The sequence below is a fragment of the Lygodium microphyllum genome, chromosome 14, assembly GCF_053477565.2.
Source record: "Lygodium microphyllum isolate KBCC chromosome 14, Lygodium_microphyllum_v1.1.10, whole genome shotgun sequence".
Lineage (NCBI taxonomy): Eukaryota > Viridiplantae > Streptophyta > Polypodiopsida > Schizaeales > Lygodiaceae > Lygodium > Lygodium microphyllum.
The window spans coordinates 21471312-21615490 of NC_141148.1; the positions used below are offsets into that span (position 1 = coordinate 21471312).

Here is a 144179-nt window from a genome sequence, read left to right on the forward strand (position 1 = left end):
TCAAGTCAATCTCTTTTTGCCTCTCCTGCGCTCTTGGTTAAGAAAAAAGATGGATCTTTTTGCATGTGCATTGATTATACGGAGCTTAACAAGTCCATGGTGAAGAATAGATACCCGATTCCTCGCATTGATGACCTCTTGGATGAGCTTAAAGATGCAAAGGTCTTCACCAAGATTGATATTCATTCGGGCTATCTTCAAATTCGAATGAAGAAAGGGGATGAGTATAAAATAGCCTTTAGGACTGAAGGAGGGTTATACCACTTCTTGGTCATGCCATTTGGGCTTTCAAATGTGCCCGCTACTTTTCAAGTACTCATGAATAAGATATTGCAGCCTTTCTTGTTCAAAATAGTCATTGTATTCTTTGATGATATACTCATTTATAGTAAATCCAAGGATGAGAATTTAATGCATGTGTGAGAGGTCTTTGACACATTACGAAGACATACGATTTTGCCAAAATATCAAAGTGTTCTTTTATGGAAGATGAAGTGGAATACTTGGGTCACATTGTGGGAGAGCAAGGCATTCGTGTGGATCATAACAAGGTGAAATGTGTCAAAGAGGGGCTTACTCCTACGAATTCTACTTCCTTGAGAGGTTTCCTTAGATTATCTTCATTCTATAGGAGGTTTATAAAAAATTATGCTCATGTGATGGCTCCTTTGACTGATAGGTTGAAGAAAGAGGCTTTCTTTTGGGACTCCATACCCGACAAGAGCTTCAGTGAGTTGAAATCTCTATTAGTTTTAGCACCTATTCTTGTATGCCCAAATTTCTCTAAGGAATTCATTATATGTGCGGCTACTAGTGGAAGAGGACTTGGGGCTATTTTGTATCAAGACCATGGAGCTATAGCCTATGAAAGTTGCAAGCTTGATGACAAGGAACATCAACTACATGTCTACGAACAAGAGATGTTGGCAATTTTGCATGCTATAAAAAAAGTGGCATCACTATATATATGGCAGTCATTTCAAGGTGAAGAGTGATCATCGTGTGCTAAAATAATTTTTTTTCCAACCAAATTTGTCCCCTAAACAAAGGAGGTGGCTAGCTAGTTTTCAAAGCTATGATTTTGAAAATCCCACATGGCTGGAAAAGATAATGTTGTGGCGGATGCTTTATCACATATGTGGGCATGTTCTATATCTTCAATCTCAATTGTACATAAGTACTGGATTCATGACATCCAAGAAGAATATTTGCTTGATGAGCAAGCATCAAAGATGATAAAGGAATTTCAACAAGGAAAAGGAGAAGAGTATCCCAATTTCAATTGGCACAATGGTATTTTATGGTATCATGGTAGACTCTACTACTTGACACCACAATCCTCTTTCAAAGACCGTATTTTGCATGAGATGCATTCTTCACCTTTAGCAGGTCATCATGGGTTGTTCAAAACATTTGACAACATCCATAAGAGCTTCTATTAGAAGGGCATTTGGTGGGATGTCAAGGACTATGTGATGCAATGTCTTCCGTGTCAACAAAATAAAGACTCATCTCTTCTACCCGGTGGATTACTTCAGTCACTCCCTATTTCTCAAGGCAAGTGGACTGATATCTCTATGGATTTTATTGTGGGATTGCCTACAACTAAGCATGGGTGGAATAAAATTTATGTGGTAGTTGATAGGTTGACTAAATCAGCCCATTTCATCCCTACTAAGGCCCAATTTACAGCCAAGCAAGTGGCTCAACAATTCATGGAATGTATTTTCAAGCTTCATGGTTTGCCAATGAAGATTGTGTTCGATCACGACACTAAGTTTATGGGTACTTTTGGAGGAGTGTGTTCTCTTCAATGGGGACTATTTTGACTCCTAGTACCACATATCATCCACAAACGGATGGGCAAATTGAAAGAGTTAACAAATGGCTAGAAGTTTATTTGAGGCACTTTTGCCATGAGACACAAAATGCATGGGACCAATGGCTCCATCTTGCGGAGTTTTGTTACAACAATACTTACCATATAAGCATTGGAATGTCTCCTTTTGAAGCTTTATATGGCTACAAAGTACAAGTACCCTCCACATTGTTTCATGAAGATGTAAATCCACAAGCATGTGAGGAGTTGCAAAAGATGGAGGCCCTTATGAAGCAATGCAAGGACAACATTCATAAAGCTCAAGAGACAATGAAGGTCTCTGCAGATGAGAAAAGAAGACATATGGAGTTTGAGAAAGATGAATTGGTATTTTTGAAGGTTCCCAAGTCACGTTATGCTTCTCTTAAAGGAGGACACAACAAACTTGCTCATAGGTTTTATGGTCCTTATCGTAATGTCAAGCGAGTTGGGGATCTTGCTTATCGACTAGTTTTACCTTCAAACACAAGAATCCATAATGTCTTTTATGTGTCTCAGCTTAAAAAGTATGTGGGACCTCAAATTCAAGTTCTTGAAGAACTACCTCCCTTAAATGACGATGGTTTGATCATCTATGAGCCCAAGAAGATTATTGGCAAGCGGGAGAAAGTTCTAAGGAACTGTATTCTTGTTGAATACCTTATCAAATGGAAGGGTTTTCCTATTGAAGAGTCTTCATGGCAACAAGCATCATATTTGGAACAATTTCCATGGCTTCAGCAAGAGGGCAGTTCATAAACAAGGCAGTAAACAGCTTGTTGTATTAAATTTCTGTGAGAAAGTAAATTATCTTATCGGCTTCAAAATTTGATTTTGAAGGCATGCTTGGATACTACATGTTTTCCTCTACATTTCTATATCTCGCACATGGAAATTGGCCACTTTTAGTTCAAGATATGGCCAATTTGTACTACAGCCTGTTTTGGACAATTTATAGCAGTCTACTCCATTTATGTGGTCCATCTTCATCAACTTCTTTGATCTTCATCAACATGGAGCTTTATTTCAGCATGATTCCAAATGCTTCAAGCTATCTTTATAATCATCCTTGTAATTTATTCCCAATTCAGCTTTGAGGACAAAGCTCTTTTAGGCCGGCATGGCTTGTAATAAAGCATAAGCCACCTTAGTCTAGAGTAGGCTAGGGTTAAGTATAAAAGGTGGAGATGTAACTTGTGAGGGATCTTTTTGCCATTTTTAAACAATACATGCTTTGAGGTTCCTTCCTCCCACCATCTAAGAGGATGCATGCTCTTAGCTACCAAGATAGGCAGAGCATACCATGTCCCACATTGACATGAGGTGAGTACTCATGTTCCAGCTTACATTTATGATTCTCAGCCTTCCATGGCAATAGTACTTTATGCTTAGCTACCTTGGATATGGCTTCCTTGTTGCAAAATGGTGTATTTCTTATATTTCTTTGCAAGTATGGTGTATTTCATAAATTTCTAGTTTTATGTCTTGATGTGAGAAATAGTAAGTCCATATCATTATGTTCACAGACAATACCATTGCACTTTCTATCAAAATACCATCAATACATGCATGCACCCTAGGGCAATGTTTCTCCACATGCTCCCACCATTTATTATCCACTTGATTGACATCAATAGACTCTAAAACATAACCTATTCATAGGATTTTCTTGGACTCCTTTTGTGACTTTTGGGTAACAATTGAATTTATTGTAATAAATTCACATCCGGCTTGACTTTGAGTAGCGCATTTGCTAGGTCAAACTCACAAAAGTTTGCAATAGCCTTCTTCTCTTGCCACACAATCCTCCCTTTTGGCTTTTTGATAGCCTTAATAACCTCATTTGCTTTTGACTTACCCTTGCTCTTAAGCATGAGTTCCTCTAAGATACCTTGAAGTTCAAGAGGATCCACTTGAGTATTAGCCTCTGCAACCTTCTTGTCAACCACACAGGCTTAGGGTTAGCTTTCCTTGTACTTGCATCATCATTCTGAACCTCTTTCATTTTCTTGCCCCTAGTGACCACTCTTACATTATTAGAGACTGCATTTGCATCGATGGGAAGTACCTCTATCAAGCTAACCCCTTTGGGCATTTCCTCTAGGGTATATTTTTCCCCTGGCAAGATTTTCTTAAGGCCCTTCCCTCAAGTATTTGCATCATTTGCACAACGATTCACTAGCCCAAGTTGTTGACTGGCTTGTTAGAGTGAACTAATCCTACTCCAACATATACTAGCCATATGTATTGACTTCTTATATATATTGCATTACACATGAGGAAAATTTTATGGGACGTGCTAACCACCACACCACCTATAGCTAAATCGTGATACACTTGCATCATCAGGTTTTCTAGGTCCTATCAAATGTTGCTAACATTTCAAGAACTTAACATGCACTCATATTTTTCAATATTGTTCAATAATCATGTCAGTGTAATGTTTCATCATGTCCTTGACTTCCTCTACAATATTTGATATAGAGGATTCGTAACCACTAGCATTAAGAGCCAACCCCAAACATTAGGTTTTACAATTTTTAAAGAGGCTGGTGGTTGCACGGGCCTTTGGTTTATGGTGGGGGCCTACTCCTTCTCATAAACGTCATAGGTCTTGGCTCAACAACATTTGGCCCCTATAGGAGTGGGTTATTAAGGAAACCCTTGATTTAGGGTCCCTTGAATTTGACCCATGATATTATTGGGTAGTGCGAGTATTGAGTTATATATTGTTAGTATCACATTTGGCACCATCCTAGCCTCATTAAGAGGGCTTGCCCTCTACTACATAGTCGGCTTGAATTCTTGACTTGACACCCTCAGTTGTTGCTATGGCTACATCTAAATCATTGAGTATAGTGTTACTCGAGTGCGGATGGATCATGAAATTCAACTCTCTTAAGAAAATTTATAGCTAAGCAGCATGGGGTAATTGAGTTGTTGCTACGGCTACATCTAAATCATTGAATATAGTGTTACTTGAGTGTAGATGGATCATGAAATTCAACTCTCTTAAGAAAAATTATAGCTAAGTAGCATGGGGTAATCGAGTGGTGTTACCCAAACAATGAAAAACTTTGCGTAGATTTTGAGCATATGCTTTCATACTCTCATTAAACTCTTATTGAGTCTCATTTAGGACATGCAACCAAATTGAGTCCCCTTTTTAGGAGAGAACTCCCTATGAAATGTAGAGTAGAACCCTTAACATATTAGCAATCGAATTTGACCTAAGTCGGTAAAACCACTGTGCTACATTTTCTTTAAGGGTCATACTAAAGAACATCATATGATATGCATCTTGATTGACTTGATACTTGAATATTAATTTTTGAAAGTCTTTGATACGTAACTTTGCATTCTCATTTGGACTCCCACTAAAGATAGGTAATGGGTATCCTAAAGTAGGTAGAGATGTCATACCTATTGGAATTTGAATTGCTTGAATGGGTATTAAGGGTGGAGATTGTGGTTGCACCACTGCAAAAGATATAGGAATACTACTAGCAATAACTAGAGTATTGGAGTACTCGTGTGAGGTATCCGCCAGTTTCAATCCATGGTACACCTTTTAGTAGTCCACCAATAGGTTTTCCAAAATTGATGCCGCTCGACGCTCCCTTGGAACATCATGGGATTTGTCACTTAGGCCCTACTAAGTCTACTTCACAATGGGAGAGCTCCGGTCGACGGAACCCATTAGGATCGACTTGAATTTTCAAGTTCCTAAAATCAAATGAGTCTCCTAACAGCTAGCTAACGTAAGTAATTTCGAGTTCCCACTTTTACATGATTACTCGATCTGAAGCAGACTTGCAATTGCACTTACCTCAAAGAGAATGGGAGATGGAGGGAAGTCTGGTTAAGGCAAAATCCCATTTTCGCTCCCTAAAATAATGCAAGTTGGTTCTACCTAATGACTAGTTGGTCATCTTTCTATTTCTATTGTCGATATAGAAATGCTCCCAACTAACTGGGACCACCCTACCATTGGATAGGCCTGTTCAGGGTTACACCAACCCACTTTCCTTTGATGACGGAATCATCTTTCGTTTTTTAATTACCTACAGCACATTTATAGGAACATATACAACCAGCTTCCTTAATTAATCTGTTAAATCGCATGTTCCTTCATGTAATTTATCTCACAGACACACATACAATTCAAACAATCCTCGAATAAAACAAACTTCTTTATTATATTGGAAGTTTATTACAATTTCCATCTTTCTGACCACCCTACGGAAGATACACAGAATTCCACGAGGGTATTTTGCCCACCAACATTCCACCCATGTAACTAGTATTAAGGGTTTCATGATCCCATCCTGGGTCACAAAGGGGCTCGTCAAATTCTAGGAATAATGTAGGATTTATGGCTAGAGTCACCCCTTGGCACCCACATTTCCTACTACCCGAGACTATCCCTACGAACAAACATTTTGCTAACGGAGCCGGTCTAAACCTCACGAAGCGATAATTATGACCCCCTTGGAGTAGGGTCTTGCAGCTAGCTTGGGGATAGCCTAGCGCGATCCTTTTTTTATCCTGTTTGTTAATATTTTCAATCAAAGTTCTAGATTCTAGCAAACACAAACAATCCTTTCAAATGTATATCAAATGATGCAATGACAATCACACCATCATGTAATTCACAGCTTCCATAGAGACCTTATCCTAAGGTAACCTTACATCGTAATGAGGATTCTCCTCCCCATAAAGAAGTATTGAGTACATCTCTTACAACATGTTAAGCAAGGTATGAATTTTCCGTTTGGGCTATCTTACCCAACATAAGAAAAATTCCTTAAAGAAATCTATAATGCCAATAACTTAACGAGATGACTTACACATCCTTTAAATAGAGTTCACTTTTTAAGTGTTAGTCAACACTTAACCTTGTCATGTTTGACAATAATTATATCGAGTTATTTTACTAGTCTCAAGTGGGCATAAAGTCATATGTGCAATAACCTCTTGTAACTCTTTCCGCCATGATTCCATGATTTAGAATCTCACTTAGTCTAACTACAAATCATAGCGATTAATTGTTTATGCGTGTATTAGTATGCTTTCTAGATGAAACTATCAATTCGTGTAAGTGTAAAATATAGAGCTAATATTTTATGTAATTATTTTATGTGACGAAATAATAACCTAGTAATGAATAACCTGGTTTGACACGATGACATTGGGAATTTCGTCTTTGCTTGCGCTTGGGTTCACCACACCCGATGTTCCGTTGGGTAGTGGCAACTCTGCCAACTTCGGCACTCTCGTATCTCTGGCAATACTCGTTGGGTAGTGGCAACTCTGCCAACTTTGGGTACTCCCATATCTCTGGCAATACCTATTCCTTGACTAGTTGTAGTGGTTCTCGTGATCATTCCACCTCGTCGATTGCAGCCATCCTTCCCAAGTGGATTCGAGAGATAAAGAAGGAGGAATGAATTCGAGATAGGAGAGTGTAAGAGAAGATGGCTTAGTCAAAGATTGAGACAAGGGGGAATTGAGCTAACTCTCTCCCTCACAGCCTCTCGTGGTCTCTCTCTCTCTCTCTCTCTCTCTCTCTCTCTCTCTCTCTCTCTCTCTCTCTCGCTCAAGCTCCTTTTCGTAGCCTCTTAGAGGGGTATCCTTCTACCTTCCTCTCTCTACCTCTCTCTCGCGGCCTCTCGGGGTCTCCTTGTGCTTCTCTAAACTACTCCGTATGCCTCAAATTTATAGCTAAATGAGAGAAGAAGGGTTGTGGCTGAGAAGAATAGCTCTTTGTAGAGGGAATCTTGGCGATCTAAAACGTCTAAAATGTAATCTGATGCTCAAATCACAATTTTGATAGATTTTTTCGCTTCGAAAGGGGGGGTAAAACCCTAAAACACTTGCTTAGAAATCTTCTAGATCGCTCCTTCTTCTCCCTGTTCGAAGTGCTATTTGGTGCCTATAAACTATGATTGCAATGTGCAGGATTTCGTCAATCATTCTTTTTTTGTATTAAATTTCCAAAACTAGATGAAATGACTACTTTCTTTTTTTACATGGCATCCTGTTCTAGAAATTTCCATAGGTTTTTAGGATATTTACAATAAATAATATAAAAAGTATGCTAATTTTATCCAAAAATGTAATATTTTTAGACCATCCATACTATACACATTAACATTAGTGACTAATATGGCTCATAACTCTCATTCATGTTGTAACTTATGTTATGGGTGGCTACAATCCTTGTCAACTCCGAAAAAAATATCGGGTTATGACTCGTGGCTTTTTTTAAATGAAATAAAAATTATTAGTTATTAACGTTAGTTAGTTTTTACTTTGGTTAGTAACCTTACTAACTTATTAATTGATTAACTAACTTTCAAACTAACCAATTGACTTTTAATTACATGGAAGTATTACACCCTTCTCCCCTTAGAGAAATCGAGATGTCCTCATCTCGAGAGAAACCGTGGGTATTGTTCATGAAGAGCATTCTCATCTATGCTTGTAGCATCTTCTTCAGGATAATCCTTCCATTCCTGAACAAGGTATTCTCTAAGGGTTCTGCTCCTCAAATTTCTTTCTCTTACATCAATTACTATGTCAAGTTGTAGCTCAAGGACTCCTTGGCTAGGTATTACAACTTGTTGATCATCAAGGATATGATTCGGGTTAGCTATGTATACTTTCAATAAGCTAATATGAAACACATTGTGGATTTTTATGTTCTTAGGGAGTTGTATCTTGTAAATGCTTGGTCCTAAGCACTTGAGAACCTTATAGGGTCCACAATATCTTGGACTTAGCTTCTTACATTTTCCTAAGGATAAAGAACTCTTCTTTGGATGGACACAGATGAAGACCATGTCTCCTTCTTTGAAGATTCGCTCTTGCCTTTTTAAATCAGCATACACCTTTTGTTGGTCCTTGGCAATTTGAATATCATGTCTGATAATCTTGATTTGATCATCCATTTCTTCTAGCATTTTTCTCAAAGCTTCTACCCTTAGAGTAGGATCGGAAAAATTAAGTGGCATACATAAATCTTGACCATATAGTGCCTGAAATGGAGTCATCTGAATACTTCAATGATAGGAGGCATTATAAGCAAATTCTACTAGGGGTAGGTATTGAATCCACCTCTTAGGTTCCTTGTTGCAATATGCGTGTAGAATATTCTCAATTACTTGATTAACTCGTTCTATTTGCCCCCATCAGTTTGTGGATGATAAGCAGTACTGAAACAAAGTTGGGATCCAATGGCTTTAAATAAACTCTTCCAGAAATGTGATGTGAAAAGAGAATCATGATCACTAATGATCCTTTTAGGTAACCCATGTGACCTAAAAATTTCTTTTACAAAAATTCTTGTAATATCTGAAGCTTTGTAATTGGTTTTTGTTGGAATAATATGAGCGACCTTTGTTAGCATGTCTACTATTACTATTATTGAGTTATATCCTCCTTGCATAGAAGGTAGCCCAACTACAAAGTCAATGCTAATAAATTTCCATTTCATCTGAGGAATGTCGTGGCTGGAGTTTTCTTGGTAACTTGACACGTTTAAATTTTACCCTTTGGAAATTTAGATCTTCAGTGACATACTTAAGTACATCGCCCTTGAGTTTTTGCCAGTAGTAGCTTTTTGTGACAACATTAAGAGTTTTTGCATATCCCGTGTGTCCTGAAAAAGGAGAATCATGTGCTTTCCAAAGTATCCTTCTCTTGAGAGTTTGACTTAAAGGAATGCATAGTCTCATTCTGAAATAAGCAAGTTCTTCGTCTTCATCTGTAGAGCATTCTTGATATTTAGTCTTGAGTTTGGGATCTTGTTCCTTATAGTGAACTTCCCAAAATAATTGTTGATAGTCTAGGTCCTTATTTGATTCATCCTTGGTCAACTCAATGATAGGATTAGTTGGCATTGATACCATTGTAGCTAGAGTTTCTGCCATGGATGGTTCTTCAGCGATAAGAGCATTAAGGAAGGCTTTACAACTAAGGATATCTAGTACTACATTTTCTTTACCGTCTGAACTTAATTTCAAAGTCATATTCTTACAGAATTTCGATCCATTGCTGTTGCCTCATATTAAGATCAAGCTGAGTAAAAATCCACTTAAGACTTTTATGATTTGTGATTAAGGAAAACTCATTTCCAAGCAAATAATGTCTCCATAATTTGAGAGCATAAATCACAGCTAACAACTCCAGGTCATGAGTAGCATATCTCTTTTCATGGGCTTTCAATTTTCTCGAGGAGTAAGCTATAGGATGACCTTCCTGCATTAGTACTATCCCAATGCAAGAGAGATGGCATTTGTGACAACTTCAAATTCCTTTCTTAAGTCAAGTAGCCTTAAAATAGGAGCAATTACCAAACTATGCTTTAGTTACTCAAAGGTAGATTGTTCAAGACGTCCAATTAATGGCAACTTGCTTTTTGAGTAGGTCTGTAAGAGATGCTACAATTTGGGCATATTTTCTTATGAATATTCTATATCATCCTATCAGACGACCTAGAAAACTTCTCACTTCATTGATAATGGTTAGGGGTGGCCAATCTTGAACATCTTTGACCTTGGTAGGAACTACTAATATACCTTCAACAGACACCATGAATCCCAAGTATTCAATCTTCCTTTTGAAGAAGCCACACTTCTTCTTCTTGGCATACATCTTGTGTGTTCTCATTGTCTCCAAGACAATGTGAAGATGTGGTTCACGATCTTCTTGCTTCTTAGAATAAGTTAGGATCTCATCAAAGAATACAAGAATAAAATCATCGAGATGAGATCTGAAATTGTCCTATATCAACGTGTTGAAGGTAGCTAGAGCATTTGTCAACCCAAATGACATCACAATGAATTTGAAATGATCGTATCTTGTGTTAAAGGCGGTTTTAGGAATATCTTCATCCTTTACTCTAATATGATAATATCCTAACCGAAGATCGATCTTAGAAAATATCATTGCTCCTTGTAGACGATCAAGAAGCTCGTCTATCCTTAGGATCGGGTACTTATTCTTTATTGTTACTCGATTTAGCCCTCGATAGTCAATACAAAGACGGAGAGTTCCATCTTTCTTCTTTTGGAATAATACTAGGACTCCCCATGGTGAACTACTTGGCCTTGTTCTAGCAATTGTTTGAGTTGCTCTTTAGTTTGATTGCTTCAGGAATAGACATTTTGTAAGGTCTTTTTGCTACTGAAGGAGCTTCTGGAACAAGTTTGATCTCATGATCAACTTCTCTTTCTGGGAGGTAACTCAGTTACCTCTTCAGGAAATATGTCGGCGTACTCTTTCAACCAGGATAGTTCTTCTTCTGTCTGACCATCTTGATTTACCTTGTTAAGCTTAATCAAGTAAACAAGTAATCCTTTCTTCAAGCCTTTCACAATTCGAGAAGCTTTTGCTAATTGAACTTTAGGTTTCCATGTTTCACCATGTGTAGTTGCTATCTCACAGTTCAAATCCTGAAATGTGACTTGACCTTTTCCACAATGGATATAAGCATCATTGGGAATCATCCAATCCATTCCTAGTAAACATTCATAATCTTCTAAGTTCATTACTCTGAATCTCGTACTTGAAAGGTTTTCTTCTAGATTAAACTCTACCTTGGCAGTTTGATGTGTAGAAAGTACTTCCTTTCCATTTGCTAATTCCACAAGCAGTTTTTATGCATTTAATGTACCTATTTCTAACTTCTTAGCACACTTGGGTGAAATTAATGAGTGTGTACTTCCGCAATCAATCAAAACTTTAAATAATTTACATCGATCACTAGCTGGTGCCTATATTACCGAATATTGATAATTTGGACCTTTCCTGCAGAATGTAGCATGAACAGTTGCTTTTTCGATATCTTCTTCCATAGTAGGGTCTTCCTTCCTATTAGTCTCTTTTAGGGTAATATTTGGTGTTCTTCCTTTTGCCATAGCTACTTGACCACGGCCTTGGGCAACTCTGCATTGACCTAAAAATTGGCATTGGTGATGGTTTCCACCAAGCTTTGGAAGCTTTGGACAATCTCTCCTGAAATGTCCTAGCTCATTGCAATGAAAGCACCTAATACCATCCTTGTTTCCCTGGGTAGGAAAAATTTTTTCACCTGCATTGGATTTTGCCTTTTTCTTTTGACCTTGGTAAAATTGGCCTTGGATTCTTTCTACTTGACCTTTGAATCCTCCTTTATTTGTTCTGGTTATTGTAGCTCCATAACTTATTATTGTTAGGCTTTAATTGTACTTCCTACACAATAGGAGTAGCTCAAATCAAAGCATCTTGGAGGTCTATTGGGCACATTGATTTCAAACGAGTGTTCAGAGGAGAATTTAGCCCATTATAAAACTTGGACACTTGTTGAACAGTATCCATGGGGGATGCATATTTAAAAAGAGAAAAAAACTTGGAGCAATACGCTTCCAGGGTCAATCCCATTTGCTTCAAATTAAAGAACTCATTCATCTTCTGGGTGTGATAAGCTGGAGGTAAATATCTTCCTCTTATAGCTTCTTTCAGTAATCCCAAGTAATGTTATTTTTAGGGACACCTTGATCTCGACACCACTGCTTCCACCAAAGTTGAGCTTTACCAATTAATTTTAGCATGGCTATCATGGCTTGGTTGGTTGGGACAGTTCCAGCAACAGTAAAATAATCTTACATGGATTCGATCCAAATTTCTACATTAGCTTCCACATTCTCGCCTTTTCCTTCAAATTCCAAAGGTTTGACTTGCTTCAAAAGATTTATTTTCTCTTGAGCTTCATTGGAAATTATTGTGGCTGCGAAATTATGGAAAGTTTTCAACAATTCCCAAGTTAAATTTTACGAATATTATATAGAATTAATATTATTGTTCGATACTCAAATTATTTATTACGCTTACATCATATTCTATACTAGCGTGTGCTTTGATACCAACTGTGAGATATCCGCCAGTGTCAATCCACACCACACCTTTTAGTAGTCCATCAATAGGTTTTCCAAAGATGATGCCGCCCGACACTCCCTTGGAACATCATTGGATTTGTCACTTAGGCCCTATTGAGTCTACTTCGCAACAACGGGAGAGCTCCGGCCATTGAACCCACTAGGATTGACTTGAATTTTTGAGTTCTTAAAATCAGACGAGTCTCCTAATAGCCAGCTAGCATAAGTAATTTCGAGTTCCCGCTTCTATAGGATTACTTGATTTGAAGCGGACTTGCAATTGCACTTGGTTCAAAGAGAATGGGAGATGGAGGGGAGTGCGGTGCGTTAACCCTCTTGCCTATAAGGAAAAATCCCATTTTCGCCCCCTAAAACAATGCAAGCCGGTTCTACCTAACAACTAGTTGGTCAATTTATCGTCTTTCTATTTCTATTATCGATATAGAAAAGCTCCCAGCTAATTGGGACCACCCTACCATTGAACAAACTTGTCAGGGGTTACGCCCACCCGCTTTCCTTTGATGAAAGAATTATCTTTTAATTACTTACATCACATTTATAGGAACATATACAACCAGCTTTCTTAATTAGTCTGTTAAATCACATGTTCCTTCATGTAATTTATCTCACAAATACACATACAATTCAAACAATCCTTGAATAAAACAAACTTCTTTATTATATTGGAGTTTATTACAATTTCCATCTTTTCAACCACCCTACCGAAGATACACCGAATTCCACGAGGGTATTCTTCCCCCACCAACATTCCACCCATGTAACTAGTATTAAGGGTTCTAGGATCCCATCCTAGGTCACGAAGGGGCTTGTCAAACTCTAGGAACAATGCAGGATTTATGGCTAGAGTCCCCCCTTAGCACCCACATTTCCTACTACCCGAGACTATCCCTACGGACAGACGTTTTGCTAATGGAGCCTGTCTAAGTCTCACGAAGCGATAACCATGATCCCCTTGGAGTAGGGTCTTGCAACTAGCTTGGGGGTAGCCTAGCACGATCCTTCCTTTTATCCTATTTGTCAATATTTTTAGTCAGAGATCTAAAGTCTAGCAAATAAAAACTGTGAAGAAGCTTGAGAGAGAGAGAGAAAGAGAAATAGAGAGCGAGAGAGAGAGAGGAGTTACCACGAGAGGCTGCGAGGGAGAGAGTTAGCTCAATTCCCCCTGTCTCGATCTTCGACTGAACCATCTTCTCTTACGCTCTCCTATCTCGAATTCATTCTTCCTTCTTTATCTCTCGAATCCACTTACAAAGGATGGCTCCAAAGCAACGAGGTGGAATGACCACGAGAACCACCGCAACTGGTCAAGGAATGGGTATTGCTAGAGATACGGGAGTGCCTAAGGTTACCGAGTTGCCACTACCAATGGAACATCAGGTGTGGCAAACGCAAGCACGAGCAAAGACAAAATTTCCAATGTCGTCATGCCAAACCAGGTTATTCATTACTAGGTTATCATTTTTTCACATAAAATAATTACGTAAAATATTAGCTCTATATTTTACACTTACACGATTTGATAGTTTCATCTAGAAAGCATACTAGTACATGCATAAACAATTAATCACTATGATTTGTAGTTAGACTAAGTGAGATTCTAAATCATGGAATCATGATGGAAAGAGTTACAAGAGGTTATTGCACATATGACTTTATGCGCACTCGAGATTAGTAAAATAACTCTATAATTATTATCAAATGTGACAAGGTTAAGTGTTGACTAACACTTAAAAAGTGAAACTCTATTTAAAGGATGTGCAAGTCATCTTGTTAAGTTATTGACACTATATATTTCTTTAAGGAATTTCACTTATGTTGGGTAAGATAGCCCAAATGGAAAATTCGTGCATTGCTTAACATGTTGTAAGAGATGTACTCAATACTTCTTTATGGGGAGGAGAATCCTCATTAGAATGCAAGGTTACATTAGGATAAGGTCTACCTTGGCTATGGGAGCTGTGAATTGCATTATGGTGTGATTGTCATTGCATCATTTGATATATCGTAGCCTGTTGGAGGGGTATCCTTCTACCTCTCTCTCTCTATCTCTCTCTCGCAGCCTCTCAAGGTCTCCTTGTGCTTCTCTAAACTGCTCCTCATGCCTCATATTTATAGCTAAATAAGAAAAAGAGAAGAATAGCTCTTTGTGGAGGGGATCTTAGTGATCTGAAACTTCTAAGATGCAATCTGATAGTTCCGTTGGCTCTGAAAGGGGGGATAGAATGCCAAGACACTTGGTTAGAAATATTCCAGATCACTCATTTTTCTCTATTCGAAAAGTGTTGTTTATTGCCTGTAAACTGCGATCACGACGCGCACGATTTTGCCTATCATTCTTTTTTGTATTAAATCTCCAAAACTAGCTAAAATGACCACTTAACACAATATTAGTGAGTTTGAGAGTCTCCCGATTCCCATTTGAAGAATACTAAAAAGGACCATTAGTCTTACTTTTTTTACATGGCATCCTGTTCTAAAAATTTACATAGCTTTTTAGGATATTTACAATAAATAATATCAAAAATACAAAAAAATACTAATTTTATTCAAAAATCTAATATTTTTGGACCATCCATACTATACACATTAACATTAGTGACTAATACGGCTCATAACTCTCATTTACCTTGTAACTTCCATGATGGGTGGCTACAATCCTTGTTAATTCGAAAAAAATATTGAGTTAGACTCTCAATTTTTTAATTTTTTAATTAAATAAAAATTGTTAGTTATTAACGTTAGTTAGTAACCTTACTAACTTATTAATTGACTAACTAACTTTTGAACAAACCAACTGACTTTTAATTATGTGGAAGTATTACACCGCTCTATAAATGGCTCTCACATGCTCAAGCTCACTAACGGAACTCACAAGACCAACCTCCAACCATGAGCGACTACCAATAGACTAGGAACTCTCTCTCTAAACCTTGACACAATGTGTTGTAGTCCAATCTCCTAACTCCCTACCCCGAACTCCAAGTAGGAGTGCCCAAACTAAAGGTGTCTAGTACACCACACAAACATCACAAAGACACCTTCTCGACTGATTTCCATGGCCCCTAAATATGAGCAATCTATGCAATTAGTAGGGATTTGACTTGTTGGTTCTTATATTTTAGCACAAATTTAACATACTCTCCACTTGTCCTCAAAAAATCCCTTTGAATCCTCTCGAGACTAATTAGCTTGGATCTCCTCACCCACTTGGTTAATATAAGAACCAATTGCTATGCAATGATATATGCATAGAAATGCTTCAATGCATAATGTTCATGAGGGTATCTAAGCATTTTTAATGTGAGAAAACAAGAAGTGGATGCAACAAATAAGCCTTTATATCATTTCATCACTTTCAACTGTGTGTTGCATCAATGTTGTATACATTCCGAAAGCATCGAGTGTTCCTTACTTATGCTACTTTTGGATACATATTTCACACATAATCACCCTACATATGATACACAAACAAGAAAACAACATTCACATCATTCATCATTAAAATTTAACATGCTCTTTCATTTAGATTACTATGCATGGCACTAGGGCCAAACCTTGTGCTAGTAAACTGCATGTTTTGCGCTTAGAAACCTTACTTTTTTAAAAATGTGAAAAAAAGTGTGATATTTTTACATTTCCAAGTTATTACATCATTCTTAGCGTTTTTCTATTTATTGGTATTTTTCTTTATTTTTTCTAATTTCTAATCATTTTATCTATAGAAAATGAAAAAAAATTAGAATAACCAATGTTAAGTACTAATAATTATCTTCATGCCTTTCTTTATATGACTTTAAAAGAGTTGTTCAATTGGATTTTATTTGCTATAAAAACTAGGTCACTTACTCGATGGCCACCCATATAATGTGACTCAAATGAGACGCCGAGTGGTTCCCAAGGTCATTAATGCTTACCATAGTTGCTAATGCACTTGAGGATTCCTCCATAGAAACCAAAAATATACCATAAACTATTTCTTTCATAAAACTCTCACTTCTCCCTCTCTTTCACCGCTCCCTCTTATCTGATAAGAATAGCCATTATGTAAGAGGAAAGGAAGGAGAAAGAAATACTACTTTGAGAGAGGAGAGAGAAAGACTAGAAAATTAATATTTCCATTTCTTCAAATCAATCCATGAAATTTATATGAGCACATAGAGGAGAGCAAAGAGGCTTTGTTTCTCATGTTAATCGTGAAGAAGGTTGAGCGGGCTACGCACAATGTGATCAATGAAAGCATGAAAATGTGGCACCCACTTTTCTTACTCTCTATTCTTCTCTCTCCAAAATTCTTGCATTAAAAATTTCATACATTAAGTGTCCCTTCAGCCTTTGGCCCATATCCTATTAAAATTGGTCCACAATCCTTCAAATCTTGACTAATTTTTTGTCTCCTTGATAACCCGAACCATATTCCTCCACAAATTAAGGTCGCATGGCCTCAAATTCTATCACAAATACTTGGAATTAATGCCCAAGTGATGGCTAGATACTTCTTCATTATTTGTAGACTTAACTTTGTGCTTTCCTATGTCTCAAACTTCAAAATGCTCTGTCTCTTGCGCCTTGACCGCTTTGCACCACATATCACTTTGGAGTCTAAAATATTTACTTTTACTCACAAATGCCTTGTGAATCTACCTAAAATTTTTCAAAATCCCGACAAGCATGCCTGAAAATCAACCTCTCATACAACTACTAGATATCCTTATTTTTAGCTATGATACATCTTATCCAGCATACTAATGACGTTTGTAGAATCTTCTTCAAGTGCAATTTCAGCCCAATGACAACTCTTTTTCCTTTCTCTTCATCAATAACACCACTACAAGAAAATAGAATGAAAATTTTCTAACTAAGTAATACCTAAGTATTCACATGCACTCACATAATATTTGTACCACAATCTATGCCTAGTCTAGATTCTCAACTAGGGACAACACTTCAAGTTTGCTTAGATTTCGTCGACCCATCTCCCAAACTAACAAAATATATATTGTGCATGATAAGAAGATTAGTACTTTCTCCTAAGAAATGACTATACAATAGATTTTTTAATGCAAGGTACTAAAAATTCCAAGGATTAATGTGCCATTAGCTCTCCTCAAGTTCTTCCATCCTCAATCTAATACGTCTACCCTTCATTCCACCATTGAAACTTACCACCAGGAGACCATTGAAACCCACCAAGAGAATCCCAAAGAATATCATCAACTTCAACAACAACCAAGTCAACTACCACCACTCCAACCACAACTTACCTTACAACAAGAAGATTCTACACCATCAACAACCTAGAGAGCTCCTCCAAGAACAGCATATGATGGTTCCTAGCATCCATGTCTTGGGTGTAAGCTAAAGCATGCCACCTACGATAGAGAGTATCATGGGACTACTACTCATCGAGGAGGGAAATAATGTTAACTATAAAAGTAAACAACATCCAAGTACAAGCAACAACAAAGAAGGAGCTTAATTTTTTAAATTATTCTTCAAATTATTAGCCACAACATAATGTGTATGAAGCACTTGCATCTTTGAATTGCCAAAAGATTCCAACAATTGCATTAATTTATCCCGTGCAAGTTACAATGATAGCATAGACTTGCGAGGAAAAACCACAAAGGTTCTAGTTCATTCTCACCATAGGAAGAGCATGCAATAAGAGATAAGCGGTCTTGAGGCCCAAAAGTAGGTTGGATGCCCAAGAGGGATAGGGAAATCCTAACCCTAAAAATTACATATAAAAAGGATAAAAATGAATAAAGCAAGCCATTAATGTGTATAGAAACTTTGTGCACTTACCTTGTTACTTTCTTGAGAGTGAGAGTGAGAGAGATTGAGAGTAAGAGAGTGAGCGAGTAAGGGTGAGGGACCAAGAGGGTGGAGCTTTTCTCACCTGCTCTCCAAGCACTCTCTCTTGCCATGCCCATGCTTCTCTTTTGCATGTGGAGGTCGTAGAGTGTTGAGAACCAAAGAAGCACTCACTTGGATTGTGAAGTGTGCAAAGTACATCCTTTATGGGATTGAAAAAAGGCCATGCCGCTCAATCACTACAAGCAAATGTTAGCATTCGTGTGGGCAAGAGGTTATATGAGAGGTAGTCGTTGATTTTTGTGCATCAAAACTCTTGAAAGAATAAGAGTGTGTCCAATGGCCCGAATACATTGAGCACGCATAGCATAACATCTACCTTTGATCAAATGGAGTGAATTTTTAGAGATCATCAACAATATATTCGTACTTTCTTTGATGATATTCTTATTTTTAGCACAAGAATGAAAATGAATATAGTTTGCACACCTGGATATTATTCTACAACTACTCCAATACGATGAACTCTTCATAAATGTTAAAAATAGTGAAACTTTTATGCATAAAATAAATTATCTTGGGTATGCCATTTGTTTTAAAGAGATTCAGAGGGATCCTAAAACGGTCAAGATAATTCAAGAATGGCCTAATCTTCATGATGTACACAAGATGTGATCTTTTCTTAACTTATATTTCTATTAGTGCTATGTCATCAAGCATTTTGTACATATGGATTGTCCTCTTATGACCTTAAGACTCAAAAGAATTTGTGAGAGAAATGTGGAAGATGAAAATTTTCTTATCTATGTTTCATTTTCAAATTATGTATATTCATGGAAACATAATATACTTTATGATGAACTTTCTGTAGTACCTCACATTGCAACTTTTACAATGGCTTATCATGAAGATTTGCAAGTGATAAATAATATTTATGACCAAGTTGCTGATTTTGTAGCACTTTGGATAAATTTATAGTAAAAGAAGATTCTCATCTGAATTATTTCATCAAAGATGGTTACCTTGTTATGAATAATCACATTTGTATCACTCTTCATGTTTGATAGGAATTTCTTAAAGAAAGTCACAAATCTCCTTATGCAAGATATAGAGGAATGACAACCATTAAAAACATGGTATAGTAGAGAGTAACAACAAATATGGGAATAACAAAAACTACTTTAATTCCAAACAAATTGATACAAAGATGGCTTTGTCTACTTGTGTACTTTTAATGTGAAGCTTTAATGGCGATCGAAACAAATGATAGGTAAAGAGCTTAAGGCTAGCTAACAAAACTCTAACTAGGTGAAAGATAGATTTTCAAATGGCTTTGGAGGGGTCTTTTGTTTATAATTGGAGAATGTAGTCTGATCTATCCATCTCACTATATAATGAACCTTTGCTACTTGGCCAATGAATACTCCAAGGAATATTTCTTTTATCGTCAAGTTGGGAACTATCCTAAGACCCCCATTGTGGGGGTCACTAGTCCCCTAAAGAATCTAATGGCTACTTCCACAGCCCTTGGATCCAAAATGGGAGTCCCTAATAACTTCCGCACCTTGTAACTCCATGTAGTGTGCCTCAAGTTACTACCAGCATAAATACTCTATTTAAACCAAAGGCTAGATCCATAAAGATTACCTTTTTGCCATCTGATCACATAGATCTCATCTAATATACAAGTCAAGATCCATTGAGCTCTCACATGGCTTTTCTCGTAATAGGGACCTTGCAACTCAGATCACCATGGATCATTGGTGGAACCTTACGAGGATGGGGAGTTAATCATATCTAATACTCCCACTCAAGGTCTATTCGCAAAGGTGAACTACATCCTTGGCCCAATGTCGTCTCTAAAGATAAACTTGAAGCAGATCCTTCACAAGATCTTTGATTAAGATATTTGCTTTATTCTCCTTCATTGGAGAGCAAACAAGCTCTACTGTCCCATCATCCTTCAAGTCATACACATAGAGTATACATAGTAATACTTGATTTCAATATGTTTGGTGCATGTATGGAACACTGGATTTTTGGCAATGATGATGCAACTCTAATGATCACATCTTAGTACGATTGGATCTTCATCTTGCACTCATTTATACTATAGGATCCTCCCTAACCATATCGCTTCACATACAACCAAAAAAAAAAAAAAACCTTGTACTCTACTTCAATATAAGATAATGCCACTATTAGTTACTCATTGATCCAAGAGAAGAATCCTGAACCCTAAGAGAAACAATATCTAGAAATTGATTCCCTAGAATCATTGTCACCTGCCTAGTCCAAGTCACATTTTTCCACAAGAGAACTTCCAAAATTATATGTGATACCATAGTAAAGAGTTCCCTTCAAGTATCTAAGCATTCACATCCCTAGTTTTCAATAGCTTTCTCGTGGCTTGTTTGAGAATCGACTCAAATCACCAACAACAAAACTAATATCTAGCATGGTGTTACACAAGTAGATGAGATTGCAGACCAACCTCCTATATCTCCCAATGTTTGCTAATGCCAATGTATCCTCAATGAGTAACTTTACATTAACCTCTGTAAGTGTAGCTATCCCCTTACACTTAGTCATGCCAAATGCTTTCAAGGTCTCCCAAGTATACTTTTTTTGAGAGATGAAGATTTTGCTAGACTTCAATCTTCAAAAAGTAGTGTAGCAAGTCCAAGTCTTATCACTTCAAACTCAAAGCTCAAAGCCTTTTAAGTTTAATGGATCATATCATTATAGTCACTTGTAATAAGAAGATCATCCATATATAGGACAATCACTACAAACTTTTCACCATCCCTGATTCACATCTGAGGCAAATCTATTGAAGTTTAATCCTAAAACAAATTGATCCATTTGTTGATACTATGTTATTTATGCATACATAGGATGACTTAGTATATATCTTATTTGTCAACATTTATGTGTATGGTACATCCCATGATAGGAAATCCTAGGTATGCCTATGTGAATCCCTTACATACAACTAGGGAATTCCATTCCCCACATCTTATACTACGAAATTATAGGTTACAAATAATAGTGGCACCACTTCTTCCAAATCATAGGACACCTAGAAAGGTAAAGCCTTGCTACACATCCTTCATTAACTAATTTGAACTACATCTCTTGAAATGGTCTCGAGCGGGTCAATTTGCTACCTTAGTTGTACTCTCTAATAATAAGATCTAGATTATGCACTTGCGAATGACTAGAGTCCTCTTCCATTCATAATCATGTGTCAATGTCGGTGTAGACCAAGAGAGAATAATGTGCAAGCAACTTGGAGTAGACCAAGAGAGTCCAACAAATCTAGTGTCCCAACAATCTTGTATGACTTCTAAAGCGAAATTGCTTCCATATGGGACAAGAAAAGAAAGGAGAAAAATAGGACTATTTTTTAATAATGCAAGATTGTATTAAGATTGTAAATGGATAATTATAGCATCAAAGGATGTGTCATGGCTATACCAGGATAGCTAACTTTTTGCAAAACAAATTAACCACCCAATGATTCTTCCTAGTCATAGACAGTGTTGTCAGTATTTGTTGCTTGAGGTCAACTATAAGTTCTATTTTGGCAAGGAACTTGATCCTAAAGAAAATAACATCATTTTGCTTGAGCTAAATGAGCCTAAGGGTTGCAATACTAGCAAGGGAGATGATCCTCCAGTTGGCATCATCTAACTACCCTCGATCTACAAAAAAACCGTGGTAAAGACAAGGTGTGCCTTCAAATTGGCCTTTTCCAACCATCTTTTAAGGGTTTTCCCAAGGGGGACAACTTGTAGGCAATCCCAAAACAATGTCTCTGTTCATCCTCAGCTTCCACATTGTGGGCACAATGGAGAGATGGGGGCATCCTCCTAGCTAAATGGGATCTCAAGGGGAGTTTCTTCACAACCAGCCTGCATCTAAAAAAATTTAGGCGATCAATCAGCCTGTGCTTTGCCAAGCTTTGCTGCTGGCCAGCGCCTAAATTCACGTATTGTTAACTCTTATTGATTTCCTTGATAGAAATACTAATTATGTTTTTGGTGATGACATCATCCTTAAATATTCCTATTTACTTTCAGATTTATTGCAAATACTTTTGATCTTGTAGTGTATGCTTTGAGAATTCTATGATTGATTCATCTCAAGAAAGGATGAGATCTTCTACCAACCCTTGAACAGACACGGATTATGTAGAATGAAAACCTACTTAGAAAACAAATTGCTGGTTAGATCAAAGGAGTGAGTTTCGTGAAAAACCACCAGTGAGATTGCATGTGGACTAGTGTTCACGAAAATAACCTTATAATTTATTAAGGTTGAAGGTTTTTGTATAAGGGCCCCCAAAAAATGTTTTCCGCCAAGATTGATGCAGAGACCCAGGTTACAGACTTTACCATCGACGGATACACGCGAGTACGAAGAAAGAAGGAAAAAGGCTCACGATGATGCTTCTGTTGATGACTTGACATCAAGGAAAGCTTCCAATGCATTCACGAGGCGAGGCGGCCACCTTCGAGTGTTTCGGACCCAGTCACGATCCCTGTATCTTCCATCCTGCCATGCCACAGTCATTCACACAAGAAGCTGGGCATCATTGGTATGATACTATATGTGCCTCGGCCACTCGTATTGAGACAATCAGGTGCAACCCTTGAAAGGCCAGCTTACAACTTGAGCTCTTTGTATCAACATGCCCCACGTGTCTATCTGAAAAAAATGACTGAGTTATACCTGCAGGCGCGCCCAATTGCTCTCGGCTTCTGCTGTCAGCCCTTCAGTATACAATGAGACCGCCAGGGCTGCTCTCATGTCTGGAAACTGCAGAGAGGATGCACAGTAGTTGCACAGTACGCATCAAGTGAGAAAGCACGGTAGAAGACACGACTATGGCATAGTAGTAAATAGTGATGTTCATGCGGGATTGGAAAAGTACTCTCATGATCCTACATGCTTAACCAAAGACATGCCCATGTTGAAACAGTGCTTTTGCTCCCAAAGTACGACCCCGTATAACTAAGAAAGTACTCGTGATTCTGGCACGCTTTAACCCAATTCACATCCCCCTCCCCCCCCCAAAAAAGAAAGAAAAAAACTCGTCAGGGTCAGAACTGGACTCATGCACACGAGATTGTGGGCACAATTTCCCCCAGCACCATAGGGAAGGACAAGCATGAACATCGACCACCGGCAGCTCAATATGAGGCCAGTCCACACCACAAAAACAGTCTTGACTATTTGTAGGCAGCCATGGACAACAAAACTCAAGCAGACACCAGATGCATCATGCTCAGTGACACTGACATGTGCACATGCTATGTAATGTAAAGCATCAACTTTCAAGCCACGGAACACTCACACAAGCACCACTGCAGTAACGACTGCCCCAATTGCAGCCATGTGTCAAGGTCAGCAAAAGCAAGGAACGGTGGCACAAGTACCACTGCAGTAACAACTGTCCCAATTGCAGCCATGTGTCAAGGTCAGCAAAATCAAGAAACAAACAGACGCACCAGCTCAAACAATCAAGATTGTAACAACATCCAAAGGATGATAGTAGCCAAACGCACAACAAGGATCAGTAACCTGCAATATACACATACAAGAGTGCACAGCCAAACGCACAAGGATCAGTAAAACACACCCAACTGATGATGCAGCCAAATGCAATAACCCACATTAAAAACAAAGCAAATAAACACAATATCATAAGAAAAGCTCTATAAAAAAATCGAGGCACTTGATACCATATTAGAAGTGTAATCAATACACAACAGGCTATTAAAAGAGACAGTATCACACAAACTGAAATGCAAAATACAATAATACATGGAAAACACAATAGTATATGGAAACACACATCCGCTATGAGAATCAAGGGTCTAATGATAGAGCACCATCTCACACAGTCCATACACTCGCATCCTCCCTCCACACCAAAAAACTGCAAGTAGAATTGAATACATGTAGGCATGCACCCTCCTTTTATGGGCAAAGGTGGGACAACTTACAAGAAGGGCAGCCACCAAATTAATAACTTATAAAGAAGGCAACCACAAATTGGCCTTGCATGCCTATGAACCTGTAATGTAATCACTTCCAGCACATCCACTGCACATTTCATACATTGTTCTTTGATTGATCCCCTAGACTCTAGAACCTTCTTAGCCTTAGCTACAAGAGCCTTGGGAAGCAAAATGGTGCCAATAGTCATTTCCAAAACCATAATTAAATAAATTGAGTCAATGGAAAAACATGAAGAGTGTGGAACTATCAACATGACCAAGTACAACCATATACTGATTGTTGAACCATGAAAAAAATATGGATAGAAAATATGAAGTCCCAGAATTAGCATGTTTGTGCACTCTCTATATTGTCCACAAGGCCCTAAGTATCAATCACTCACCCACTTCTCTTTCGTGTGAATCAATTGTATTATAATATGCCAACATACAAAGAGGCCCATGTTCTGAACATAGCCTGTACCAAAGACATTGATCCTGATCGATATCATGGAGTCTTAAGTACAGTCATATAAAAACTACTGTTGAATCTCTAAAAGAAGGTTTAAAATTCAATAGAAAAGTCATCAAAGACCATAATATGGTTGTGAGATATCCAAATGGACCAAAGAGCCGAGAAATTGACCCAAGCACAGAATCAGAAGAGCTCCACAAAACTAGAGGCAAGATCCCAAACATCCAGAAGTTTTTGCTACAAGTATGGGAAGAGAATTAGCTCTCAAATATGCCATCAATCTATTCACAAATCTACGGGCTGAAGAGCAAAACCATAAAATGTGAGAGACTATTTCCATAGGTGATAGCAACAACAACAAGCTAGACTCAATGCCTTTCCTTGCAAGAAGTTCCCTAGAGTGTGGCACACCCACCAAACATCTCCATAAGAAATGTATAGATTTGAGTGGAGGTTTACATTTCCATATGCTTCTTAGGATTTTTGCCACCAATGTATGGACTTCACTAAATGCTAGAGATTATTACTATTACATCCTTGGACATCTAGATGGGCGCTAGCAACACTGGTCACAATGGTTATACCATGACCTAATGTAAATACACTACAAATACTTTAGGGTTAGAGCAATCAAGCCCTAGTTGTAGGACTCAAGGCCTTGTTGTGCATATCATCATGTGATGACCACTCTTGGACTCTTGGCCCGTAGGCTGATGCGTCCACACACTTCAATGGTGTGGGCTAGTGGTATGGGACACTAGCCCTAAGGATGTGGTCGTAGGTACACTGCTAGTTCCTAAGCTTGGGGTGAGCCCATTTGGCTTATGGGTATGGTTTGTATTCTTTGCCGTGGGTATGGTTTGTGTCATGTACATTCCCTTTATGTCCTTGCCATGGGTATGGTATAAATAATACTATTGAGGATGACACATATGAAGATGGCTGAACGAGTGTGTGATAAATTCACATGCATTCATGCCTTATGCTTCAGATTTCTGAACGTAGGCTGATATATGGAACTACCACAAAACATTTACACTACAATGCTACATTTGTGCAGATGCACATTTAGACAAAGCACTATCAACAGCCCAAGCTTATATACAAAGGTGAATGCATTTAACTTTGAGTGTATTATTTGTTATCTTTCCAATAAACTGATATTGACCTCCGGATATTTTCGAAGAAGAGCCCGAAATTGTTTCACAGCTTCATTCTCTCTGCCAACCTGGTAAAGAGCCTGGCAATATCAATAACACAAATGATTTAGCATCTTAGTTTAAAAAAGAAATTGTCAGGAGTTTATGAGCAGGTCAAAGTATGTCTATGATGGGAAAGGAAGACATCTACGCAATGTGTGCGTGAAAGAGAGAAGAAACTCATATAAATGCCCTGAAAACAACAGGTCTGTGATACCATAAATGACAGTAGATGGAACAAATGGTGACAGTAACTACTTTTCTTCTAAGCTAGTAGCAAGCAAGAAGTATCATCTATGCAACACATGTATCAAACAATTGTCAACTAAGCTTTGCCTATCATCATGGGCCAAAGCAAAAATGTCATGAATTTGATGGCTGTGTTGCAAAGGCTAACATCAGGTTTATGATTGCTGTCTCGGAATTTCTGCCCATTTTGTTTCAGGTGCCTGATTTTTGTCAATACATGTTAGGCTAGACAGGGCAGCCCCCCATGCCAACAAATACGACAAGGCACTCCCAGATGCTATTTATATAGAGGCAAAACTCGTTATTGCTGTATTGAGTGCACTGGTTCTATGGATGCAAACAAAGCCTAATGTATCAGGTTGCACATTTCATCATAATCATAGTAACCAAAAAATGTGTTTTGTCCTGGCGAAATGCGAAACCCTGAAACACGCAAAACGTTTCTTTCGTTTTGCAAAACAGGGTCGTGAAACCTAAAAAATTTTGTGAAACAAAATTTTTTAAAAATGCTTTCCGTTATTAAAAAGAACATGGGGGACTGTTTTTCTTTTGCAATTCGCATATTTTCTATCCTCCTTGCGTGCCCAATTACCTCCTCCATCTTTTCATACTCTGTTTCATTTTGCGAAACGATAAGGTTTTTTAAGAAGTTTCTTTTATTAAAAGAACATGGGGGCAGTTTTTCCACTACAACCCACATTTTTTCTATGTCCTCCTTGCACATCCTGTCACCTCCTCCTCCATCTCTTCCTACTCCACCTCATCCTCCTTGATCTCCACCAATCTCTTTCCTTTCTTTGTCCTCTGCCTCTTCCACATACTCCACCTTCCCCTCTACCTTGGGCCTCTCACCTCAAGTGAAAATGCCTCCTCACAGGGTTTTCACTCATGGACATCAATTTCTACTTTCACTTTACATTATGTATTATATGTATGTTGTACCCTATAAATTTTGATTTGTGATTCATGAATGCTAATTTCTAATCAGTAGGTGAAATGGATGTTTTGCTTTTAGGCTTTTGACTTTTGACTCTAGGATCTAGGTGAAATGAACATTTTCATTTTATGGATATATTTTCTTCCTCTAATAAAACTATATATGGATCCATTATTCTTTCTCTAATATTACTAATTTATAATGTTTTTAATTACTATAAATAATATTTTTCAAAACCTCAAAACCTCAAGGTAGCTAGCGAAACGAAACCCAAAACAAAACATCGAAACACAAAACAGGACGAAACGTTTCTGGTGACTATGATCATAATGCCTACCAGCATTCATGGGCATATGTAGACTACTGGTCTCCGTCTCATGCAGATTGGTATGATGATTCCAATTTGCAAGTTGTAGATTGATAATCCACAAACATTGCAAGGTCATGCTCCACCATGATCAGGCCTAAGCTCCCACATCTGAGACTTCCCTACATCATAAATCAACAGTGCATCCATTGCATGACAATTTTCATGTAAACATAAACATTGCAAGGTTTCACTTTGTGCAGTGCAAGATTTCACTTTGTGCAGTGCATGCAGACAGTCGTAATGGCAAAGTAGCAAGGGTGCCCTGTTGCCCCAGTTGGGGAATGGTTCCATGCTTTCCCTTAGCCCACCACATTCCCCTTTCGCTGATTCCTCACAAAACTTCAACTACGAACTTATGGAATCAAGAGTACTGCAAGAAGATCGGAGGACAGAAGAACTACACAATAAATTAATCGGCTTCATGATTTATATGCTCTCAAAATTGTCTTGATTAGTTTCTTGTATTAAGGACTGTGGAATGCAAATTTCATAATTGTTCTGCATAATCCCTATGTGTTTACTTGCAAGTTAGAACATGCACAATATAGTGTCATAAATGTAATAGGATCTCTCTTTTCTTGATTTATCTCAACCGTCCCTGGTATCACACACATGTTCCCTCTTTTGGCCCATTCCCTTTTTACCCTATAAGATTCACATTCAGTCCTCCCTTCCCATGCCCATAAAGAACCACTTTTAATGTTCCATAAGAATGCGGTCTAGAAAGGCTCGACACAGCAAAAGTACTTTCCAAGGAAAACCTAGAAAGTAGATACCACCAGGTCTGGCTCTTCAAGGTACATATCCTGAAAGCCTTCAGGACCTAGAATACCTACCAGACTTTGTGGTGATGCCATTTGGACTCACCAATGCACCAGTGGCCTTTAAAAATGATGTGGGTATCCAAACATATGTGACTTGATAGTATGTCTTTGCATCCTCCAGCTACAGAAAAGCAGCATAAGAAGAATCCACAGTTTGCCTTGCAGCAGTATATCAATGCAAAGAAGCCTCTTTAGTGTCTTAAAGGTTCATTACCTTCAGTTCTGAGCTGAACCCTAAAAAGATAAGCAGCCTCTGATTGAGAAATACTACACATTGCTCATTACCATTCCTTCAATTGGTCTCTATCAGGTTCAGAGACACGCACACTTCCTCTTCTTCTTTTTTCTGTAAACCACTATAGTAATCACACACACACACAGAGAAAGAGAGAGAGAGAGAGACCAGTGCATAATTTGCAGCAGCAAAGGAGAAGACTGGAGCAAGTTGCACAGCTTTGCTATAGTACTTCAGTGCTTGATCCCATCTATTTTCTGCTGCCTGGGTCAGAAAAAGCACTTAGCTTGAGTCTGATGTGAAGAGCAGAGAACTCATCTTCAATCAGATGTCTGATTGTTGTTATATAAGAATTGGAAGCATGAGATAAAGGCATACTTTCACATTTCCAAGGTTATTCCATGCTGCTGGATCATTTGGTTGTGCACGAAGAACGGCCTCATAATCTGCAGAGGCTTCATCATACCGCCCCAAACTCTCCAAAACCACACCTCGATTCAAGACAGGGTCAACTGCATAGCTGCTCAAGAGATGTACCATTAACCACAAAACTAAGAAGTTATGGCACAATTGTCTCAATGCTGACAGAATAATAGTGTTGAAATTTTTTAGCTTAAGCAATGTAGAATTTTCAACAGTCTGACCGTGTCATGCCCTATCTGAATAAAAACCTAGTTTATTGGAAAAGCAAAAATGAGTTTTTGTCAAAAAATATGAATTTTCAGATGTATATGCAGTTATCACAAATCTTAATATCTATGTCCAGCTCCCCTCTGATTTCTATTTTGCAGGTTGGCTTCCACAAGTGCATGCTCCTCTCATCTTCCTTTCCATCTGCACCTGTCACTCATTTTCTGCACTTTTTGCCAGTTAGTCTTGGCTGGTACTGTAATAGCTATTTAAGCACCATCTAGGGCAACCATGAGTCTGCACATCACCAAGCCCAAGAATTTGTCTGTGTAACATCACCATCTTGGCTGGTACTGTAATAGCTATTTAATCACCATCTAGGGCAACCATGAGTCCGCACATCACCAAGCCCAAGAATTCATCTGTGTAACATCTTTCTATTACATATCCATTCCAGGAAAAGTTGGATATGTTGGGTTAGATAATAAGACCACTTAAACCTTCTTATCACTACGGCCTAACAAGTCACATGAGGGCGTGCTCTTAACAAAAGTAGCAACCTTACATCTGGCTTAACAACTCAACCACTCAACCTTCCCATAGGTTAGCTATTTCAAGAAAAAGAGCAGCTTCTATTGAGCCTTATGGCAACAAGTGTCTCCATAACAACTGCTTAAAACCCTCTGTGGTTGCTGTAACTAAGAGATGGAGCTTGCAAATGATTTAAGGCAGACTCAAGTTGATCAATAGTGATCCTATAGACATCTTGCCTGCAGAGAGAAATCACAGCCTTGTAGATGAGCTGGATCCAGTGCATCTTGCTAGCTGGCCACATCATACATTGTCCTTTGCAATGCTGACCTTGACACAGCTCTTAGCACTTCTTGTCAATGAAAGCTCAGTGCATCATGAGCCCTGTCACAGAAGTATATTTGGATGTGTGATACTATTAACACCAGTTTTGTGGTACATTGTGTATTGAAACCAGCCTTCCTTCTTGGAATGGGTGGTGATAACCTGATTTAAGAGTTAATTACAGCAATAAATAAATGCACATAAAATGAAATACACACTTTACCATCACATTCTTGGACAGTAGACTCCCTGTTGGCCCCAAAACTGGCGCCCCTTGCGGTATTTCTTTAGCTTCATTCAATTGGAAGGAGTACAACTTGAGATTCTTCAATCTCCTCCTACTAACCAATTGCTCTTGCTGTCATAAATGACCAGCAATCCTTTTGGGTCATTTGCCCCTTGATTTACCCAGGACTTCTTCTCCAATTTGACCCTTGGCTGGCCAAATGCTCCCCAAATCAATTCGGGATGGGCTGGCTTCTGAAATCCCTTGATAATCTTCAATTATCAACTGCTGATTTCAGTCCCTTGAGCCTTCAATCTCTAGCACGGATCCCAAGATGGCTGCTAAATCCTAATTTCTGCTGTAAATTAGGGTTTACTACAGAAATTACAGATCAGCCCACCAAAAATGACTGAGATCTCCTCCGAATGGCTAAGAATTGCTGAGAATGGCTGAGCATAGATTGAAGGAGATGAGAGAATGCTGTACAGAGAGAAAATTCTGAGATTTGTTGCGAAGAACTGATCAAAATCAGTTGTTGCCTTGCTGTACCAGCCCCAAACGGATGCACCAACAACAATAGGAGCATCAGGGACTGTGATCTTCAGGAGAAAGTGCATCAGCAGCAATTGCCAGCTTCCCAAGGTCAAGAATATGCAATCTCCATCACCAAAATGGTCTCCAATGGCTGGGAAATGGCCCTAAAAGCTGGCAGCAACAGTCCAATACCTCTTTCCAACAGCTCCAAAAAGAAAAAACGAGATTTCTCTCTTCCTTCAGCCCTATTTAGCCTTTCCCCCACTTGCATGGGAAAGTTTTGCCAAGTGGCAGCTTTCTTAATCCATTTTCAGCAATTTCCAGCCATTTAATTAATTTTTTAGCCCTTAATCCATCCCAGAAAATTGACCTTGCCCATCCAAAAATTAATTGGCTAAGCCATTTGCAACTCAAAGTGGTCCTATGCATTAATTGACCCTTGGACAAGCATTAATCCATTAATTAATGCCTAGTCCCTAGTGTCACCACTAACACTTAATGGCCAATTAATGGTCCTAGGGACAAACTGACACCAATATTCACCTAGAATCTAACAAGTGTAACTTGTTACAACTTTTGTCTTTGACACCCATCTTTTTCATAGGGTCCTTCGGCCTTCAACTGTGAAAAAGTAACTTGCACCTCACATGTGCATCTTTTAATTGCACATCTGATTAATCCTTTAATCAAGTGTCAATTAAACATAAGCAAAGCATCAAATTTTCACGTCCTCGTGACAATATTGTGTTTATGTTGCAGGTTTCAAGGCTATATTGGGGAAGATCATACCATTGGGCTTCCCACAATGAGTTTTAGTCCCCCATGTGCTTTTACTGCAAAAATTCAGTGAATTCAGCAGGAGCAGAATGAGTGCTACATGCTATTCCAAAAATCCCACAGGCAATGCAGATAATTGTAAATCACCAAGATGCATTCTGGGAGCTGTCATTGAGAGAGGCCGATTGCTGTCCAGATCATTGACAGGTATATTCTAGTTCAGTGGTATGTTAGCTTCACAGAGGATCACTAGTGCCTTTCTGATACTAATCTGAGCTAAAACACATATTGTATTTTAGCTTTATGTTTGAGATTTTTGATTCCCTATTGAGATCCCAGAATTAGTATGGTCATTAAGACCCTAACTCCATGTGCAAAGCTGCAATCCCTTGCTTGTAGCTTTGCATTTCCCATTAGTGAAAGACATGTCGATGCTAATTACAACACGGCCTTGTCAATAAAATGAAAACTGGTTTGCCCCAGTGTAAAACACAAAAATTCCAAATGTTAGAATTTTGTTATATGGCTACTCCGCTTTCTAGAACCTTACGTCCATACTATCTCACACCAACAACAATGCTCATGGTGTCGAGATCTCTCAACCAAAAAAAGGAACTTGGGGAAAATAAATCCAGTCAATAATAATACATGGTAACAAGAGACTGTACATTTGATTAACAGTCTGACATTAGCTTCCAGTAACAGAGCCATACGCCAATGAGAAGGCTTTGTTGCAAAAAGAAAAGCATTTGACAACAAAGAAACAATGTGATATTTACAAGTGTCAACCCACACCAAACCTACTCACTAGCTTTACATCAATGAGACAGAAAGGACAGAAACTTGAACGTAAAATAATGAGGTCAAGATTCAGATTCACACACGGAGCAAGTGCAATTGATTTGTCATAATCTTCCAAAGCCTCTTCCAGCTTTCCCTGCCACAACATGAAATTCAAATAAACTTCCAGCATGGCTCAATCTTGAATGTTTTGAGAGAATCAGCCCAAAATAATGGCATACTTGTCGGCTTCGTGCATTCCCACGGTTTCCATAAGCCCTGGATACAATATCAGACACCCAGTCTGCCTTTAGAGAACCATATTTATCAATAACAGCTGTCCACAGTTTTTCTTCCTCGACAACCTGATAATTCAAAGTACACATTGTGAAATTAAACAGGCCAAACATTCATAATCACAACTGCCTGCAAACAGAAAGCAACAGATGCATCCAAATAGTGCATGACGCATGTGACAGAAACTGCAATAGTCAATCCATTCACTTAAGAAACAATCAATTGTCCTTAAATAGCAAGCAAAGCAAGAGCTAAAACTAAATTAAGCCTTCATAAACCTACTGTTGAAGCATTCAAGGCAGCCTGAAAGGTTACTGCAGCATCCCGCAACCTCACATCAGTAGGATCAAATGGTTGAGTAGGTGCTTTGGATGGATCAATGAATGCCGGTACAACAGCATGGGCACCACTGCTCTGTGGCATGATTCCTAGCAACCAGGCCAAAGACATGAACATCGGTGTCCCTAAGACACATCTTCTGGTAGTTTCTCCCTGCTGCTTTGTCACTTCAGAAACTTGACACCAAGTTTCTCTTAAATGTTCAACAGGTGCAACAAGCACCTTCTGCAGTTCAAAGACACCTGAATCAACGACCTGTGAACAAAAACGAAACCAGTCAGTAAATTTCACTTTTGAGTTACTTGAAGCTGTCCCAAAGCCATGTCCACATGTATTTGTCCTTCTTGGTGCATTTATAAGAATATTCAAATGACAAGCTAAAGCATATTGCAATATCCACCGCTGGCAGACTGCCAAATAGTTTAATTAAAAATGAGGGTACACAATGCACCTGAAAAAGATACATAAATTTTTTTTTCAACCCTTGTATCGAACATCTTGTTTTGCATATACAATGTGTTATCACTATAAATTTCAGAGTTCAAATAGATCCTTCCATGAAGGGCATACAATAGGCAATGACTTCCTTCTGAACATGGCCTACAACTTTCAGTCCACCATGCTTTCCAAAATTTAAACATAGCATTCGTAGGAGCCATGAATACTCAACAAGAAACAAGCTATTGCAATAGGCTTCATCAGCAAAAAAGTGTTTCTGTCTTGATATACATTAAGAATGATCTATTTTTTTACATTACTCTAGTTCCATATCCCACAGGTGCATTTATAAGAATATTCAAACGACAAGCTAAAGCATTTTGCAATATCCACCGCTGGCAGACTGCTGCATATACAATGTGTTATCACTATAAATTTCAGAGTTCAAATGGATCCTTCCATGAAGGGCTTACAATAGGCAATGACTTCCTTCTGAACATGGCCTACAACTTTCAGTCCACCATGCTTTCCAAAATTTAAACATGGCATTCGTAGGAGCCATGAAGCAAATTCTCAGTCAAATTTTGCAATTTGGCCTATTGATAAGATTTCAACTGAAACTCTTTAAGAAGATCAGCCAAACACATAGCCAATGGTAGCAGAAATACATCATCTGGAGTCTCCACCAATAGAGAACGAACCAAAACCAGTAATTCCTCCACTGCGTGTCAACGCCGCCGACAAAGAGAGGCATGATGGATCCCATACTGCCAAACAACCCGCTGCACATTAGAGAGCAATCGTTCAAAAGAAGCATTGCTCTCAGAGGGGAAGTCCAATAAAAATCTATCAATCAATTGCTGCATATAACCCTGAAAGATTGAATGCTTCAAATAAGACAAGTTGAAACGCAAAGAGAGTCTATCCAGAAATTGCTTAAAAGGTGCAATGGGTTGAACAAGCATCTCAAGCTGTAGAGGAAAATGGTCCGACAAGGCATATTGCTGCAACACTTTCATTTCCAACATCTCAGGAAGAAAAGCATCATCCTGCATGATGTACATACGGTCCAACCACGACCATGTAGATGTATACTGTGCAGAATGAAAAGTAAACCCTGTAGAAGAAGGGTGTAGCCATGACCAGAGATCTTGCTTAAGTACGGCAAGAGCAAATGCATCCCACACACGACTTTCCAGAGTATCCATCACCGAATGCTCTGATGTGGACTGTAAAGGATCAACACACATATTAAAATCCCCCATCAAGAAACCTCGTCTACCAAGTGACAAGGAGGTCTGCAAAGTATTCCAAAGATCCCGGCGGGATAAATGGTCATTTGGAGCATAGAGCCCAAGTAACCATAAGATCTCTCCTTCAAATAAAACTTCAATCACCACAAAACGACCATGTACATCATTTGTTATAAGAACAGGTTGATATTTCTCATGTACAATCATAAGCACACCAGAATAATGCATGGCATGTGTCCCTGCATAAAACAAGAGAAAGCCATGGAAATCCACAACTTTTCCTACTTTGTCGTGACTCGTGCTCAACAGCACACAAGACATCCCATTGATTCTCATGCAATAAACTCCACATGGCATGCTGCTTATTGCGAGAACAAATGCCTCGCACATTCCACGTGGCTATCTTCATGTATATTCAAAAAGAAGATCAGAAACAAGGCAAAGCTTGCCTCGATTTAACCTTTTCTACTAGAATGTCAAGGACTCCCTCATCCAAAAAATCAACCAACACGGCAAAAGAGTTCCGATGAGCAGATTTAGAGGTAGACGGTGTATCCACTGACTTGGGGATGGAACGGGGATAACACCGATCCCATGGGGTAATCACATTACCTCTAGCATCAAAAGCCAACTTAGCAGGTGGGCCCTTCGTACCATCCGTATATACTTTCCTAGTGGACTGATTGCGAGGAACAGAAGAAACCATAGCATGAGAAGGATGCTCTGACGACAACATGTCTTTCCTGCGTGTATAAGTACACAAGGAATCTTGTGAAGCATTAGGCACAATATCTGCCATGCCAGCATCAAACCTTTTACCTTTTTTGGCACGTACATCTACCCAATCATTGTCACGGGAATCCAAGCCCAAAACATGTTGTTTGCCTTTATCCAAAACTTTAGGTGGTTGGGTCGCATCCTGCGACGGAGCATCAAGCACCATATCTTCCCTGGGAGGCAAAACATGCTCAGCATCTGAAGTCGGTTGCTTTGCTGGACATTCGGCCATAAAATGCCCCAATTTTCCACACGAAAAACAATGCCCTACAAAGTTACCCCATTTCAGACGAAAGTGCAAAGGATACATGCCAGAGCAGTTAAGACGTAACTAAGCAAGCCTTTTCCGAGCAGTGTCCCATAACATACACAAACGGTTACGATTCGTGGCCCTTAGACTTGGGGGGACCAAAACAATGCCCACAACGCCATGGTATCCTTTAACAGTAGCCAATAGACAACCGGACAGTTTTCCACCTCATCCCACCCCGGGCATTCATATTGAAGCAAGCGCAGAAAATCTGCCATTGGGCGCCATGGCACAACATGGACCAAACAGCGATCAAAGAACAATGGCAGTTTAGTTAGCAGATCGATACGATGCTTCTCGGATTTCAACAGCACCTCATAAAAGCCTCGGGGCCCAACAAAAATCTCTTCAACACACTCCCCTTGTAGTAGACTTTGTAGCCACTGGCGAATATAGGAAAGCACTGGGATCCTACCAGTGAAGAAGAGTATAACAGCACGCTCATAAAACACTGAGAATGAGCGCAAAACATTTTGGGGATCCACCGTGGCTTCCAGAACATCTTCAGTTTCAGAGTCTGAAAACGCTGCATAATTATGTTGAACATAATCACCAAGCAGAGTGTTGGCAAACTCCAGCAAATGCTCCTAGTCCACATCCTGAAAATCCACAAAATCAGAAGCAACCTGAGCATAAGAACGTTTCCGATGATCCTGATGATCCATTGTATCTTCCGGAGTATGCTTGGTGTGTTTGCCCGCAGGCTGGAAGTCGGGACCAGGTGGCATCTCCTCTGTGCAAGAAACCATATCCTCTGGTTCCTCTGTTTTAGAATCCGGACCAAGGGCTGCCACCGTTTGGTCAATAAAATCCATGTCCAGACCAGCCATGTTGAATCACCACTTTAACAGCTCTCTCTCTCTCTCTCTCTCTCTCTCTCTCTCTCTCTCTCTCTCTCTCTCTCTCTCTCTCTATGTACAGAGGCGGGTCTGCTTTCTTTGTCTGTGCGTAGGGGCAGATTGCACGTGCCACAGCAGAATGTACTGTCTACAGTCTCTGCTCGTCAGTAATCTACTGCCTCCTGGGCACAAATCTGTCCTTGTAAAATGTCTATCTGTTTGTCCCTATTACTCTCGTTTCCCGGCCTGTGCAGGGACTTATTCTGCAAGCCCCCCTTTGATCCTGGCAATTTTGCGATACGCTGGTCAAAACTTCCACGCTGCAGCACAGCACGATTACAGATAGAAGGCAGGTCATGTTGGCGGGCCAGGTAGGCAGTGTGCAAGTCACGATGGCAGGCGCCAGGCGCCAACGCAAGTGACCGCGTCCACGATCCCCTCTCTCTATCTCGCTCTGTCTCTCTGTCTCGTTCTTTGCCTGAGTCCTGCGCACAGGGGCCGTGCAGAGTTGCACAGGCCTGTGGGCATGATGTTGCGCAAGAAGGCAAGGGCGCGAGGCTAGGATCAAGTCGCCTCTGTCTCTCTCGCTCGTTCACTCTCTCTCACTCGCTGTGTGGCTGCCTCAGCCTAAATTCATGGCATTAAGAGCCTTGAGTCTGTCGAGGGTGATGATAGCTAATCCATCGCTTGAGACCCTTCCTTGAACGAATTGGTTGGAGACGGAAGCCATGGATCTCCAGAGCACGCGCATCCTGCTTCGATCCGACAGTACACTTGTCTGACTCTCTCCCGCCGGCCCTCATCCCCGCAGAAGACACATGTTGAAGATACAAGGGATACTACGCCACCATCGGAGGGCCCTGCCCCGCCGCTTTAGTCTCTCCATGTTAGACCGACCCATGCGGGACATCCTAGGATGAACACTCCAGGAGCAGTTCCACACCGCACTGGGAGTACCTCTAGATTGTATCTAGTCTAGATATCACTTTGTACCTACTCAATTTAGTTCAACATAGCATAAATGTTAGCTTCACTGGGACTTTTAAAATCTCCCAGACATTTTGTATGCAACATTTTGGTCTCATAGGCCAACTTGGCCTGTTGTAGACGTTAATATAACTCTCTCTCTCTCTCTCTCTCTCTCTCTCTCTCTCTCTCTCTATATATATATATATATATATATATATGTATGTATGTATGTATGTATGTATGTATGTATGTATGTATGTATGTACATACATACATACATACATATATATATATATGTATACATGTATACATACATATATATATACATATATATATATATGTATATATACATATATATATATATATATATGCGCGCCATTCCCGTTCCCTAACTTTGGGCGTTTCCCCCATTCTGGGGGGTCCCATTTCCGTTCTTGGTAACTATGCGGGTAATGCAAGTGGAATGCCTAATCCCATGTATGGCAGCATAGGCATGATGCCTAGGGCACAAAGCCAGCCATATGGATATGTATCTCCACCCCAAGGGACTGTAGGCGTACAAGGATTTGGTCTTGGTCATGTAGGAGCATCTGAAAGTGCTAGTTCTCATGTAAATACCGCAAATGCACTCTTTTTGCAGCAGCCTATTTACGATAACTTGACTCCCATAGGTCCACCAAAGGACTATGATGAAGGTGGCAACAAAAGTGTGAAGTTTGAGCCTTTTAGTGGTGCACAAGATAGGCTGAAAGCACTTGTTTTTATTCAGCCGTTTGATGCAGCGTACTCAAAATTTCAGCCTAAGATTGAAGAGCTCAATGTGCCAGAGGATGTGCCAAAGGATGTATGACTCCCATAGGTCCACCAAAGGACTATGATGAAGGTGGCAACAAAAGTGTGAAGTTTGAGCCTTTTAGTGGTGCACAAGATAGGCTGAAAGCACTTGTTTTTATTTAGTCGTTTGATGCAGCGTACTCAAAATTTCAGCCTAAGATTGAAGAGCTCAATGTGCCAGAGGATGTGCCAAAGGATGTATCTACTGAAATTCAGCTTAAGGTTGAAGAGCTCGATGAAATATTGGTACCAGAGCAGATTTTGGCACATAAAGAGCAGAAGATCAAGGTAAGGTTTCCAGAAGGTACTTGGTGAAGTATCACAATTATTCACCAACGGATGCCAAATGGATAGAGGAGGATGACTTGGCAAACCATCCTCAATTGTTCTTTACCTTCATGCTTTCCAATTAGAGCTAACTTTAGTTCGGGCTCAATCAAGTTCAGCAGAGCAAGGGTTCAAAGTATTGCCTGACGCTCGTAAGAAAGCTAGCATCTTCACTCCTCAGTGTGATGGAAAGCTCTAGACATAGTGGACCTCGGATGTATTGAGCATACATTCAAGGTACTGTAGCTGACAGTATATTTGCCAGGAGATCGCTATTCAGTGTATTAGTCACTATGTTTGGTATGCAGATGGGTATGGTTTTCACTGTAGCTTTGAAACTGTACATTTGCATTGATTAATGATCATCGGGGACTTATTAATGAACGCTGGTTTTCAGTGACTAATCATTAATATTCAGTGGTATTCATTTGGTTTTGTGGACAGCAACATATGTTATAATGCCACTGATGTTTTAGCCATGGTTTATGCTATTCTATGGTTTGGATTTGCTAGATGAGTTGAGCTCATGAGAAATAGGCATGTTACATATTAATCTCACAATGTTTTTGAGATTCTTTGTGAATCTCATGTTATATTATGTTGGCTAGTAATCTTCAGTATGTGTTGGGCATATAGAATGGTTGAGTAGCAATGCGCAATGTTGTGCTAACTATAATAACTTGTGGAAATTCCAATCCACCATTTTGCTTTTGATGCGTCTGGTGGTGCAAACAAGTCATATTATTTTTCTGGACACAAAAATAATTATTAGATTAATTTTCAAAATTTAAATATTAAAAATTAATATTTAATTATGGATAACGCTAGAAAAACCATTTGGAAAGGTTGCCATTGTCAAAAATGCCCATGCAAGACTAAACAACATCTAAGGTAGCCAGAGGCAAGAGAAGACCAATCTGTAGTAGGAGGCAACAACATCTACAAGCTGTCTCAACAGGGCAGTAGCAGTAAATGACTATTTTCTTCAGTTCTTTGTGAAGAAAGTCTAAATTTTCTCTCTCCTCAAAATTCTCTCTCATCTCCCAACCTCTCTACAGCTTTGCTCCGAAGATTACAGCATTGAGATCACCAGAGGCTGAGAAATTTCAGATTTCTCTGCAATAAACCCTAATCTGCAACAAAAATTAGGGCTTAGCAACAGCCTCGAGAAGCGTGCCAAAAATTGGAAGCTCCAAGACTTGGATTCAACAAGGCTGAAGTTGGTTTTTTAGTCGAATTCAAGTGGAGGGACTAGCAAATCAATGAATTTGGGGCATTTTCTATCTCCATCAAAGCAGGTGAAGACCAATTGATTGCCAAATCAAGGGGCAAATCAGATTGAAAACTTGCTGGTTATTTTGAACAACAAGGGGAGTTAGAATACCAAAAGGGATTGGGAAAATCCCATTGTACATCAACTTCTTCTTCAAGTAATTTAAAGAAATACCAAAAGAGACACCAATTTTGGGGCCAACAGGATGTCCATTGTCCAAGATTGTGAGTTAATTTGCATTTCTCAATTTTGTAATAAATGTTGCTGCTATAACTAAGTTGTAATCAGGGAATTACCCCCCATCCATGGAAGCAAGGCTGGTTTTAGCCATAGAGGGCCTTCCTCAACCTATACACCTTACCATTAAAAGAACCAAGGCCTGGAGGCTACTCAACATAGATCTCCTCCTTCAACTCCCCATTCAAGAAGAAAAGCTTCACATCCAGCTAATAGACACAGGGGGCCAGCTCCTATGGCTAGCCAAGGCAAGAATTGCACGAACAGTAGCCATCTGAGCTATAGGGGCAAAAGTATCATGGAAATCAATGCTTGGGTGCTATGCAAAACCTTTAGCAACAAGGAGAGCCTTGTGATTGTCCAACATGCCATCATTGCGATACTTGGACTTGAAGACCCATTTGACTCCAATTACCTTTTTATGAGAAGGCTTAGGCACAAGATACCAAGTGCCATTCCTCTCAATTGACTCCAACTCCTACTCCATCGCTTTCTGTCAATGATCATGTTGCAAAGCCTCCTTCATAGAAATAGGCTCCATTCCTACATGGCACGAGTCATCAAATAGTAATTAGTATACACCAGCTCAATGAAATGTGTCTGGTTCCTCCGAGAACACCGCGGGCCATCCTACATCTGTCACTCCTTAGGGACTCCCTTAATCTCTACATCACGAAGAGTGTCACGTGCCCAACGAGGAGGCTGGATTTGTCCACAGACTAATGGAGCTCAATCGAGAAATCCGGTGGCAGAGAAATATGTTCCTCATCCGAAAAAGAATCCTCAAGAGGCACAAGCTCCAGAGGTACACGCACTAGTGCCCAACTATCTTGGATCTCCAAGACGGGATGTTCCTCACCCCCCTCTTGAGGCTGGAACTTCCACGAACCGAACATCACGGCTCGTATAAACATCTCGCTTGATGGGACCATACAATCAGTAACCCTAGGACTACGAGCCATAGCCTACAAACACCTATCTCTTTTTTTTTCAAGTAAAATGTGGCTAATTACATTACTCAAAAAGTTGATTACAACAAAGTGCACGTGCTCAACAGACTAGCTAGAGCTGATACAAATCACAAATCCATCATGTATACAAGCCTCTCAAGGCGGTTTGGGGGGGATGGGGGCAAGAAGCCATGGAGGGGGATATATTGCCATCTAGGGCTACCCGCCTGCATCATGAAGAATACGTCATGGCCGCCCCAAGTAAGCAGAAAGTGAAGACGGAGCTCCTAACGAACTCGAGACTCGCCCTGCACCTGGTCCCAACGGCCGCGGAGGGAGTGGATGATGGAGGTCCAAAGCTCTGCCAAAGTCGCATATACTGAAAGGCACTCCCCGCCAAAAACCACCTGATAGCGTGCCTTCCAAATGTGCCATCCTGTGAGACTCCCTATGATCTCCCATACCTCTGAGCGCTCTGTTGTGGGATCCAATACTTGGTGGCTGGGTAAAGCCTCCAAGCCGACCACTGCACAAGACCCAGCCTTATCGAGAAAATTCGTATCCTGCATACTCGCCTCATACAAAAGGTGACGGCTTTGGCTGACTACCTGCTAGCAAAAAGTCCCCCACGAGATACATCCAAGGTGGGGTGCCACACAACGGAGAATACAGCAGGCTCTCCACACGAGTTGTGCCACCTCGCAAGACCAAAGGCAGTGCTTTGGAGTTTCCAAGTGCTACTATGGGCAGCACTTGCAACCTCCATCCTGTTGCATTTGAGCCAACCAACTCCTAACAGCCAAATCCCCATGTGCCAAAAGCCAAAGGAAATACGACACCCTCCTCAGCCTCCAGCTGTCCCACAGGCGACGCCAGAAAGTCCGACGGAAGGCATCCATAATGCTGTGCTCCGCCCAGTATCCTACATCAGTACATGTCTACCAATCCTAGCTCTGTACTCCAAGAACCTTAGAGGCTTCTTGGCGACCCCAGTGACCGGCCATAGCCACTCTCCAGGATCCCACTCTAGCTCATCAAGCGGCCTGCTCTCCCATATCCAAAGGTGCCACTCCCAAAACTCTTCCCAGGGCACATAAGGGTCCAATCGCCAGGTCTTTCCCTGGAGTCCAACCATGCGAATCCTCCTTCAAGGAAGGACAACAATCTCCTCATCCTGCTGCCCTCTGTCAAGAACCAACCACCCCCCATCTTGCACAGTGAAAAAAGTCCCGTAGGGAGCACCGCCCACTCTACCTGCCACCTATAAGGGGATACCTGCATGTGAGAATCTAGCAGCCCACACCTCACCAAGCTCCACCCGCTCTCGGATCGGGGGGTCTAGCCACTCCTGAGGGATCGCTGAGTCAATCTCCCTCCTCACCTCAGCTCCTCGTTGACAACCTGATGCCCACTACAACACCTCCTGATCCGCCATCCTGTACACCTCCCGCCACGTACTGATAGTGCGAGCCGAGCCAACCTCCCAACCATCCCACTAGATGTGGGGGCGCTCACCAACAATCTGCATCCCGTCCCAATCTCTGACCTGGGGGTTCCAAACCAACATCCTAGGGGCCTCTGAACTAGGGCCTTGCGAAGGTCCTACCACACTCGAAGTAAGCTGCAGAGGAAGGAAGATCTGGGTGGCGTGATCTGGGCAGTCGTGAAGATCCATCTCAAGGATGGCCTCCATTCACCGCTGTCGGTCCGCACTCCTAGAGACCCTCCTGCAGAAGGACTTTCCAGGTATGAGACCAGGGACCACTAGCTTGCCCAAAAGGGCCAAGCTCTGGAACTCTAGATCGATAATCCCAAGCCCTCCCTCAAACCGATGCCAGATGATGATCGCCCACGCCACATTGGCTCGGAAATCCCTGGAAACGTCTGAGCTAGCCCAGAGAAAATTCCGCACTAGACGGCGAAGCTAAACCACACAAGACGAGGAGAAGCACCAACAAGAGGCGGTGTACCAAGCCGTCGCTAGGAGGACCTGGTTGACCACCAAGGCTCAACCTGCTAAGGAAAGGCGGACTGTGCTCCAGTAGGTCAGCTTTTGCCTAATAGAGTCGAGAACTGGAAGAAACTACTGGGCAGGAGTGATGGCAAGTCCCACCTGGGACCCTAGATATCGGACGTTCTGTCCCCTGCTCACCCATCTGAACCCCAAGTGGACACCCCACTCCGTGCTAGAGTCCGGATCTGTAAGAAGACCAACCAACTTTCACCAGTTGATTTTTGCTCCAGCTGCAGTGCAAAATACCTCCAGAGCTAGTCTCACTCTCTCCAACATCAGCTCATCATCCTCTACATAAAGAGCGGTATCATCTGCATACTCTGAGTCCAACAAATCAGTCTCCTCCCTCACCGGAAGTCAAAGGCCGTGTAACCCGCTCACACATGAGCAGAGGAAGTAGGACATCACCTCGCAAAGAGTAAGAAAAGATACGAGGCAAGAGGGCAGTCTTGTCGGACAGATCTCTCTAGCCGAAACTCCTCCCTCCTCTTGCCACCAATGAGAACCTTGCTAGTGGCCGATCTGTAAAGTGCAAAAACCCCACTGATCCGTGCTTGGGGAAAGCCCAACCTCGCCATGGTGACCTCTAAGAAGTCCCAGTCAACCCTGTCATAGGCCTTCTCAAAATCCAAGAGTACTGCCAATCCCTAACCACTGTGCTAAGCCCACTCGGTCGCCTCGAAGAATGTGAAGACATTGTCTAGGATGCTTCTATCATGGAAAAAACCTATCTAGGTGTCATGAATGGTGTCTAGAAGCACAGGGCAGAGTTGACTACCGATCATCTTGGCCAGTGCCTTATAGGCCACTAACAACAAGGTGATCATTCTCCACTGGGACAGCTCCAACCAGTCTCCCCCTTTGGGGAGGAGACTAACAAGACCTCCTGATAAACTCCCTGGCATCCGTCTTGAGCTAAAAATCTCCTGAAAGGCCAATAGTAGGGGGTCCTTCACCGCCCCCCAGTAGGTAGTGAAAAAGGCCTTAGAAAGACCATCCTCTCCCGGGCATTTATACCCATCCTATGCATGGAAGGCCTTAACTAGCTCCTTCTCTGTAAAGGGGTCTAGGAGGGAGTGTCCCATCTCCTCTATGACAAGGGACGGAATGCAATCCCAGAGTTGCTATCTACAACGTTGTACTCTAGCTAAGACTACCTCCTGCTGAAAAAGCTGTCTGTAGAAGTCAGTGGCAATCTCCATCACCTCATCTGGGCTAGAGTGAATTCTCCAGTACTAATCTCAGAGGCTGTGAATCTGATCTCCTGAGGTGCGAGGCTGATGCACCTGAAAAAACTCCCTGCACATCCTGTCCCCCTTCTGCGCCCAAAAGGTTGCTGAGGTACGGAAGGAGAACTCAGAGTGCCTGTCCTCAAGACCAACAAGGGCTGCCCGTGTGCGCACCTCCTGCATGTGAAGAGTGGGATCCCTTGGTGCCTCTTGGAGTAGTCTTTAGTGGCTGCTAGGTCTCATCGGGGTGCTCTCTCCTCCTCCCAACCCTGCTACTTGGCCTATAGGGCTGCCTCCTGGCAGATCTTACTCGACTCGGCTAAGACCTCTGCAACCTCCTCTACGATCCGATCCCCCCTAGCCCACTCCCTAGTCCAGAGCTGCTCAATCTGCCTCCTTACCTCCTCCCTCCTGTAGATCAATCAGGGATCCGACAGGATTGCGTATCAAGGGCTAAAGCGGGAGCATCAAGTGTGAGATGAACCAGACAAAGTGGTGCCAGCCAACTGCCCTACCTGGCCTCCTCTAGAGCACCCCCACTCTCCCACATATAGCCGGTCCAGCTACTCCAAAAGAGCTCCGCCTAACCGCCTGTATCCCCAAGAGAAGTCCAACGACCTCTCCCTCCTGTGAAAAGCTGGGTCCCACCAAGCATCACGTGCTCCTACTGCGAGGAGGAAGACCTCCCATCCCTCCTGCTCCTCCCTGTTGAATGTGGATCAAAAAGTTAAACAAGAGCAACTTTACAAGCCAATGATTCACAAAGAGCAAGGACGTTGCTATCTTTGTTGATGGGTGAATTTTGGCATGTATATGGAGGTTTCATAGCCCCTAGTGTATGATGCGCACCCAAGTCCTTATGATCTTGGAGGGGGTTCTTGGTGTGGTGCCGGAGTTGTGCAGATGACTGATTTTGATCTATGATCCAGGCATATGAATGCTTATGTGCATGATGATTGAGGAGATGACTATTTGGGTGTTCGATCCAATGGATACATTAGAATTAGCACATTCAGAGGATGTGCAAATTAGGAGGCGGTGGATGTCATATCGATTCTCATCCTCGGGCCAATAGAGGTGCATACACCTCCACTCCTGCCGCAGGCACCGATGGAGTACTCCCAATAGGTGTGTGAGCTGCCTGGAAGTACCTTTCCCACCCGATGGGCCTGGGAGGGGGTGAGCTTATGCTCCTGAAGAAGTAAGATGTTGATCTGCCCGGCAAGGGCAGGTTGCAGCTCCTGCTAAACAATCAATTTCCTGGAACCACGTGCCCCACTGTAGTATAGGTTGTTCACGTTCCAGGATGCTAGGTGTAGACTCATGGGGAAACCTGTGACTAACCGAACAGGCATCTATTTGGTGTGGAAGTTGCTGATGATGAAGAAGAGCTATAGGGCATGCGAATGCGCTTGGCCGCAAGCCTGGAGGGTGAACTCCATTCCCCCATGGTGACTCTCGGGTGGACCATGGGGGTGATAGATGCTCCAAGCGGTACAACCATGGTGTCCAACAACCAAGCTAAGAGGCATGACTCTGTGCACTGGTAGAAGTGGGTAGCCTACACGAGGGGCCACACGATCACATCCATCAATGAGCTCCACTAGATAATGGCTCGAAAAATAATGCTCAGTTATGGGACCTCGGCTCCAACCCACCAGTTAATGTCCATAATGCACCCTGGCCACTACTAGGAGAAGAGTGCTAGCCCTCCTTCACCCATCCACTCGGAGATGTGGTCTGTAATCTGGACCCTCACTTCCTCCTCTATCTACGTCATCGTCCAGTCTCCTGAATGAGAGGTTTGAAAGAAGAAAACATAGTTTGGTCCATCCGATGGTGCTAGTAAATGGACCTTGCTGCTTCTTGACTTGTGGACAACGAAGATCCCCACCTTCAGAGGTAGTGGAAACTCTTCACACTCTGCAACTCTCAAATAGGACCACGAGCCACTACGGAAAAACTCCTATGGGAGCAACTGCACCTGTCGAGGGAAAGTGTGACGGGCCGGGCCAAATGAGCTAGTGGCTGTGTCGGTTAGGGGGGGGGAGACACATGTACTGGGTGAGGATCAAGGAGGCTGGTCGGCAGGGGAGATGATGGGGAAGAGGAAGAGTGAGGGATGGTGGGGTGATCGGAAGTATGTGACGTGCGTGAGGGGGGGCGAGTAGCTCCCGAAAGGGGGGGGCTGTGGAATAGGGCGAGGGGGCAATCCATGAGGTGGGGGTGGGCTTGGGGGCTGGGTAATCTTGGGTGGGGTGGGCTGTGATGCCTCAATGGGTGGTGAGGGTCGAGGCCTATGATCCTGCTGGGTGGGACAAGCAAGGGGCTACAGCAGGGTGCTCTGAGGAGGGCCTGTCACCCGCCCTTCTGCTCTCTGCTATCATGGTTGTGTCTAAGGGGCTAGCTAAGGCCCCCCCTGCCGTCTCCCTCTTTGTCGTCGCTGGACCCATGTAAAACCGTCAGCATCCATCTGCGGGTCTATTGGCTAAGCTGCCTTGGCTCCGAAACGTGTGCAATCTACTGCCTGATGCCCAAAGTCATGGCATCGCAAGCACTGACCAAGCTGCCCTATCACAATAACCTGTTGCCTGAAAGAGTACCTGCTTGCTTTAATCTCAAGAAACTTAGGTATGTTCTTTGTATCTTCCACAGCCACCCATACCTTCGCGACTCCTACGGCTATCACTACATCCGTGAAGGAGGGAGGAAGAACTGTGCCCAAAAGCCATCCAAAGTCCTCCACTAACTGACGATACTCTACTACCAATCCGGGGAATAGAAGGGTGACCGGGTATCTAGGAAACGTGTTGTGGAGCACAAAAGTCCTCCACTGTGAAGCCTATACCAGGGAACCATATAGATGACCCCCTTCGTGGAGGCATAAGGTGAGCTATCCACTAGCTCACGGGCTACATCCGCGGAGGTGAGTCGGACCATGAAGATCCCCTGACCCATGAGACCTGCCTCCACAATCTGCGATGTGTCAATGCGTAGCATGGAGTGAAGCCAATCCCGAAGCTGGGCGCTGGATGGAGAGTGTCCTACGACCTATCCAAAGATTGTTGTTTCTTTTAGTTACAACTCTGTGGCACGGATGGATAAGAGCTGCTCCTCACAAAGAAGGACACGCAAGGTATTTGACTGGGGGGCACTCGCAAAATGCACCGGCATTTGACCAGAGATTTCCATTGCGCATCATTGTTGAGGACCTACCAAGCTAGCTACTATGATACCGAGGGTAATGTTGCTGCAGACAGAGGGAGCAACGATTGCTAGTATTATCACATCTCCACGATCGCAAGCAACTTTTACTTAACTTGCAAAGGAGAAGCAATCAATGGAGCAGACGAACGTGCAACATAGGATGGAGACACAAGAGGCCTTTTCGAGCGTGAGGCAGAGGATGGAGCCACTACAATAAGTCGATGGTGGAGGACGAGCATTGACGCAGAGGACGGAACCTAATGAGACACAGACGCGAGACTCAGGTGTTAGTTACGTAGGCAGCATGCACATAGCATGTTGTGTGCAGTTGAGCAAGTAGTAGGCAGATGACTAGCTTTGCAGGTCAATGCAGGGCAATCAGGTGACAGGTCAGATAGGTCGCGGGGCAGTTTGGCGACAGTGCAAGGCGATCACGCAGGTCGCGTGACACAAACACCTATCTTGTAGAAGCTACTTCAAATTTGTCAGCCTGTTTTTCCAAGATATGAACATAGGCGTCACACCCAAAACTCCTGAAATAAGAAACATCTGGCTTAGATCCAAAATATGCCTCATAAGGTGTCATACCAAAAACAGGAGAGATAGGAGATTGATTAAGGATATGGACTGCAATAGCCACTGCCGCCGCAACCCATAGACACTGAGGTGTCTGTCTATGCTCCATCATGGTACGGGCCATCTTGATCACACTGCAATTCTTCCGCTCCAATATGCCATTCTCCTGAGGAGTGTTTATGTTGGCAAACTCCTGGCGGATACCACGATCTACACAAAAATGAGCAAGCTCATTAGAAACAAATTCGCCACCCTTATCTAATCGTAAGGTCTTCAGTTTCCAGCCCAATCAGTTCTCCTCAAAGAGTAACCAATCCGTGAAGTTGGAGAAAGCCTCCGTCTTCAACTTCAAAAAATAAGCCCATGTCATCCTGCTATAAATCATCCATAAACAGCACGAAATACAAGCTTCCCTTAAGGGACTCTGTCCGCATCGGTGCACAAAGATCGGTAGAAACAAGTTCCAAAGGTGCTAAAGACCGCCTCGAAGCCTTGCTAGGAATAGCATCACAAGTTTGCTCACCACAGATGCAAGACACACATAGCTATTGGCTCACCACAATATCCGGCCAACCTTGAACAAGTTGTCCCCTAGACACCTTCTGAAGGTAATCATAGTTGAAGTGGCCAAACGGAGCATGCTATAGCTCAGACTATGTCTGAGAGGTAAGAAGAAGAGAAGTCACAAGAAAACCCCAACTTGTAGATTCCATTCTCCTCGTAACTTGAAGCAAGGACTTGTCTCGATCCACAATCAAGAATCTAAAAAGAATCCACATTAAACTCGACCAAGAGACCAAGGGCACAAATCTTGAGTATCGAAAGCAATGGTATCCCAAGGCCGGTACATAAAGCACCTTGGAAGTATGGACACCACCCTGCCCATCTGGAATAAGTTGCATGTTACCCCGTCCCTGAATAGGGATAGAAGAACTATCTCCAATGAGAATCTGCCCATGCGAAGGTCGGCAAATGAGTAACACCTATTGTAGAAGGAGTCATGTACCGGGATACACCACTGTCAACAATCCACTCCCGAGTGTGTGGGGTTGTCAACGCAACATTAGAGGCCTTCGGGGGTCAATACCTCAATCACCTCCAAGTGGAGGAAAGCAACTGATAAGAGAGCAGCCACCACTCCTAAATCCTTTGAAGACTTCTCCTTCTTCTCCTTGTCGGGGCAATCCTTCTTCCAGTGACCTGTCTTGCCACAGATGTGACAAGTGGACTCCTTTTCCTTGTCCTTCTTTGATTTGTCCTCCTTTTTCTTCTTTTGGTCCTTCCTCTTCTTCTAAGAGGACTGACCTATCAATGCAGCCAATTTGGGAGCATTGGTCCCTTTCAATTGCTCCTCTTAGTCCAAGACCATAGGAACCAACTCCTCCCAACGAAGAGTCTCCGTCCACCCTAAGGCAATCGAGACAAAATAAAAGCCACTTAAACAAGGCCATGACTATGAAAGAAGAGTTATCGCCCTATGTCTTCGAAAGTAATCACCTTCCTTGCATTCTGCACCTGTATCTAAAGCTGCCTCAGCTTACTAATATGCTCCCACATAGAAGATGACTTGTTGACACTCATAGTCCTCATTCGCACTTCCAAAGAAACTCATTTCATGACACTCATTCTGCTATACATATGATTAAGCTCCAACCATATCTCCCGAGCTACCATCAAATGCTCTATATGGGAGATCACCACTGTAGTACATGAGAGAAATAAAAATGGGCGGATGCGAGCATTTAGTTTGTCCCAATGCACCTCAGCCTTTGCCAACTCCAACTTATCACTAGAAGAGAGTTTGGACTCATCTCTCGATGAAGGACAGTTGATAGCCTCCATAACAAGCTTAGCCAAATCATATGACTCCAGAATGGCAAGCATCATAACGCACCAAATGCGGTAGTTCTCACCATCGAGCTTTTGATCTGATGGAAGAGCTGATAAAATGGGCACCTTCCGGTCCATGATCGCCTAAAACTTTGTCTCGGCCTCAAAAGACATCTTCACCTAAAATGCCTGCAAAAAACACAAAAAGCAGCCCCTTCCCCTTCTGACTATGAAAATGCAGCTTACTAGGGCTCTTCCCTGCTCATCCCGCTCCTTCTTCACCTGCCGAAGGCGATGAAAAGGTAAAATCTGCACTTGAAGGCCCAAAACGCAGCCTTTTTCCTTCTCAAACAGCAAAAATCAGCAACAGCTTCAGCAACTTTGCTCTTTTCTCGCACGCCCACACTCATCTCAGCCTTGTTCTAATGCACAGCCCTCTCGCTCACCCTTGAATGCTGAAAACGCAGCCTTGTGTTGTGCCAAAATCTCCTCTTTAGGTAGGTCCACCCTTGGTGTTGTCTGACTGTACAGACAGCCTGTCCAATTGCACACATGGCACACAAAACTGCTGACATGGCATCACACATGTGACTTGTCCCAAAGCTGCCACGTGGCATACCTGCAATAAATGCGACTAACTATACGAACTGTACAGAACTGCCATGTGTCACCCACAGCACACACAACTGATGAAACTGCTCTCAAATGCCTAATTGACAAGAAATGCATATATGCACAACCTATCTTTGAAGAATGCCTGTTCAAGGGACAACAATCTCTAACAAAATTCTCATAGGTGACAGTTCTTCGATCCTGATCAAAGTCAAAGGTGATATGCAATTGATTCTCGATGGGCAAGGTGGTACCCACACATCAAAGGTTCTCTATGTGCCAAGTTTAGGGTATCTATCTTCTTTCAATGAGCAAGATTTGTACTCTTGGCCTTACAATCGAGTTTGATAAAGACTCCCACATCCCAAAGAAAAAGAGGGATAAGTTTGAGCCAACTTTCAAAAGATAGGTGTGTGGGTTATGGCTCGCAGTCCCAAGGATATAAGCTTTATGACCCTGTTTCACGAAAGGTATACACGAGTCGAGATATTCAGCTGGTGGAGTTTCTACTACAAAGGGAGATATTGAGAATCCCATACTTGGAGATCCATGTGACAATTAGGCACCTGCTTCAGTGCCTTTGGAGCCTTTGCCTATCGAGGCTCCACCCTTTGTTAGGTTAGGGTGGTTAGGGTTCACCAACATACACACACACATACACATTTTCATAGTGAATAAGTGAACAGCAAGAGAGGAGAGTATTGAAAGGTCACATTCACTATGTGAGAATGAATGAAAGTACAATCTCTAAGGTTCTAAGTAACATACCCACTGACGGGTGTTCAAATGGAAAAAAAACCCTTCTCCAACTAGCAGGTAAAAAGTGTTTGTGCATAAGGGAGCATTCACACCAGAGCTTACAAGGAACATGATAAGTGTAGCAAATCCCCCTCGAGTGAATGATGTGAACGTATATAGGAAATAGGTAGATCAATCCCCAAATGGTATCTCGAGCATTGTGAAGCCTAGAGCATTGTGAAAGGCTTCAAACTTCTCTCTGGAGAGAGCTTTCGTAAACACATCTGCCAAGTTGTCCTGTCTAGGGACATAAACCAAGTCAATCTCCCCCGCATGGAGCATCTCTTTAACATAATGATAATGCACCTCAATGTGCTTAGTGCAAGTATGAAAAACTAGATTCCTCGCAACTACCGAGCACTATTTCATGGTAACAAGCCAAGGACCTTGAGGATGCACTGGATGTCAAAGGCAAAAGTTGTGATAAATTATGCCAACTGGGCTTTGGGAATCAGTTGGTATCAATTTTAACCCTAAGACAATTGTTTGGCTAGTAAGTGTCAATGGTGACACTAGGGACTAGCATTATTAATTAATTAATGTGATCTAAGGGTCAACAAAGTTTGGGGACCACTCTAGGTTGCAAATGGCCTAGCCAATTTAATTTTGGATAGGCACATTCAATTTTAAGCAGGATCAGAAGAGCTGAAATTAATTTTCAGAATTATTTAATCCTAAAATTAATTAAATGGCTGGATAATGCTGAAAAATGGGTTTAGAAGGCTGTCATTTGGCAAAAATGCCCGTGCAAACTGAGAAAACGTTTTTGGGGACATGATCTCAACCATTCACTTAGTTTACAACAGCCTAGGGAAGAGAGAGGGAGCTACTGGTCCATTTTTTAATTACAAGGCCATCATGGAAGTGCCAATTCAATGGATTTTGGACAGTTCGGCATGCATGCTATGATGGGGCAACCATGATACTTTGGTGGTAGCACAATTTTTCATGTTATGGTTGGATAGGGACCGCATACGAGAATGTATGACACAAATCCCTATGGTATGCAGCAACCAATGCATGGTGTGCAAGGCCCAATATCTTCAGGTATGGCTAGAAATATGCAAAACCCTAAGTATAGCAGCATTGGCTTGATACCTGGGACACAAAGTAGTATGTTTGGTAATGCATCTGCACCCCCAAATGCTTATGGGACTCAAGAAATGAGTATTGGTCATGCAAATGCTCCATTCGTTGTTGATTTTGATGTAAATTTAACGAATGCACCCTTTTTCAAGCAACTAGTGTATGACAACTTGACACCCAAAGGGCTAGCAAAAGACTATGATGAGGGTGGAAAAGCAGTGAAGTTCGAGTCCTTCAATGGTGCACAAGATAGGCTGAAAGCTGTGACTTTCATTCAATAGTTTGATGCCCGCCTATTCAAGTGGAAACTTCACCGAATCCTCAAAGATTCGAAAGACAACCACTTTCTTAAAGAGAAATGCGTTGCAATGGTGGTCCACTCTTTTTATGCAAGGTAGAGCACCATCAACATGGGTACAATTCAAGCAAATGTTTGCATCGAATTAATTAACAAGTACCTTTGAGGTGGACATCATGACAACTTGAAATAAGTTGAATGCTAAGAAATGTAAGAATTTGGAGCAATATAGCAAGTTTTGGGATGCATTGTTGCTTATCACTTCTTATCGCCCCATACCCCTTCATGAGCAAGTGGAAAAATATATTTATGGACTGCCCGAAGGAATCAAATGTTGAGCTGAAAATGCATTAGCTTCACTTTAAATAGCCCCAAAACATGATTAACTAAGGAAGAAACCTTGTTTATTTAAAAAGAAATGTGTTCCTAAAGAGTGTTTGTATCCCATAAGCACAAACCCACTTGGAAGGGCCTAAACTTTCTATAAATAGGCATGTTGCCCTCCATTCAGCCCTAATCTTGTTTTGCAAGTTTCAGGTGTTTTCAGCTTGTTGCCCACACCCCGTTCGCGGAGGACATCACAGTCCAAGCTATCCATTGCAGTCCACTCATCTGGCACCTGTTTCTAGCCCTCCGTCATCAATTTGTTGTTGTTTCCAACCCAGCGATTGCTGCTGTCCATCGTTCAGCTGTCGTACAGCCTACCACATCAACATACTGCTGCGTTTATAGGCCCCAACTACCGCCTTGCAGATTTTCTCTCCTGCAGCCTACGTTTGTTGTTTGTCTCTCCTCACTTGCGCTTTTAGTCTTTCTCTCTCCTCACCTGCGTTTTTAGCCTTTCTTTCTCCTACACTGCCGGCTATATCAAATCCAGCCTTCCTTAGCTATGCTTGTTGGTATTCGACATCCAGAGGCTGCCTTGCTCCGATTCACAATCCGTTCGGAGTACAACACACTCTCCAACTCATTACCCCTACCTTAATCCTTGAGATACAAGAGTTCAAGATACAGTATTCATTCACTGCATAGTGTGTTTGCTACATGAGCATTGTATGTTCAATAATCATATCACTTCATTCATTCTTTGTGTTCATTGTCTCTGAGTTACCCTAACCCTAACTATGTTCTTCTATCAATTTGTGCTTTGTCGTACGGTGTTATTTGTATTTCTGTGTTAGGGTATTTTCTTCACATGGTATCAGAGCGGAGTTCTCTAAAAGAAACCTAGGCCTTGATCGGAAGGCTCTACACAAGAAGCAGGAACAACTGAAGGGCAAAAGACTTCGAAAAATACTTCCGTACCACTTCTCATATCCGAGCTAAATCCATGGAGGAACGAGTCAAAGTGGGCCTCACAGCTTGCTTCACAAGCTCCCGACGTGGACTACCATGGAGTTCCACAACCTTACGAGATCATGCAGCTAAATTTGATCTCATTTTGATGCATAGAGCCCAGTAGCAAAGAGAAAGTAAGTCTAAATTTCACCCTTTAGATTCGGCGCACCAATCTACTGACCATGCAAGAAGGGTGGAATCTCCACTTAGGACTAGCCATCCACAAGTGGAAACTAGCATACACTCCATTGCCTTCATATTTATTCTCTCCGGTGCCAGGTATGTCTACCATTTCAGATTCTATTAACAATGATTCCCCTTCTCCTATTGGCATGGATGATTTTCATGATGAAGGACGCATGCAAAACAATTTCTAGTTTATGAGTAATAAGGAAGATAGATATTTCTTTGTGAACTCAAGACTAGGTAAGCAGTTGAAAAACAAGAAACTATGAGTACTCCTTTCTCTTCTTTTCCTTCAAACAATTTTGTTTTCAAAGATCAAAATGAAGTAGGTGCATCTTCCTCATCATCATTTTAATTTAATGTATTTAATGGACAAAAGAAACCCACATTATTTTCCATATCTACACCTAGCACAAATCCATTTAATCTCCCTCCCATCCCACTCTCTTATTCCGCTGCCACATCCTTTTAGCCTTCATCAAGTGAACCACATGTTGCATCTCATATAGGATCACATGTGTTTTCATTCACCACATCGGGGGGTTCTTCAAACTTAGACACAGCCATTAGGACCTCATCTCTTCCTCAACCAGGTGGTGTTCCACATTTTTCTCACACACTTTCGCGATCCCCCTAGTCTCTCCTGAGTGTGGATTAGTTGGTGCCACAATTTGCCTCCATGTCATTACCTAGTGGGCCCTCTGGTCATTATGCTATGTCCCAGTCGATATTTGGACGGGGCTTGCGTGTCCCAGTGCCTCCACCTCCACAGGCACCTTATGGAAACATTCATGTTCCCGTGCCTCCATATCAATCGGCACTCATTGGACACTCACAACCTATTTCTGTCTACCCACCTCTTCCTTCTCCTTATCAAACACCTCCACCACCACTACCACTAGCATCTTATCCTCCACATCCATCTTACCCCACATTCTCGGCACCTCACGGTTCTACCTCATCTTCCGCCAACAAGCATGCATTCAATGAAAAGACTCATTTTAACTGGTCAAACTTTACAACTTGGTCGAACTTGATGAGACATGTCCTTAACTCACAGAACCTATGGGATCTTGTGTAGGGGTTGGAACCCCAACCCGATCCCGCACTTGTTTCATACAAGGCCGTCCACTCAAGGAAGGCTAGGAATGCCTCCACTATTGTCGAGCTAATACAAGGCTTATTGCTTGAGTTTCATTCTCAGCTTCAGCATTTTGACTTAGCATCAATGCCATGGCATACTTGACTAACTGCTATGCAACTTGGGATAGAACCCGTCGAATGAATCTTGACCATGAGCTTGAAAACTTCAAAATCTTTGACCAAGATGACTTGAAAGTCAAGTTGGCTGAGTACCAACGTCTCCTTGCCAAATTCTCCACTACAAGGACTCCTAAGTCCTCTGACGATCAGGTCACATTGTTTCTTAACCAGTTGCTGCATAAATACTTCAATTTTGTACAACAAGTGGTTTCTCTGCCCAATTTACCCACATTCTATGAATTTGAGTGTCAGCTCTTATGTTATGCACGGCTGTTCGATTAGTTTCATAGAAATAATCCCTCAAAGGGGGCTCTTGTTGCTCATTCTCAGAAGGGGCAGCAAGGGAAAGGTAAATAAAATCAAACTTCAAATCGAAATCTAAATCTAAAATAAGCAGGGCAATCACAAGAAAACTCCCAGTCTCAACTCAAACCCGGGTGGCAAAATGTACCTAAAAAGAATAGGTATTGTCAACATTGTCAAAAGGCTGGTCATTTTGACGATGAGTGTCAATCAAAGGCAAGAGGCACAACACCAAAACCCAAGTCACAAACCCCCGCCCCTCAGTCGAGCAACCCCCGTCAGGGAGGTACGGTGATAGCAAGGGGCAATGGAAAGGTCAGACTCACATTGCCACCAGTCAGCCATCTCAATCGACAATGAGAACAACGTTCTCAACTCCAGAGGGCTTGTCTGACTCGTCTACAGAGGCCTACATCGTCTCCGTAGAGACATTTGATACGAGTCTCTTCCACATCTGTGAGTTGCCTCCCAACGAGGTTATCACAAAGGCCCACTCGTCATAGCCAAGCATATCAATACCTGTTTGGATTGTGAACAGTGGAGCTACACATCACATGACTCCTATAAAGGACATGTTCCATACCCGAGCCCCTACAACCAAGCAGGTCCGCATAGGAAACAACTCCTCACTCAAGATCCAGACTCAAGGTTGCATCAGTTTTGCCACTATTGAAGAATCCCCAAAGGACCTGCATACTCGGGCCCGATACGCCGTTGTACTCCCGCAGATATTTTTCATTCGAGCCGTACAATTATTAACACTCCTATGGTTACTCCTATAGCAAGTAATAAACTATAGATTAAAGTTTGAATTGATTCGATAGAATCTCTCGACATTTTCATTTTTTCAATGAGCTTAACCACCAATTCGACAAAAAATTCTATATTTCTTATCGTTTTGACGATCGACCTCTCCCATAATAATATCTATACTACCTAATATTGTCATAATATCAGCTAGTTTAACTCCCTTGACTAACTGAGAGAGAATCTACAAATTTACAAAACCAGGCGACCTAATTTTCCACCTCCATGGAAAAACGTTATTATCCCCAACTAGAAAAACTCCTAGTTCTCCTTTTGGAGCTTCTACTCTTACATGGTGCTCCTGCTTGGGTAAGTAAAGGTAGGAGAAGATTTTTTTCCGACGAATTGATAATCAAAATCATTCCATTCCGCATGATTTTTCCGTTGGGCAAAACGCCGAGCCTCAAGATTTTCATATGGACCTCCAGGAATTAATTTCAAACATTGTTGAATAATTTTTATAGATTTCTTCATTTCTCCGATCCGTACTCGGTAACGAGCCAAAGAATCTCCTTCTGTTTGAAATTGGATTTTCCAGTCCGATTCGTCGTAGCATTCGTAATGATCCACTTTTCTTAGATCCCATTGAATTCCGGAACCTCGTAGCATTGGACCTGATAATCCCCAATTGATAGCCTCTTCTCTTGCGATGAAACCGATTCCTTCGACCCGTCTAAGAAAGATTGGGTTATTCGTAATGAGTCGTTCATATTTGCTAATTTTTGGTAGGCAATAGTGACAAAATTCTAAGCATTTGTCTACCCACCCGTAGGGTAAATCTGCGGCTACCCCTCCGATGCGAAAATAATTGTGCATCATTCGCATACCCGTGGCAACTTCAAATAAATCATGAATCATTTCTCTTTCTCGAAATGTGTAAAAGAAGGGAGTCTGGGCACCACCATCTGCCATAAAGGGACCCAACCATAATAAATGGGAAGCTATTCGGCTTAATTCAAGCATAATCACTCTGACATAACTAGCTCTTCTAGGTACTTGAATATTCGCCAACTTTTCTGGCACATTCATGCTTACTGCTTCCGTGAACATAGTAGCTAAATAATCCCATCTTGTGACATATGGAAGATATTGCAAAATCGTTCGGTTTTCAGCAATTTTTTCCATCCCTCTGTGTAAATAACCTACCACCGGTTCGCAATTAGCAACATTTTCACCATCTGAAGCAACGACAAGTCGAAGAACACCATGCATTGATGGGTGATGAGGATCCATACTCACAATAACCGGATCCATTTTCTCAAGGAACATGCTCGTAAGTCACTTCTCTCCCAATAACTATTGATCTGTATTTAACAAAATAAAAAATAATAAGTAAATTGCTTTTCAAATTATTGATCGCCAATTAATAATAACCCCTTTATAAGTATGAATCAAATATCCTTCAACCCACGAATACCTAACTTTTTTATTACTCTATTATATAAATTCAAATCCTTCGTAAACAAATATCTCAAGATATGCTTACGTTTTCCAAGTAATTTCCAATGTCCCCTTTGGGAAGAAAAATCTCTAGGATGTTGTTCCAAATGAGAAGTGATTCTCGAGACTCGAGAAGTTAAGTAAGATACTTGAGATCTGGAAGATCCGATACTATCATTCTTAGTAATCGACAATGAAAAAATAGAGATCTTTTTGTCCATAATAATAGTAACGGGTGCTTCTCACTCTCAATTAATTTCTAGCAAACCAAGGAATCCGATCATTTTATCCATCAATTTAACAAAAATTTAATACTCTGATGGTTTTAAACAAAGGGGAGAGAAACAACAAATAATCAACCGAGGATGCAAGAGAATCTTTGAAGAAGAAATCATTATCTATAATGCAAAGCTTCCGAGTTTTTCAAATGAATTTATTGATTTTAATCCAATATTTTCTTCAAATGAGATTACCGAAGATCTGGTAACCCCAATTGAAGATAATTTAGTAACTATTGAACTTTAACTAGTCTTCGATAATTGGATACATTCTTATTCTAAGAGCTGAGAATCGACTACCATTGGCAGTACCGAAGCAAAATCTATTGATACAAGCTAATTCTTCTAGGCAATGACCAAGCCACAGGAAATGTCTAATCCTCTGTACTCCCATGGGATTCCCACGGATTTTCCTCTTTTCAATTTCTTTTGAATCAAAAATAGAGTTTAATAAATTCCTTTCAAATTTTTTCGGTTCTGGAATTGATAGAGACTCAAGGAACCGCAGTTGCCGGCGACGCCTAGGGAGTAAAAAATCTTCGATATTGCAAAAAGAAGAATCCTTTTGACTTTTTACCTCGAGGAAAGGTAATGGGCATAAGTTAAAAGAATCGTTATCTAAACTCTTTTTCAATCTACTTCTAAGTTTCAGTAGAGTGCTAACCATTTTGTACATCAAAATCTGATCGTCAAAAACTTTGGGTCTACGTGGATGAGCATTGAAAAACAAATGATTCAGAACTTTATGCCTGTTGTGAGTGAAAAGTACATTCAACAAATCTGGTTCTAACATTATATTGCCATAAAACGAAGTAATGCTTTGCTCTTTCCCGATTACATTGACGATTGATACTACTTCCCTCAATTTTTCCAATTTTCTTTTCAATTTTTTTGATCTGAATCTCCGTCGAAGTTTCGAAGAAAAAGATTCTCGACTAATAAATCTTTTTCTACCCAATTGAGGTGTTTGATTCTGAAAAAATCTCTCGCTCAGCGGTAACGTCAAGCCGAATCTATAAGATTTTCTTCTTGAAAGAAAATCATATTTTTTAGTCAGCATAGACTTTTCAAATATAGGTGCAAATCCGAATTCTTTATCATAATCTCTTATCGCAATATCCGTAATTGACCATAAAGCCAAATCTAGTCTGAAATCCCATTTGATCTTGGAATTAAAGATGAGTAAAGAAACAAGATTTTTTTTGTCATTACTTTTAACCATATATTCCAAACGAGCTTGAGAATTCATTTGTCTTCGTTCGATGCTATTCCATCTATCCACACTTGCTTCTGCAAAATGACCGACGAGATTTTTTAAAAAGTAGTGAAATCTACAACGTTTATTAAAATTTCTGAGTCAATCTTTAAGCAAGGGGTTTTCAGTGTAAATCGAATAGTCGTCTTTTGCTTTGCAAGATAAGGAACTGATACGCCCATCCAAAATGTTTTTGTCGATTTCTTCAAGTTTTTTGAAATTGCCGAGATTAGTTCTCCATCTATGTGGTGCTATTCGCTGCCATACCTCCACAGGTACGTTGTATCTCTCAAAATGATTTAGCCAGATTTTCCAATCATTTCTAGTTAATTTTTGAAATGATTTGGTAAGCCCCCACCATTCTCCACAGATCTTTATACGTTCATCAAAATATTTATATTTGTGCGCTCCTGGATTTTCAAGGTTACTTGTCGAGATACTATTGCGAGACTTTCTAGAATATGAATCCTTTTGAGTATGAACATTTAATTCTGAAATTTCATCCCAATTTGTTTCATTTCCAGCACGAAAATTTCCTTCGATTCTATAACTTACTGTGTTTTCATCTAGTAAAATTGTTAAGTCTAAATTATTAGCACGCCATATTTTTTCGTAGAGATAAGAGCGAGACAATAAGTTCTTGGATTGGTTATTTCCAATTCTTAATAATCTATATCGGTCAGAAATTCTTAAGTTCGATTTGTTAGCTTCTCCTAGTTTATGCGTTACTTCGTCAATAGCTCGTGCCAATTGCATTTGAAGTGTAGCAAGTTGAATCAAGAAATGCACGATTATTCTGTAAATATCTCGGAATGTCGTTCTAATATACCAAGCACAGTTTTCTATTGATTCAATAACTAGTTTGTGGATCCTTAGTAATTTCTCCCCAATACCCACCAATTCTTTCTCCAGTCTCAAAGAGCCAACGAGGCTTGTCCCGTATAAGTTTATTTCATTAGTACGGATTTGTGAAATATCTTGCCTTTGTTCATCAAGCCTATTCCCTGACAAAATGTTAGGGGTTGCTGTATTCACGCTCGATTGAACATCCAGTGCAAATCCTTTCTGTTCCACCCGTTTTTCATTATTGTGCAAATATGACTGTTTCTTATTAGACTTGTTTATCGACTGACCTTCCGTTGAAAAAGTCTTCATCGCGCTTGAATTTGGAATTTACTAATTTTTTGCTTTCTAACCTATTTTTCCAACTTATTCTTCCACTAGTTCCTTCTAGTATATTAAAGAAATTGAATTTGTTTGCTAAATTTTGCAAGAATTCTGCAAGTGTAGTTTGTTTAGAAAGGAAATGGTGGGCTTGCCTGGTTCGTAAAAGCATATTCTTTTGAATTATTCTAATCAACTCTATCCTAATGGGTTTCCAAAAAGGAAGTTCCTCTTTTATAGTTCCAAAAGGTAAATCTGTTTGAAATCTCCAAGCTGTTAAGTAGGTGAACTCAGCTTTTTTGGTATTTAGGTAATTAATAAAAGTATCTGGGTTTTGGGATTTCCTGTATCCGGCAATACTTTTACCACCAATTCTTCTTTTCTCCTGATTCTGCCAAGGTTTCAGTCTGAACGGAAACAAAATCTTTATTTGAATACCCTCTTTCAACCAACGTCCTAGAAACCTGGTTTGTGAGTACTCTTCTCCGTCATAACTACATATAATATGAGTTTCTTTGCATAAATCGATCCAATCTTCAAGCCATTCCGGGCGTTGAAACAATAATATACGACCAATATTCTTAAGTACAATCAAAACGGGTAGTTTGATATATCGTCTAAAATTGGACTGTGCTACTAATAGCAAGCCCCTACCCGTGTGTATGGGCCCTACATCCAATCTAGCGGCTATCCCTAGCCTTTCATACTTTGATCTGCTTAGAAATCCTTGAGGTGATGGAAACTTAGATGTTTGTTCTATATCAATATCCAATCCTTTTCCCGCATTATCTATTAATGTTTCGTAATTCAAATAAGTTGATTCTTTGACAGATGTATAGGATGGAACAGGAATTTCCATAAGTCTCATAAAGAAAGGCGAATGAGTCTTTCCTTGGAACAATTCCCAAATCAACGTTTTTCGTCTTCTCGACCGCATAGATCCCTTAATAATTTTTCTTCGGAAATCAGAAGATTTCGTATAACGCTTTACTAATTTAACCGACCTTGCATTTGTCTTTCCAATACTAATTGCCAAATTTCTTAATCTTTTATGACGGACGTCACTTTCTGCGCCGGCTAGATCAAATCGATTATCAAACATTAATCGAATATTCTGAAATAACTCTCTTTCCAGATTGTCCACTCGATGAATCAAACATTTTTTTCTTTTCAAATTATTAATAGGCTTTAATTGATTGAGTAAATATATATTAGATAATTGAAGGTGACTAGGTTTTCCGCATGTTTCCTCCAAATAGAGAAGAAACAAAGCTCGATCCATTGGCAATAATTTGAAAATCTCTTCCCAAGTCACAAAAGAGGATTTTTGGTTTGTCAAAAAAAAAAATTGCTTTTTTCACAATAGTTTGGAGTCCCATACCAAATGACTGCTTATAAGGCATCAACTCGTTAAACGTGAAAAGTAAAACTTCGATGGAATCTATTGACAAGTCTTCCCAAGGAAGCGGAATCTTGCTATTTTCAAAATAAATGTATTCACTATAAATCCAATTAGCTATTCGATTTTTATAATGAAATTCTCCTGCATAATTTCTATATGTATCTTTTATCGGTTTGATCAAGTCATTTGTTGTTAGAAACGACTGTGGAGTTGGAATCTTGGCCCTAAAAAATTTACTTAATAAAGGATCATATATCTTAGATATGACAAGGATTCGGATCTAGCTTTGCTGGATAATGTATACCATGACCCTCAGCTTGGGTGAACTTGTTATCTGTTCAGTAGCTTTACTGGTTGGGGAGAGCAATTTTCTTTATAGCAACCACACTCGAGGTCCTTGACTCTCAGATTCGTTTAGTGATTGCTCGGGTTGAGGTATAGCCTAATGGCCTGCATTAGCCACATCTCAGGAGCCTACAAACAATGAGCATCTTTGGCAATTTTGCCCAGGGTATCTTGGCTATGACTCTCTTTATGAGTTGTCTTGCCATGAGATGGTTGAGAGCCTTCCTCGCCTAAAGCTAGCTCGAGATGTCTGTAAAGCATGTCAACTCGGGAAGCAGCACCATACCCCATTCCCTCAACAGTCTACACATAGAGGCAAGGCGCCTCTTAGATTGATTCACGTTGATCTTTGTGGACCCACATCCACTGCCTCCTTGAACGGCACGTTGTACTTCTTTTTGATAGTGGATGATCATTCGAGATAGATGCGGGTGTACTTCCTCAAGCATAAGTCCAATGCTTTCACATATTTCTCTGCTTAGGTGTTGTTGGTTCATAACCAGACGGGTCGTCGTGTTGGTTGCATGAGGAGTGATAGCGGTGGTGAGTTCATCGTGTGGAAAACTTGGATGCAGCCTATGCAAAGATAAGATATGAACTTCAGATCGCAGAAAAAGCAAAAGAAGATAGTTGATTGCCATAGACATGCTTTGCAATTTGCAAAAGGTAATTATATATTGCTGCATTTTGAAAAGGCAAGGCTGAAAAGAATGAAAGAAAGAAAGAGATTGTATCTGAAGTTAAGTATGAGATACTATGGGCCCTTCTAAGTGTTGAAATATATCAGCGATGTGGCATATCTGCTGAAATTACCTCGACATTGGCAGATACACAAAGCCTTTCATGTCAGCTTGTTGAGGCCTTTTCATGGTGATGTGCCAAAGGATATATCTGTTGAAATTCAACCTGAGGTTGAGGAGCTGGATGAGATTTTGGTATCTCAGTGGATCTTGGCACATAAGAAAAGAAACGTTAGAGGTAAGGTTTCCAGGAGATATTTGGTGAACTTTCACAATCATTCACTAATGGATGCAAAATGGATGGAAGAGGATAACTTGGCAGACCATGCTCAATTGTTATGGCTTTACCTAGATGCCTTTCAGTTAGAGCCGACTTCAATTCAAGCTCAATTAGGTTCAGTAGAGCAAGGGTCTGGAGTATTGCCTAATACTCAAGGAGGGAGGTAGCAGTTCCACTCCTTCACTTGTGGACGGCTCTCGTATGTAGGATCTCGGATGTATTAAGCATGCATCCAAGATACTACGCTGACAGTATGTCTATCATGAGGTCACTACTCAATGTACTAGTCACTATGGGATGTATGCAGATGAGTATGGTTGTCACCGCACCTCTAAGACTATACTTTTGCATAAGTTTGGGATCAATTCATGATCAGTTAGGCATGAGCTTTTGCCTCAATTTTGAGATCAATTTTTGATCAATTTCAGCTAAGATTTTGATTAGTTTGAGAACCATTTATGGTCACTTTTGGAATCAGTTTTCCATTAGTTACTAATCAATTTTTGCAATCAGTTTGGGGTCACATTTGCAACGGTTTGTCACCAGGTCTGTTATGGGGACGTAAATTTTGAGATGCTTTAATCTTACAAATAACATTTGATTAAGTTATTATGTGAAATTTTGCGATGCTTTAATCTTGCCAATAACATTTGATTAAGCTATTAAACAAATGTGCAAGGTTGTTTAGGACATGTGACAAACACGATAGTTATTTCATGGTAACAAGCCAAGGACCCTGAGGATGTAGTAGGTGTCAAAGGCAAAATTTGTGATAAGTTATGCCAGTTAGGCTTTGGGGTCCACTGGTGTCAGTTTTGACCCTAGAACAGTTGTTTGGCCGATAAGTGTTAGTGGTGACATTAGGGACTAGCATTAATTAATTAATTAATGTCAGTCTAAGGGTCAACAGAGGTTGGAAACCACTCCAAGTTACAAATGGCCCAACCAATTTAATTATGGATAGGCACATCTAATTTTGGGCAAGATCAGAAGGGTTGAAATTAATCCTGAAAATTTAATTAAATGGCTGGATAATGCTGAAAATGGGTTTAGAAGACTGCCATTTGGCAAAAATGCCCATGCAAATTGAGAAAATGTTTTTGGGGACTAGGTCGCAGCCATTCAGTCAGTTTACAGCCTAGAAGAGAGAGAGAGGGGGGGGGTACTGTTGGTCTATTTTTTTATCAAAGAACAGTAATTTGCTACAAAAAACAGCCATCTGGAAGCCTTAGCAAGCAGGGGGCAGCAGAAGACACCTTCCAAGGACTGGCAACAGCATTACTGATCAAATGACAGCATTTTAGAGGTGCATGGTAGTAGGTGTACATTAAATGCAGGCTAGAGCAGACAGCAAGCAGATTTTAGGATATTCTCGTGAAGAAAATCAGATTTCTCTCTCATCTTGGCTTTCTCTTACCTTCTCCAGTAATTGTCAAAATATCTCAACATTTCTCAGCAATTCTCACAGTTAGATTTGTTGGACAGCAAGAGGATTTTTGTTAATAAATCCTAAATTTCTGCAAAAATTAGGGTTTGACTGCCACTTTGGGACCTGTGCCAACAAGAGAAGGGATTGTGCACTGAAATCAACACCTGAAATTCGTGGAATGGATAGGGATTTCAAATATCAGCCCATCCACTGTAAATTGGGACAACATTTGGCCAGTTGGTGGTTGCATTTGTGCAAGTCCAAGGTGAAAATCAAGGGGTAGTTGGCCCAAATTGCTTGCTAATTGTATGTACACCAAGGGACTTTTGGATCAGCAAAGGAGATTGTGGAATCTCAAATTGTACACTATCCATTAGCAATCAAAGTTAAAAAAATGCCAAAAGGAGCGCCAGTCTTGGGGCCAATTAGGTATCTATTGTCCAAGATTATTAAGGCAATGTGTCCATTTTAGTTCATGCTCAACTATTAATTGCTGTAATTAAGTGCTTCATCAGGTTTTACCACCCTATCCAAAGAGGAAGGCTGGTTTCATTTGTCCACATCTAAAACACTTCCCTTCTTTCATAAAGGGTTGGTTTTTTTCTTCAAAAAGTTGCTTAGCTTGTGAATATAGATTGGAGGAAATTTGAGAAGCATTTGGATATGCATAGGACTATACCTTCTTTTGATTTGATCGCTACTTTTGTTGCTACTTTTGTCCTTCTTTTTGGGTTGAATACTCCCCATGATCATCCACTCTCTTCTTATCATTGTTTTGGAATGATTTGTTGACATTATGCTCCACTTCCCATGTCTCAGCATGGTCAATGAGTTCCCTAAGACTAGAACAATGGTAATGAGTAAGAGCAGAATGAAGCTTAAAATGCAAACCTCCTTGGAACTTCCTAATGCTTTTTAAAGCTGCTAATTTTCTTGAAATGTTGAACCTTCAAAAGTAGCTTCCAAAACCTTTTTGTGCAGTCATCAAGCGACTCATTTTTCCTTTGCTAGAGCCGATCTCATTTCATTTTTACATCTCTTTTGACATGAACAAGAAGAAATTGGCCTTGTATCATGCAAAATAAGAGCCCCCAGGATTTTGGGGCAGCATGATCGTATTCCAATCCCATCATACCTTCGTCCATAACTAGATCTTGAGGTTGAAGGTGATGAAGTGATTGATAGCAATTTTGTCAACTCATGAGTGAGTCTAGGTATGTGCAATAGTAGGCTCAACATTATAGTGATTTTTAGGCATTTTTTATGTGTTGCGATTATGATGTTTTTAGCATTTATTGCTAGATGACCAGTATTAAATGTTGACCGACCTGATCATTCTCATGGCATATTTTTGGCCTTTTATATTTAGGCTCCCTCCTCTACAATCTTTCATTCATCATCTGCAAATTCCAATGCAAGCCCTATTGGAGAGAGAAAGCTCGTGCCAATACCCTCGTAGCCAGTGACTCACTATTGTACGTGACTGTCTCGTGTTTGGTATATGGATTCCATTTCTTGAGCATATCTTTGAGTTCTACCTTTGCAGTGTTCTTTTGTTTTTTTCTATTTTCTCTTCTCTCTTGTATTGTGCAACCTATTACAACAATCTTCTATGCTTTCATCGCTGCACTCACTTCTGACATGGTATCAAACATGCGTGTTCCGAATCCACGTGCTATTTTCTGATGTGGACAGTCAAAAGTTGAATAGGAGGGAGTCAATGTTGGTTTAGATATGCAATCAGCCATTGCAACATTGGACTAGGTTGCAAAATCTTTCACCATAGAAGCACACAAACCTTAGTAAAAAAACGAGCATTGGAGGATGCAAATAAATGATCTCTACAATGCTCAAGTTGGAATCTGTGTCCGTTGAGTCATACAAGGGAGTAGGGATGTGTACAATAGCCATTGTCTCTTGATGGAGCAAACTGTAGAGCTAACGGTATCCAATGGCCATTGTCTCAAGATGGACGGACTGCAAATCCAAAGGCCATGGCAAGGGAAGCCACCAAACCCACAAATAGGCACGGCAAACCTCTATAGGTAGGTTGCATCAATTTCAACGAGGGCTTATTGTCAAGGCCACTATTTTCTCAAAGAGACTTAGCATGCGTCATAGGAGTTTTATTAACTTGACTAGAGAAAGAAGAGGAAGAGGAAACATCTCCATTTGTGTTTGTCCACAAGGGCTTATTGCCAATGCTCGATGTGCTTGAAAGAACTTTGTGTGCGATGTAGGCATTTTATTGCCTAAAGCATGGTTCCCCAAGAGCCGATGTAGAATGAACATTGTCACCTGGAATGGCACATTGGCACAAGGGGTACCTTCAAGGTGGCAAATATACTCCACTGGTGTAGGGAGTAATAGCCAATTACGACAAGTTGAGCAACCTAGCTCACATAGTAGGTGGACCTAGTGGCCAAGGAATCAACTTGTGCTCAGGAAACCAGAATAAACGCTTCCTAGTGATACAATAGCTAGATCTAAATGTGAGGGTGGAATGGAAGAACAATACGGAGTTCTCTCCCAAAAAAAATTTTGAAGCAGAAGAGGAAAATAAGTGTAGGAATTTCCGATTCAAAAGTTAGATTGTGTTGCTCTTGCAAAGCCTTGCTCGCTCACACAAGATCCAGAATCTTTAGCTCAAGGGCACATCTGTTTTGATACCATGTGAGAAAATGGTAGGCCCTAGGGTTTGCAAAGTGAAAACACAGCCATGTATAGCAACAACTAAGAAGGACAAAAACTCGAAAACTTGGAGAAGGAATGAATAATGATGAATGAGATACAACGGGGGAGCTGTCTGAATTGATTGGCAAGCTCAACCACCTTGAAAGTATTGGTGAATAACCTGTGTCATTTGTATCCAAAAGACAGCTTTCAAGTGTAGACGCCTCTCCTTGAACCCTATGTCAGTGCATCATGTGCTTCTTCAAGTAAGCTAGTACTATGGAATACTTGAAAGCCACTATACAAACTACCATGACCACACATCCAGAGTCCAATGCCTCATTTGTGGCCAACTTTGCAACTCCCGCCAAGAAATCTAACTCCACAATAGTGACCGCTCTTTGCTAATGAGCCATCTAAATATACCCTAGTAGTTGCAATACAAGTCATCCACATCTATGATCAAATCTGCTAAATAGCTTCCAGCCAAAACCTCCAATGTGTTATTGAAATTGTTGCCAACATGCTGCCATAGACTATCTCAAAGGGCATAATCTTTGGGCAAAACATGGATTGTGTAGTTGATTTCATGCTTAACCAATAGCAAGAACTCCTCTCATGCCACTTGACAATTTCGGCAATTTCACCAATAACAAATAGTAGTATGTTCTAGAAAGCATCGTTCAACTTCAAGTCTTCCCAAGGCATGACCAGCTATAGAAGCCCATGCTCTTTGAAAATCACTTTGATAAACAAGTATGTGATATGGGCAACAACTTGACCTGACTTGCAAGGTACAAGCAACCCCTCTTTGCTCCACCTATCCACTTCGGTTATGATGGCAGCATTTTGAAAGCGCTTGCCTTGTAGATGCCAATCATGAGATTGAGATCCTCCTCCCGAGGCAACTCCAAGGTAGGCAACAGCTGTAACTTGCCCATGACTTTCCATATCTCTAGTTTGGATGTCTAGCAAGTCTGAAGACTATCGATGCATTATGTGACTCCTCAAGCAACAAGGCCATAATAACACCTTCAACCATCCTAGTCCAGCTCTATACCTTATACTAGTACTTGTTCAACTTCAAGCAAAAGTTTCCTTCATGGGCACAAAGAAATCTGACTCCATTGTGGTGACCACCATCACTGGATACAGTATAAATACACTGTCCTCCCAACTATAAACTCAACTACAAAGCTGAGAGAAAGGAACTCCCACCATCAAAGTTATCTTGCTGACATGTCCTGTTGTAACCACAAAAGCAGAAAGTGAAGGGCATGTTGATCTGTCTGAACTCCAAATTCTGTCCAATGAAATGAAGCCTCCATTTCTTCGGGCAAGCACAATCAGCTTGTCCATGAAGGAATTAGAAACACCACGCCCTTTAGGTTCCATCTCTTTCAAAATGACCAAGAAAGGTTCACTGAGGTTTTGAAAACCTCAAAGCAGTGTGACGTGTAGATAGCTCTCTGCAAACTTGTGTTGTCCATATGCATCTATTGAATTTCCTGTTTGGCACCTTCTGTAAGAGGAAGTGTCTCTTCTGCATACTACTTCACTTATCTCCTATAGCATTTGCTGGTGGTTACTACCAACAGCCAGGATAATTTGCAGCTTTGCCTAAGTGTTGAGGTAACTGAAAAAGAGGACATATCCTCAGACTCGTGCATGTAACGAGCAGATGCGGGTAATGGTGGGATGATTGAAAGCCAACTATAAGTTTTTCGAATGTGGAAGGTTGCTTTTGCAGCCTCTTTCCATGATCTTAGAGCAGCTCTATGAAAGAGGCTGCTTATGTTTACGGGAGTCCTTGAACAAGCTCTTCCTCTCCTTGTTTTGTCAGAGAAACATTGAACATACTTGCTTCTACTTTAAGTTCACAGATTGGATGTGCCACTCACATTGGAGTCCTCCTCGGGCATATCGACATCCTCCTTACTTTTGCAGCACTTTCTTAAATCTTCTTCGCCCTGCGCCTCTGAATGGAGATCTTGGTGTCTGCATTGGGTAGTCAAAGCCTTCTTCAGCAGAAACGGAAGATCCGACAAGAGTTTTTTGCCTTGAGCCTGAGGAACCTGTATGCTTTTCCTTAAGCAGCAGATTAAGCTTGTCGCAGGCAGGCCCAAAGACGGCTTTGGGTCGACGGCAGGGGAAGATGACCTGACGCGTGTGGTGACCTGAAGCAACCCGTGGGGAGGAAAGCCATACGAATGCATGGTAATCTAGATTACCACCTTGTACAGTACATGTGTGTACTCGGGTAGATATCTCTCTACCTACACCCTCGCCGACGCAGCCTAGCTGACAATTGTAATACAAACATTCGATGGCCTGCTTGTCACTCCACATGCATTCTAGATTCGACAGAATGATCGATACTACTACAATTCTTTCTTTGGATTAAACCGCATTATCCAAAGTTCCACTGTTCAGAGAAAACCGGCCTTTAGTGTTTTTTCCTACTTCGAATTGCATGGATTAGAGCAAAATCCAAGTTCGTCTTGATGAACATTTTTATGTTTACTTTTAACTTTACTACATCTTGTTTATAGCTGTACCTTGACAATCCCAAACCAAGGAGATAGCTCACAAATCTATGTGGCATAAGGAGAGAGATTTAGGCTAGTTACACACCAATGCATGTGATTAGTTTTAAGGAAAAAGGAGGCATCCACCATCACCCACGTGCCACAATCTTAGAAGTCATGCATTTCATGATCAATAAACACTTTGGGGCGGAGAATCTCCCCTATCCTAGAATCCACCATCCATGCCCAACCTGTTGAAAGACCGCATCTATATATTAACAAATGATTTTTACACCTAATAGGACTTGAACCCTTGCTAGTCACCACAAAATTAAGTCTTTAGACCACTGGCCATCCACCAAATTTTGTTGAATGTAGGCACAATTTGGTGTGTAAAGGAGATGTGGATTGATTGCACACTGCCCCCTGCTGGCATCGTCCAGGGCGGTGTGTAACCGGCCTCAATATCCAAAGATGATTGAAAACATTTCTCAAACCAAGGAGAAAACTCTTGAGCCTATGTGGCACAAGGCAATTAGTTTGGTATCCAAAGATCATTAGAAATGTTTCTCACAATAATGGATCTTGAAGATGGGGTGCTCTCTCTAGCTCTCAAGGTATTATAATGCTAAAGAGATGCAATCAATCTAGTGGGGGTAAAGGCACTTGTGCCTAGCCGCCCCTATACTACACTACTAGTACCCACACACCTTTACACTGCAAGTAGTGGACGTCCATCACTATCACTTCATTCTTGATTCTTTCAGTGACATTTAAATAAAGGGAAGGCACATCACACATTGTGACTATTGGAGTTCCCACATCTTGTGTATCTCTCTCTCTTACTCTTGCTCCTTCCACCATAGCTCTTACTTCCGCTCATGTGCTTTCACTCCAGGCTCACTCTCTTCAATTAGTATCAGAGCCATTACATTGGCATTGAGGAGCTCTTTCCCTTCAATTTGCTTCAACTTGTGAATACGTATAGCAGTTCACTTCAGGACAACCATGGATCCTTCACTCCAAGGTATGCATCAAGCTCTAGCATTAGCATCAGACCACATTAGCAAATTAATGTGATTTGTGCATGTTTGCTAGCCCTCCATCTCTGATCACCTTGATCATCCAAATTGGCTCCTGAAGCTCTCATGCACTTGACCACACTCTTGGCAACTTTCCTAAGCATTCTTGGTTGCATTGAAGCACTCTCTTGAGCAGTACATGCTTAGACATTGGCTGGATATTTAGACATGCCTACTGCCTACAAGTTTGGACAGCCTGTAACTCATTCTAATGTACTTTTGTGATGCTTGTGGTACTTGCCTTTAATGCCTGAATGGTTATCTAATGCTTGGGAGTCCCTTATGGATTGGATTGAACTCAAATAGCTTAGTTTTAGTAGAGATTTCCCTGTCATAATACAATGACCAGCAAGCTTTTATCAAGGAACACTACATGTCTATTACACTTGGATGTCATTCCAGTGTTTCGTATACATGTATTGATGCTCAGCATCGGTCTATGCACTCGAATATGCTATGACATGCTCTTGAGCCTCGATTTTGAGCTTAGTAACATTTATCTTAACTATGGTTCAAGCCTTGGTTGCTTCAGAGCCTTATATAGTTATAGCCTTTATGAATATATTGGGTTTTATGCTTTTGGATATATGATATATGGATCTTGGATGTACGGATGCCATCATCATGATATTTTGAGCCTTCCTTGCTCATTTTGGCATATGACTTCTATTTCAATGGGAGCTATTCGGCTTTATGTAGTGAGCCACATTTGACACTTGGATGTACTATAGAGCATTTGGTTTATGTAGTTGAGCTTGAGCTTGTTATTATGAGATAGTGGGACGTAGTGTGACATGTACCTACTCTCTTTATGCTACATGTACATAGTCGATGCCTGGTGGGCTTATCTGATTTTTATTTTGGGCCATCACCTATCTCTATCATGTTGTTGTCAATTGTGTATTCATCTTACGTGGCTATGCAATAAGCCTTCATTGTCATTCCTCAGTTAGTTGTGCCTTTGGCAGGTCTCTTCCATTCTCTATGAGATACACATGATGGTTTATGCCTATGGGATGTATCTCAGCCTGACACATTAACCTTTTACAGTTCTCAATGTTGGTTTCATATTCACTCCATTACTAGTTGTCGTTCTTTCCTGGCAATTGCAATTTGCATTTTATTAGTGACAGCTCATACTTGGCTTTGATTTCTTACTATTGTGCTCTATTTTTAGCATGCTATAATTACAGTTTACTACACTATTTGTGAGAGAAATCACCTCCTCTTGATATTCTTTCACTTACAGTTTGTGGATAACTCATTCCTTTGGTATTTTCTCTTTTCTCCTCTTGATTTAGCAGTGGTTTTGGGGCTAATTTGCAGGGTATTGCAATAGCCCACATTGCCCTTCTATGCACTTGCTTGGTCTCATTATGGCTAGTGCTTCTCGTGACAATGATATCTTTAATATTGAGAAACTGGTTGGGATCAACTACAACTATTAAAAGACCTAGATATGGCAGGTTTTAATGTAAAAATTGCAAGTAATACCACTCAAAAATATGGATGCCAAACCTAAAAACATTGTGGTCGAGGATTAGGATGAACTGGATGAGTTATGCAAGTCCACAATCATTTTATCACTCTCTACGCAAGTTCACTATAATGTTATAACAGAAAATCGAATTGCATATGAGCTTTGGATACAGATTAAAAATCTTTAGACAAGCAGGGTCCTGCATCTCAAATGTATTGGCTAAAACAGTTGATGTACCTTCACATGAAGAAAGGGACTTCTATGTCTACACACTTGAATGAGTTTCACTTCATCATCAGCCCATTTAGCTTCATAGGAGATTGAGTTGAAGGATACCTTGCATCCTTTATTTTTGCTTGGCACTCAATATGAGTCGTGGGATACTTTTCATACAACTCTATGTGCTAAAGATAGGCTGAAATTGCAGAATGTTGAGAGTGGCCTCTTGATATAAGAGGGGAACGGAAAGAATGTGGATGCATCTCGTTCATCACATGCATTGACTACTAGAGGCAAGTAGGATGGAAATGGCCATGATAGAGACTCTAGCATGTCTCAGTCTAGGACATATGGACAGCCTCACAATAAGTCATGTGGCCATAAGTCTGGTCTTACTTGTAATTATTGTGGAAAAGCATGTCATATCTGGCCACAGTGCCATAAAATGCACCAAGACAAGCGCAAGGAAAAGGGAAAGGGTAAAGTGCAAGAAAAGACTAATGATTGCACCAGTGTGCCTAGTAAGTCTAGTGTTAGGATTGAGGAGATTAATGTGGTGCGGAGACCGATGTATCTCATGATCTTATATTGGTAGCCTCTTCCTTGGATGCTTTATAGTTAATTGATGCTCTGTCAAGCTATACTTAGTGTTGGTTTTGATAGATTCAAGGGCTTTCTTTCATGTGACCCCTCATAGAGAGTGGTTTCACTCCTATTGCAATATGACCGAATCTGTCCATTGGAGATAGTTAGTATTGGTGATGTCCAATTGTACTTCGGTTCATGCAGCATGTTCACTCCATGGTGTACATCATGTACCTACTCTCACAAAGAGACTTATCTTCATTGGCACCCTGGATCATGAAGGTTATGTTATCTCTTTTGGTAATTCCTCATGGAAGATTACTTGTGGAAATCTTGTTATTGTACGTGGTGCTAAGTCTAGTACCCTCTCTCCCTTGCTTATATCTGGGTTAGTTAACCATGTTTTGGCTATGACTACAATTCCACATGTATCTCTTCAGCATCATCGTCTGGGGCACATGTCTTTGAAATAAATGAAAATGCTTACTAGTTTGCAATATCTTTCACATCTAGACTATAAGTGTTTTGAGTCTTATGATCATTGTTTATGTAGATGACAAACATGTAGTACACACAAGATGTCTGGCATGAAGCACATGGATGAGCTTTTGGCTCTTGTTCATTCAGATATATATGGTCCCATGCCCTGTCAATCACTCAGTGGTACAAAATACTTTGTCACCACTCATTGATGATTACTCACAGAAGGTTTGGGCTTACCCTATTAAGCAAAAATTGGATGTCTTGTCTGCCTTTCAGTGTTGGCTTGCTCTTGTTGAGAACCAATATTGGTATAGACTGAAATGCCTAAGGTAAGATAATGGGAGTGAGTATATCTCAAAATCTTTTGAGCAGTTTTGCGATGAGTGGGATATTAAGCATTCGTTGACCACTCCTTGCACCCCCCCAAATGATATTGCTGAATGCATGAATATGACAATTCAAGAGAGAGTCCAAGCTAGGTGGACTTACTACATTAATTTTGGGTTGAGATAGTTACTATTGTCGTGCACTTTATTAACCGGTTCCCTTACACTGTTATTGATTATCAAGTTGCAAAGGAGTTATGGACTAGGAAACCTCCATCATATGCTCATTTGTATATCTGTGTGGTTGTGAGACATTCTGCCATGTTCCCAAGAACCAGAGCAATAACCTAGATCCTAAGTCCGTGAAATACATCTTTCTTGGTTATGGGGATGCATGTGAGATGGGCTATTGCTTGTGGGATCTACAGGCTTGTAGGCTTATCCATGCCATGATGTAGTTTTTCATGAGGAAAAGATGCATAACTAGCTTGAGTAGGTAGTCAAGGTATGCATGGTGATCTTTCAGAAGGAGCCTTCTACTCCCGTATATAGCCAACTAGACAACCTGCAACAATTGATATTGTAGTAGCCTAGGATCTACCAGCTTAAGTGTTTTACACCCTCCATCAATTATGTTGTGGTGACAGATGCAGGTGAGCCTCTCTCTTATGATGGTAGTTACTCATGGAACACAACTATGCAAACGGACTTTGATTCCTTATAGAATAGCCATGCATGGGATTTGGTTCGTTTATCTAGTGGTAAGAAGCCGTTACTATGCAAGTGGGTATACAAGTTGAAAAGTATCCTTGGATGCTCCAAGCCCACTTATAAGGCCAGATTGGTCATTAAAGGTTTCAAGCAGGAACATGGTGTTGACTTCAATGAAGTATTTTCTCATGTGGTCAAAATGATGACTCTATGCCTAGTCCTATTGTTGGTTGCTCAACTAGATCTGGGACCTTTATCAAATGGATGTAAAGATGGCTTTCCTCCATGGGGACTTGCACGATGAGATTTATATGCAATAGCCTAGAGGCTTTGAAGAAAAAGGCAGGAAACACCTAGTGTGCAAGTTGAGAAAGAGCCTTTATGGCCTTAAGCATACACCTAGGGAATGATATCACAAGTTTAATGCTTTTATGCATTCACAAGGATATAGTTGTAGTGCTATGTGTGTAGTGTTATGCTTGTGATGGCAGTTTTATGTTTTTGGTACTCTATGTGGATGATATTCTTATTACTGAGACAACTCATGATGAGCTAGATGCCTTGAAAACTTAGCTTAAGAAGAGCTTTGAGATGAAGCACATGGGACATACCTCACATATTCTTAGGATGTGCATCACACGCGATCACTCTAAGAGGCTCCTCTATCTGCACAAAACGAGTATATCCAGAAAGTCCTTGAGCACTTACATATGTAGGATGGTAAGTCTATCGGCTATCCTCTACCTTCTGATGTGAAGGTTAGTCATGGCAATTGTTTGTAGTCTGCTGATGAGCAGAAGGCCGAGATGGCCAAGATTCCTTATGCATCCGCAGTGGGTAGTTTGATGTATACCATGATAGCCACTCCCGTATGCGTACATGCACACCCTATTTCAATAGATAGTGCAAGTAGTACTTTTATCTTTTGCCATAGTTGATGATCAATTTGTTCAAGCACCTCTCATTGTGGAGACGTTGTGCAACAAAGCTATGTGGTAGATGTGATCAATCATGCCTTGTAACTACGTAGCAAGCTTATCATTGCCTTGATCAATAAAGCTAGGAATTTGGTCAATCTAACAAAAGCCCCATTATGTGTGTGTGTGTGTACACACACACACACACACACACACATATAATCTTATCTCAATTGCTACATTGGCATGTGTGTGTGTGTGTAGAGGAGCAATAGAGCATTGAGGCAGGTGAGTAAAGGAGTGCATAATCAGCAAGTAGCATGCATGATGGAGTATACAAGAATGGAGTGGTAAGGGTGAATCCAATGGGCAAGCCGATTGAGGGGAGTGCAAATTTAGTGAGCCAAGGGTGTTGCAAGTGCCACTACAATGTGCCAATAAGCACGGGATGGCCCAACAGGGCTATAGTGCTAGGGATGTTGCAACATCAAGGGACGAGGTGGAGAGAGGGAGAGAAGAGAGAGAGAGTAAAGAAAAGAGAGAAATGAAGAAAAAATAAAGAGGAGAGAGAGGGGAGAAAATAAGGAACAATGATGGAAAAAGAGATAAGAGAGTAAAAGGGGAGAGAGAAGGAAAATGAGAAAAAATAAAAATGAAAAGAGAGAGAGAGAGAGAGAGAGAGAGAGAAGAGAGTCTAGGGTAAGGAGGCAAGTATAGTGGCACACAACTTCCCCTTCCTCTTGTGGCCCCCTCACAATAAAATGGATAGCTATCTCATCACCATGCCCATTATCAATCCAAGGGGGCATACAACAAAAAGATCACATGAAAAAAAAAAAGGAAAATGAAAATTTTGATATTGTTAAATAATATATATTAAAATTTTTCCTTTAACATGTGGCACAAAGGCCCCAATTGGGTGACGTGGCACTACCACTCCAAGTGGAGAAAAACCCCACCAATGGTGGTTGATGCAAGGCACCTTCTTCTTGAGTTCTCTAGCACACTCATGCATGATCACTTGCCAATTTTCGTATGTCACATTGTCATCCACACTAAGTATGCATGCCCAACTTCATTTGAACTCACCCCCACCGCTGTGACCTGCCCCCCCAACAAAGATGATGATGTAACAAATCTAAGGAACTCTTCTTATCAAATTTCATGGTGTTGTTAGTAATGACTCCAACATCATGAAGTTTCTCTAGCCTTTGCTTCAAGCCTTTACCTCCACTTTGGCTATGCTGATGGTGGAGGCAGACAATGATACAGTTTCTCCAACCTCTACTTCAACACTTTACCTCCACTTTGGCTACGCTATAACTGGTTCCTTCTTCAACATCATCCATGTTTGTATCTGTCTTGTCCATAATCTCATTCTCATAATGGATCAATAGCACTCAATGTTGGACTATATATGAAATCGCCCTGAGATGTGTGGCAAGTAATGATACAAAAATATTGTGGTCTCGGGCTAGAAAAATGATGTGGCAAACTATGCTTCACAATATTAGCAACAATGATGTCTCTATGAAAGCAAAATGTAATTGTTTGGTAGCCATGGTAGCAATCAAGAGCTAGATTTGGTAGTAGGGAAAATATGGACAATGGAGCAATACTCATATAGTAGTAGCATGATTATCATCAGAAGATGCCTCTCCCCTATGCATGCCATATGATGATGATGTTATGTGTGGCAATAGAAGCAAGAATGATGATGTTGATTGATTGATGGCCATGGGAAGCTAGGGCACAATGGCAATGGAAATGATAGAGTTTGCTAAAGTGATGGCCTTCTTGCTAGTCGCAAAGGGAATGCATGTGGTTTATTCGTGTGATTTGTTCTTTCTTTACACCCCTTCAATCTATTGATCTAAATAGAAATTTTATTCTCTTTTTGGGGTTTTTTGTTTAAGATTTGGAGGGGATACTACATGATTCTTCAGCAAAGAGTGTATAAACAATATATAGTAGTTGTGATCAAGTCATTGTGATGCCTAATGTCCATTGAATTGTTTGTCATTAAAGAAGGAAAGAAAGAAAAATATGAGGTACATCTTTCAGTTCAATGGAGATCCAGAGCAAAGCTTGGAAATTGTATGAGTGCAAGCCAATATCAGGTAGCCAATCTTCACTTGTAAGTTCACACAAGACAGGAGGTTCCACTCAAGGTAGGATACTATAAGGAGGCTATGGTGAGGGCACTAAATTGACTACCGAAAATGGCAACCTGTGAGAATTGAGGCTAAAGTTAGAACATGTTGTTATTTGCAAACAATGTTACACTTTATCTGCTATGATTGTCTTCATAAAATAGTAGAATTGACAAGAACTTCTTCCCCTTCCAACTACAAAGTTGACACCATGGTGGTATAACATTTCGTTATAGGAGTAGATCAATATGGGTTAGATTGACTAAGGTATAATATTTGTGAGTCAAGGTTCTATTAGGATGTGAATGTGGAAAATGTGGCTATAACACTTGCCCTTGCTAAGCAATTGAAGGCAATTTTCTTGAAACATGCTTTACATGTACATATACTAAAATGAAATATATTGACCTATTTAAATAACTTATTAAGCTGCCCTATACATATATTGAAATCTACATATACATTAAATCCAAGTGAGTCAAAAGCTGACAACAAAGGTGGATCTCTAGGTATCAGGTATGTAGTACAAGAAGAGGGGGATATGTGATCCCAATCAAGTTGATAAATCAATTGAATGGACTAGTTGAAACATTGTAAAGACTAGCAAGTGCACACATCTATCACCATGAAGAAATAGAAATAAGTTTTGCCTATATATATTCTCATCGAAGGGGATTGACATTACAAAGCCAACAACAATGGTGGCAAAGGGCATGACTTTGATAGATTGCTTCTGCAAATATATAGATTACTACTGCCTAATCTACAAAAAGGGACCAATGCAACATATTCTCTGACAAAAAAGGGGAGGATTAGAAGATAGGCCTCTATGATACATAGATTAGGCAAGATAAATGGTTGCAAGGAGAAGAGAAGGGTTATTGAAAGGGCTTTAGGGTCATGTACACCCATGTGGTGCATACATCTATGGCACATAGCTTCTTTTATTGTAATGCATGTAGATGATTTGCTCTTTTAACATTTTGCTAGAATGTTGGCACATGAAGCAAAGGAAATCCATGCATATGTTTTGCACCCCCCTCCCACAATGTTGAGCACATGTGCTTGTCGATTTCTTTACTACACCTCCCATCTTTTTTGTACTTAACAAGCAATCTTGTCTTCCTCATGAGCTCATTTCTTTGCAATTGCACTGGCCAATGCTCCACCTCTGCACTCTTTGCATTTTTAGTTAGCATGCTTTGGATGTATTGATTTGATGTAAGGATAAAAGAGCTTGAGTAGTCAACATATGCCTCTCCTTGGACCCATTGGATGACCGAGACATCCAATGGATGAAATTTTTGTGAGGTATGTGATGGAAGGGTAATAATATCAATCCCACATTCCCTCTCCTTCTACACCATGTCAACTCGGGTGTGACTCCCATGGCCATCAACAATGAGAAGTTGGAAATTGTCATTAGAGGGTGGATCCATCATTACACTTTTGATGTGATCAAGCCATACCTCAAAGAGTTGGCCTATCATCCATGCCTTATTCTGCATGGACATGACTACTTCATTCTCACACTCAACCAAGTGGTTTTGCATTACTCCTTTTCCCTTGAATATATAGTACCCTTGAAGAGAAAAACCAGTAGCATTAACACATTCTACTATAGTGAGTCACTCTCAACTATCATGAGTGCTATTTGTGAAAGTAGTCTTCCTTGTTTGACATAATTTAATGACCTTAAGCTTGAAACATGATAGTGATGCTGGTTAGCTTACATCTTGTAATTGAAAGGCCCAATCTAAAAGGCACTTCTCCTCTCTAGTGGTCAAAAGTAGTTGGGGGGTCTTTGGATTTGTTCTTGCCATGGTCTTCAATCCAAGTTTAAAGGGCAGTCAAGCTCATAACGAATTGTCCCCCACACTCACCCATTGACATGCCTTTTTCATGTGCTACAATTGCTTCTGCCATATCTTCCTCTATCCATCAAAGCACACATTTCTTTGTCTACTCTCGAGATCAAGGAACCAATGGTGTTTGAGTTGTAGGGAATTGGGCAAAATTCCAGCAATGGATTTAAGGGCTGCAATTGTATCCCCTCTTGTAAAGGATGTGTTCTTGTTGCAAGAGAACTTTGCCTTTGAGTTAGAGTTTGGAGCACATCTCCAACAATGGATGCATGGGACATTGTTGTGGATACTCTCAAAGAGGCTTTGTACATTGTAGATAATGCTCCTCTTTTCCATGCTTTGGTCCTTGTGAATGCAGCTCATCCTTTAGAAGTGGTAATGTGCATAGGCAAAGGGGCATGAGGCACAATACATCTTTGGATGGAAGTGAAAAGAGACTGTCTTGAACCTCTTCTTTCTTAGGGGAGTCTACTAAGAGGGCATGCTGAATTGGCTTGCCCTAATTGGGAATATGTGTTAAACAAAAACACGAGAAATTATTAATACATGAGTAGCACTTAATCAAATGAGAGGTGCAAAATTGACTGTAAAATTTCTCAAATAAAAAACTAGTTGAAGGAGCATGGTGATGTGGACAACTCACCTAAGAGAGAAACAGAGAGGGATATTGACCTAATTTGAAATAGTGTTAGTTATTGAATATGAGCAACATTGCACATAAAAAATGGCCATGCCAAACTACATGCAAAATAGCTCAAATTAGAAAGTTGTAGACAAGGAAAATGGAGCTACCAAACTACCTACAAGATAACTCAAATTAGAAAGTACTAGAGAAGGAATGTAATGTCCCCATTACTTAGTTTATTTTAATAAAAAATGTGTGTATACATTCCAAAAATGTGTGTATACTTAGTTTATTTTAATAAAAAATGTGTGTATACATTCCATTTCTCACGCGTAGCCAACAGTGCCAATGAAGCCTTTGTAGCCTGTTGCCAAGTATGCCAAGGCCAAGATGCCAAGGTATATGCCTTGGTTGCCACCTTGGTCGTCGTGAGCCTTGGAGTGACAACCCATGCAGAAGTCTCTTTGCTGCTGACGCCATGAAGCTCTACTGCAATCAACTGAGCCTCTCTCTCCCTCCACACCCACGTGGAAGCATTGCTCAAATCCATTAAGCTTCTTCCATAGCTCCCAAGAGACGTTGAGATGTTGAGGGAGGTCATGCTCAGAGAGCTCCCCAATGCGAGGAAGTAGCAATTGCTCAGAGAACTCAACACGAAGGTGAAGTGCAAGTGGAAATTACCCCCAAATCCATTCAACTCAAAGGACCGGTTATTCCACAACAAATTGAGGTTGTAGTCATACCCCATAATAATGATGGATGGCCAAACAGAGATAATCAGGTTTAGTACATAAGAAAAGGATTACTTTTAAGCTATTAACTCTACAACTTCCTAAGTTTTCTATTTTATGTTATTATTTTTTTGCATCCTAGATAAAATGAGGGATAAGTTAGTAATGTTAGAAAAGCCCATAGCATAAGTCTGTTACATAGATTACGATTAGTTAGAAAGTACTTAAACTTACAAAAACATGTTAATATTGTCAATTGTTTTTTAGGAAAGAACACATGAATTGATGAGGGGGATAGATTCTATGCATTGCATACATTGACAAGTGTGTTAAAAATGTTTTATGGTTATGTCTGCTTTTGGATTTGTGAATGATGAATTATTTCTCTTATGATTTCATGCTTGTAATAGCCGGACAAGTTGTAGATTGTGGTGGTTTGGGACGTTGGGGTCCCCAACCCAATGCTCCTTAACACTTTGCAGAGTGTGGAAAAACTCACTTGTGGGTGGGGGTCCTATGCTCCCGAGGGAGGTAGGTGTTTTTGGTTTTTGATCACTCGAGCACCTGAGAGGGCAAAGGGCCGAGTGATAAGTGCCCATGTTATGTAGGATGGCTCCTGAGGCTCAGATAAGCTTAAAGGGGCTCTGAACCAGTAAATTCCCTATTGCCTGCAAATGGAGTGCGATCCCATACAACCCAATCCTATGAGATTGGAAGGTCCTATCCTAGGTTGGACAATGTCTTTTTGTGGAAAGACGGTTTTGTACCACTCTGCAGAGTGATGGTTTTGCTTGTTATTATGAAATAAAGTATTTGATTTCCAAATTGTTTGTTATATGCTAAAGATTGAGTTTAACAAACCTAGTTTAACAGAGTAATAAAAGGAAACTGTTTTTTTATATGTCCTGAACAATCGAACACCTATGGTTGGGTGGATTCGATAAATCGAGTAACTTTCCAACACTAGATAGAGCTGATTAAATCATGACCCTTCCAATATCGGTAGGATTAGTTACCAGGTTTAACACCATTTTAGGGGGCCGAAGCTAAGATTTTACCTTATGGGTAGGGGGATCAAGTTACACTCTCCCCCATCTCTCACTCTGTTTGAACCAAGTGCAGTGTTAACCTCACTCCTACCTTTGATTGATTACAAACTGGACTTTCTTAGGTGGGCGTTAGATTGTTGTTAGGGGTGACTTGTCCAGATTCCCCTATGAAGTAGAACTGAGATTCCCATGTTCAATTAAGTCCTAGGTTTCCCATGGGGAGACTGGATGATGATGTGCATGGATATGAATTTTGGTCGACTATTAAGAGGACTCCTCCAGGTAAGATAACTCAAATTAGAAAGTAGTAGAGAAGAGAAATGGTAATGTAGACACCTTAACTCATAAATCAATAGAGAAGGATACTAACCTGATTCAAACCAATAGGAATTTGTAGTCCTCGCATCATATTTTCTTCTTAAGCTACTATTTTGGCCCAATCTAAGATTACATTTCAGCATTCTCTTGATTAGAATGCTTGAGCTTTGATTGAGGTGGGTTGTAGCTTGATTGGGAGGGGTGGGCTGATTAGTGTGGTAGGTGGCTTGTTGATTGAGCGGCAGCTTGGTACCTGTGGATGATCTTGATGACTTGGAAGAGAAAAGCTAGGAAGGCTTTACATGGATGCCCCCACAAGGGCAGACGCTACTTCCATGTCTATCAAACAATAAATTCATGCAAAAGATATGGGAGACACAAGGATGACGTTCAGAGATGCAATGCTTATATCACAAAGGGAAGGGAAATGAATGCTTGTTAGTTTTGGAGATGGGTTTTGAAAATGCATTGTTCTCTTTATAGTAGGAAGCTAGATTGCAAAGCTTGGATCAAAAGCTCTTAAACAATATCAAATTTGCAATTCGAAGTAGTAATCATGCTTAGTTAAGAGCAAATCGAGATTGTATTTAATGAGCAATATGGATTTGTAATAGCATAGCAAGGGCATTTTTTGATGTGATCCTATTTTTTGTTGTTTTTTGTGTATATGGGGATCTATGTCAACAAGGCATAAAGAGTAGGAGAGGCCTAAGTTCTATATGGTAATAGCTCAGATTGTTTGAGGATGCTAGGAGGACATGTTCCAAGTGTGTCTCATATCAACCTAGAGCACCATAGAGAAGAAGAAACTTGATTGCTTTTTATGTATTTCATTATATTTTTATAATGTTCTAATGCACTAAATTTAGTTACTTTTTGGGTGGCATTCTTTTACTGCCCTCACCCTAAACATGATGCTATGTGTGTGTGTGCATGCGTGCGCATGTGCATGCATGCTTTAGAAGTTTCCTTGAACCTTCATTTCATCTTGTCACCTTGACCTATGAAAACTCCTAAGAAGAAGTTGACATTAGGCCAAGGGTGCATCCGATGTCTCCTCCCTTCGGTTGTTCATGCATGTGCTTCAGGTGTCTCTAGCATGCTTTTCACCCTTAATGTTGGCAACACTCTAAGAAGTTTGACGTGAGGGTTGTCTTCTTACGATGTTGTGATGAAAAATTGTCCAACATCACTATCCCAATTGCAACTGCAAAGCCTATGATTGTGCTAGATTAGCTGGATGATTAGTGACAAAGAAAAAATGAGGTTTTAACTTATCATGGCTAACTTATATGTGGCAATGAGAGGGATTACATATATGATTATGGAGACCTTATTACAATGTATATTACACAGAAAATGCAAAAGCAGATATCTAATTAGATTCTATAGTTGAATCTAAGTGACTAAGATCTATAGCTCATTGAATAGCATGAAATTTGATTACCATGTTCTACATGGCTTACACCTTATGGATATATGCTATGTAAAGTGAAAGATATTTGTGGGAGAATATAACAAGAGCTAAAAGATCAATAATGCCCCCTAATGTCATAGGAGCTTCATTAGACGTGTACATCATGTGACCCATATGATATTTAAATGTATATTCATTCGTCAAGCCTTTATGGCTTGAATTGAGCTTTAATATTTGTTGATGTGAAATATAATAAGAGGTTACTAGCTTTTGCAATTAGTTATAACCTAGAAGGTTAGCCAATTTCAAATTATTAGTCTCATCCTCAATGCTTAATTTATGTTTTAGTGTAGTAAGGTAATTTGTTTTTGTTTATATAGGGATTAGAACAAACAATAAAACACTAAGAACCATATATTGTTATGCATGCATGTATTATATGTTTATAGGTCAATCTAAATGGGTTGAGAGAGAGAGAGAGAGAGAGAGAGAGAGAGAGAGAGAGAGAGAGAGAGAGAGAGAGAGAGAGAGAGAGAGAGAGAGAGAGAGAGAGAGAGAGAGAGAGAGAGAGAGAGAGAGAGAGAGAGAGAGAGAGAGAGAGAGAGAGAGAGAGAGAGAGAGAGAGAGAGTGTGTGTGTGTGTGTGTGTGTGTGTGTGTGTGTGATGCGAAGGTGAGTGGCGTCTCTCTATTTTAAGGGGTGATAAAAATAGGACACACTCATTCTTTCTCTCTTTATGCATCATTAAATTCACATTATCTCATATAGATAGGATTTTAAGGATTGTAGATTGGGTCTCTATGAAGCACAATATAGTGCGTGAGCCCACAAAAATACATATGTATAAAGCTCTTAATCTCACAACCCTCTAGCTACATGAAGTACACATTAAAACATGAAGCACCATGATGATTGTAATGAACATCAGTTCGAAGCATTTGCATGGTGTTGCATGCTGCACGGCCTAGGCATGGAGCACCTACTTTTAGTTATAAAATCAACCAATATTATACCTTTTTAACTTGGCAACTAGTCATATTTTAGCCTCTTCTTTTTTTTCATTGAATGGCAAAAAGGTATTTCACAAATATTGATTAATCACAACTAAATAACAAGAGCCAGGGGTTGGACGTGGTTTTGTCAAAAAATAGAGAGAGAAAAATGAAGAACAAAAAATATAATGTGAATAATCTTTATGAAATTATGACCCTTAAAATATTTTACCTATAATGAATGCTTGTCACTTCTACATGTAAAAACATTTAATTGTAAGCCTTCTACTTGTAAGAACATTCAAGAAAACCCACAAAATCATGACCAAAAGTATTTAAATTTAATATTTGCCCTATAACCAACCAAATTTTGCCACATGAGAATTTAAATATTAAACTGTGTTAGTGTTAATGAGTTGGCTCATTTAGAGGCATTAGTTATGTCCTACTTTTTTGGTAAGACCAATACCTAGGTAGCCACATGCAACCAATGTAGTTGCAAAGTCAACCATCAAACAAAATATAACGAGTAAATATGTCAATTTTTTTGTCTTAATAGAGTGTCTTTTAGTGATTTGTAATGATTAAATCACAATTCATTATGCACTTTTGTAGAAGAAATGCATTAGGAACTTGCAATTCACATAAGAACTGCATAGTAGCTAGTTATTGCATTGTTAATAACACAATTACCTTCCAAGATAAGACCTTGCATAGCATAGGACCTACCAAAGTCAAATGTTGATAACTTGGTAACTCAATGTTCTTGTAAGAAAGATGTACATTAAATTAAGGTATTCCTTGAGTATTGCATCAACATGAAAGAAAAAACACGCTACTTGCATTGTATGGTAAAGATTAAACCTCTCTAAGAGTTCATAATCAATTGGAACATCACACTCCCCATATCTAATGTTTTGAAAGATTGGTACTATAGTATAATGCATTATGTTGCACCCAAGTATGAAGTTAAAGAAGTGTGCAAGTAGTATTAATCTTACATGGTGTATGGATTTACAAGCATGAAAAGAGTAAAAAATTGTATTTCATTCCAAGCTTGTTGATAGTAGCCTTGCTTTTTTGTGGAAATTGATTTACCTCATCATTCACGAGTGTCAAGCCTTGGGACTATTGTAGTGGCCTCATTACATCCCCCTTTTTCTAGTTTGTCTAAAATTTCCAATTTTTTATTGCATCCATTGGCTCTCCATGAGAGTTAAAATATTTGGTGGTATGGCTTAGATAATGGGGGTGGGTGTGAAGGGCTCCATTACAAGTTCTTTTATGATTATTTTTACTTGACTCAACCTCTGGGTGAGGCCTAATCAATGACAATCTTAAGTTGCACACTAGGTGGTCCGTGTGCTAGGTTGTGCAAAGTCCTTAAGCTGCTCCATGTAAATCTCATCATGCAAGTCCCCATGAAGAAAAGAAATCTTGACATCCATCTGATAAAGATCCAAGTCAAGATGAGCAACCAAAGCCAATACCAAGTGTAGTCATCTTCACAATAGGAGAAAAGACTAAGGATATTGGTGCAAAAGAAGCAAGTCAACCCATTGAAGTTAGAGGGAATAAAGCTAGAACTTTATAACGCAAATGATTGGGAAGAGCTTGATGAGCTATGTAAGTCTACCATCATTGTGTTATTGTTAAAGCACATATACTTCAGTGTCATTGAGACTAAGGGTGGTGCTTACACATTATAGAAAGATAAGAAAAGTCATGCAACATAGTTACATTAGCTAAAGAAACTCATGGACCTTCGTATGAAGGATGAGACATCTATGTCTTCTCACTTAAATGAGTTTCATTCCATTTTCAGTTAGCTTACTTTGTAGGGCTTGAAGTTTTGAGTCTTGGGATACCTTCTGCATTGCTATGAGTGTGAACTTTCCTGAAGGTGGCTTTTAGCTCTGGTATGTAGAGGGTGCTTTGCTCATAGAACTAAATAGAAAGAATGTTGATATAACCTATACTTCTCATGCACTTATAGCGAGAGGCAAACAATGTGGTAATGGGAATAAAAATTATGGTAGAGACTCACAACCTAATAGGGGCAAGTACAATTCTTATGGACAATCACATAGTAAGTCCTCTGGTCCTAAGTCCTCTCTTACTTATGATTATTGTGGACAGTAGGGTCACATAAGGCTGCATTGCCATATAAGATATACAATGATAGACACAAAAAAGGCAAAGGGAAAGCATAGGACAATGCCAAATCTCCTCATGATTGTAGCATTGTTCCTAGAAGAGATAAATGCCTGGAAGTATAGCTCAAATGATTATATACTTGCTACTTCATCACTTGATGCTCTTTCTTCTTACCCTTAATGTTGGCTTCTTGATTAGGGGTTTCATTTCATGCTACCCCATATCATCATTTGTTCCATACCTACTATAGTATTACACATTCGGTTATATTGGGAGATGACATTGCATTGGATATTATTAGTATAGGTAATCTAAGATTGTAGTTTGGTGTTGTGCTCCATTTATGCTTCATAACATACATCATGCTTCAACTTGACTAAAACCATTAATAGGATGATGCACCAGACACAGAGTATAAATGTGACATCAGCAAGTAATTTTGTGGGTTTAAGTCTATCATGCGTGCTGATGTTAAAGGCGGTACCAGCTAGTAGTCTTTAAAAGCTAGGGCCACTAGTGGTGTGTTAATGTGGGAGCTTTCGCTCAACCGCCAAGACCCACGGACCGCTTATTGTTTCAAGCATTCCAAGCCGAGCACTAATGGCTACCTCTCACATAGCCGACGCGCCATCCATATCTACAGGTGTAGTGAGCTTACCTCCATGCCGATCGAGTTACCTCCTCTCCCACACACTCCGGTAGCTCCACGATCCAAGTGCAAGCTTCAAGCAAGCTCCATCCTCAAGCTCCACGCTCCAAGCTCCATAGCCACGAGCAAGACAAGAGAAGAAAAGAGAAGAGAAGAAGAGAGGAGAAGATGGAGAGCTTCTCCACCCCAGGGTCCCTCACCCTCACACACTCACTCCCTCACACTCTCACACTCCCTCTCTCAAGCACAAGCTCAAGCAAGCAAGAAGAAGAAGAAGAAGAAGAAGAAGAAGAAGAAGAGAGCCACTTTTTGCCACACACAAGAATGAGCTTCTCATTCACTTTTCAACTTTATATACAAAACCCTAAATTCCTTTTGGGTGGTCATCCCCTTTTCCCTTTTTTACATGGCTGGACATAGCCTAGGCCCTTTTTCCCATTGTCCTTCTATCTTCCTAGCTTCCTTTCCACCGCCCATCTATATTTACAATTTGCACGGGTGAGAGCCCGGCACTCCTTGAATTAAATCGTGGTGCGCTTGCACTCTTTTACACAAGTTTTGTCTTGCGCTTTTCCTGGTGCGCCTTTGCCTTCTATTTCTCTTGCCTTGGCCTTTGTCTTTGTCTTTGTCTTTTATTTTAGCTTTCCAGATTTTCCACCGTCTGGCACTCTTTTACAAGATTTCAGGGTGTGCCTTTGTATTTTAAAATGCACCTTTCCCCTTTTGCAGCTGCCTTGGACTTTTAAGATTGCCCTTGCGCTTTTGGCCTTTTCTCCTCTTCTTTCTTCAGTCGAGCTACCTTTTTTCCACCTTTGCCCTGCATCTTTTTTATTTCCTTTTGCTTTCTTTGTGTTGGGGTTAACATTACCCCCCTCCTAGACGAGTGCCAGTCCCATGGCACTCATCGTCGTAGGTAGCATGCGGAGCTTGCACCAAAGACGTGGGTGGAAAGGACTATTGTGGTTTGCCGTGGGGGAGTTTTGATGTTGGTGCGGATGAAGGTCGTCAATGGCACTGTGCTGTTTCGATTGGCTGATGATATGATGGCGAGAGGGCCATTCTTTGTTGGGAATGGCCACTCATAGCTGGCACGGGGGTTGGTGTTTGTGGGATGGTCATGGTGGATTGTGCGCGTGAGGAATCTTTGGTGGTTTGCATGACGAAGTAAAGGACAAGAGGTCAGAATGGAATGTTGATGTAGAGCTGGCGGCGCTTTCGTTGGAGTCTTTAAGACCTACAATTGGAAAACCTCTCTGGTGGTCTCTCCCTAAGGGGTAGTGCTAGTCTTCTTAGTGTGCACAAGACATATTTTGATTAGTTTGGGAGACAGGTCGAACTCTAAGCAAAAAGCCTTGAGTATTGTCCTGCACTTGACCCAAACTGTGTATAGACATTCGTGCAGATATTATGTGAGTGCTCGTGCATACTTAATTATTATGTAGATAGAAGACCGCGGCCTGGTGGCTCATAACGTCGTGTGGATGAAGCATAGTGGTCCATTGTGGAAAGAAGTACATGTGAAGGTGGGTGCGACATCCTATGCATTGTGATTGTAGACGTAGCAGGATAGGACACATGGATAGTGTATGAGCTGTAGGTGGGAGACATTGGGCCTGTGGATGAGGACGGTGTACTATTCATGGTTATTTGTGCAGGGCGTGCCCCAATTGATTGCCATGGGTTTAAGGCAGAGTGGAAGCGGGAATTGTGTGAATGATCAGGGTAGCAGGTGTAACCATAGGAGAGACAAGCTCCCTAGGACTGTTTTGCCCTTGATGTGCCCTGAACTATTATGGGTGATGCTAGGGGGCTAGGGGACTAGGGACGGAGCCAGCCGACCAAGGTCACTGAACGCACCTAATTTGAGGACCCCTAGGTGTGGAGTGCTTTTTTTTTTCAGTACAACCATTGCAATATGCGGAGGCTATGAGCCTTTCAATGGGTCGGAATATGTCAAGCCTTGGAGGCTCAGGAAATGGATATGATCGTGGTGATTTGGCCTTAGCCTCGTTGTTAGGGGAGCCGTTGTTGCGATATCGGTACGATTGCAGCGTCACCTGTCGTGAGTGTAGAGCTTGGTCCAAGAAGAGAGTGTAGCCCATGACTATACGTTGGTTCGTGTGATGTGGGCACTCGCAAGGGTGATTGTTCGCGTTCAGCAGCGTGACCTTGTTGCGGTTAGTGCACGGTCGCGGTTTTGCGGTGACCCAGGCATTGAACACGTTTGCACAAAGACCTGTGTTATCCTGCATCCACTTGTCACATTGTGAGAGCACATGCTTGATTTCGTTAAGTAATTCAATAGATGTAGTTATGTTAAAACACGATGTTTCAAAATGCTATGATGTTAGTTGCAATGCCCATGCGATCACTTGTCAAAGATGCGGCATACATTAGCGAGAGGCAGAAGAAGTTGTACAAGCAGGGAGTTGCCCTTTTACCCATCAAAAGACAAAAAGTTAAGTCCTGGTACTTGTCAAGCTACTTGTACATCATAGGGGTTTAGTTGATTTATACTAGGCGGGGTGAGTCCGATTGGTTAGGCGACTGAGCTGGTGCTGGTGCAGGACTCTCGTGAGGTTGGGCAGGGCACATGTCGGCCGGGACATGGATGGTGTAATCCCGAGCCACCATCATTTCCAAAATGCCTTTAAATAATTTATTGAACTCTTCCCTGTCCCTGGCCGCCTTTCCTGCACTTGGGCATTTGGTGCTTGAGCGCACGTGGGGGATTTGTGCAATTGGTGTTGCCACGGCTTGCACACTTCGCTGAGCTTCGACTTTCCTGGTCCGAGGCTTTTTAGGCCTTCGTCCGGGGCGGTCCCATTTAGGTCCGCGTTTCTTTGCATATCTCTTGAGAGTGGGCACATAGCGCACCAGTGGAGGGGCGCATGCTGCATGTTCCCGTCGTCCGCGAAGAGCGTCTCTGCACGCCAGCTGCCCGTGGTCCTCCATGTTTTCCTTGTGGGGGCCTGCAAGATGCAATCCAAGGGTTAGGCCTTGATATGGAATAAGATTGTTCGCATAGGAGGGATTTCAGTGTGGATTGTCAAACGCATATGACTAGAAGAGAAGGTGTGGAACATGTCGTACTCGTTGTAGAGGGATGGCCTCCGTAATGGTGTCCATTTAGCCTCTAGCTACTAGGAGATCTTGACTCACACTGAATTGCATCGGTTGGTGGCCCTGCGTTTGGGGCGGGCTCATCCTCGGAAGGATAGGCCGGAAAGGAAAAAGTGCATAGAGAGGGACTGCGCCCTACTTACATCATCAGAGATGTTGGTCAGGGCTTTCCATGGTGGCAATGCGGGGTGCATGCCCTTTGCCCGGAGGTGGACATGATCATGTGAAAGGGGGACCGGACTAGCCTAGCCTGTTGGCCCTGACTCTTCTATCTGCGCTTGACTTTTTATTGCTTGCCTGTGTTGATAGTGTCTATACAGGGTGACATAAAAATCATTGTTTATATATATACATATTTACGAATCCCTATCACTTCACGAGGATAGAAACCAATTGTAGAACTCGGGATTGTACTGAAGCGTGGCACACGCATCTAGTACACGTGGCAGCTTACTCAATACTGATAGATATTTTGCCACATCGAGTAGCACGGAGCCTTGCTCGAGTCTACTGGCGACTTGTAACTCCTCCTAAGTGAGAATCTTATCAAGCAGAGGGTTTTCTTGGCTCGGTTCAGCCAAGTCCGTGCCCCGAATGGTAGTCAACACTCGAAGGGAAGTTGGTGCCACATAGGTTGGGTCTCTTTGGGATCACCATTTGGCCAATCGCTCCTCAGAGACTGTCATGATCTGAACTCCTAGTTCGGCCATTGCAACGCGGTTTTCACACCAACGCTGTTCAAATCGACTTCGGCCTTTTGACAGTCGCTTTAGTTGCCCTATCTCTAAGAGATTTGGTTGGCAGAGCACATCATTGAATGTGATAGTTAAGCGCAGTTCGTCGGCTTCCTCACCCGAGATGAGTGGCATGCGCTCATGTAGGAGCCTGCTATAGCGCTCGTCGAGATGTTCTTGCTCTTCCCAAGATAAGGGAAATGGCAAGTATTCTCCGAGCTGTTCTTTAGGGAATGTGCGCATGTCTGCCGACATAGACACGTGCGAACACCTTGAGCTTGGCATCTAACTCAGTTAGGCATTCTGCGACATTTCTATGTTCAACGAGGGCTTGCTCGGTTGCCATCTCATGCAAGGTTCTAGGAGTTTGCCTGGGCTTTAGCGTAGCTAGGGGTTCAGGCCTAGATGAGCAAGATTGGTCAACGCTAGGAGTGTTCATGCGCTTGGGGTTTCCATGTTTCTCTTGAGGCTTCGTTATTGCGTCATGGTTCTCCTTGGATGCGACTGGTATGAATTTATCGCCCTGTTGTGACAGCGTTATATCCACTCTTGATTGGTGAATGCAAGTTCTATTGTCGGTGGATTGAATGTTGCAAGCAGTCATTGTTGGTAACGATTGCTTTGATTCTTCAGAGCACACAAATGTGCCTAAGGTTTCACCACCATTAAGGGAGGCATCAATGGGTCCATTGGTGGGTGGAGTCGATGCTTTATTCATCAACCCTCCAGCACTCTTTGTCTCAATGTTCTTGAGGTCCACAACCACCTGTAGAGCTGCTGTTATTTTTGTTGTTTTCTCCTCTTTTTCTTGGTTAGTGAAGGTGCATAACTTAATGACTCAAGACCCTGAACTAGGTCAGCCTTGATATGCTTGATTGGGCCTCAACTTTCCCTTGCTCTGGTGTGTCCTCATGGGACATAGCCGTGGCATGCTAAATAGCCTTGCTAGGTTGTGAGGGTACAACTACCTCCCTTTTTGGAGAGTCTAGCTCTTCCCTTCTGTTTAACTCCTCCAGTCTAGGCTTTAGGCACTTTGGAAGTGTTGGATTTGTTAATGAAGTTGGTTGCGACACCTCCTCCATAGGTAAACTACTAAGGACACGTTCCGCAAGGGGCATTGTCACGGCCAAGGGCTGTGACTGCTATGATCCCTGATTTGAAGTAGTAGCAGCTAGTTCAGTGGACTTGCTACTATTGGTGGATTGCGGTGTCAAGTCCTTAGGGCAATTGGAAGTGGTCATGTCTTTTGTTGCCCTTAGATCATTCACTTGCATAGATCGAGTATCAGTTGAGCTAGCCACGGTGGATTGCACAGGCATATCCTTAGGTTAAGAGCTAAGGGTGGTGTCGTGTCCTGCCTCTTGGACATTTGGAAGCTCTGATGTAGGTAGAGATTGGGATTGAGTAGCCGCACTTGACGAGTGTTGTGCTTCCTGTGTCCATTTAGGGGAAGAGGGTGTAGGAGACTTGGGACTCCTAAGTGGCTTTGACACTGGTTGGGAGATTTGCTCGTGGCTGTTAGATGATTTTGCTATTTGCTTTGTTGAGCATTTAACCTTGCCATGAGCAATGTTGTGCCTATGATGCCTGCTATCCTCTTGGGGAATCAAAGGCTCCTTGGGCACTAGTGGCTTTTGCGTATCCTCAACGATTACATCTGATGTCTGCTTGTCAAGCACGCTAGGCTGAGGATCTACCCTCCAATTGGTCCCGTTGGGTTTCTTGATTTCGACCATGAGGGGCTCGGTCACTCCACTGTTTTTGACTTGAGACTTGGTTTTTCGTTTAGATCTCCTCCTACACTTCTTTGCTCTTGATACGATTTGGCCTTCAGTCGACAAAGGAGGTTTAATAAGGGGGTTTTGGTATCCAAATCCATCGGTTACCTGCATAATACCCTTGAGCACGTAGCAGCGCTTTGGATATCCATCGCAGTGTTGTATTGACTCTCCATCGATGCCTTCGTCTATAAGGCTTGGGCTTCTTTTGGGGCCTTCTACGATATTTGTAAGTCCAAAGACCGTCCTTGGCATTGTCTCCTAACCTTCTTGCTTCAGGCATGGCCTCACTCATTGGTTCTCATTGTTCGACCTTTGCTTGTATTAACTCTTCCAACAAGTCTCCCCCGGCCCGCAGGGCCGTTATGATAAATGCCATATGTGATTTGAAAGACCGTTTATAGCCAAATTTTAACCTACTTGCTCTAAGTTTCAGCCCAGTGATCGATCTACGATGTGCTTTCGGCTCTGTATGGTCTCTTGGTCAGTTTCACTGCTTTCAGGCTAAAATTTGAAAAAATCTAAATTCAGCCCGACAGGTCTGAATTGCAGGGGCCGAGTGCCCGATTCAGTCCATCCGAGGGCCGAGTAGGAAGGGCCAAATGTAACTGGTCCGAATGTCAAATTCGGCCAATCCGAGTCTAGTTGTCCAAGGGCCGAGTGGGCCGAGGGTCGAGTCACGTGGGCCGAACCAAGTGGGCCGAGTTGGCAGGGGCGAAGGCTGAATGACTGAGCGGTCCGAGGGCCGAGTCAGGTGGGCCAAGTCAAGTGGTCCGAGTGGTAGTGGACCGAGGGCCGATTCTGGGACTCGGCCTAGAATCACCGTCACTCGGACATGCCAAGTGCAGTGCATTTTTTGCCGGCGCAACGATAAATCGCCCGAATCAAACGATTCAGGTCATGGCCTGTCATACACACCTCCAGATCAAAGCTATGGATGGAGGGGAAGAGTTGTATATACCTAGAATAGCCAATAAACTCCAAAATGCAAATCGGCAAACAAATCAAACCCTCATGCCCTGTTATGATAGCAGAAACCCTGATGCTTGTTTTTCTTCTTTTTCTTTGTTTTTTCCTACCCTAATGCACCCAAATCACAAAGCAAATAACTACCCTACTCCAACATGATTTTCCAAATCCAAAAAACCAAAAACCTACTTGCTAAGGAGATCGAATACCTCTTCAAACTCCCTCGCTTCCTACCTATCTACCTCAAGCACCAGTTCGGGGGAAAAACCCTTACTTCGATGCTCGATTCGAAGGCGCAAGCGCTCAAGGCTTGAATCCGTTTGTCTCGGCAATGGAACCAAAATGTGGGAGCTTTCGCTCAACTGCCAAGACCCATGGACCGCTTATTGTTTCAAGCGTTCCAAGCTGAGCACTAATGGCTACCTCTCACATAGCTGACGCGCCATCCATATCTATGGGTGTAGTGAGCTTACCTCCGTGCCGATCGAGTTACCTCTTCTCTCATGCACTCCGGTAGCTCCACGATCCAAGTGCAAGCTTCAAGCAAGCTCCATCCTCAAGCTTCACACTCCAAGCTCCATAGCCACGAGCAAGACAATAGAAGAGAAGAGAAGAGAAGAAGAGAGGAGAAGATGGAGAGCTTCTCCACCCCACGGTCCCTCACCCTCACATACTCACTCCCTCACACTCTCACACTCCCTCTCTCAAGCACAAGCTCAAGCAAAGAAGAAGAAGAAGAAGAAGAAGAAGAGGAGAGCCACTTTTTGCCACACACAAGAATGAGCTTCTCATTCACTTTTCAACTTTATATACAAAACCCTAAATCCCTTTTGGGCGGTCATCCCTTTTTCCCTTTTTTACATGGCTGGCCGTAGCCTAGGCCCTTTTTCCCATTGTCCTTCTATCTTCCTAGCTTCCTTTTCGCCGCCCATCTATATTTACAAATTGCACGGGTGAGAGCCCGGCACTCCTTGAATTAAACCGCGGCGCGCTTGCGCTCTTTTACAAAAGTTTTGTCTTGCGCTTTTCCTGGTGCGCCTTTGCCTTCTATTTCTCTTGCCTTGGCCTTTGTCTTTGTCTTTGTCTTTTATTTTAGCTTTCCGGATTTTCCACTGCCTGGCACTCTTTTACAAGATTTCAGGGTGCGCCTTTGTATTTTAAAATGCACCTTTTCCCTTTTGCAACTGCCTTAGACTTTTAAGGTTTCCCTTGCACTTTTGGCCTTTTCTCCTCTTCTTTCTTCAGTCAAGCTACCTTTTTTCGGCCTTTGCCTTGCGTCTTTTTTATTTCCTTTTGCTTTCTTCGTGTTGGGGTTAATAGTTAATGAGCCAACGGGTGCAAGAGCAATGAAGACCATCTAGCAAGGCACATGTACGGAGAGATTATAGCATTCTACATAAGGAAGGGAGCAAGGAGATCAAGGGTCCAAATAAGGCAAAAAATAGATCAAGTATGTAAGGAAAATTAGGATTTGAAGGTTCAAGGGCTCACATGCTTGATTGTTAGATCTTTCATGTGCCCCTATGATTGATTGGCAACTTGAGTGCTATCTAGTAGTAGCAAAGCTATCACTTGCATTGTCCTCAATCATAACATCTGGTAGTAGTACCGCCAACATCTTTGTATTCATTGGTTGTCTTGAGTTCATGAGGATTTTGTGATCCCTCACTGATTTTCCCTGAGTATTGTGTTACCACTTCCATTTTTGTTGAGACAGTTGTATCAATTTCATATAGCAATATACATTTTGGATTGTTTTTGTTGAGTATATTTGGCATGCATTTTCATTGTTGTGATTATGTCAAGCTCTACACATTAGATGATGACTATAGAGTAGGATGTCGGTGTCCACCTCTATCGACTTTGAGGACGATCACACTCCACTCTATGGCAGTAGTGCGTGGACTTGATTACAAACAAGAGAGAGAGAGAGAGAGAGAGAGAGAGAGAGAGAGAGAGAGAGAGAGAGAGAGAGAGAGAGAGAGAGAGAGAGAGAGAGAGAGAGAGAGAGAGAGAGAGAGAGAGAGAGAGAGAGAGAGTGTGTGTGTGTGTGTGTGTGTGTGAGGAGAATTGCTACTTGAGAGAGAGAAAGAGGGAGGGAGGGAGAGAGAATAAATAATAGGAGAGAGAGAGAGAGAGAGAGTGCGTGTGTGTGTGTGTGAGGAGAATTGCTACTTGAGAGAGAAAAAGGGAGGGAGGGAGAGAGAATAAATAATAGGATAAAGAGAGAGAGAGAGGAGAGATTGTACATTAGTTAGTTAACATAGGGGGAGAAACATGTATGAAGAAAGAGATTGGAGAAAGAGACCAAGTGTTGGTGGTGCTATTGGTAGTGTTTCTGATGTGAGGAGGGGGTGAGTAAGATGTGGTGGTAGTGGCACTAGTGGTGGTAGTGGTATTGGTGGGGATGGAGTACCAATAGTGGAGATGGTGGTGATGGAAGTAATGGAGGTGGTGGTGGAGGAGGTGTTGGTGGTGAAGGTGATGGTGGTGGCAATGGAGGAGCATTAGTTGTGCTTGATATATGCCTAAGAGAGAAGGAGGAATAAGTGGACTATATGGAAGAAGGATTGGAGGTTTCCTAGAAAAGATCACTCAAAAAGCTCACTTCTTGCACATACTTCTCGTTGACTTCATCCTCTCTAACACATGGCTTTGGCAATGAAATCAAGGTATCAATCTATGAATAAGCCAAAGTAAGCTTGCAACTTAAACATGGAGGATGGCAACAAGGAGCTTAAAGAGATGGCATTCTATATGACCGCACCCTCTCAAACACCTTCAATGTCAAGCATCAATTGAATCCACAAAATAAGTCTACCATAAAAAACATGGAATCGCCAAAAGTGATGTCAACATCTCTAGACAACATGGATCCATGGGAAGTAGACTCATCCATGGAGGGAAATGATGAAGAAGTGTCACAAGAAGAACTAAAGACATTTGCATATGCTCAAAAGCATTATTAAAGGATGATTAATATTATTAAAGCTCAAATAAAAAGGTGACAAATACCCTGACGCTTAGTGGTCTCTTAGCACCAGAGGAACAAGGAGAAGATCTACAGCACCAACACCCAAAGTGAACTTGTTTCAACCCCTCCCTCTCTATCAATATGATTTGAGACATCTATAAAGAGCCCAAACTTGGACATCCCTACTTTACTCCGCTAGTGCTGGTGACAAAATTTGAGACATCCCATTGGACATGTACTCTACATGTCATTGTCTCATATAAAGCATAGGTACTCCACTATATCTCATTAGGGTCACCAACATCTTGTATCCTCCTCATGAGTCTAACATGTCTTGGCCACTATGACAGTCCATTAAGGATAATAAGGTTATGTGCACTCTTGAAAGCTAGTAGATGTGTTCCATATTTTGTCAACTCTCTATCTTTGGGGCTGATCTGAGTAACCCAACTTCATCTTGTACAAGCTCTCAAGAACATCTCATTACTTATCTCATAGAAAGCAAATTGACTATTCCTTGTGTAGGCCTTCAAGTCTCCTACTAGTAAGACATGTCCAATGCTTGTGAGTTTCATGATGTTCTCATAAAGTGATGCATATGGAGACCTCTCTAGTGGAAAATCTAGAGTGGGGGGACAAGGGTGGGGGAGGAACATGCAACAATGTAGACATCCTTAGGTTTATATGCGTGCACTCTAATCCACATGTATCTCCTTTCCAAATCTCTATGCACCACATGGACCATATCTTAGAGCCCTTCTCTAAATAGAATAGCTACACCACATGATCCTCCATCCTTCTAAGCCTCTTGTGGTGAGGTCTAACCACCTATATTCATGTGCATTAGGCAAGCAAATGTTCATACATTGGTATGTCTCTATGTACATCGCAATATCCACGTTCTTGAATGTATTATCATCATAGTACCTTGTATCAAGCCTTAGATCTCGATCACAACTTCAAATTGTCATATATAAGGTTTTATAGGCTACACACTATCACACAAATCAATGCTTTATAATGTTCACTCATTGACTATGATATATAATATACTTTCCCTCTTTCTTCACTGCAAGGATGCGTGGCATGTACTCTCTCATGTGCTCCACATGGATAGGAGTAAGATCCTAATTCAAAAGTAATTCTTTTCTTTTGAGTACCTTCCTATGCATCAGTAAGTCTTTCTTCTTATCTATATCTAAAATTATAGGACTAGAATCTTCCATTCACTATTGTCATCTTTATCAACATGCCATGCATCCATAATGGGCATATTTGTTGCCCCCATTTTTTTAGAGAGAGAGAGAGAGAGAGAGAGGCACAAAAAAAATCTAGAGAGAGTGTGAATATGTGTCTATGTGTGTGAAAGCACACAAATAAGGAGAAAGAGATGCACAAGTAGGTAGAGAGAGAGAGATAAATGAGATTTTTTCCCATTTTTATGGTCATTTCGGTCAAACAAGACTATCTTAACTTGGAAGGGGCTTTAGTTATATCTTCTTTCGAAACTGTGTTTCTTGTTTCCCTCTTTCTTAACCTTCCATGAAGGACATTAACTCTTATATGTCATTTTTCCTTCAAACGATCAAAAGAATGGACCACATTGGACCTTCCATGGGATCATTCAAATAATAGTTGCCAATGTGATTTGTGCTACGCCTTGTGCTTGCTTGATCATAAACTTCAACATCTAGTACTATATCAAGCGTGCTACTCTTCTTTTGGTTGCTATTAGAGTTCCTCAAGATTCTTCACTCCTTATTTCCATTGCATCTCTTTTGAAACTAGAATATTTAAGGAAACCATTAAAGGTTGATGTAAGCTTTGAACCTTATCTAACCTTTTTTGCTCAAAATCTTTCCTACTTCTCAAATGCTTCATAGAGCACTAAAAGCTTCACCCAATCCCATGGATTCTACCAATTTTGAAGATATTCTTGAGCTCAAGAATTCACAAAAGAGAGATAAATGTAGTATCAAAATGATTTGTTAGTGGATTTGGTATTGAGGGAGCATGGATAGGCTATCTAAGAAATGGCTTCATCAAATACCAAGTCTGCCTCAAGATTGTGAGTGATATTTTGATTCATTGTCCAATATAAGCATCATTTAGATCCTATTCTAACCAATTTTCATTCAAGCTTTCAATATTCACTCATGATTCTCAATTCTTGCATTCAAATTAGAAAAAATTATGCTTCTAGTGATTGTATTCATTCTAATTATTGTGGTTTATTTCTCTTTTGATCCAATAAGTGCATGAATAATAAACTTGAATTAACTTTAAAAAGTGGATTGCAAATCAAAGTCATACTTAACCATATTCCCACAAGATGATGATCAAAAGATACACTCTTCCTCATTACATGAGGAGGATTTGCTCATACATGGTGGAGATGTCTAAAAAATGAAAGCAAGAATATTTAGACTTGGGATGCATTTAAGGCACTCATGGTCCAAGTGTTTGTCTCACTCATTGAGAAACAAAGGCTTGCACATAGATAGTATGGATTGGAGAAACATTATAGGAGTATATAAATCAATTTCTCAACCTAATCGTGTATACGAAGAGTGTGAGAAATGATGTGAAGATTCATAAATGCATTTACAAGCTAGAGCCGAGTCTTTCAGCTAATCTAATGGCTCATTCTCCTATCACTCTCCTCGAAGCTCTTGAATTTGTGGAATGATATGCTAGCAAAAAGATAACCCTACCACTTAGTAAAGCTTTGGACATTAACAAATTACATAAACATAGGGCCAATTCATTGATTCCTAAGTCACTAATCTAGGATTCCCACATACATTAACTTCAATGAAAATAGACAAGGGCCAAATTTTAGGGCTTTAAACAAACAAATAACAAGCACACTAAGTTCAAATCAAAAACCCATTCTAATAAAAGAAATGCCAAGTTCATACTAGTTGGACTACTGAAGAGAAGGAAAGATAAAGGGTTACATTTAAATGTGGAAAAACAATATGCATGGATCATTAATCTAAGTGCATCCACAAGAAGGAAAAAGACTATAGCATGCTAATCACTGAGGATCTGGATGATTAAGAAGTAGATGCTTCAACCTAGGATGACCATGTGGATAGTGGAAGTATCTGTAGTTTCATCGAAATGCAATCCTTGGATGTACTTAAATGCATCCCCACTAATTTATCACAAAAATACATTGAGAGATCTCTTCATCTATTTTCTTTGTCTATGTTTTTCCATGACTTCCATGGCTTCATGTCTACACCTCTATTCTCTTCTTCTATTCCTTCTCCTCTTCATCATTTTCTCACTCACTCTAATGGTTTATCTATTAGTTAAGTAAATATAAACATCACCTTCTAATAATAGATATGTGAACAAGCATTGTGAGCCTTTCAATATAAAAAGTAAAAATATATATACATGAGCACAAATAAAAAGGAGCACACATAATAAAAAGGTAAAAACCCAAGCAAAATATCAATTATCACCTCTACATGTAAGAATGCTCAATGATAAGCCTTAGATATAAATGCATTGACATACTTGGTTATGCAAATTATTAACTATTTTATAATATGAAATGATAGAATGGATGATTCAATAAACAAAATAAATAAATATTTATTTAATATAAAAAGTAGATGAAAATATTTTTTATATTATAAATGTAATAAGTTAAATAAATAACTATTTATTTTATAAAAATATTTAATATGAAACAAATATAAGAGTAGAGAGAGAAAAGAGAGTAGGGAAAGAGTAGAGAGAGGAGAGAGAAATAAAGGAGAGAGAGAGAGAGAGAGAGGATACATATAGTAGAAAGAGAAGAGTGAGGGAGAGAAGATGTAGAAAGAAAGTAGAATAGAGAGAGAAGAGAGAAGAGATGGAGAGAAGAAGTAGAAATAAAGTAGAGTAGCAAGAGAATAGAGAAGAGAGGGAGTAAAGAGAAATTAGGGAGAGAATAGGAGAGAGAAAAGAGGGTAGAGAAAGTAGAGAGTGAAAAAAGAGTAGAGAAAGTAGAAAGGGAAGTGAAAGTAGAGAGAGGAGATTAGAGAGAAAAGATAATAAGGAGAGACAAAGAGAGAGAGAGAGGAGAGAAAGGAAGGAGAGAGGAAGTAGAGAGATGAGAGAGAGAGAGGAGAGAAAGGAAGGAGAGAAAGTAGAGAGAGAAAAGAGAGTAGAGAGAAGATAGAGAAAAGGAAAAGGATAGAGAGAGGAGAGAGAAAGCAGAGAGAGGGGATAGATAGTGAGAAAGAGAGGGAGAGGAAGTGAGAAAAAGAGGATAGATATTAGAAAGAGGGGGAGAGAGAGAGTAGAGAAAGGAGAGAGAAAGTGAAGAAAGGAGAGAGAGATAGAATAGAGAGAGGAGAGGAGAGGAGAGTAAGGAGCAAAGAGTGAAAGTAGAAAGAGGAAATAGATAGTAAAGAGAAGAGAGAGAGTAAAGAGAGGAGAGAGTAAGTAGAGAGAAAATAGAGTAGAGAGAGGAGAGCTAAAGTAGAGAGAGGATAGATAAAAAGAGAGGAGAGAGAAAGGACATAGAAAGTAGAGTAGCATGTGAGGATCCAAGCCATAGGATAGATACATTTGATTCTTTCTTGGGCACTGGCAAGAGAGAGTGGGGTTGTTTGTTTATGATGTTACTTGTGCAAGATGGAGACGATGGGCATTTCATGCCTCAACCATGTAAAGACACTTGTATTTAAGAGCCATAATAGTTATCTACTAGGAGGTGCTCTTTATGTGTGTGACAAGGTGATGTATTTGGTGTTTTGTTTGAGGTAAAGTCTTGCTTGGGGAGTTTGGGATGGGTAATTATTGGGACTATATAGATGCACTATCATTATTTATCTTCATTTAGTATAGCCAACATGCAAAATACATCATTGTTGCATGCTTGACTAGGCTAGTTATGATGGCAACAATCCTTCCTAGAGAGTATAGAGAGAGAAGATCATGAAACATGTCTATTGCAATTTCTATGTTAGCATTTAACTCTACTATAAGATATAGACTAGCTTATACTACACATCTAATTTTTGATTATGTACCAGAGGTATATTATACAAGATGAGAGAGTGAATATATTAAGTGAAAGAAATTTTTTGCCACCATGATGAACTTCTAGTATGGACTAGTCTAGGTTTTGTAGAAGGGTTGTGTGTTGTTTGGCCACATGTGAACATAGAATTGTACCCCACCCAACCACTAGCATGACAATATGACAAGTAGAGTATAAAATGTTGGGGATAAAGGTGCTTATGCCTATGCTTCCCTATATTTACTACACACATTGTGACCACACACTTGTGTATACTGCAAGTGGCAGGCACCCGTCACTTTCAATTATTTTTTATTCTTTCAGTGACTATTGAATAAGGGAAGGTTGGTCACACATTCTAATTGTTGGAGTTCCCGCATACAATGTTTCTCTCCTTTGCTCTCTTACTCCATCCATCATAGATCTTGCTTCCATGTGTGTGCTTCCACTAGGGCTCTACCTTTTAATAAGTATTAGAGGAGTTTCTTCATCCTTTGCTTTAGCTTGAATTCAAAGCTTCAGCTCAAGATTTCATGGTAGCCATTGTTTCTTTGTTGTCCTAAGGTATGCATTGAGTCTTTCCTTCCCCTAGCTTGTTCCATTACTCCTAGCTTGTCAAGGTGTTTCACGGGGCTTAGCTGAGCCTATGGAGTACTTATTGAGTTGAGAAGTAGACATGCAATCCATTTTGAGTGGATACATAGCATGTTCTAGAAGTCATACATAGCTATAGTAGCTTGATAATACTTTCGTATTTTGGCCATAACTTTTTCATATGATATTGGATTCAAGTGTTTTATAGCTTGAAACAAAGAGACAAAGAGAATCACAAATTTGAGCACCCATAGGGTTGATTTTGTGCAGTATTTAGTTCTTTGTTTTACATAGAATAGAATAGTTTTGGTTTGGATAGCAAGCATTTGATTAGTTTATGCTCTATTGATGCTTATGGGAAATGTTTGCAATATCCAAGTAATGCGTTGATGCTCTAGAAAGGCTTTTGGATTGATTAGATCTTGATTAGCTCAATCATTGAAGTGTTTACTATTGTAATAATAGTTTGAGTAGTAAGCATATAACAGTGAGTTTCATGCTTTTCTATTGTACCTACATGGTATTTTGGGTGTGCTACATGTCTATAGTGATTATATCTACCATTGATGTATCAATGTGAATATGGTTATGACATGCTTTGGAACTTGGATTTGAGATACATTTAATGTACTTGGGCTTTGGTCAGTTGCTTTGACCTTCCATGCTTACTTATAGGGGTTTGAAGCTTCATTGGACACTTATGCTCCCAAATGTATTTGTGATGCGCTTAGGCTTCTTAGATGCTTTGATGTATATGTCTTGAGCTTTTCTTGTTCACTTTGCATTTCGAACTCACTTCCAATTGGAGATGCTTGTATTTACTTGGAAAATCTTGGTTCTTTAAGACAGTGGGACTCTTGGTTTATGCATATACTCTCATGCATACTATTATATGCAATTACTCCCAATTGTGGGCTGATTTGATTCCACATGCTTTGGATATACCATCACTTACCTCTGTCAATAGCTTGTTAGTGATGTATAAGCTTATGGAATATATGGTTTACTGACACTTTGAGTTTGTGAGATCAGTCTTTGGTGTCAGTGGTCTATGTTTAGTCACTATTAGTTTCCTTCTTTGTATCCTAGTTGCTACTCGGATATCCATGGTAGTGGGAGCTTGCTTTTTTGGCCATTTACCCACAGTTGGATTGACATATATTGCTATCTTTATTTCAATATTATTGTAATTACGGTTTTCAACATTGTCTTGGAGAGTAGACATTCTACTTTGGTGGTCTATTGCTTGCAATTGGTGGATAGCTCTATACTTTGGTATTCCCTTATATTTTGCCCTTGTTTTTAGCCGAGTTTTTGGAGCTAATTTTTAGTCATTTATAACGACCCATTCTCTTGGATTTTACATTGATGTTTTTATGATTATGACTGGTTCTTTGAATGATAGTGCTATTTTCAATATTGAAAAGCTTGATGGCATCAATTTCACCACGGGGGGTTCACTCATAGTAAATAAGACATGTCACCTGCGTGCAAGGACTTTTGAAAAAACCCCTATTTATGAAGCTTGTAAGACTAATATATCCCCCTATTTAAGCTTATAAGATATATACATGTATGACTTTTTATGTATCCCCTTTCTTAAATGTAAGTCTTCATAGAACATATACTAACTTTCTTTTTAAAAGTTGGAATTATCCTAAGCAATTAAAAGTATCAAAATGGTCATATCACAAAGAGATTTATGTAGTGGCACTTGGATACCATCGAAGTATGTGCCACAACGTTTTTGAGTGCCCATGCCCCGTTACCACATGAGGAGAGAGAGTAGGGGAATCGAACCCCTTTATACTTAAAGTAACTACACCAAGCAGACACGAAGCTCTCTTTGGAAGAAGGGGAGTTGAATCTCTCTACCAAAACCATGGGAGAGTGCCAACTTCACCCCTCCCACACTATGATTAATTCAATAACCCTACTATGTGAGGGTTTAGGGTTTTAACCTTGTCAAGGTCTCTTATATGCCATGGAGAAACCAATCTATGGAGAGAGGTGATCAAATGCATCCCCCCTTCTTTTTTCCCTCTATCCCCTCCTTAAATTTAAGTTCAATATAGGAAATTAAGAGGGGTCTACCTCTAATGTATACGCTTAAGTGTCCCCTTCCAAACCCCCCCCCCCCCCCCCGCCCCTTTACACTCACGTGATACCATACAACATCTATAGTGAACCCCCCCAGGAATTTCACCTATTGAAAGACACAAATATGGTAGGACTTGCTCCAAAAGAAGTATGTTAGGAAATGGAAAAGAAAGAGTATAAAGCCTAAAGGAATGGATCAAGATGATTGGGATGAGTTATGTAAATCCACCCTTGTAGTATCATCATCTAAACATGTTTACTTCAATGTTGCTACACCTAAGGATAATGTATGGCATTTATGAAAAAAGGAATGCAATCTTTATGACAAGAAAATTCAAGTTTCACAAATGTATTGGTTGAAACAGCTTATGGATTTTTACATGAAAGAAGGGACTAGTTTGTTTGCATATTTGAATGAATTTCATTGGATTTTTAGCTAGTTGACTTTGTAGGGCATTGAGTTCAAGGATAGTCTATCTCCCTTGTTCTTGCTTATGACACTCCCTAAGTCATGGGACAATTTTTGTATTGCCATGTGCTCTAATATGCCTAAAGATGGGTTGAAACTCTAGGATGTTGAGGGTGCTTTAGTCACATAGGAGATCAATAGAAAGAATGTGGATGCAACCTGGACTTTTCATGCATTGACTTTTAGGGGTAGACATGATGATAAGAGTAGTCATGACCATTGTGGTAGAGACTCACAGAGGTCTCAGTCTTGTGAGTAGTCTCACAGTAAGTCCTGTGGTCATAAGGCCTCTCTAACATATCACAGTTGCCTGCAGTGTCATAACATGCACGATGATACATGCAAATAGAAAGGCAAAGCCAAAGTGTAGAAAAAGTCTAATGATCACAACATTGTCCCTAGTAAGTCTAGTGTAGAGATTGAAGAGATAAATGTAGTCTGTATGATAAGTACATCTTAGTAGCTTTCTCTCTTGATGCTTCTTAGTTGTTTGATACTTTGTCTACATATTCTCAGTATTGGCTGCTTGATTCTGGGGCTTCCTTTCATGTTACCCTACACAGTGATGGTTTTACAATCCTATCGCAGCATGATAGGTTATATGTGATTGAAAAATGGCATTAAATATTATTGGCATTAGAGATGTAAGGCTATAGTTTCCCTCAGGCAAATCCTTTACTCTACCATAATGTACATATGTACTAGCATTGATCAAAAGCCTTTAATTGGCTGGATAGCTAGATGATGTAGGCTATTATGTATCTTTTGGTGATTTCATATGGAAGATTACCCATGGGAATCTTTTTTTTCTAGAGGTTCAAATGTTGGAAAACTCTATCCTTTATTTGTATTTGGGTCTCTTGACCATGTTTTGGCTGTGGTTGACATACCACCCGTATCTTTATGGCATCAATTAGGGGAGATTTGAGGTCTCAAAAATGCCATGTAAGTGATCTTAGAGAGAGAAAATATTTTAGAAAATAAAATAATTTTTAGGTTTTGAAAAACCTTTTATATATTGGTAAGTAAATATATAAAAAATCATTAGTAGGTCATTGTTGTGATATTCTCGTGATCACATCATTAGAGCTAGAAATCTAGGTTGCCATAAAGGTGACAAAGGTTGTCATAATGAAGATCTCACTCATCCTCATTAAAGTGAAAAATAATATTAAATTTGAATTTTGTTTGACATTTGATAACTTTCCTCCATTCTCACTCTCTTCTTTCCTCTCCTCACTAGTTTCTTCTTCGTTTTCCTTCTTGTTTTTCTAATTCACATAGTTTTTCAATCCAATCTTCTAATCACACATCCTTAGCTATGGATTAGTCACCCAATGATCTTTGTTGCTCTAGTAAAAGACTCTCTATCATCTTCACATTGAGTTGGATAGTGAGTATGAACCAATAAAGAAGAGAATAAAATCCATTACTTATATAAAGCATATACTCATGTTTGAAGAAAACAAGAATCTTGATCGTTGGTTAAATGGCAGTGGTTAAATGGCAGACTATATCCAAATATCCTAGCAAGAATAGCACTCCGTCGTTCTATAGTAGCTCTTTATTGATGAGGTTCATTGGTGATGGTTATAATGGGTTTCTACGTTATACACTTAACTTGGTTGCAAAAAAGGATGTTCTCAAATTGGAGAACCATCTTTTATCAAAACATAACAATGAGTTATTGCAGAAGCTAAAGGGTTGTTTCACAAAGGATTCATTTGTTGGAGAAATGCATCAAATCTTGTCAATGAAAGCAAACTATTTTAGGCCTTCAAAATCGATAAAGGGCTCTTAAAAATATTGAGAGTCTCAAACGAGGAGGATGTGTCCAAGCATCAAGGTACATTTTTTAAACTTTAAAAATATTAAATATATCTTTTTTTATAATTGATTGTATTGATTTGCGATGTTAATTTTGTTTAGGTCTCTTCTTTAATCGAATGCAAGTGAAAAAGATTCTTTAAAAGCATCTTAGTTTCATTATCATTTTCTTCCTTCACTAGTTTCAAAAGATATTTTGGAGAAGAAGAAATTTAAAAAGACAAAGAAACAATGCATGGAGTCATTTATAAAGGATCATTCTTTGGATACTAAGTTAGTGTAGAAGACATTAGATAGTATTGATATCAGCCGAGATGCTTATATGCAACTTTTCCAACTTTTACAATAAAATGTGAAGCAAGGAGGACAAGTACACAATTGTATACTTCCAAGGCATTTGTGGTTAGGACTATCAGACAGCGAGTGAATAACAAGTTGATGGAGATTTTGGGTGAGCCTTTCCATATCAAAGCTAGCTTCAAGGGTAGGAAAAAGGAAGTTGTATTCAATGAATTTAACAATATTTTCATTGACTTGCCACCTTACAATATTTAATGATCAAATTGTATGACTTGTCACTAGAGGAGGCACAAGGAGTGGCTAGATTTGTGGTTAAACTTGATGAAAGTGAGATTTTGAAATGCACAAAATTAGAGAGGGTCTCTATTACTTGATAAATAGAGCACTTTCATCAGGTCATTACAATCATTCAATATCATTTAGTGATTAATCTGAACACAACATCTAGTGGCTAGGAGCATTTGAAGTAGATATAGAGGATTTTGATATATTGTATTGGGTTTTTCATCAAACACCAATACCTTATGTTATTAAGAGGCAATAGACAGGAGAAGAGCTATTTAGGAATACAAAGAATCAATCCATATTTACTTATATCCAAATAAGCAATTTAAATTTATGTAAGTTGTGGAAAGGAAGTTGCATTATCACAACAAACTAGGAATGTGGATTTTGATCTAGGGAACGAGCCCACTAGTGTAAGGTTCCATGTCACAAAGTTGGGTGTCTATGAGTGTTTGTTAGGAATGGACTATCTAATCCCCAATCATGCTTACATCCATTGTGAAGGAGGCTAGGTCTCATTTCCAAACCTCAAAGAAGATCAAATAACTAGTCAAGGTAAAGCTAATAAGCCAAAAATCTGAAACCTAAAAGAAAATCAAGTGACTACTCATTCTAAAACCTAGAAGGAGATCAAGCGACTAAAGTCTTTTGAAACCTAGATGGAAATCAAATGACCACCCTCGATAACACTGGTAAGCCAAATATCCAGTTAGCCTTAGCTTTATGAATAGTACAAGGGCTAAGAAAAGGATTGCATGTATCCTTAATCAAACTCAATAAAATTAGTTAGAATAAGAAATCAAAAGAGGATTGCCTTCAAAATGACTTATAAAATGTGAGTTGAGTATTCAAATAGAGAACCGTGGCATCATCTTTCACATTTCATAGGGCATTTGTGATTAATAACTTAGCAACTTATGAAACACGATTATGGAGGTCAAAGGAGCTTTGTAAAGCGTTATTGCATTTCATTTGATAAAATTTACCATTCAATAATGGGAAAAATTAACACAAGTGAAGATGGACTCCTTACAATAATTGATTCAATCATTTCTATTGCTCTCAATAAAATTAAGGATAAATCACAATGCATGTGCACAATAAAAATGACAAATAGAAGTTTGTTACCTTAGAAATGTATTGCTTTGTGAGCATGAACGGGTTTGGTCAAGAGCACACATATTCTTGGCTTGTGATGCGCAAAGTGTGTGGTTGTGGAAGAGAGAAGAAAAATGTTTAGAAGGAAAGTTTATGTAAAAACCAGTCTAACTTAGAAATGTGTATTTATTTATAAACAGTTACCTTAGAGCTTACTCAAAAGGTACCATGCACTAATTACCCCTGCTGTGTATTAGGGTTTGAGCAAGAGAATGACTGATCAGGATGCTTCAGAGGCTGAAGATTGTTGCCAATCAAGTGCTTGATGAGTCCTTTAAGAGCTGAGATCAATGACTGAGGATGTGGAGCAGGCTGAGCAGGGAGTAGAGATCAGGGAATTCAGCGCATTTTTCGACGCATTTTTCGGGCTGTTCCTGGGCTGATCATCAACATCACACCTCAACCATGGTACTCCTCTTGAAGCTCATGCTGTAAGGATTCTTTGCCCCATGCTTTGACAGAGAGAAATGTTCAGTAGAGAGAGATATTTGAGGAGATTCTTGACAGCCACCATGAAAGCTTCAGCCAAAAGCTTGAAGGAGAGAGAAGAGAAGCTCTCTTTTGAAAAGTAACTGTAGTTTAGTCTCTAGCTAAGCCCGGTTAACCATCCTTTACCCTAGTTACCTCCATTTTTGCATGAAATTTGATGACATCCAGCCATTTAAGCCTTTACCCGCCATATCTGACCTTGGATATCTCCAGATATTGTCTCTTGCTAATTGTAAGTGTCCTGCAGCACTCCACTAGTCACTGTCTTGTACCATTTTTATCTGAAATTGGTTTTGAAATAGAAAAATAGGACTGAAAATGGAAGAAAATAATGGATTAAAGACTCAAGCTCTGATACCACTTGTCAGAGAAAGAGCCAGGGAGAGAGAAAGAGGAGAGAGAAAGATTGTAGAGGAGAGGGAAAGACTGCAGGGAGAGAGAGAATAAGAGTGACGAGGAGAGAGAAAGACTAGAATTGGAGAGAGAAAGACAGGAAAGATGAAGAAGCCATGGAAGCTTAGAGCAAGAAGGGAGAGAAAGATTGTAAAATGTATTGATTTGTCAAAAGATATGAAAAATTACAACTTCTCTCCTTATATACCAGTGTCTATGTGACATGGCATATTATTAGCATTCTAACTATTCCCAGCTTCTTACAGGACGCTTGGGTGCCAGGGGAGGCTTTGGCTTCCTTGCCCCCGGATCCCGCACAAGAGGCCGACGTGACTCGAGATGGGATCTTGAGGCCCGTGTACTAGTCTACGGGTGGAAACTTGGAGCAGCAACCCTGTTGATTGCTCGGATAGCCTTGATACTTGATGTATTTTGGGACTATGATAAATAAAGATCATATATTTGAAAAAGGAACTTGCTTGACATTGTTTTTGTGTCAGTGCCTAAGTTGCGTGAAGGAACCTCTATTTAAATTGATTAATTAAGGAAGCTGCTTTTGCATGTCAAACATAATGTGGTAGGTAATTAGATAACTAAGCAAACCGAGGAAAGTGCTGTGGACGTGACTTGGGTCCGTCGTACGGAAGGGTGGTCTCGGTTAGCTGGGAACTTTTCTCAAAAGACGTGATAACGAGACTATGAAGACCTAGCGTCAGTAGAGTTAGAATCCCGATTTACGTTGTTTTAGGGGAACGGAATGGGACTATGCCTTATGGGCAGAGAGGTTGAGCTTCGCATCCCTCTCGTTTCCCATTCTCCATGAACCAAGTGCAGCATAAATCCGCTTCGACTCTATTGTTCCTACGCAAAGTGGTTCATCTGGAGCTCGACGCTAGCTACTTCCTAGAGACTTTGCTGATAGGAAAGGAACCCTGATATCAGGTCAATCCTAAGTGGGAACGGTCGGACACTTCCACTTGGGGCAGACTCGGGAAGACCTAGATCGCAAACCCTGTGACATTCCTTGCGAGTGCCAGGCGGTGCTTTCTAGACTCTCTTCCCGATGGGCTACTAAGACGTGTCCCACAAGCGGACGAGCGGACACGTTACACACACACAGAGAGAGAGAGAGAGAGAGAGAGAGAGAGAGAGAGAGAGAGAGAGAGAGAGAGAGAGAGAGAGAGCGCTACTAGAAAGGAGGGAAAAACACAAGAGGGATAAAAGAAATGAGAAAAAAAAATGAATGCCAAGGCTTTTACTAATTTGAATTTAGATTAAACCAATCATTATCATTAATCTAGACATATCATTAAATAAAAGTGGTGATAAATAGATCCCTATGTATTGCTACTAGTTGTCACACTATAGAGATACGATAGATCATAAGTTAGTGAAATACATCTTTCTTGATGATGGAAAATACAGGTGAGATGGGCTATTGCCTATGGGATTTGTAGGCTACTCAAAAGATTATCCCTAGCCATGATATTGTTTTCCATGAGGAGAAGATGTAAAGAAACCTGATCATATAGTTGAAGTACACATGGTGATGTTTTAGCAAGAGCCTCTTATTACTATACAACTAGCTAGATAGCATGAATTGATATTCCAGTGGCCCATGATTATTATGTTGGTGGACAAAATGTACATGTCCAACAGCTGACATTCTACTAGAGATAGATATTAACCTAATCAATTTGCACCCTCCATGGACTATGTGATGGTGATAGGTTATGATGAGTCTCTTACTTATGAGAAGGCCATGTGCAAAGGTGATACTCACTCTTGGAAGAGGGCCATGTAGTCTAAGTTTGATCCATCATAATAACATCTTACATGGGATTTGGTTCCTTTGCGTAGTGAGAAACATGCATTGCCATGCAAGTGGGTATATAAGCTAAAGAATACATATAGATACCACAAGCCATCATATAAGGTTAGATTGGTTGCTAAGGTTTTTGAGCAGGAGCATGGTGTTGATTTTGATGAAGTCTTTTATCCTACAGTCAAGATCACTACCTTATGACTAGTTTTAGCCTTGGTTGCACAATTCGATTTGCACCTTTATTAGATGGATGTGAAAATGACTTTTCTACATGGGGACTTACATGAGAATATCTATATATGCAGCAACCTAAGGGCTTTATAAAAAAGGGAAGAGAGAACCTAATATGTAAGTTAAGAAAGAGCCTTTATGGCCTTAAGCAACCACCTAGGGAATGGTACCATAAGTTTGATGCTTTTATGCATTCACATGGATATACTAGTAGTGAGAGCTAGATGCTTTGAAGAATCAACTCAAGAAGACTTTTGAGATGAAGGACATGGGACATGGGACATGCCTTATATATTCTTGGTATGCACATCATGTGGGATCACTCTATGGGGCTCCTTTACTTGTCACATTAGGCATACATAGAGAAGGCGCTTGAGCAATTCCATATATAGGATGTTAAGAATATTGGCTGCCCTTTACCTTCCCATGTGGATGTCAGTGTAACATGCCCTATCGACTGACTAGGCACGTTTTTTAGTGGTCCATCGAGAGACGAGTCTAAGTGGCGCTGCCCAGCACTCCCATGGAATGTTATGGGGTTTGTTGCCTAGGGTTTCTCAAGTCCACCTCGCAACAGAATGTTCACGGATGAAACCACTGGGATCAACTTGAAATTTGGGTTCATAGTGGTCAAGGTCTCATGACGACATTCTGGCGTTGGGTCTTTGATATCCTACTTTACGCAGAGATACCTAAGCCACCGAAGCAGAGCCATATCATACTACTTGGTTCAAAGAGAATGGGAAATGAGAGGGATGCACCGCTCAACCTCTCTACCCATAGGGCATAGTCCCATTCTAGTTCCCTAAAAAGGTATGAATTGGGGTTCTAACCTAACAATTTCTAAGGGTCGATAAAACCTTGTAAGAAGCTTCCCAATTCTTTGGGACCACCCTGCCATAGGACAGACCTGCTGGGGGTTCCACCCACCTGCTTCCCTCAATATGGTGCGCAGATCGGTCGCAGATAGCTCACGTGGTGAATCCCGGAAGGTCCCCAAGAACAAAGTACTCTACCTTTTTGCACAAAAAACCATGTAAAAGCATGCACGACAAGAGGCAAGAGACAAATTGGGTTCAATCTCCCCCATGCCTTGTGTGAGCGCTTCACAAAGCATGTATTTTATGTATATTTCCAATCTTCATGCTCAATAATAGCCCAATTACAAAAATATGACAAGCTTTTTAGCTTTTGAGTTTGCTTTCTACAAAAATAGGAAAATAAAGCTAATGGACGGTGCCCATAGAGTCTGGCACGCCCAATCTCAATGTCCAAATAGAAATAACATATCCGGGCGCATAAGCGCATACAAAATAATAATAAATAATCGATGTCTCAATAGACATAACAAAATATAGGCGTGGCGCCTATGAAAATCTAGTCCAAGAGTCGAAAATCTGCTAGACTCCAATGCTTTCCTTCGCCACTGCTGCTATCTCTACACATCAACTGAAGCATTCACAATCGTTAGTAAAATAATACAATTAAACCAACAAAAGTGAATACCTAGCAGTCTTCAGCTACATAAATAAATCAACTGGTTAGAAATAAATCCTAACCTTAATTTATTACGAGTGCGCACTCTAAACTCATAAACGTTTATTAATTTAATATGCATTTTGCGGAATCACCCGCTATGGAATCACCCATGTACACACTAAATTAATGAAATGCCCGAAAAGGACAGGCGTCCCCATCAACTTCTCGCACAAAGAATCCTCTTTGTGTATGAGCCCCAGACATCTAAGTTTACGGAATCCACCGTAAAACCTCACGGAATCCACCGTGGAATATGCCTCCTGGCATCATACCCCCGGGGTGGGATAGCAATTGACCTCAATTGCTATTAGCTCAATGTGGAGCTAATAGAGTGGGGAAAGCATTTAAGTCTCTAGCGTGCATCCATTGTGCTTCCTCTACAGGATGGTTCTTGAATTTTACTAGATATCTAGAATACCTTCGGCCAGTTCTAGTGGTCATGTAGTCAGTGTCTATGATGGCTTCGGGTTCAAGTATTTCAGTCTCTTCTTCTAGTAAAGGTGGGTTTTCATAGACAGGGTGGATAGGTAATTGGCCTCTAAATGGTCTCAATAAACTAATATGAAATGTATTATGAATTTTCCAATGAGATGGCAGTTCTAACTTGAAAGCATTGTCATTAATCTTATGAATGATTCTAAATGGTCCATAGAATTTAGGAGCTAATTTGATAACTGGATGTCTATCTACACTTTGCAGTCTACGCTTTTCTATTCTAAGCCAAACATAATCATCAACTTTGAAATTCATGGCTTGTCTTTTCTTGTTGGCTTGTTTGGTATATGATTGTTGGGCTTTAGCAATCATATCCTTGACCTCATCAAAAATACTATTATGCATAACAGCAATATCATCGGCACTTTGTATTCTATTAGACAAAGATGCAACAGGGGTAGATAATCTATATCCATAAATAACTTCAAAAGGTGCTTTCTTTGTAGATGTGTGCGGTGTATTATTGTAAGCAAACTGTAATAAATGCAAATGAGTATCCCATGTCTGAGGTTTAGAGATAGTGTATGCACGTAAAATATCTAAAATAGTGCTATTTGTGGCTTCTGTTTGTCCATTTGTTTCTGGATGAAATGCAGATGAGAAATCAATCTTTGTGCCTAGATTTGCAAACAGTGTAATCCAAAAATTATTACAAAATCTAGAATCTCGATCTGAAATAATCACTTTTGGCAATCCATGGTTAGTAAAAACAGTTTTCAAAAATAACTGTGCTGCTTGTGATGCTGTTAAAGTTTTCTTACATGCAATGAAATATGCTTGCTTACTAAATCTATCTACAATTGTCCAAATCATGTCATGGTTAGATTTAGTATTTGGTAAACCAGTAATGAAATCCATAGATATATGTTCCCAAGGTTTAGATGGAATAGACAAAGGCATTAATAATCCATACTGTTTACCATGATGTCTCTTTATTCTTTGACAAATCAAACATTCAGAAACGAAATTAGATACATCTGCATCCATATGCGGCCAATAAAAATCTTCAGTTAACATGCGTAATGTAGAAATGATACCTCTATGACCTTGATATGGGGGACAATGAATTTCATTCAAAACAAAAGATCGGAATGGAATAGTAACACACAGTCTCTTTTCAAAGAACATGAATCCATCATTATATGACAATGAATCAACAGGAATGAAATTATTTTGAACTAATTTTTTCCAATCAGAATGAAAAGTAATATCCTGGTGATATGTGTCTTTCATAGCAATCAAAGAATCAAAAGATATGATGGAAATATTATGAATTGCAGGTCTTCTACTCAATGCATCGGCAACTACATTTTCTTTTCCAGGTTGGTATTGAATGATAGGATGAAAACTTTGAATGAATGAAGCCCATTTGATATGACGGTCAGAAATTTGGGGTTGGCTAAGTAGATGTCTAATGCTTTGCTGGTCGGTCTTTATCATGAATTCTGAACCCATTAAATAATGCTTCCATTGTTTTAATGCTTGTACAACTGCTAAGAGTTCCTTGTCATAAGTGGAATATTTGAGCTCAGAGGGTTTCAGCTTAGAACTAGAATATGCTATTGGATGGTTGTCTTGCATTAATACGGCTCCTATTCCTGATCCGCTAGCATCGGTCACAACTAGAAAGAATGGTCTATTAAAGTCAGGCAATTGTAGAACAGGGGCATTGGTTAATGCACGTTTCAGTAAGTCAAAGGATTTTTGCTGATTTTCAGTCCATTAATAAACAATGCCTTTCTTAAGAAGTTTTGTTAATGGTAAAGCAAGTAATGAGAAATTACGTACAAACTTCCTATAAAAACTAGCAAGACCAAGGAATGAGCATAATTCATGTACATTTTTAGGAACAGGCCAATGCAATATTGCGTCAATTTTCTTAGGATCAACTTTAATTCCTTCTTTTGATACAATATGACCTAGATATTCTATTTCTGTCTTAAAGAATTCACTCTTTTCAGGATTTGCAAACAATTGATTTTCTTTCAGTAATTGAAAAACTAATGATAAATGCTCATAATGCTCTTTTTCACTTTGACTGAATACTAAAATATCATCAAAGAAAACAATCACACAATACTGATATTTTAGAAAAATACGGTTCATCATTCTACTGAAAGTAGCAGGTGCATTAGTTAATCCAAATGGCATGACTAAGAATTCGTAATGGCCAAACTGTGTCCTGAATGCAGTCTTAAATATGTCGGATCTATCTAGCCTCACCTGATGATATCCAGACTTAAGGTCAATTTTACTAAATATAGAAGATCCTTGCAGTTTGTCCATAAGGTCATCAACTCTAGGTATAGGATACCTATTCTTAACAGTGATCTTATTTAATGCTCGGTAGTCAATACACATACGATAAGTATTATTCTTTTTCTTGACTAAGAGCACAGGTGCACCGAATGGAGAACTGCTAGGTCGAATTAAGCCTCTATTTAGTAATTCTTCAACTTGACTCTGGATTTCTTTTTGCTCTATTTGATTGTGCCTATATGGGGCTTTGCAAGGTGGTTGTGTGCCAGGTATTAGATCAATCTTATGGTCTTCTGGACGTGATGGAGGTAAACCTGGTGGTAGGTCTTCTGCAAAACAATCCTTAAAATATGCAAGAAATTCCTTATGCCTAGGGTGCATATGATTTTCCTTTGCATGCAATTCATTCACCCAAATGAGATATGATTTAGTATTCTTGTGTAGTGCACGTTTTGCTTGAGTATGCGAAAGCAGTGGAAAAATATGAGATGCATGCATACCAAATAATGTAATAGATTTTCCTTGAAAATTAATATTCATTGTGTGTGTGGAATAATCTATATTGGGATTATGTTGGTGTCTCCATGGCATTCCTAGAATAATGTCGCTTGACTGTAATGGGACAACTAAGAAATTTCTTCTTTCAATATATGGACCAATTTGAATTTCTAAATCTTGAACTTCTTGTGTGCCATTGTACCTAGTGCCTAAAAATGCAGCTTTTATGCGATAATGCGTAGGTACAGTATGCAATTTTAATTCCTTTACCAATTTTGCTGAAATAAAGTCATGGGTACTACCGTCATCATGCAATATAGTTCTTTCTTTTCCATGCACCATACATTTCATAGTCAACAATGAATGTGAAGTAGGCATACCTGGTAAAGTGTCGGAAGTAGTAGTAATATCATCCTCTTCTTCAGTGAAATCTGGCATATCCTCATGCTCTTCTTTGTCCATGGCTCCAAGGTAGTTGATATGTGCTGATGGCTTCTTTGAATGACAATTTGCTGCGAGATGCCCTGGCTGGTGACACTTGTAGCATACTATTGGCTTAGCTTTGGTCACATTATTTGCAATGGTTGGGAGTCTGGGTACATTTGGATTTGCTTGTGCTTGTGGAATAGGCTTTGGATTTGAATTGACAGTGGATGGTAATGCAGGTGGTTTAGGCCAATTCTTGCGGAAAGATGGTGATGAGAAACGACCTGGATTAAACCTTTTGAAATTGGAATTGAATTGTTTAGATCCATAATTACCGTTTGCTTGGAATGGCTGTGGTCGTCGATCTCTTCCGCGTAACTTATCTTCAGTGTCGTGAGCTAAGGAGATGGCGTCTTCAAGGGTAGCAGGCTTGAACATGTTCACTTCAGCGTAGTAATGTCCAAGAAGTCCAGACATATACTTCCGCTTATGTGTCGTCTCTGGTACGTCTTCAAGCATGCGTAGCTGTAGGAGTGCATTCCAAAAACGCTCTGTATACTGTGGAATAAGCTCACGATCTCGCTGTTGAAGTAGATCCCATTGCTTGATAGCCTTCTCATGAAATTGCGGTGGAAGGAAATTTTGCATGAACTTCTTCTTAAAATCTTCCCATGTAGCAGGACATTCTATACTCTTGCGGACTAGAGTCCACCAAAGTGATGCTCTGTCTATCAGATGATTAGTAACACACTTGATTTTATCTTTTTCGCGATAAGTTTCCTCATGGGAATAGTCATCAAACTGGCTAATGAATGATAAAACAGTCTTTCCTTCTCTTATGCCATTGAAAGTGCGAAACTTGAAACTTCGTTTACTTATCTTGGATTCCTTGCGAATGGTTTGTGCTTCAAGAGTGGCGTCGATGGTACGGCGAATCAAATCTTCAGCTTGAGGTTCTTCTTTATCAGTGGACGCTCTTTGTAGCTTTGTCAATTGCGCTTGCAAGGCTTGCCTAGCTCTTCGCTCTTCTTCCAATTGCACCATGATAAGATCCAGCTTTTGTTCCATGGTAGGCTCGGGTAGGTCGTCTTCAGCCATAGGATCATCCATATGTGGGGTAGTCATCCTGTAAAACTCAACAAACCTTTCTCACTCAAAATCAATTAGCGGGATGAGCGTAGCTCAAATTTGGGGTTACAAGGCTATGTGTTTTTTTTGGATATTTCTTTTTCAATTTTCAGAAATTCTGCAATATTTCTGTCTCTATTTGCTGAAAGTACTTCAAGGAGCTTGTAGATAGGTAGAACAGCTTGCTGCGAACAACTTTCCAGTTCAGAGTTTTTGCATACGAACAAGTCTTCTATGAGTTTTAAGCACTAGTTAGTTCTGATTTAGTCTGACTTGCAGAGTTGCAGACTTAGCAAACTTGCAGAGTTGTTGACTTGCTGGACTTAGGCCGACTTGCAGAACTTGCAGAACTTGATTACCGTCGACTTGCGAAACTTGACTTTGACAGCGCAGGACCTGGAGTTACTAAACTTGTCTGCCCAGTGTAACTTGCAGGGAATTGTGTGACTTAGCTTAATTTGACTTGGTAATTAAGCTTAGTAGCTTAATGGTGGAGTAAAGAGGCCGCCGTTTTTTTTCGTGAGGGGGGGGGGGCGTTTTTTTTGGCCGCGCGTGAAATTCGGAGGGTCTTCTGATGTTTCGAAATGATTTGGAGAAGCTTAAGCTTCTTTTAAGCTCTTAAAGCTTTGTAATTAAGCTTTTAGTGAAGAGGATTAAGAACTTTCTCACTGGTTTTCAACGACTTGTTGATGGAGATGATTGCGTGGTCCTCCGCCTACAGAGCTTGGTCCTTCGCCATCTGACAGTGGAAACAGGGGTTCTTGATCGCCAGAAGTCTGCCTGTATCGACGGTTCGCGACGAGATTGACTGTAGAGCCCGTTTGTCCCTGGAGCTCCGCCTTCGCCCGAGATTGGTAGCGATTGGAAGCTCTTAATCTCTGCTCCGCTCTGATACCACTGGGGCGCAGATCGGTCGCAGATAGCTCACGTGGTGAATCCCGGAAGGTCCCCAAGAACAAAGTACTCTACCTTTTTGCACAAAAAACCATGTAAAAGCATGCACGACAAGAGGCAAGAGACAAATTGGGTTCAATCTCCCCCATGCCTTGTGTGAGCGCTTCACAAAGCATGTATTTTATGTATATTTCCAATCTTCATGCTCAATAATAGCCCAATTACAAAAATATGACAAGCTTTTTAGCTTTTGAGTTTGCTTTCTACAAAAATAGGAAAATAAAGCTAATGGACGGTGCCCATAGAGTCTGGCACGCCCAATCTCAATGTCCAAATAGAAATAACATATCCGGGCGCATAAGCGCATACAAAATAATAATAAATAATCGATGTCTCAATAGACATAACAAAATATAGGCGTGGCGCCTATCAAAATCTAGTCCAAGAGTCGAAAATCTGCTAGACTCCAATGCTTTCCTCTGCCACTGCTGCTATCTCTACACATCAACTGAAGCATTCACAATCGTTAGTAAAATAATACAATTAAACCGACAAAAGTGAATACCTAGCAGTCTTCAGCTACATAAATAAATCAACTGGTTAGAAATAAATCCTAACCTTAATTTATTACGAGTGCGCACTCTAAACTCATAAACGTTTATTAATTTAATATGCATTTTGCAGAATCACCCGCTATGGAATCACCCATGTACACACTAAATTAATGAAACGCCCGAAAAGGATAGGCGTCCCCATCAACTTCTCGCACAAAGAATCCTCTTTGTGTATGAGCCCCGGACATCTAAGTTTACGGAATCCACCGTAAAACCTCACGGAATCCACCGTGGAATATGCCTCCTGGCATCATACCCCCGGGGTGGGATAGCAATTGACCTCAATTGCTATTAGCTCAATGTGGAGCTAATAGAGTGGGGAAAGCATTTAAGTCTCTAGCGTGCATCCATTGTGCTTCCTCTACAGGATGGTTCTTGAATTTTACTAGATATCTAGAATACCTTCGGCCAGTTCTAGTGGTCATGTAGTCAGTGTCTATGATGGCTTCGGGTTCAAGTATTTCAGTCTCTTCTTCTAGTAAAGGTGGGTTTTCATAGACAGGGTGGATAGGTAATTGGCCTCTAAATGGTCTCAATAAACTAATATGAAATGTATTATGAATTTTCCAATGAGATGGCAGTTCTAACTTGAAAGCATTGTCATTAATCTTATGAATGATTCTAAATGGTCCATAGAATCTAGGAGCTAATTTGACAACTGGATGTCTATCTACACTTTGCAGTCTACGCTTTTCTATTCTAAGCCAAACATAATCATCAACTTTGAAATTCATGGCTTGTCTTTTCTTGTTGGCTTGTTTGGTATATGATTGTTGGGCTTTAGCAATCATATCCTTGACCTCATCAAAAATACTATTATGCATAACAGCAATATCATCGGCACTTTGTATTCTATTAGACAAAGATGCAACAGGGGTAGATAATCTATATCCATAAATAACTTCAAAAGGTGCTTTCTTTGTAGATGTGTGCGGTGTATTATTGTAAGCAAACTGTAATAAATGCAAATGAGTATCCCATGTCTGAGGTTTAGAGATAGTGTATGCACGTAAAATATCTAAAATAGTGCTATTTGTGGCTTCTGTTTGTCCATTTGTTTCTGGATGAAATGCAGATGAGAAATCAATCTTTGTGCCTAGATTTGCAAACAGTGTAATCCAAAAATTATTACAAAATCTAGAATCTCGATCTGAAATAATCACTTTTGGCAATCCATGGTTAGTAAAAACAGTTTTCAAAAATAACTGTGCTGTTTGTGATGCTGTTAAAGTTTTCTTACATGCAATGAAATATGCTTGCTTACTAAATCTATCTACAATTGTCCAAATCATGTCATGGTTAGATTTAGTATTTGGTAAACCAGTAATGAAATCCATAGATATATGTTCCCAAGGTTTAGATGGAATAGACAAAGGCATTAATAATCCATACTGTTTACCATGATGTCTCTTTATTCTTTGATAAATCAAAAATTCAGAAACGAAATTAGATACATCTGCATCCATATGCGGCCAATAAAAATCTTCAGTTAACATGCGTAATGTAGAAATGATACCTCTATGACTTTGATATGGGGGACAATGAATTTCATTCAAAACAAAAGATCGGAATGGAATAGTAACACACAGTCTCTTTTCAAAGAACATGAATCCATCATTATATGACAATGAATCAACAGGAATGAAATTATTTTGAACTAATTTTTGCCAATCAGAATGAAAAGTAATATCCTGGTGATATGTGTCTTTCATAGCAATCAAAGAATCAAAAGATATGATGGAAATATTATGAATTGCAGGTCTTCTACTCAATGCATCGGCAACTACATTTTCTTTTCCAGGTTGGTATTGAATGATAGGATGAAAACTTTGAATGAATGAAGCCCATTTGATATGACGGTCAGAAATTTGGGGTTGGCTAAGTAGATGTCTAATGCTTTGCTGGTCGGTCTTTATCATGAATTCTGAACCCATTAAATAATGCTTCCATTGTTTTAATGCTTGTACAACTGCTAAGAGTTCCTTGTCATAAGTGGAATATTTGAGCTCATAGGGTTTCAGCTTAGAACTAGAATATGCTATTGGATGGTTGTCTTGCATTAATACGGCTCCTATTCCTGATCCGCTAGCATCGGTCACAACTAGAAAGAATGGTCTATTAAAGTCAGGCAATTGTAGAACAGGGGCATTGGTTAATGCACGTTTCAGTAAGTCAAAGGATTTTTGCTGATTTTCAGTCCATTGATAAACAATGCCTTTCTTAAGAAGTTTTGTTAATGGTAAAGCAAGTAATGAGAAATTATGTACAGCCTGCCATTGGACTCGTGAAGACCGGTGATACGGAGCGAAGGACTAGTGTACCAGCCCTGCCTTATCATTGCCATGGCTTCTTTGCAGCCATGAAATTGATTTTTTGGGGGGGCGTCGTTTTTTTCCTGTGCGCTCTGCTCCACGACATGCCACCCTCCTTTTTATTGAATTTTTCGGGGTGGGGGGTCCCAAGAGGCACCCCCCTTGGCCCCCTACTTAGATACCCTTTCATTTCTGGCCATTTTTTTGGGCACCCTTCCGGGTTTTTTATATATTTCCCGCGTCCGGCACCTGATTTGCAATCTGAAAAATCTTGGGTGTCTGTCTCGGCATCCTGGGCTGGCTGGTAACTCTTGACAACCCACACGACAGTCTGAAAAATTATCAAAAATCAACAAGTGTCGCTCAGGCGCCTTTAAAGCACTCTGACGCTTAAAATCGTCCTAGATCGAGCTGCCGCCTTTGGCATTGAATATTTTTCCCTTGATATTCGTAATTTTTAGCTATTTTTAAGCACTTCTCGGCATCAAAATTCCGCTCTCATTGGCGACCACAGGATAGGGCGACTCAGCCCGTCGAATCCCACAATATATCTGCACAAAACAACCAAAGGAAGCATCAAGCTGATACAAAATAGATACATATTAAACACAGCACAATGCTCACCCTACCCCCTGACAGAACCAAGGCGTGACATCCACAAGGAGTAGGCCTAGCATAATTTGATAGAAGATCCGAAGCTAGTCACTAACCGACCGCTCCAACACGGCCAAACTAAAAAGAACTATCAAAGAAGTTGCCCTAAGTGGTAGTCTGAACTACCTACCTAACTAAGGACACCACAACCAGGAGCTCCTACTAGGCGAGGACTCCTATAGCCTGATCAAGAGGTATTTCCTGTCAGCACATTTCTTCATTTAGGGTTTTATGTTTCCATACTCGGGCATGTAAAAAGGAGGGAGCTGAGCATAGTGACCTAGGGAGAACAAGGCATCGGCCTCAGGACCTGTCTCGGTACCCAAGAACCTACCAAGCCCTCGCAAGGCGACACTTAATCCTTTTCTGATGCTCACTTTTATTTTCGCTCCAACCTTCCTTATTTTCTTCTTTTCCAGCAAGATGCCACCCCTAGGAAGACAAGGCATCGGCCCCGGGTCTGACTCGTCCCTAGGAACCTACCAGGCCTTCACTAGGCGATGATCAACTGCTCATAAATTTTCCTTTCTTTCCTTTTCGATGTTTATAGGGGTTAGAACCCCTTTTTACATACCTTTGTATATATTTATTGTCTGTAAGATATTCAGGGTTTTATTTCCCTTATCATCATCATTTTCTTTTGGCAGGCTTCTCTAACTGCCTCACAACTAACAAGAACTCTTGGAACGGCTCCCTAGCAGGCTAGCAGAACAGGGTCACTAGGACTACTTCTAAAACAGGTCTTTTGATGCTTGACAATGTCTTTACAGGAGGCAATGACTACTCAGACCTCCCTCAAACATACCGAACATAAACATGAGACTTCATGCCTTGGATGCCGGTCCCCAACAAAAACCGAAAAACCCCTTTAACAAGTATACGAACACATATAGCATAAAAACCACAGTACTCATCAAGGAGAGATATCACCTGGATAGGGCCACGAGAAGCTTCCACGCAACAAAAGGCTCCTTCCAAGCTCTTCTTCCGAACTTGTCTTGCACAAAAACTAAAACAAGAAACCATTAACCGCACCTGCACTAAACAGACAATTGGCCCTCTTGGCCTAATGCAATAAAGCACTTTACTACAAAACTTGATCGGCCCTCTTGGCCTAACGAAATAAAACAATAACACCTCGCAAAACAGGCCCTCTTGGCCTAATGAAATAAAATAAAGTAGCACCTACACATGCTTCCCTGAAAGAATCCAGATATACAATAATAAGCTCCTTTCCAAGGAGGAAAAATAGGCTTGCAGCCCTAAACTAAATGCATAAGGTTATGACCCATCCCTCCTGCATATATAGCAAGAGGCGTACGCATAACATGTTGTCTAATCAACCTATGGGTCCATGATAATAACAGTAGATTGGTCTCGGCTACTCTTTGCATCACCCATATCAACCATCGTCTGCCATATATCGCATGCTTTGATAACATTCCCCACAAGCGACCGGGTCCTGTTTCATCATTGATCACAATATCCAAACTAGGACCACAATTAAAGAAGAGGTCTTCCTCATAAGCAAGATTTGCCAATGAATCTGGAAACTGATTCCAGTAACGTGGAATCAGCTGAAAAGACACTTTCTCAAACTCTTCAAGTAGGGTCATAGCAGTTCGATGATACATACAAAGAATGGGATTCCGCACTGTGTATGTCCTATCTAGCTGATTCAGGATCAACTGGGAATCCCCTTTTACTAACAACCGACGAATACCACCTTGTTTGGCAATATGCAGTCCCATAATCAAGGCTTTATACTCCGCCATATTGTTAGTGAATCCTACCCTGAGATAAGCAGCTAACTTCATCGTAACTCTTCATCGGGGATCTCGGATTACTACTCCAACACTCCCTTTTCTATTAGGGCCCCTAGACGCTCTGTCAAAATATAATGTATATGTCCATAATGGGTTTACACAGCCGGCCATCGCAAACCCCTCTACTCGTAGTTATGGTAATCAAAGTTTAGCATGTTGAGAGGATGAACTGACGGCTCCATCCCACCTCTTCATTGAACTCAACAGGGATGCTTGTCAACAGTCGTAAGCAGTGATGGTAGAAGACTTTAATCTCCCACACAAAGGTTCCATCTTCTTGCTCAATCACTTTGTATCCTTTACTCCACCAGATAAGTTTCCCTTGATGGTATCTCTTCTCCAGATATGGGTGCTCCAAATAAGGAATTAACCGACCCATCAACCAGCTTGTAAGCTCCTTTTTTGCAGGTCTCAAATCATCCCCAACATGAAACTGCAATGCATTTTCTTTGTATTAGTATACTTAGAAATAATAAGGTTTAATCTTATTAAGATTAGCCTTATTTTTAAACTCTTCTCCTTGTAGATCAACAAATAGAGCTGTAGACCTAATTTTCCCTAGTCTGACAATCTTGTAGGGGCCATCCCATTTAGGTTCCAGCTTCCCTCGAAACAACTCCCTACGCGCATCATAACAGATGACTAATTGCCCTTTTTTAAAGGTATATTTCTTCGCTCTAAGGTCATGCAACTGCTTCATCCGACGTTTAGCCACCTCCTGATGTAATAAGCTCTGCAACTTCAGCTCATCCAAGTGGGCTATGTCGTGAAACGTTCAAAAAGGGAATCCTTATCTCCCAAAGAATGGTTAATTGCAAACCGTATGGTTGACAATTCAATCTTGAGGGGTAACACACACTCTTCCCTATAAACTAATTTAAATGGAGTATGGCCGGTAGCTTGCTTGAATGTTGTATTGTACACCCATACTGCCACATACAACTTCCTGTCCCAGTCTCGTTTCTTCTCAGAGACGATCTTAGACAAGATCCCCACAAGCTGTTTATTAGTACTTTCAACTTTCCCATTTGCTTGTGGATTATAAGGAGTCATTTTATTATGCTTGATTTGCTAAGCCTTAGTCAAGCTTTTGATCACCTTATTCAAAAAATGGGTTCCACGATCCGACACTAATTCTTTCGGTGGACTGAAACGACAGATAATCTGCTCTAAAAGGAAACTTGTAGTCTCTTTTGCATTGTCCTGCCTCGTCGCCTGCGCTTCTGACCATTTTGTAAAATAATCAGTGGCTACTATAATATACCTCTTCTGGGTAGTAGACAACGGGTTGATAGGACCCATGAAATCAATGCCCCACTTCTCAAATGGAAGGATAGCCATGATAGGTGTAAGTGGGCGTTTCCTATTCTCTCTACTGTCATGCCTTTGACAGGTATCACATTTCTTAACATACTCAAAAGAATCTTGGAAGATGGACGGCCACCAATATCTAGCTCTTAACGCTTTCTGCGCCGTCAACCGTCCTGCGAAGTGCCCTCCACATGCAGAGTCATGACACTCCTCCAAGATAAAAGGAACCTCGTCAGGCATCACACATCGGCGGTAGATATCATCAACACCTTGCCGATATAGTGTCCCTGCAATCAAGGAAAACTTCAATGACTATTGTTTGATTTTCCTCTTTTCAGACTTTGACAAACCAGCTCCCGTCTCTCCTGTTGATAGATAGTGTGTAATAGCAGCATACCAAGATGGGATAGAAGCTGTATCAATTTTAAACATTTCCTCAATATCACTTCCTTTAGCCAAAGTCTCTTTCGGCTCCCCGAAATCCACAAGGCATTCCACAATACCCTGCAACCTCAGTGGCTTACTCTTAATCTCATAATCAAACTCCTGCAAAGTGATTAACCACTTTGCCAAACGATCAAGCGGCCGTAGCTTGTTCATAAGCAGTCTAAGTCCTTCCGCCTTTGTATAGAACACTACCTTTTCATAGAGGATGTAGTGCCTGAATTTCTTAGTCCCAAAGACCATCGCAAGACACAACTTCTCCATGTAGGTATAATTAATCTCTGAAATGCCCAATTTTCGACTAGCAAAAGCTATCGGGTGATACCACCTTTCCTCCTAGATTTGGGCTAAACAGCAGCTAATACTATGCATGGTGGCTGCTAAAAATATATAGAACACCTCACCTCTTTTAGGTGCTTTTAAAATGGGTGCTTTTACTAGCTCCTACTTCACATCCTCGAAAGCTACCTTACAAGGGTCGCTCCACACAAATGAACAGCTAAAGGATAATAAATTCGTTAATGGCAATGTTCTTTCTGCCAAGGCATTTATAAACCTCCGATAGTATCCTATCGATGACAGAAAGCTATGAACCTCTTTCGGAGTGCGTGGTGGACTCATAGCAACTATGACCTTGATCTTTTCAAGGTCAGTTGCTATCCCTATTGAACTGACCACATGGCCCAACAATAGCCCATAAGATACTCCAAAGACACACTTTCGTGGGTTAAGAGCGATGCAAAATTGTCTGCAGCGCTCAAAGCATTTTCTTAAAATAATCAACATCCTTTCCCTTACAATGGCTGCCCCCAGGTCATCAATAAATACTTTCAACTCATCTGGGGAGATGTCACCAAAGGTCTTGTCTGTTGTTCGTTGCCACGATCCAGGTGCATTGCATAAACCAAAGGCCATCACATGGTATGCAAAAGTACCAAAGATAGTAATAAAAGTTGTTTTCAACTTGTCCTCTTCTGCAATTGCCATCTGGTTATATCCCGCAAAGCAATCCATGAATGAATATATCTCCCTATCCACTAATTGATCCAAAATCTGGTCAATAAACGGTAGCGGGTAGTAATCCTTAAATGTCTGCTTATTCAGCTCTCTAAAATCCACACATAATCGGATCTGGTTGTTTTTCTTCTTCCTTATAACAATGGGTAAACACCATTCTGTGTGTTGTACAGGGAAGATTAACCCAGCTTTCCTTAGCTTCTGTAACTCCTCAAACAGCCCGTCCCTCAATTCAAAAGGCATATGCCTTACCTTCTGACGCACAAGACGACTGCCTTCTTTTACAGGAATAGTATGAATAGCTAGGCTGGGAGGAATGCCTCTCAGCTCATCATAACTCCAAGAAAAGATATCACGGAATTCTTGAATCAAGGACACATAGTCCTCCCTTTCTGCTGAACTGAGCATAGAACCTAATTTAGTTGGCCGTGAATCATTCGGCGTGCCAAGGTCTAACTCAATCACATCCGCATCTCTTATCCTATCTTGAGGCTCTATCAGCTCATTTAGAGTTATCTGATAGATATCCTCTGTAGTGGACCCCTCTTTAGATTCGTCACTGGATGATGTCTCACTACCAGATGGATCGTCTGCTGTTTCTAATTCAGTAGAAGATAAAGGAGCTCTCTCACTTTGAGGAGACTCAGGATAAGCATCGACTATTACTCAATTAACACCTCGACCTAGAACCACTCGACCGGCGGGTATATCAACTTGACAGTCTGTTCGTAAGATCCAAGGCCTACTTAGCAAAACCCGATAGCTAGGACGTCCTGCAAATCTTATCACCCTGAAGTCCAAGAAACATTCTACACTTGCAACCGTAACATGGACTCTAGTAATGCAACCTTCTGGTTGTCTTAGACTATCATCAGCCATTCTCAGAAGGGTGGAGCTGTCTTTCTGGATGCCTAGACCCAACCTCTCCATCAACTCTGAACTCATGATGTTGACAGAGGATCCAATGTCTACAATGGCATGTTCCACTAATATTCCATCCACATAAGCTGGAACCCTAGGGCAGTTCTTTTCAGCATGGTCAAACCAATCTTCCCCTACTCGTGCTATGCCCAAGGGTTCTACAATATACCCAATACGCAGGATCTTCTTAAATTCCTTACGTACTCTTGGAGATAATTTGATCAATTGCAAGAGATTCACATCTGGTTTAACTTCCCAAAGAGAACTCGCTAAATCAAAGTCGTGATAAGTAGCTAAAGCTCTCTTTTCTCGCCAAACCATCCTCTCTTTTGGTCTTTGGATCGGTTTTGGTGCTTCTTTCTTAGCTCTTGCCTTCTTTCTTGGCAATGCCTCATCCTTCTTAGGGTCGCCTTTCTTGTCAACTGGCCTTAGCGGTCCCCCTTCCATGCTAGGACTCTGGACTTGCGTCCCCTTGTCCCCTTGTTTAGGGTTTGTCTCAACCATTTTTGTACTATCTTTGTCAACCTCTTTAGCCTTTTGGCCCCTTGTCATGGCTCTTAAGTTAGAGGTTTCAGCATCATTAACTCGTACAGCCTCAATAAGGCTGACCCCATTGCCTTGTGGCAACTCTTCTATATTTGTTTTTCCCCTCTGCAATATTTGCCTAGGTGTGTCATTTTGCTGCAAGTTATTTCCTTGCGCTCTATGATTCACTGGGCCCGGTTGTTTACTCCCTTGTTGGAGAGAACTAATCTTACTCCAACAGGTAGCAGCTAAATGGCCCGACTTCCCACAAATGTCACATTTCACATTTGGACAATTTCTAGGGAAGTGCTGTCCACCATACCATTTACAACTAAATCTAGAGGGTCCACCCTCTTCATGGCGTCGACTCCCTATCAAATTTTGTTGCTTCTTTAAGAAATTAACGTCGACAGCTATTTGTCGATATTGTTTGGAAATCATATCGGTATAATGCTTCATCATGTCCTTAACTTTGCCAAGGACATTAGATGCACTCGACTCATAGCCTCGATCGTCAACCCGTTGTTCCATTGGCCTAACAATCTGATTTGGCATTGGTTGTTGACCCATAGGAGCAACATTAGAACTCGAAACTTGGCCTCCAACATTTGGTGGAGCCAACTGACTTGCCATAGACATAGTCACACTGGGAGGAGCTGGCAATAAATGTACATTTTGAACCATACTCCCTCTCCCATTAGGGTTAGTCATAGGCATCCCTTGACTTCCATTTGTCAATGTTGGATTGCCACTAGGTACTAAACCCCCATTAACACTCATTCGAGAGGAGTAGGCCATTTGTAATCGTGCTTCTACTCCCTTTGCTCGCATAATAGCGGTGTCTATATCTACCAAGGCCACACTGCTCAGTTGTACTTGGATATTAAAGTCCAACTCATGCAAAAAATATTGCAGTTGGGCAGCCGGCGGAATGGGAATGTAAGTTTGTAACTTACGGAATACTTCCTTCAACTTCTTAGCATATGCTTTCACATTCTCACGAGGATCTTGATGTGTTACATTCAAGACCCGCAACCAATATTGGCCACCTCTTTCAGGGGCATACTCTGCTCGGAAAGCTACATAGAATTGATCAATGGTGGTTATGGTTCCAAACTCTATGCTGTGATACCATACCGTAGCCCTTCCTTTCACCGTCATATTGAAGAACATCATGAGATGTCCCTCGTCTTGGATGCGATAATTGAACATCAATCTCTGAAATTCACAAATGTGAAATTCTGCATCCTCTTCCGTTAACCCATTAAAAATGGGCAAGGAAACTCCTAAGGCTGGTAAATCCGGCGTCCCTGCAGGAATCGCAATAGGCTGTGCTATGGCGACAGTCGGATTAGCAATAGGAGCTTGAAGTGATGGATTCACACCCCCACTTAGAGTGGGTAGACTTGGTGGAGGAGAAGAAGATCTTACACTTCCTCCTGCACCCAATGGAATAGGTGGAGTAGTTAAATGACTAATACCACTGCTTCGTATACGTACTGGGCTACTCCTTTGAGGAGAATAACGGCTCACAATCTCTAACCGCCGTCTAGCCCTCTCAGCACGTTCTGCTTTCTGGATTTCGGCTTGGTGGTCCTTGTCAGAGGACATGAACCAACTTCCTTTTGGTCCCTAGAAACCCTAAATCCGAAAACCACCACTTATAAGTGGCTCCCGACAGACGCACCACTGATGGGGCCTGAAATGGGCCGGCACTGGCTATAGCACTAGCCAGACCTCATGCTCATGACACACAAACACCCTCACAGCCTCGCGGGCTAGGAGCGTCAATCTAATGCTAAAGGACAAACTGCCCTAGAGCTTAATTCATGTGTTTATAGTTCATAGCCCAATGTTTTCCTAAAACTCCTCAGAGGGAGATCCCAAAGTACTTAGGCATAACGCCTCATCACACACATATAGGAGGCACTCCACCGACTAATAGTCGCAGCCCCACTGCATCTCTCCTACATCTCAGGGATTGGCCCTTTGATGCGCTGCTAAACATATAACACAAACGAGCATAAACTCCTCTGTTTTATATTTCTCGTATTTCTAGGAGATATACCATGCTTCCTCACTTCACAGTCCCTTAGGAAACCGACCCTCTACCCTACGGCAAGGGATAGCCTCACACTCTCAATCGTGGGTCAAAGTCCTAAGAAAACAATTGCTATGCAGTCCAAGAGATTTTCCTTCAATACCATGAACCATGCATGGTGCATAATGTGAATGGTTTAGCACAAAAACAATAGAAAATCAGCATTGTGCATCGTGCGCAACCAATCTTTTCATGATTTCCATACTAACGTTTAAGTATTGAAACGAGGAGAGACACCGAGCTTTACACTCATGCTGCCTTTTCCTTTATTTTAAAACAACGTCCTATAACCATGATGCAACACATAAATAAGATTTAAGAGTGTACTTTAACGCTCAAACTCCCCTCTCACCCTACCGTTTAATGTTTCGCAATTGTTGATAGGTGTAAGAGTTGTTTTATGTGTATTTCTTTGTAGAGAAAGCGATAAATACGGACAAAAACATAGAAATGAGGGTAAACCGAGGCTAACCTCATGCTCTACCTTCATTATACATTGCACAAACACTTATGTGATTTTTTGAAATTTTCCTTTTATCGTTTCCTAATTTTCTCCCATTTAAAACCCATTTTTCACCATTTTTTGGTATTTTTTCTCTATTATTTTCAATAAAAAATGACTAAAAATTGAAATTGATTATGGAGTGTAGCCCTTAGGTTCTTTGACAGCAAAATTTCAGGTTTTATTGATGTTATATCTCATGTTTCCCCTTTATTTTGGCAAAAACCCCCATTTTGCCTCTAAAATGCGTGTTTTGCGGGTTTTATACCATTAATTTCAGTCATAACACTTATAATTTTTTGATTTTCTGAGCATAAACTGATCAAACTCATAGCAAGCAACATCATAATGCATAATCAGCCCATGGGAACAAATATTCATGAAGCAAATTGCATAAAACATCAATTCCCTTTGTAAAAATAAAACCGTTCTTTGCGGGTTGCGGGTTTTTTATTTGCCATGTCTCGGGACTGATTTCCAGTAGCCATTAATGTCCATGACAATCCGGAATCAGCAATCTACCCTCCTCTTGCATCACGGAGCAATCCCATCTCGGTTGGACAAGCATCCGTCAATCCTTCTTCTTTCCACATGAATTTGCCTCTAGAGGAGAGAGAGGGAGGAGAGAGAAAGACTGATTTCTGATCTCTCTCTACAGCCCGCCATTGGACTCGCGAAGACCGGCGATACGAAGCAAAGGACTAGTGTACCAACCCTGCCTTATCATTGCCATGGCTTCTTTGCAGCCATGAAATCGATTTTTTTGGGGGGGGGGGGGGGGGGGGGGGCGTTGTTTTTTTCATGCACGCTCTGCTCCATGACATGCCGCCCTCCTTTTCGTTGAATTTTTGGGGGTGGGGGGTCCCAAGAGGCACCCCCCTTGGCCCCCTACTTAGACACCCTTTCATTTCTGGCCTATTTTTTGGACACCCTCCTGGGTTTTTTACATATTTCCTACGTCCGGCACCCGATTTGCAATCTGAAAAATCTTGGGTGTCCGTCTCGGCATCTTGGACTGGCTAGTAACTCTTGACAACCCGCACGGCAGTTTGAAAAATTATCAAAAATCAACAAGTGTCGCTCGGGCGCCTTTAAAGCACTTTGACGCTTAAAATCGTCCTAGATCGAGCCGCTGCCTTCGACATTGAATATTTTTTCCTTGATATTCGTAATTTTTAGCTATTTTTAAGCACTTCTCAGCATCAAAATTCCGCTCTCATTTATTTATATTGGTTTCTTTCCTGATAGATTGTGCTTCGAGTGTCGCATCGATCGTACCGTCATATAACATCTTCAGGTTGTGGTCCATCTTGATCAACAGTAGATCATTGAAGAGTAGCCAATTGAGCTTGCAAAGTTTGATGTGCTCTTCATTCCTCTTGAAGCTGCGTCATAATTAGGTCCAATTTTTGCTCCACCGTTGGTTTTGGTAAATTACCTTCGGCATAAAATCTTCCATATTTTGATCGAACATATCTTGCAAAATTTCAAACAACCTCACACACTCAAAATAGACTGTGCGTATTAGTTTTCTTGTTGGAAATTGTCTCTGTCAGAATGCATGTACGAACAGGGGCTTGTTGGAGTTGCAGAACTGGTTCGGGGTTGGTTCAGTGTGAACAGCCACTATGGGAAATATTGAAAATTGAAAATTTGAGCCTTAGTAAGCTTAAAAGCTTTAAGCTTTATAAAACCGGTTCGGGGTTGGTTCAGTGTGAACAACCACTATGGGAAATATTGAAAATTGAAAATTTGAGTCTTAGTAAGCTTAAAAGCTTTAAGCTTTATAAAAAGCTTAATGTCTCTTTTTGAAATTGACAGGAGAACGGTACGTATTGGGCAGATTCGACAATCGCGAGTACATGCTATCGCTGTCGTCACTGAAATTCAAAGTGCTTAAGCTTTTTTTTTCTTAAGCTTTAAAGCTTATAAACTCAAACTAATGTAAATTCACTTATTTCTTTCTCTAAGAAGAAAACATCTTGCAAAGGAACTTCTCAAGTGGTCCTCCGTTGACAGTGAGTAGTCCTTCGTGACCCAATAGTACAGCAGGGGGTTCTTCATAGCCAGGAACACACTAGTATTGATGGTTCCTGACTGTAGAGCCCATTCATTCCAAGACCTTCGCCTTCGCGTGAGATGGTAAGCCATTGAAAGCCCTCAATCTCAACTTCGCTCTGATACCACTAGTGCACAAATCAGATGCTGGATGTGTACATAGCGAGCGTTGGAAGGTCCCCAAGAACAAAAGAACTCTACTTAAGCTTAAAAAGCAAGAAGATAGATTTGCATGACATGAAGAAAAGAGACAAATTGGGTACAGTCTCCCCCCATGCCTTGTGTGAGCGCTTCACAAGGCATATATTTATAAATTTATTCATCTCAAACCTCAAAAATAGCCCAATTTTACAATTAGCATGCTTTGGCTTTTGTGTTTGCTTTTGACCAAATAAAGAATAAAGCGGTTGGATAGCCCAAGTGTCGGCAAGTTGTGCCCAAATACAATGTTCCATAATGAGATATTTAAACCATGTGCCCATGCGCATACAAAATAATAAATATTTGTCAAGCACTTTAATAAATAAGCGCGCCTAAATAAATATTAGTGCCGATGATAAGATGCCCGCCTATAAAAAATGATAATTTCTTCTAGATAATTTGAATACACGCTACCATTCAGTGCTTTCCAACACCTCCGTTGCCTTCTCTACATATTAACTGAAGCATTCACAATTGTTAGAAATATAATAATATTAAATTGACAAAAGCGAATACCTAGTAGTCTTCAACTACAAAATAAATAAATAGGTTGAAACTCTGTCCTAACCTTAATTTAATACGAGTGCACTCTAAACTCATAAACGTCCATTAATTTAAATATGTATTTTTCAGAATCACCCACATGGAATCACCCACGTGCACATTAAATTGACATGACGTCCGAAAAGGGCAGACGTCCCCATCAACTTCTTGCACAAGGAATCCACCTTGTGTACAAGCCCCGGAAAATAAATATGGTTTTACGGAATCCACCGTGGAATAAAAAACTCACAGAATCCACCGTGGAATATGCCTCTTAGCATCATCAACATCACATTTAGTCACATATTTGAAGGGTTTTCTAAGTAGAGCTTCTTTCCTTACATCCTCACAATTGAGCAACATGTAAAACATCATTGACATGTTTTTAATTTCAATAGCCACCATGAAGATTTTGCACTTTCCTAGGAGGTGGCATGGAGATCCTCCATATGAGTTGATTCTTGTGTTTATTGGTATAAGTTCTTGTTGTTCGATACTAATCCATACATCATAGGTTAGGACATTGAAGTCTACTCCTTCATCAATGAGAGCATTGCTTTTGCCACAACTTTGACCTAAGATATGCTAATAGTATTAGCTCTCCATCTTTTGGGTCAATATTAATAGCCCCAACCTTCCGGATTAAACTATTACACCACATAGATCCAACTTGGATACTTCTCGATGCTTGATGTTGAGGGTAATCTGGATACATATGATACCACATGCAAGGTTCCTTGAGTCAACTTTGCTAATGCAAGGAATTTCTCGGTTCATTGGATAATAGCAAGCTACATATCCTAGTTGCTAACATTTTATAAGCCCACTAGTTTGGAGCACTCTTTATCTTGTTCTATGCCTTTTCTTTTTGGAGACAACATTGCCTTCTCAATGGTATGAGGCAAAGTGCTCATATTCCTCAACAAATCCATCGACTAAGTCCCCAAGAGCAATGCTAATGGATTGGGTCTTGACATTTAGAGGCCAAGGGGTCACTATAGTTTGGCCTATGTATGTTCCTCTATAAGTGGCTTTCTAAGTTGTCCTCTTGTGGATTCCTTCTTGTGGTTGGTGGTATTTGTTGAATGTGTAAAATATGATTTCAAATGCTTGGCATGCTCGTACTCATTGAGTTTATCTCATTGAAATCCTCAATGCTCTTGTATTTTGAAGTTGCATTTTCCTCCTCTCATTCTTCTTTATCCACCACTTACGTAATGAGGTTATTCCCTCGTCTAGTTTTAGTAAATTACTTCATGAAGAGGCTCTTTAGAGTAGTAAGAGAGGACCAAGCTTCAAGTTTGATCAACCAGGTTCTTGAACTTTCACCAAAGTGAACTTAAAGGCTTGCACTTGCTTCACTTTAGTGGTGAAGTTGTCTTTGTCACCCACTTGCTTGGATGGTCTTTTGGTCCTTGGCTTGATACCCATTCCTATAAGCAATGTGCTTGCCACATGTGTTCCAACTTGCAATGCACTAGTTAAATCCAATAACCTCCTTTGCAAGAGGTTTATGGTTGAGTCATTAGAGGATCCATCTATCTCTATGTTTAGGAGTAGCCACCCCATATCACCGTACTCCTTTTGTAGTTATTCTCCCTTCTATTGTACTAAGATGGGTCAGGTCCATTAGGTTGCTTAAGGTGTCATTGTTGTAGTCTATTCATGCTCTATAATGCATCCCTAAATCTACTTGATTTAGTTGGCCCTTGCTCATTAGGTAATTTATTATAAAAGTCATTTTTGAGAAATTTGGGCTTTCTCTTATGAAAATTGTAAAAGAAATGAAAGGGAGCAATGGATCGAAGGTTGGACTTGAGAGCTATGGCAGGAGAGCAAGAGCAAGAAAGGGAGAGACTAGAAATGGGAACTCCAACAGTCACAATGTGTGATTGGGCTTTCCTTTATTCAAACTGTCACTAAAAGAATAAAGAATAAAGTGACGGTGACGGGTGCCCTCCACCTACAGTGTGTGGTGGCGGTGATTGCCAGTGTAGTAATACGCGGGCAGCTAGGCAGAGGCGCCTTTACCCCCAACAACCTCCCACTTAAAGGCGAATCTGCCCTAGTGAGGAGTGAAAAGAAAAAGAAAAAAGACAATACAACATGTACACATGTACAACAGGATGAGGAAAGGCGTCATCTCATCCCACGCCCATCAACCTCCTGAGGAAGGCAAAGCGCTCTGTAGAGAGGCTTTTCGTGAGCAGATCTACAGGATTTTGGTCAGTCGAGATCTTGACAAGGTCAATAGACTTGTCCTCAACAACCCCACATATGAAGTGATACCTCACCTCAATGTGTTTCGTCTTTGCATGGAAGACCAGATTCTTGGCTAACTGAATAGCACTTATAGAATCCGAATGTAGTGTAGGGATAGCATCAATACCAAGGTCAGCAAAACCAAACGACCCAACCAAATGGCCCATTGCAAGCCTCAGTGGCTGCAATATACTCGGCCTCTGTAGTAGAAAGGGCTGTGCATTTCTGCACCTTGGACATCCAAGAAACAGCACCTCCAGCATAGGTGAATACATAGCCGGAAGTGGACTTTCTACTATCTGCATATCCTACATAATTAGAGTCAGTGTACCCCACGACTCCTGTATCCTGGCTGCCATAGCATATGCACATATCTGCAGTGCCCTTCAAGTACCTCATGATACCCTTCACAGCATCCCAATGCTTCTTGCCAGGTGTAGCCATATAGCATGCCACAACACCAACTGCAAAGGCAATATCTGGATGAGTGGCTATCATGGCATACATAAGACTGCCCACTGCAGATGCATAGGGAATCTTGGCCATCTCGGCCCTTTGCTCATCTGTCTGCGGACAATCAGCTTGTGATACCTTCACATAAGAAGGCAATGGACAGCCAATAGGCTTTACGTCCTGCATGTGGAAGCGCTCAAGGACTTTATGAATGTACTCCCTCTGTGACAAGTAGAGGAGTCCCTGATGCGTGTCACGTTTAATGCGCATACCAAGTATGTGAGCGGCCTATCCCAGATCTTTCATCTCAAAGCTCTTCTTGAGCTGAGCCTTAATAGCATCTAGCTCATCATGAGCTTTCCCTGCTATCGGCATATCATCCACATAGAGTACCAAAATCAATAAAGAACCATCACGGGCTTTCTTCGTGTAAAGACACGGATCCATAGCACTCCGACTGTAGCCATGTGACTGCATAAAGGCATCAAACTTATGATACCACTCCCTAGGTGCCTGTTTCAAGCCATAAATAATATTTTGTAGCCCTTGAATACTAGAGTATTGTTTGAGGTATTTAGCTAAACACAATATAAAATCAAGGGGAATAAGCTAAAAACATTGTTGTAAATAGGAAAAATCTACATCCAGAGTAGGTTTCGTGTGGTTGCACTTGAGTGCTTAAGCCTTGAGCTCAAGTAGAGAAGGAGAGGACCCCTGAAGGGACTCTCAAGTCCATGCAAAAGGAAAGAGGGAAAATGAGGGGGGAGTATTAGAAAGGAGAGAATTGAATGTGCTAACTAAAGTGGCACAAGCACATTTGATGTGACTCAAGATCTTCTATGTTAGATTGAAAAGATAGGGTAAGAGGATATTTCCAAGACTCGTGCAAGGCCCACCACCCATGTCACTCGAGGCACTAGATTTCCATTAATGGCATGCAAGCCCACTTGTGAAATGAGAGAGTTGAGCATGGAGATTGTAGTCACTCAAGTGTTCGAGTAAAAGCAACAAATGAAGGGTAAACTCAAGTCAAGCATCCTTGAAGATCAAGTGAAAAGGAAAAGACACATTTGCATAGGAGAGTGTCGACATTGATGACCTCAACAAGTGAGCACCACTGGTTGCACATGATGCTCAAAAACGTGATGATGCCATAACAATTGGTATTGCCATACTTTGACTTCATCAATCTCAAGCCCATTGACAAATCAAGCAGTTGAGTGGCACAGTCCCACAATTCAATTGCACACACTCAAGTGTGCATGTGTAAATGCCAAAACCATGAAAGGAGAGCCATGAGGGAGTGTTGAATGATCTGTGGAAGCACTCATGACCCACACCCACCTCCATTACCACCATCACCACCATCACCATCATCGTAATGTATGGTTACTCTCCCTAATCTATGCATTTTATCTCTAGCTCTATGGTCTTCATGACCCCCTTCAAAAGTGTTGAGTTTGTTTTTGTCTTTGATTTAGAGTAGCAAGCTTCTTCTCAACACATACGCTTTCCACCCATACGAGCACAATCAACTCACCGATTGACCTACCACTCTTAGCACTAAAATCCATCATCACCTGAGTTCCGTGTAGAGAACTTGAGCTTCAACTCTCTACCCCTACTATGTACAATAATAGGAAAATTGAATGCTAAAATTGTGGAAGAGCCCACTTGAGCTAGGAGCTTGGCTATCTAGGAGTCGAATAACATGAGAGGACTCTTCATCTTATAGTTGACCCTATGGAATCACTCGATCACAACACTAGCAATCTTTGAACTCAAGCTCAATCACTTAGACACTCCATCCTACCTAAGACATACACATTAGTGACAATCGAGTCCTTGATGACTTGAGTTGGACCTTAGAAACTACACCAAGAATTGGAACACTTGAGCCCGTTGACTCAATTTGACTAATGTTAGGAATGTTTGCATCCATTGCTTGAGCCTAGAGGGCTCAACTTGACCAAGTAGGGCCAATGCTAAGGACCCTCACACCCAGAAAGTTGAGTGGAGCACCCCTTGAGTCCTAAGCATACTAATCTAGACTCAACCTTATGACATTATCATGAAACTAGAATTGATTATGGATATCTAGCTTGAGTTTTCTCAAAGCCAGATTCTCAAGTTCCACAGTCCATTGATCCTTAAGAGACCTACACAATCAACCTCAAGTGAATGCCCAAGACCTCACCCTCAAAGCCAACAAGACAAATCTTCATCCTCAAGCAATGAGAGGCATGATCCACTATCCACCCTAGAGTCAACAACTCAAGTCTACACCTTAATGATCAAGTCTAGGAACCCCTCAATCCCATCCAAACATCATCACGTGCAAGACACCAACCATCTGAACCTCGATGGAAGTACTTGAGTGCGATCCTTGGGACCCAACACCTATCAAACTAAAAGGGTCCTTGAGCACTTGAATGGACACACTCAGGAAACCTACTCTCAAGTGAACTCTAGAGACCAAGGCACTCGAGTGATGAACTAGAAAACCAACTAGAAAAGGAAGAATTGCCATTCAATTAGATAGTATGTGCACCTTCACTTGATTTTGCCAAAAAAATGGAAAGCATGTTTGAGCACAAACCCATGGATAGAGTTGTTTATTTAAGTAACTTATTGAAACTCTGAGGATACTTAAGCATAGGAAGATAGAACTGTAAAAAGAACCTAACAACCTAAAGAGCTAGACAAACCAACTTAAAGAACTTGTCAAACCAAACCCTATAGTAAGAACTAACTCCACAAACTTAAAAGGAACCTCACATATAACTCATTAACAACATAACCAATAAATAATCATTACAAATTTGGGCCAAGCTATGCAAGTGCATGCACATTTAGACAAAGAAGGCACCACCCTAAACTAAGGGCCATACCTACACTCCTATCCTGACCAATTAGGCCACTATGTTAGATACGCAGTACTTACAATGGAGAAGGAACATTAGCAGTAATTGAAGGATGTAGTAGGGGACTTGAACAATGTGCTAGGCAATTTTTGAGCTACGATTATGAGGGACATCAGTGAATTTTCATTATTGGACGTAGAACAATAGTACCAAACATTAGTATGATAAAGCAAGGAAACCCTAATAAACTCATGAACATTACCATACCCAACCACCACAAGAAGGAGAGCATGCATAGAGAGATAGAAATCATGGACATGACAATAGCCAACCATTATAAGGAGACCCTCAATAAACTCATGGTCATGACCATAGACAACCACCATAAGAAGAAGAGCATGCATAGAGGGATAAGAAACATTATGATATTGTAGCTAAACATCAAGTATAGGACCTTTGAGCAACTCAATCATTGATCTAATGCAAAGGAAGTCGTTAGATAACATTTAAGCCCTTCAAATTGAGACCCACATGGCCAACAAGCTACTCACAAGATTGGGCGCTACACCCAATTCCAAGGATCAATAGAAGATTCCCTTAATCACTAAGAAAAAGAGGAGTATAGAGTAGGGCATGATCCTTATAGCTTCGTAGAGCACTTTAAAGAACACTGCAAAGCTAAGGAAGTCTCTAAGCCTTTAGGTTATGCTTAGCTAGTAAGGAAAGGATGTGGCTAATTAGGCTATATACTATTGAGAAGTCTCACTTCTCCATTTCAAGGACTTGTTTATGTGCTTTGTTAAAGCTATATCCAAGGACAAACTCATCATATGGCTTATGAACTTAAAGTGATAGGAGGGAGAGAACATATGAGTCTATGTCTCTAAGTTTTGAAGCTAGTACAAATTAATTTCTACTATTGAGAGGCCTAACATCAAGGTCTACCTCACCGCCAAGGCTTTCGTTAAAGGCATATAAGACAAATTAATTTATGAAGCCATGCGTAGCAACTCTACATTGAATAATTCCAAAGTAAACAAGCTCTTGGATGAAGCCATGTGTATCAATGACTTACACATAGAGAGAAATCATAATAAAAAGAGATAGATCATGGAATGATGCCATATTTACATGGAGTAGCTCGGAACTTAGCATTAACTGTGAGTTGCTTGTCACTTTTAATTAGCAACAATAAAAAATATCCAAATTGGCCAAGGCCATGAAGCAACAACGACCTTACTACATTTTTCTTTTGGGATTTTATTTTCCATACTTGGGCATGTAAAAAGGAGGGAGCTAAGTGTAGTGTCCCAAGGAGAACAGGGCATCAGCCCCTCAGGTCCTATCTCGATACCCAAGAACCTACCAAACCCTTGCAAGGCGACACTTAATCCTTTTTTAATGCTCACTTTTATTTTTTCTCCAACCTTCTCTTATTTTTTTATTTTCTTAGCTAGATGCTACCCCTAGGAAGACAAGGCATTGGCCCCAAGTCTTGTCTCGTTCCCTAGGAACCTACCAGGCCTTCGCAAGGCGATGAACAACTGCTCAAGGACTTTTCCTTTCTTTTCTTTTCTATTTTTATAAGGGTTAAAACCCCTTTTTACACACCTCTGTATATTTATTGTTAGCTAGATTCAGAATTTGCTCTTCTCTTGATATTTAAGTGCAGGCTTCTCTAACTGCCTACACAACTAATAGAAACTCCTAGAACAGCTGCCTAGCATGTCAGTAGAACAAGGTCACTAGGATTGCCATCTAAAACAGGTCTTTCAGTGCCTGACAATGCCTTTGCAGGAGGCAATGACTACTCAGACCTCCCACAGACATACATAGCCTAAACCTAGGACTTCATGCCTTGATCACTGGTCCCCAACAAACAAAAAGAAAACACCCCTGACATACACATACATCATTATTCGCTTAAGGGAAAACACTCAGGAAGGGGGACAAAACCACTTGGAATGGCCACAATAAACTCTTCTGTAGCAAAGGCTCCCTCCAATGTCTTCATCAAACGTGTTTGGTACAACACTAAAATAGAAAACTATTAAAAGTACCCGCACCAAAGAGACAGATGGCCCTCTTGGCCTAAAGAGATCAAGCATTTCATAACAACCTAACAGGCCCTCTTTGCCTAACGGAGTCTAATCATAATATCCAAAGCAACCAGCCTTTCTAGCCTCAAATAGATAGGTCATTATAATCCATGCAATATATGGTCTCCTTGGCATATACAGCACATCTTATCAAACTAACCAGGATACCAAGGATAGCATAAAATAGGAAGACTAGCCCCATGCTACTCATGCGAGTTAGCTCAAGGTTTGATCTTGGGCTTTTGTAAATCCACTAGCCCAAGCCTTTCTACTAATATAACCTCGATATGGCCTATCCTTCCTTGGGTACCATTGGCTAGGTGAATGACATCATTGGGCTCGCATGTCCCACATTTATTGTCATCCAAATGAATTGGTCATTCAAGCAGCTTAGAGGCTCCTTCTGCAAAAATAATCACATCTTGGTGCTCATTCGAATCTTCCCTATTTGGGTTTTAACATAAGTCAGTGTTGCAACCCAAACTAGGTAGGGTTTCAATTCGAGACCCATCACATGATTGTATCCTAGAGCGATGCATATTGTGAGATGCATCATTATGGCCTTTTATCACACCTACGTGGGAATTGATCACAATATATCCACATGGTGTTATTGACCTTGTATCTAATGCACTAGTCACATTTTGAGAGATCTTGGGTTTCCAAACCCATCTCACATCCCTTCTTACATTCTTAGGCTACCTCGACTGTCCACATTGGTCCAATGGACTCACTGTGGATTTATCACTATTACCAGATGGCCTCATAGCCTTATGGCTTCTATTTAGTACAGGTGGACCTTTGGCATGCTGCATCTTCTCTACACGATATGTCTTTACCTGCCTTTGTCCACTCTGCAATTGCCTATTTATAGGAACCATGCTCTTACTAATAGGAACAACATCTACTCGAAAGCATGACTCATTTAAAGATGGCCAAGGTCTCTTTAGAGCCTTTCCAATGGAAAAACTAGAACTACCCATAGGATACTTATCCACACTCATAGGCCCAATGGTTTTATCAATGTTACTGTCACAATTACCTCTCATGGGACCATTGCAAGCTTTGATGGGACTTACTGGGCTTGGAATCTTTTTATCCCCCGAGGTTATATTATCCCTACTATTGCCATTTTCTACTTGGAGTTTTTGGCTACCAAGGTTCCCCTCATAGGCTACCTTGGTATCAACAAGTGAGTTGTCTCCTTATAGAAATGGTTGGAAGCTAGGATGCACTTGTACTGAGCGGGGAAAACTCCAAAAGTTTTCCCAACATCTATGAATATATCCCTCATAATCAATGGCATGCATCTTTACTTCCCTTAATGACTTAGGATTTCGCATTCCCACTTGGATTTGCATGTTAATCTCTAAGCCCCTCAAAAAGAGCTCACATAGCACATCACTTGGCAATGCAGTAGCTCTTCTTGGCCAAAGTCTCAGGATATCGTCAAAGGCTTTAGCATATTCTTTAACAAAAGGATAGGAATCTTGCCTAATCTGCATTAGTTGTGCTAAAACTTGGGTCATAGGTACCTTCTTCTCATATTCATCTAAAAATAGATC

General features: G+C 40.6%; 1 protein-coding gene across 1 annotated transcript; it reads right to left on the bottom strand.

Moving 5' to 3' along the window:
• Positions 1 to 22854: 22854 nt before the first annotated feature.
• Positions 22855 to 70527, bottom strand: LOC148025406 (uncharacterized). The gene is made up of 9 exons (XM_087692526.1): positions 70009 to 70527; positions 33291 to 33602; positions 32954 to 33076; positions 32816 to 32868; positions 29288 to 29429; positions 29078 to 29173; positions 26264 to 26335; positions 23350 to 23436; positions 22855 to 23172 (listed from the first exon to the last, which is right to left on the bottom strand). Exons 1-9 carry the CDS (start codon positions 70321 to 70323, stop codon positions 23056 to 23058), a joined length of 1317 nt encoding a protein of 438 aa, XP_087548652.1. The 5' UTR covers positions 70324 to 70527; the 3' UTR covers positions 22855 to 23055.
• Positions 70528 to 144179: the final 73652 nt, after the last annotated feature.

Bases quoted from the DNA above. Each gene is read 5' to 3' on its own strand.
- LOC148025406 (XM_087692526.1), bottom strand. From the start codon at position 70,323: ATGCATTCGTATGGCTTTCCTCCCCACGGGTTGCTTCAGGTCACCACA. The intron at 33,603-70,008 runs GTGAGTGGCACA...TTTTGTTCACAG, and splicing joins TGCCCGAGGAGGACTCCAAT to GTCGTTGATTCAGGTGTCTT. The intron at 32,869-32,953 runs GTATGCCATTAT...ATGTTGTGGCAG, and splicing joins GGAATGCACGAAGCCGACAA to GGAAAGCTGGAAGAGGCTTT.